General features: G+C 47.8%; 3 protein-coding genes across 3 annotated transcripts; 1 reads left to right on the plus strand and 2 right to left on the minus strand.

Moving 5' to 3' along the window:
* Window positions 1-28950: 28950 nt before the first annotated feature.
* On the plus strand, window positions 28951-33279 carry PDX1 (pancreatic and duodenal homeobox 1). Its single transcript, XM_054223026.1, has 2 exons — window positions 28951-29429; window positions 32891-33279. Exons 1-2 carry the CDS (start codon window positions 29033-29035, stop codon window positions 33277-33279), a joined length of 786 nt encoding a protein of 261 aa, XP_054079001.1. The 5' UTR covers window positions 28951-29032.
* Window positions 33280-54580: 21301 nt separating this feature from the next.
* On the minus strand, window positions 54581-57847 carry CDX2 (caudal type homeobox 2). Its single transcript, XM_054185623.1, has 3 exons — window positions 57331-57847; window positions 54998-55143; window positions 54581-54748 (listed from the first exon to the last, which is right to left on the minus strand). The coding sequence occupies exons 1-3, from the start codon at window positions 57845-57847 to the stop codon at window positions 54581-54583; spliced, it is 831 nt and encodes a 276-aa protein (XP_054041598.1).
* A 9087-nt stretch (window positions 57848-66934) lies between these two features.
* On the minus strand, window positions 66935-110284 carry FLT3 (fms related receptor tyrosine kinase 3). Its single transcript, XM_054213341.1, has 24 exons — window positions 110152-110284; window positions 97799-97923; window positions 95962-96164; window positions 95044-95159; window positions 92668-92785; window positions 91745-91881; window positions 90995-91134; window positions 90760-90913; window positions 86385-86550; window positions 81671-81777; window positions 80392-80503; window positions 78646-78824; window positions 76809-76921; window positions 76577-76709; window positions 76384-76488; window positions 74954-75064; window positions 72761-72914; window positions 72293-72420; window positions 71797-71921; window positions 71304-71426; window positions 70579-70690; window positions 70396-70495; window positions 69331-69436; window positions 66935-68372 (listed from the first exon to the last, which is right to left on the minus strand). Exons 1-24 carry the CDS (start codon window positions 110204-110206, stop codon window positions 68238-68240), a joined length of 3057 nt encoding a protein of 1018 aa, XP_054069316.1. The 5' UTR covers window positions 110207-110284; the 3' UTR covers window positions 66935-68237.
* Window positions 110285-110622: the final 338 nt, after the last annotated feature.

A 110622-nucleotide genomic window follows, 5' to 3' on the forward strand; every position in this document is an offset into this window, starting at 1 on the left:
CCCCTTTTTCCATCATTAAATCTGCACCTGCAATGTCAGGGGGTCAACAGATAATAAAATGTGGCACCTTTGAAACTGCTCAGCCACGTGAAAACCGCTGTAATTGATCAGATTAATTCCATGAAGCACAAATTATAGGCACAACTGGGTGGGGGCCGGGGGGGGACACACCGCGGCAGGCCGGGGGGCGGGGGCAGAGAGAGGCTCTGCTCTGGGAAGCTGCGACCGATCTGAGTGCTTTATTTATTTATTTGTGGGCTTGATTTTTTTTTTTTTTTTTTGGGGGGGGGGGGGGAGCTCCTGGCCCAGCACTGTGCAAGCGCTTATATCAGACACCCGCGCACACACACGGAGCCTCCAGCCATTGTGAGCTTTTTTGACCTGATAAATGCGCTTGGCTGGCATCAAATAGTCCAGCTTTGACCGTTCCCATTTAAATATGTGAATTAGTCATGAAGCATGACACAGCTTGGTGAACTTGCTAAATTGCTGGACTCTATAGGAGCAAGGGGGGGGGGGGGCGGGGAGGGGGGGGGGCGGCAGGGGGGACGGCAGAGAAAACCATTCAGCCTCCTGCCTTAGGCGGAGAGGTGAGGGCGGCGGGGCCGCGCAGGGCAGGGCCGGGGCCGCAGAGCAGGTCCCATCCTGACCCCCAGAGCCCTTCCCCCCCCACACCCCGTGGCCCTCCCCAGCCCTTGTGTCCCCCCGTGCCCCGAGGACTGGCCGGGCTTCGCTCCCGGGAGTGCCCGGACTCCGGCACAGCCCTCCCTGCCGGTCTCAGGGGCTGCCTCCTCGGGGAAGGTTTCGGATGCGCCTCCCTCCTTCGGGGCTCCTTAGGCAGGGCCGGGGGGTGCCCTCTCACACCTCCCCCCGGCAGGACAGGCACAGCTCCGAAAGGAAAGGATTGCGGCGGGGGGACGCGAGCAGTCGGTTCCCGGTTAGCACAGAGGTGGAAGAGACGGGGGTGGGGGGGTGTGGGGAAATGAAGGCGACCCGTAGCGGCGATGGCGGAGATCCCGGAATCGGCCCCTTCCCCAGCTGCACCAGCACTACCTCTGGAGTCTCCCCCCACGCCACCAAAGGCCGTCCGAGCCCCCCCACTCCCCACCGCCGGCGGTGCCCCGTCCCCCGGCCCGCCCCGTCGAACGGAGCCACCGAGCCGCCAACCGTGGTGCCGCAGCGCCCCCTGGCGGCAGCGGGAGGCGACGGCGGTTGCGGGGGTGAGGGGGGGTGTGCCTCGCCGCAAGCCTGCAGGACCCCCGCCCCCGTACCCCCGCAACCGCCGCCCCCACTTGTTCGATGCTGAAGGGGAGGAGAAGAGGTTCTTCATCACGTTGTTCCGTGGCAGGATAACAAGATTCCTCCTTGGGTTTTAGGTATGAAGATGCTTGTGCCAGTAATGTTTGTTTGGTTTTTTTTTTGTTGTTTTTGGTTTTGTTTTTTTACACTAGATGATTCAAAACTGCCCCATTCCCTCAAGTCCAGGTGCTTTCTCAGCAGAAGGATGTGTTATAGCTGCGAGCCTGGAGTAAAACAGAGGGCAAACTTCTTGTGGCAGGGCAGAGATGCCTGGGGGACGGTTAAGGGTTATTTGTCAGCAGGACTGGAAGAGACAGGGACCATCTCTCCAGCGCTCCTGAATGTCTCTGTGACAGCGGCCAGTCAGAGAGAACTGCTCTGTTCTGTTTTTTCCTTAATTTTGCAGTTTGACCCTGCGTGAACCTAGAAGGGGCTCTGAGAAAGCCAGGAGGTTCCTGGGCCAGCTAGCAGCTTTCTAGGATCAGTTACTCCTCATTTCTTAAACACGGAAAAGTCCTGGGAGCACTTAAGCATTACTACTTTAAATCCCACTGGAATCTAGGTTAAGCGTAACCATAAGGACAGCCCTAAATAATGCTACGCTTAAGGCAAGGCATGATGTTGCAGCCGAGTATTGCTAGCTGCTGCTGAACTACCATCCCCCTTCTCCTTAAAACCAGTAATGCTCCAGGGCTGGGTACCCGATCTAATATAAGCTCTGTTGAAAACACATTAAAGCGCTATCTGGAGCTGTGTTATAGACTTGTAAACTACTGACTAAGCACGGAAGGATATTAAGGGACAATGGGACCTGGGGTGATTAATCCTGGAGTAAGAAAGGCGTGAATATGGTCATAGCCCAGCACACATAATGACTCTGGATAAGGAAACCACACACCTGTGTGCCCACAAAGGGATGGCGATTCAAGAGAGATTATCAATATTAATCTGACATTAAGTCTTCACAGGTAAAGCAACTTCAGGATGATGCATCAGATTTTTGGATGTCTCAGCACTGGCCACGCCTGGCTTTCAGCAGAATGAACAGGACACGTGATGCTTTCTGCAGCAGCTGGTTGAAAATAAGTCTGGAAATGGTGGGACAACACTTTTTTAAGAGCAGAGCCAAAATCAAAACCAAACTAATATGCTGCAATTTCATTGCTTTTGTTGTTGTTTCAAAGTTGGTTAGGCCATTTAAACTCAATTAGAGAAATTGGGCCAATGTCCAGACAAATGCATTTGGAAATGAAATGTCTGTAAAATGTTCAAATTTAGGTTGGGACAAAGAGGAGATTAAATTATTTTCTGAATGTGACTGGAATTTGATAACTAGAATGCTGTTTGGAGCACACTTAGGACCAAGGTTATTTTTCCCTTCTACTTTTGCAGACTTTTGAAAAATACCAAAAATGAGCTAAGAAGTGACCCTGCTGAAGGCTTACTATGATGGATTCACAAAAGCCCTGGCTGATCCCAGTGGAAGCTTCCCCTCTGGACTCCTGCTAAAGTACTGGGAGCAGCGGGAAGGTTCCCCTCATTCCAAGTGCTTGCTTATTTCAGAAAACAGCACGTCCTAATTTCCTAAGGCTTCTTTTATACAGTTGCCACAGCCTCTGAACTGTGTCCCTGCATGGGATGACCTTTGCTGGCTGGCTGATGGCATGTAATGCCTTTCGGGCACACAGCATGCAGAGGAAGGGATGATCTGCCCCTCTTTGCCTTGTAGAGTCCGTGCCATGCAATAACGAGGGCTTCTGAGAAACAGAAGAAGAAAGAAGAAGAGGAAAAATGAAAATAAAATAAAAATAAAGAGAAAAATAAAGAGAAAAAGAAAAAGAAAAAGAAAAAAGGGAAAGGAAAAGGGAAAGGAAAAGGAAAGGGGAAAGGAAAAGGAAAGGGAAAAGGAAAAGGAAAGGGAAAGGGAAAAGGAAAAGGAAAAGGAAAAGGAAAAGGAAAAGGAAAAGGAAAAGGAAAAGACCCATGAAATTCCAGTGGGATGACCTGACTCAGAGTCACATTTCACATCATGGACTGGCTGTGACCCTGTTGCCCTTGTCGACACCCCAGGCAGGGTGAACATGTCCCCTGTGCAACAACATCTTTTAGCCCAGTGGTGTCCAAACCTTTTTGATTGCACAGCTTTATCAGTAAAAAATATTTGAGCACGTACTCCCGATCTATGTATATTTATTTACAAATTAGGTACATGAGCTATGTTATGTATATCATAAAACATAAAAAACAGAAATTAAAATGGATGTGATAAAGGTGAAATAAACACTATTAAAATTTTATTTTATTTTATTTTATTTTGTTTTGTTTTGTTTTGTTTTGTTTTGTTATTTTATTTATTAATGGTTCAAAAACTATTTTCTTCCCACAACCCACTGGATTGTCTTGCACACATCTCACTTTGGGGACCACGACCTTAGACCCTGGCAGCGATAGCAGAGTTTAGGCTCAGTGATCACATGAAATGAAGAGCCATCAGTCCCATGTCCCTTTAGATGTATTGTCCTGAGAGGGCTTCCAGCCAGTCAACTCAGTTCAGATGCAGTGGATCATAGCACAAAGCGTGATCCCTGTTTATGGCAGTGGGAATTTATGTATACGTCAGTGATGGGACAGATTCCCAGGCTCTTCTCCTCTGGTATCGGATGTCCTAGCATTCATCTGCAAAACCACAGGTGCACAAGGATCACAGTGTCATCTTGAGGTGACTACTCCACCTGTGTCAAGACCAGAAACATCAGGTGCCCAATCCATCAGTAGGACCTCTGCTGCCAGGGATGGCCACCTGACCTCAGGGAATGGCAGTGTTCTTAATTGGAACAGCTAACTCTCCCTCTTGAGCCCATCCAGTCTCTATTATTTCCCATCCGGTGACTCACAGAAAACTACATGGACCTGGACCTAACCTGAGCAAAGCCTTTGACACTGTCCCGCATGACATCCTGGTCTCCAAGCTGATAAAATATGGGTTTGATGGATGGACAATTCAGTGGATAAAGAACTGGCTTGACGGTCGCACCCAAAGGGTGGCTGTCAATGGGTCCATGTCCAGGTGGAGGCCAGTGACAAGTGGAGTCCCTCAAGGATCAGTACTGGGACCGGCCTTGTTTAACATCTTCATCAGCAACATGGACAGTGGCATAGAGTGCACCCTCAGCAAGTCTGCTGACGACACCAAGCTGTGTGGGGCGGCTGACACGCTGGAGGGAAGCGATGCCATCCAGAGGGACCTTGACAGGCTGGAGAGGTGGGCCCATGCCAACCTCATGAAGTTCAACAGGACCAAGTGCAAGGTCCTCCATCTGGGTCGGGGCAATCCCAAGCACCGATACAGGCTGGGCAGTGACTGGCTTGAGAGCAGCCCTGAAGAAAAGGGCTTGGGGGTGCTGGTGGACGAGAGGCTCAACATGAGCCGTCAGTGTGCACTAGCAGCCCAGAAAGCCAATCGTATCCTGGACTGCATCAGGAGAATCATGGCCAGCAGGTCGAGGGAGGTGATTCTCCCCCTCTACTCCACTCTTGTGAGACCCCACCTGGAGTACTGCGTCCAATTCTGGAGCCCCTACTACAAGAGAGATATGGACGTGCTGGAACGTGTCCAGAGAAGGGCCACGAGGATGATCCGAGGGCTGGAGCACCTCTCCTATGAGGACAGACTGAGAGAGTTGGGGTTGTTCAGTCTGGAGAAAAGAAGGCTCCGAGGAGACCTTATAGTGGCCTACCAGTATCTTAAGGGGGCCTACAAGAAAGCTGGTGAGGGACTTTTTAGGATGTCGGGTAATGGTAGGACTAGAGGGAATGGATTAAAGCTAGAGATGGGTCGATTCAGGCTGGACGTTAGGAAGAAGTTCTTCACCATGAGGGTGGCGAGACATGGGAACAGGTTGCCCAGAGAGGTGGTGGAAGCCCCATCCCTGGAAGTATTCAAGGCCAGGCTGGATGGGGCTCTGAGCAACCTGATCTAGTGGGTGTCCCTGCCCATGGCAGGGGGTTGGAACTAGATGATCTTTATGGTCCCTTCCAACCCTGACAATTCTATGATTCTATGACACCAAAGTAATGAAGCACTGGTTGGCTCCAGATGCGGGCAATATTAAGTATTTAGCCCATTTAAATTAGGAAGTGGCAACAGTGCCACAGGAGTTGTCATTTCTCCTCGTGTTATTGAAGAGGATACGAACCCCATAACAAACCCTGTTGTGAAGACAGATGGAAATTTACAGAGATATCAAGACATTGCAAAGACCAAGCAAAAATGAATCAGCACAACTTGGTATTGTAATGGAGGAGGTTACCCTGGCGGTGGGAGGGTGATGGAGGGCACTTCTCTGATGCCCGAACAGTGAAACAGAGTACCAGACCTTAGTGGGATCTAGGAGCACCTGCCACGTGCTAGTGGGCATAGGATGCATTTCCAACAGCTCCATTTTTCCAGATCAGGAGAGTTTTAAGCAATTATCACAGTGTATTAGGAAGTATGAGCTTCTGGGATGGAACAGGTACGAGTGGACTTATCAGCTTTGGCAAATGGAGTAGTGGAGATGTGGAGGAAAAGCTGCAAGCCCAGGTAATAGCATGCTGCCACCAGAGACTTCAGAGCATCACCCGTCATCATCAGAGAATTTGGAATTATATGGTACAGAAATGTCATGTTTACAAAATTGTCATTACTATAGTTCACTAGCAAATAAAGTTGTATGGAACTTAGTCCTTTAAATTTTTCTGTTTTGTAGCTTAGGAGGCCCTTAGAAGTTATCTGGTTTGCCAGGAGCCTGTCCTAGCATGATCACTGACTGCCTCCTGTGGGGACAGCAGGAGAGGAGCAGAAGCACATCCCTCGGCAGTCCTGCGCCTGGTTGTGCTGTCCCTCTTTCTCCAGGAGCAGGCAGGCTGGGGGCGAGGAAGCCTGGCTGTAACACTGTTTCCAGCTGAAAAGCAGGCAAGGAGGAAAGGGGAATAAATGAATTTCCTGTTTTTTTTTTTCACGGACAAGAAAAGGGTAGGAGAATAGCAGTCTTAGCCATGAGCCCCTCTGGCCAGCACAGGGAGGAGGTTCCAGCCTCTCCCATTCTGGTTCTTTGGGACAAATACCTCTGTTACACATTTCTGTGTTCAACCAGCAGTGCCACCCGCAACCCCTCCTCCTTACTTACCCCACGACTTACACTCAGCTCCAGTAGCCTTCTCCTCACTGGGAAATGTCCCGATTTAAAACGTAGCTATGACATCTGGTCTCGTCGTCACTGATGCAGCTGTTGCAAGCTGATTTCCAGACTGTGCCATGAAGCAAAAGCTTCTATCCTTTCTTTGTGTCTTTTCATCTTGCACAAAACCATTCTTGTGCTGTAGCTAAGTTGGCATAGATACACTGTACAGCCCTTGAGTTCACTCCCATCTTTAGAAAACTGTTAGCTCTCTCTACAGCAATTAGCTCTTCCCACAGTGTACGTGAATAGGTTGCTCCAGGCTATTTGAGTTCTGCATCATGCGCATAAGCTTCATCCTTACCTCTTGTTCTTCGCTGCATCCATAACTCCTGTTCCTGGTTCATTCTTCAACTCCGCTATTTTTGTGCTGCACTCTGAGGCGGGTGGGAATGGCGCTGCCATTGGAAAGCACGCTTTGCCAGCAAATGTGCTGGGAAGTTTCTGGCAGCAGTTGTGTCCCTGTGTTGTCATCACCCAACAGATTTACATGTCGCTGTAATGAGAATGAACAATAAGCGGCTGCTTGTCATTACAAATGTCCTGGGTCCATCCCTAGAGGGAAGATTTGGAAGCGGACAACCTTGGCAGTTTTTAGTTTCTGCTTTGAACAAGACAATGAGAAGACAGTTGTCAAAAGACATAAAAATGGTGCAATCTAAAGATTTATAATTAAATTAGCAGTGAATATCTCATCTTACACAGACAGGCCTTGGAAAAGTTTGACATAAAAGATTTGCTATAAAACTATGTTGAGGGAAGGGAAACACAAGGAAGTTTTAAGAGATTTGTGTATCAACCATAAAGAGGTTGAGTACTTTACTCTGTACTCCAGCCATGGCTATGTTTATGTTGCAGTTAACCCAGGTTTCTGTGCTCAGGTTAGTCCCACCTGATGTAAGAGAATTCACTGCACAGCCCACAAGATTGCTGTGTCCTCTCTTCTTACACATGCCAGCTGGTGTCCCTGCGAGGGCACAGCTCACCATTCTTTGCTTTGGGACACTCTGAGACTGGCAAAATCAACTGAATCATCTGTGAAATACTACTCTTATTCTGGGAGGAACCAAGGGAAGAGCATGGAGGATCTCCTAGCTCTTGAGTGAACCAGTCTGTGCTCATGCTGTGAAGCAGGTGGCTCCAGGCATGTTAGTTCAAGGGTTTTCATCACTGCAAACAAGGAAAAACATTGACACTGTCATAGCAGAGAGCTCTGAGAGGTTGACCAGTGGCTTCTGGTAAATCTTAACTCGGCAACATGGTATAAATCATTAAATACAGACTAGGAAGAGCTTGAGCCACACTCAAGCTTGGCCCTGCTTGTACCCCTGCTTGGCCACACTGCTTAGGTGTTACCTCCCTCCCTGTTGCTGTTATGGACAGACCTCTCCACCCAGCTCCCTGCAAAAGGAAAGGTTAGTGCACTGCAGGGTGTGCAATGAGCCTTTCGGTGCCATTTGGCTTTTAACTGACAATACTCACTGCCTGGGAATATACAGACATGGTTTTAATGACCCTCAGGGGTCATTAAGTGAGGAAGTAGCGAGAGCTACTGCCTTACAGCCCTCGCTGTCAGTCCTACCTCTAACGTAGTGGATAAGAGTTTGCTCCTGAACCGCAAATGCTCCAGTTCCCTCCTTGACATACCAGTGCAAATACTCTCTGAGATATGGTTTCCATTAGCATTATGGACTGTGCATGCAATGATGAAGTGAAAATGATGCTCTAGACGACTTCCCATGCTACGATACACTGTTGACTTCATCTTCCAGGCTGTGTTAAATCACTGTCTGCTAAACATGCCCCCTCTTCCATCTCACCCAAGTCAAGGGCAGTGATGCATGACCTAAGTTATCCCCACATGCAGGGTTTGGCCACTGCCCTGCAGTCACCTGCACTGTTTAAGGCTGCAGCACACTCCCTGGTGGAGTTTCATCCCATGCCAGCTAGGCTGGACATGGTTTAGGAGTAGAACAGAACTGTTGCCAGTAGGATGAACCCTCACTCTAGGGTGGAAAAGGGTTTAGTTGTGTAGATGTGAGAAGCACCCTACTACTTAGCCCCAGCATCTGTTCTCTGACCCGTTTGATTTACTGGTATAGATGCCATTGACAAGCCCTGGTTAACCATGGAAGATTCAGAGGACATCTGTTGAGACTGCGGTAAAACACGACTGCAAATTAATAGAGCAGTTCTTTCTGTTTAAGGCATCTAAGAATGGTGGCTTGCCCCACCTCAGTGTATTTCTCCTCCCAGCTCTGTGCTCCATCTCCCACAAGTGAGGAGATTTATTAATTATGCTATGGATGCTGAGTCAAACTCACTCCAACAGAAGTCAGCGGAAATGTTCACATATTACTGAGCAGGAGTGAAGGCCACAGCAGCCAGCCTAGAAGAAAACAAGTGGGACCATTCAGCACACATGTCACCAAAGCTTTCAGATGTGTACTGTGCACCAAAAAGGCATCTAAGGCTAGATTCAATACAGATCAAATAACAAAACCTTAGATGCCTTTTGTTGGTTGAATCCACACGACCTAGTAAATATGGTCTCTGATGTATGCAGTATCACCTGGGCACCAAATGATTTATTGTCCCTCAGTTTTCGTTTATAAAACTGACAAAGTCTGGGCTGATAAATGCTGATATATGTTAAATTCAACCAGCTTATGATAAAAGTTGCTTGCCAAGTGGCGACAGCTGGCCGCCTCAGTAAACACGCCATGTAGCTACCTTCGCTCCTGAGGAATGTTAATTGCTATTTGATATAATAAAGCATGTTTCAGGTCCAAAGGAAAGAAGCAAGGGGGTTAAACTCAACAGATACATAATGCTACCAGACATAATACCCATCACTTAAAATTTACTACCAAGTAGGAAAACAGCTAATACCAGCTTCAGCCAAGCCTGCCAGGGCAGTGATAACCATTGTGAATAGATGTGAGATAATTATGATCATGATGCTTCCAGATTTATGGTATAACATTGCTGGAGTGTCATCCAGATGGCTATGGAAGGAAAAAACAACTCATGGAGAGGTGAGGTCAGTACTGCATCTTACCATTAAGTTCCTCCGGATATGTCTACACTTGCAGGCAGACCACAGGCCAAAGCAAAGCCTGGAGCCTGGTGTGAACCGTGGTTCACAGACAGTGCATTCCCATCCCTGGTCCCGAGTGTGCTCACCGAATCCAGGCACTGAATTACTCCATTGGCCCTTGGTGCTTTTGTGGTTGGTCCACATTGCAGACACAAGTACTCTTAGGTCAGTGCTGAGAGATGGCATGAGTTTGAGCTTTCTTCTTGCATTACTCTGCACCTCACCCCAAATTTGTGCCTGACACAGGCCTTACTCCAAACAGGTTGGGCTCGGGGCAAGCTGGAGCTTGTGAGTGGACTTGGGTCCATACCCAAGTGCCAAGGGAACAACGTAATATGCTGTGACTGAAAAAATGCACAGAGCTTCGGGGCACCTAAACCCATTTCAAACCTGGCACAGAAGTGTGAAGAAAGGCTTGCATTCAGGAAAGTTTCTCCATTTCTTCCCAAAGTTTCCACTGGGCTAATTAAAGACATCATCTTTCCTACAAAATTTGCCCCATTTACGATACTGAGCCTTTGTGCTTGTACAACATTAAGAGCAACAAGACACTGTAAACCTTCACTGTAATATAAATCATAAAATAGTAACATATAAAAACCAAATGTTGGCATTTCCAGCTCTGGAAAAGGTTCATAGCATGATTTATGGCCCTTCCTTGCACAGAACAGCAGCTATTTTATGAATCAGTAGTTCTGTCAGAGCTCTAATACTAGGGCTGTCATTGATTTAAAACAAGCCTTTGCATTACCACCCCATGGCAATCTGGTTGCTGTGAACAACCTGGATGTTTTCAAGGGACCCATGTTTCATTTGAATGCATTTTACTGGGCTACAGATGGACAAGAGTAGACTGGAGTATATAAACCTCTTCTTTATAAGAACAGGACATGGTAACAACCAAAGTATTTCAAAGGTGGTAGGCAAGGCACTTAGTTGCCTAAATCTTAATTCCTAGGGCCACCTTAGATGTCTAAGATATCCAAGACATCCATACGTGGCTAGCAAAGACAACATAGGTCCTGTGTGAGACTGCCCCATTGCAAAGCAGTGACTGGAGGTCAGACAGAATATCCCAGAGTAGCCCACACAGCACCTATGTTTGGGCAACTGAATCTCAGACAACCCATTTTGCATTCTCAAGTGTTGCCTTGTTCTTGTCCATGCAGCTGCCCGCAGATTCCCCCTCCAAAGAGCTGCCCCCTTCCCCTCGGGAGGGTGCAATTGAAGCCGGAGTCCTAGCAGCCTGCAGGGATCCAGCGGGTGCTGGGTGTGGGAAAGGCTGTTCAGCCAGGAGGCAGATTGTGCTAAACCTGACTGAAAAGTCCTCCAGAGCACAGGGGCCTGGCTCGGGAGTGCTCATTTGCCCTCTGGAGCAGTCCCGTCAGCCATTTGTTTAATAAAACATGCTTGCATGGTTTTCTTTTAGTGATGCTATGCAGAGGGTAAATCTGCTCCACACATAGAGAAAAGGACAAACCTGTGCTAGACTCTGCTGGACTTTACTGGAGAAATTGTATTGAATCCTGGGAACAGATGGCACATCCTTTCCACATTGCCAAATTTCAGGACCAATAAATTCTTCTCAATGTTTGTTGTTGTTTCCTTGGCAAGATCACCATGTTATCATGCTTCAAACCTGTAGTATTTTAGAGGAGAAACATCTGCAAACTTCTAGGGGCTGTGAGCATTGTTTTGGGTGTCTGGCATAGTGGGAATAGGCAACCGTCTGATGATTTCACTGCCCTGAACCCTCTTCCCCCAAAATCACTCTGAACACGAGACAGCTCTTTACACAGATGTGCCCATTTGCACAGTGCAGAAGAGTAACGGAGAGCCAAGCACAGCAGTGTCTCCTTTCAGTCTCTGTAAGCTCACATACATAAACTTCCTGGGATGCACAACTAAAAGCAGTCACTACGCAAGAACAGCAGTGAAATCTGGGAGCTCATATCTTTATTAATTTTCCATAGACATAGATGAGTTGGCAACCATATAAATTCAGGGATGACTTAGAGTTTGGAGTAAGCAGCGTCAAACACGACCTATTGGTATTGGAAAATAATGTGATTAATATGCCGTCATCTAATCAAATAATAAACTTCATTCATATGAACTAGGATCAGAAGGACTGCAAAACACAGCATCCAGGCTATCTCGAAGAGCTGATTTGGTTATCTCATCAGTTCTCTTAGGAAAGCACCTGGTATCTTTTGGTGGGGACATTTCTTCTGGAGGAAAATAAATCAGAAAGCACTCACTTCGTAATGTGGTATTTGTGTTGGAAAGATGCAAAAGCTCAGTCCTTCTGCAGCAGGATCTATTTGATGTGGATGCTGGGAGGTGTGTGACCATTATGGCTTGAGTTGTGCTTCACCGCAGGCTGTCCTGGTTTGAGGTAGAACAAAACCAATTTTCTTTGCAGTAATTTAACTTTTCAGTTAAGTCTCTTCTAACTAACTGCACTTTCTGAAATTAACGGCATATTCTTCAGACAGTGTCTGCTTCCGGAGTGATAACGGCTGAAGTATGCAATTAATACCAAAGAAAGGCACGCAGAGAGGCTCTTGTTTATACTTATTGCTCTAACAACCAAGGCCAGCTAACTTTGTTATGGACCAAACTGGAGGGTCAGAAGCAGAAGAGTGTAATGGTGTTGTACCTATGGGGAAGAGCAGACAGGACAGGTGACCCAAAACTGACCATAGGGTGTTCCATCCCATCTGCATCCTGCTCAGCATAAAAGCTGAGGGATCAAAGGGGTCAGCTCTTTCTCCAACGGCTGATTTCCGACAAGGACTCTGTCTGTCCATCTCACTTTGATCCCGATCTCTGTTTTGCTGAATCCAGTTCCTGAATACAGCTCCCATCCACCACTGAGTCCATTCTGGGACTTTCCCAGTGCCTGCCGGTGATATGATCGTCACCACATACCTCTGATACAGACAGTTAAGGGGCTGGTGAACAGCCACCACCCCACAGGTTTTCATCCGGAATTGAGTCCACAATCTTCACTTCAGGAAACCATCTTGATCCCCAGGCCTGCTCCTCTTTGCACAGATAGCAGAAATAGTTCTCAGCTTTATCAGAAAAACAACAAAGATAAATCAAACAAATCCCATGGTAGGAACCAGTCGGGGTTTAATATCATGTTACTCCAAGTGTGTACAGGATCTGAGCTAGGTGCCCCAGACTCTTGCGACAATTCATCTGAAAATGTTGGGAACTGCATCCCTTGTGGCTATCTTCTCTCTATTGACTCCAAAGAGAGCATGGGAAGATGGGGTTGTGGACAACTTCTGGCCAGATGAATCCCAAAATATTTATCTAGATAGCATGTATCATACTTATTTTCTGGGATCTAATGCAGCAGACAAATGGATGGGCTGTTAGGTAGTTGGGTAGACAGATAAGTACTTCAATATCCTATTTACCTATCTTACTGTTTATCTGTTTTCAAAAAATATATATATACACATCCACACAAATATATACATACCAGTGACATAATTATCTGTTAACCAAATACATATTAGTTAGTACAGCTCATTCCTATTTGTCATCAGTTGTGTTATGGAATAACTGAACTGGTTGTTAGAACTAGTGCCTTATTTTTTTCCATAAATAATATTTCCTGTATGAGGGAATTACTTAGATTTCTTACTAGCAAAATGCATGGATTGAGCTTCGAATGGCAAATTCCACAAATTTCTAGAGTGCAGAATAATGCCCAGAGGTCTCAGACGACTTCTGGCAAATCTGGCTGGGGAGACTGAGATTGTCTGGTCTGTCCTTCTGGCAAGGAAGCTGGACAAACACGTCCATAGAATACCCCTATCGGTCAGTGAACACCTGATGACAAGGGCGTTGCAGTAATGGCGGCCACCAAGATCACACTCCCTTCTTGCCGCATTTGCTTAAGATGAGACACCAAGGAGACTTGTGCAGACAGCTGAGGAGGGATGCTAGCTCAGCAACCCACGGCTGCTCTGAACATCTCAGTGAAAGCCCTCAACCTACCAAACACTAACCTGAGCTCTGAGATGCTTTTTGTTGGTCAGTGAAGGGTTTTTTGCTCCAGATGGCCATGCAGCTCACTTCCTGGGGACCCTGCAGAAGAGAGCTTGAGCAATGGCCCACTCAAGGTGTCTGGCAGGAAGAAAAGCTCATTCCCACTTCTTTTGGCTTCTGGCTTGGCACTCACCTGCAAGAAAAGACATGAGAGTTTGTTCCCTTTCCTAGAGGCCAAGTCTCCAAAGTCCTTGGTAAGTGCTGCAACCAGCCTCCTCTCTTCAAAGACTATATGGTGTATTGAATTCCACTCCAAACACCAAGAATGTGATTGTGCCAACGTATCCCTCTGTTCCTTCATAGCACAGCCCAAGTAGCTTCCCAGTCCATGCATGTCAGCAGTCTGGGACACTGGCTTCACCAGGAGACAACTGAAACCTAATGTCTGCCTACTGTTTACACAACGGGTTAGGACAACTAGCTCAGATGGAGAAGTGCATACTGGAGATCCTGAGGAACATAAGGACGTAGAAACAGATGCACAGGTCAGGCTGAAGATCCCTCCTGTTGGGTATCCACTACCAAGCAGTGGCCAGGTGATGCCTAGAGAGGAGGACATGAGCAGGATGTCTCATTACTCCCATGCCATTACAGGAGTGGGAACTTCCTTGGTTGCACTCAGATGCTTCTTCATTAGACCATTTGTCCCGGGGAGACGCACAGTTAGGTAAGATAAATACCACCCTAAATTGCTTCTGTTGCTGAAAATGTCTGTGCAACAGGCAGAGCACTGGCTACAGACCTGGGCCAGACCCTTCTCGGGCTGCAGGGGTTTGGAGTCAGCAGTTCCATTTATCAGGAGAGTGTTTTAGTTCCAGCCCTGCTCCAGCAGCAGGTGTTTTTTGTGTCCCAGAACAGACTCTGGGTCCGCCACAATACCTCCTTTTTCAGCCTTGTTCTTCTGTTAGAGTTAAAACAAAAAATCTCCAGCCCTTCTTTGAGATTTTTATCTCCCTACTGTCACTGAATGCTTTACAGACTATTTTCCTGTAACACCTTTGGGGTGACCTTCTTGTCACCTTCAAAGAGGTTCCTGCTTAGTCACACCTTCTGTCCCCACCAGTGACAGCTTCAGCTCGGGCAGCCCTGGAGCACTCGTCCTAATGGCCTGAACTGAGATTTCTGACCCACTCCTGGGCTGTAGCTCTGACCCCCGCTGTGTCTAACATCAGAAGCTTCTTTTAAAAGTGTCATTGAATTCATGCATCCAGGTACAGTCTTCGCTCTTCCGTACTCACTGGACACTTTGCAAAGCGGATCTCTAATCACTGATTACAGCTGTATGCAACTTTCAAAACTTGTATTTATATGTGGGGAAAGAAAAAAGCCTGGACAGTCTGCAAATTTAGATTTTCCAAGCCTTATAACAAGCACCTTTTCTTTGCCCGTAAATGCAAAGTTCATCTTGCTGTCCTAGCCAGTGAATGCTCTAGGGCAGCAGGGTGACTTTGAACACGGAGATGTGCCACCAAGCCGTTCCCAGCATCACTGCTGAATCAGAGAGCCAGGGACCACCTTCCCAGTGCACATTGTCCCCAGATGTGCTAGAAACCTTAGGGATAAGGCTCCTGCAGTCCCCGTCAAACGGGAACCTGCTCACTGGTGGTTTCAAAGGGCTGCTTTCCTGTCTGTGATGGTCAAGAGTAGCTCACCGATGCAACTAAGTCAACAGCAGAACTCTGCTAAAAATCAGCACCTGAGATGGCCACCTACTTACACGTGACACCTGCCCCTCTAAGGAGGCTGCAATAACAGGTCTTCTTCCCAGAGCACGGTCCCAAGCCTCCACTGGAAAAGTAGGTGGAAAAGAGGAAGCTTTGTCTTGCCCCAGGAGCATCTTGGACATCTCCCTGCTGGGAGCAGCCTGGAGATTTCATCCAGCTCTGACATCCCAGGTTGAGGCAGCTCCTGCCCTTGGGAGCCTGGGGCCAGGGGTCTGCACACCAGTAAAGAGGCAGAGGCTGCTAGCAGCGTGTTCCTGCTGTGCAACAGGGAATCGATCATGCTACACCTGAACGAGAGCATGAGAGCCTTCTGCGTGCTGCCTACTGGGTGGGTGCAAGGAAACATCTGTAGGTGAAAAGTAAAGGCTCAGACCAGTCTTTAGCTCAAGGCTTTGGGCTGATAGTGCATCCCAGAGGCAACAAGCACAGCGCCTGACCTGGCTGATCACAGCAGGCTCCTGGCCCAGGCTTTTTCTACTTGGGAAAAAACCCAACCAACAACAAAATACTCCCTTCGAAGAAGTCCAAGAGCAAAGGCTGATGCATCAACTTCCTCCTAGAATATTTTTCCACTGCAGAATGGACTTGTGCCTGGTCCTCATGCATGTCAGCTGGTGTTTCTCTTGTCCACACAGAGGATCTGCAGGGAGGGAGACCTTCTCCTCCTCAGTGCCTGGCCACATGGATACTGCAGGTGCCACAGTTGGGGGAAGCATCTTTGTGAGTTCAGGTGACCTGACTGATTTTAGACAACCTGTGAATTTCTGTGGTGTTTCGTGAGGCAAGAAACAGCTCTGCCTTCCCCAGCCCTGTAGATGGAAATGCTCTTTGCCTTCCTCTTTAGCTGAGACACCCTCAGGGCTGCACGTTGCTCACATCCACCCTCTTCTGCTGGGGCCACGTGGGTGATCCTGTGCTTTGAGATGTACAGTGGCTGGTGGCTGCCTGGCTGTTGCAGAAGGACACAGGCAAGGTTTAGGAGGAGGCACAAGGCATGTCACCAACGATTTCTGTCATCCTGTAAGGCAGCAGCATTCCCAGAGGGAGTTCACTCCTGGCATGGTGAAAACACCCACTGAACATGGTAGATTCTGTACATTGCCCAGCTGTGGACAGATGTTTGGGTGCCAGAAAGCTAGTGCAGACAGGGGATTGCATTATTCAGAGGCATCTTGGAGACTGGGAAGAGCTTCCCACATAACTACTGACAGAAATCAAGGTAGCTGAGAAGCTGCTATCAGCTGGGAGCTGGCTGTCCCAGGCTGCCCCAGATCAATAGCTGTGATATTAGCTGTGAGCCCTGAGGATAGGGATGTTTGCCATGTAATGAATACAGTGGTTTACTCAGGGGCAGTGACCTAAGCGAAGGTCTGAAACAGCAGCTGGTTTTCACAAAACAGGCTGCAGACATCTCCTATAGCATGCAAACACATCCCCTGCAAAGGGGATCCTCTTCTAAGCCTCAGTGGGCCATGAAGGGAAGCTGGGGGCAAACTTGTGGGACAGCCACACGTTACAGGGAAATGTCTGACCTTACACCAAACTCTAAGGATAGCTGAGCTCAGCGTTACCTTGTGAGAGGCCTCTTTGCCTCCATAGGCCACAAGAGTGATACCCCGACCACAGAGCAGCTGACAAATGGACCTTTAGTGGGGGTTGAATACATGCCAGTGGCAAGACTGTAGGACATTTGGCCAGTGGGTGCCAGAGGATGCTGTCTTCTGACGGCGGAGAGGCTAACACTGTCTGGCTGGGCATGGCATGACCTCTGCGAGGAGCAGGCAGGAGCTTTGCTCAGTTGCCCTGAGACCATGTCCAGTGGCCAGCATGGCTCAGGCTTAGTGTCTGTGGGTTGGGAAGCAGGCAAGCGAGGGACATGAGAGCAGGCTGGTACACCCACATACGCACCTCACCCGGCAGTGCAGAGCAGGAAACAGGAGAATATGAACCTCGCGTGTCATGCTCGTATCAGGCTATTGCTCCCGCTGCGATAATGGCAGTGTTTAGAAACAGATTAAGAGCTTTGGGCACAACTTACCACCTCTTCCTTCTCTCCAAGCACCGGAGCATGAGTGTGCTGTCCATGTCTCTTCATCAGCAGATAATACCAAGTTAAAACAACAAGATATGTAGGCAGGATTTCGCTCACATAACTACAGATGTCCAAGCCTGAGTTAGCTGGTGCCTTTGTGGTGGGTGAAGATTCATGCAATAAACACATTGCGTCCATCTGCCTGGTGCCCATGTCAAGCCAGAGATTAGCAGAGGCCCTTTGCCTTCCCTGAGGGCGGTGTTGTCTCCAAAGGGCTTGGCTGGCTGCCTGGTCCTGCCCAACAGGGAAAAACTTGTGGAAAACACGTGCAGCTTTGCTGTCTGCAGCCATCACCCTGAAGAGCCTGGTCCTGCTGCTCCCACCAAGGGAGGACCAAAACTTTTGCTGGGAACGCGCACAGCCCTGGGCAAAAAAGGAGGTGCTGGCGAGGCAGGGACGTGGAGGCAGAGGGACCTGTGCCAGGACCTGGTTTGAGAGGGGTGGCTGAGGTGGGAAGCAGCACGCGATGCGGGTGCAAGCCACTGAATGACCAGAAGAACAGGCAATTCTGCTTTGCTGAATACTAATTCGGACCCCTCTTCCCCTTGGGCTCACAGAATGTTTAAGTCTACCCTGATAAAAAAAGGCATGAGGAGCCTGGGTGAAACCACAGGGACGGGCACAGACAGTGTTTGTAGTGTGGCCTCACCTCCAGAACAGATTGCTTCCTTTGACATCCCTTCCACTGCTCCCGCTCAGCTCCCACTCAGGCACCGTAGCTCCGGAGGCTGCCAGCCCCACGCCTCGTGGCTCCAGAGGGGAAGGAAATCCTTGGAGCTGTTTCCACATCCACCCAGTGCTAATGCTTTGTCTTGGGAAAAGTGTTAAATACATCTAGGCTTTGAAAACACAATGATATCAAATCTGTATTTAAAACAATTTATGCATAGGCCACCATAACATTTTAATGGGGAAAAAATACACAGTCGTTTCAAGCTTGAAGGGTCTAAGTAGTATGGTTTTGTATAAATGGCTGATATGCTATTTGTTTATTGGGCAATCTACTTTTTTATATTGTTTGTCAGGCTATATAATTTTAGGTGAAAGCTTTTTAACATGCTGTGCCTGCCAGAAGAACTTCCTTTATATACAGGTTTCTGCTCCAATGTGCATAGAAAATAGACCACTAATTGCCTTCTTACCCCTTCTTGCACTGTTAACCAGAACCTGGCTACTCCATAAATTAGACCATATTAACGGTACTGCTGCACAAATGAGTTGAGCACTAAAGGAGTTGATTTCATTTTAGGTTCACAAGAGGATCATTTAGTTTAAGAGGCTGATTTTGGCAACTGTCACATTCATTTATTCGATTGGAGGTTCCTAACCACAACAAGGGGGAAGTGATCTCTCCACAGGACACCAGACAAGGATGGGGGACCTGGACTCTTTTGCTGGGATTATATTTCTTCAGGCCAGTGCCTTCCTTCTCCTGACCCTGTCTGCCTTTGTCTGCTGTGGGTCTTTGGACCGTGCATCACTCCAAGAGGAGGTTGTCTCCTAGGTTGAGCTGATGCTGGGAAAAAGTGGCTCTGATGGCTGCGAGGCTTCTGAAAGCTTCTTTACTAAAACGTGATGTCTCACTTCCTTTGGTTGCTATGATGAAGCTAGTCTCGCCATGGTTTCTGCAATGCCATGTGGATTTTAATGACTGTGAAAAACTGTTGCAGATGTAATATATGAGAACAGCCTTAAATCCAAAGATGTAATGATTGTGCCTGGCTAGACACCCAGCGGGTAGGTGTACCCAGTGGAGCATCTTACTGCTGGGTCAAGTGTTAATCCACTCCTTGGCAGCGCAGATACCACCTGTGTCAAGAGCGGGACAGCTCAGGGCTTTTACAAATTCAGATGAACTGAGAGTAACCAGACTGTAATGTCTTCCCTCGGTCTTTCCATAGTACTCCAGCTAGACCATAGTACTCCAGCTAGACCATCTTACAGTCCCCTCTCAAGCACTTCTGCCCTTACCGCGCACCCTTGGGCTCTCTACCTGCTCGCTAGTGCCGGGTCCAGAGGTGCCCTTCCAAAGACCAAATAACCCATACATTCCTTACTGGCTGGGTGAGATACTTCCCATTTGACTCTCTCTGATGGGACAAGACCAATTAGTCTCCTAAATCACACCGAGTATTTTCTGACTGACATTTCTCAAAGCCTCCTGTTATTCCTAGGACTTGGACTAAACACTGAGTTAATGATTACTGGGTGGAGTTTCACAGGTTGTTTTGAGGAGACAGCCTTTTCCAGCCTTCTGGACACCTGAGGGAGGACATTTAATCAATGTCTTTGTCCTTGTCAGCTGATGCATTAAATCAGGTGGTGTTTAGGTACATAAAATCATTTCAGGCACTGACAACGTGCTTTCCAGAGTTCAGGTAAGGAGCAATAAAACCTACATGCATCGTTAAGAGAAGGAAAATATGGTCAAGCTTTCAGTTAAATGTGTAAATTTATACCCATTAGGTGTGTACAGTTCATCATCGCTCCGTAAAGACATTGATTTTTTACCTGGTCTGCTATGTAACTGTGGGTTTAAATCACAGCTTTTCAAACTTGAGATGGACTTAACTTGCGAATGTAATATAGCTATGAACTTATAAATACTGAACGGAAATAGTATGCAAAGACAAGAAAACAAATATATAAATAATGGACTGGGAAATGCTAGATGAAAATACAATTAAGAAGATTATCATGGAGAAAGAGAAAGTGAAAGAGAAAGCAAGTGAAAGAGAAAGTGGGGGAAGGGAGTGGAAGGCAAGGCCAGGGGCAAGAAAGGCGAGCTGCAGAGCAAAGTGGAGCAGAGGAGTGTTGCAGGTAAGTGGAAATATTTGAGGCTACATGACTAAATTACACTTGAAACCTTTTATTATAAATAAATAAGCACGCTAATAGCAGTTATCCTGCACAATAAACATTTAGATTTTTTTATATACACAAGGAAAACAATGCAGCTGAGCAAATGAGCAATCCATATTATTTAATTGGCTCTGCTTACTTTTGTGTTTGTGAATTATCTGTGAGAAAATTCTTTTCCGTCATTTGTTAAAACATGAAAGGCCCTAAAAAGTTTTCAGAGGACAGATGTCTCTTAATTTAAAAACACTTATTTATTTAAATATTTAAAATTCAACCTGTGTTAATAACTGATTGGACATGTAAGGTGTACGTACATTTCTCTTCCTTTGCTGGATGATCCTAAGAATTAGGCCCATTGCAGTGTATTACACAGGCAAGGAAGTATCAGCAAGGAAATTGACTGAACGGCTTCAGCTGATGCCACTGTCTGCATAGTCTCTGAGATGGTATTTTGTCTCCTGCCCTCCTCCTGTTCCTTCCAAGGACTCCTCTCTCACAGCATGTTATAGACAAAGCCCACTTAAACCAATTCTGCATTGGTTCTACTTTCTCTACTGAGGTGTTCAAGTCCAAGACTTATTCACCGTAGATTTTATTACACCCATGCTCAGAGGACAGGGGACAGGTTTCCTCACGGGCTCCTTCCCAGCACTGTCCTCTGTGGGGTCTGAGAGGTTCACAGCACCTCCAGGGCTGATGTGGTACCAGTTTACAGAGGGGACCGTGAAATTTGTTGCCCAGTTTTTAAATGGATTTCAATGATTGCATTGATTTCAGTGGAACGTAAGCATGTAAATCTCTGAAATTCACATTAAATCAAGAGGGATTAAATTACTAAGTCTCTACTAATTCTTAGTGCCCAATTGAAGTACTCAGAAGTTTTACTGGACCCACCAGCTCAGAAAAAGTCCGTGTGGACAGCACTTGAGGGTGTAAAGACACTTCCAATGCCCAGTTCTTGTGGGACTTCTTGTTCTCTGGCACAACCAGACTTTGAATTTTGACAACCAAAAGCATTCCCATCTCCTAGGAGTACCTCAGGCTGCTGCAGACCAGTCACTCAGAAAAGCAAGGTGTTTGCAGTTGGAAGATGTTTCTGGGAAGTTCAACCCAAGAAATTCATCAAGGTTACAGTATCTCCCTTTGGTCAGACCCGTTGGAGCACCTGGCAGTGCAGCCCAGGTCCAGAGAGCTGATGAGAGAACACCCTCCATCTTTCCTGGCTCCTGCACTCATGTTCTTCCCTGCAGGCAGGGACGGGGAGGGGAAAAAAGTCAGGCTGGAGTATTCACAGGTCTCACCCAGAGCTGAACTGGGAGCACGCCCAGACTTAGACCTTCAAACTCTTTTCTCTGAAGGATGAGCATCTGATGTGTCCTCTGCATAAATCACCTTCCTCCTCCATGCTGATCAGGGCTGGAGGATGGAGCATTAAGAACACAGAAGCATAGAATCATAGAATAGTTTAGGTTGGAAGGGACCTTAAAGATCATCTAGTTCCAACCCCCCTGCCATGGGCAGGGACACCTCCCACTAGACCAGGCTGCTCAAAGCCCCATCCAGCCTGGGCTTGAACACTTCCAGGGATGGGGCATCCACAGTTTCTCTGGGCAACCTGTTCCAGTGTCTCACCACCCTCACAGTAAAGAATTTCTTCCTAATAACTAATCTAAATCTACGCTTTTCCAGTTTGAAGCCATTACCCCTCAGCCTACCACTACACACCGTTGTAAAAAACCCCTCCCGAGCTTTCTTGTAGGCACCATTCAGATACTGGAAGGCCACTATAAGGACTCCTCGGAACCTTCTCTTCTTCAGGCTGAACAACCCCAACTCTCTCAGCCTGTCTTCGTAGGAGAGGTGCTCCAGCCCACTGATCATCTTCATGACCCTCTTCTAGAGTCACTCCAACAGGTCCATCCTTCTTGTGCTGATGCTTCCGAAGCTGGACACTGTACTCCAGGTGGGGTCTCACCAGAGCAGAGCAGAGGGGCAGAATCATCTCCCTCCACCTGCTGACCACGCTCCTTTTGATGCAGCCCATGCCGTTGGCTTTCTGGGCTGCGAGCACACATTGCTGGCTCATGTTGAGCGTCTCATCAACTCCTCAGGGCTGCTCTCAATCCACTCTCTGCCCAGCCCATGTTTGTGCTTGGAACTGCCCCAACCCAGGTGCAGGACATTGCACTTGACCTTGCCCTTCATGAGATTGGCACAGGTCCACCTCTTAAGCCTGTCAAGGTCCCTCTTGACAGCATCCCTCACCTCCAGTGTGGTGTCCTGCACTCAATGCCACAACTGCAACACAGTGAGCTCTCATTCAGTCCTGAGGCCCACGGCAGGGATCTGCTCACTGTAGAAAGAAGCTGTAAAGGGCTTAGCTGCTAAGGTTTAAGATGCATCTGTGGAGCCTGTGTGATATGCAGCAGTTCAGAGTTTCACTAAATGTAGGGTGCTTTGCCGAGAGAGATTGGTCTGGAGGGACATTCCTGTAGGACAGCATCCCAGAAGAACTTCTAACATACTTAAATCCAGCAAAGAAACACATCAGTAAAGAAAACAGGGCATGAAAATGCTGTGTAGGATTGCTGTCTCCAGATGTCAGTTATTCCAGTCCTTTACTCCAGTTTGGGGTCACCATATGTACGTAGCTCTTGTTTTCAGAGACTTGCAGAGGCAGTGACTCCACACCCTTGTGGCGGTGTGCTCTCCCCTTTTCCCCTTTTCCCCCCCGGCTCCTGCTTAAGCCATGGCCATCAGCGGGAGTTGTTATGAGTTGCACTTGAACTGTGGGAGATGGCTGGCAACATAACCAAAACACTGTCAACCGCCCACGACAACCCTCCCCACACAGACAGCCCCAGAGCGTCACCGTTTCCCAGCTTCACTTTCATACTGGTCCAAACGATTTTAAGGAAAATTTCCCCACGTGTTTGGTGAGAGGCGGAGATACAGAATGGAAAATTTCAGCCCAAATGGTTGAAGTCCGGCAAAGTGACAATGGACAAACAAGAGGGGAGGGCCATGGTGAGAACTGCCAGGTGCCACCTGCGCAGTCAGGCTCCGGCTGAGCCTGAAACCTGCCCTGCCCCGAAGACCCTGGTGTCTAGGGGAAAAAGCAAGCAGGAGGAGTTCTCACTGGGCTGCAGTTATGCCCTGAATTCCTCTATCTGTAACTATTTGAATATATATATACACATATATATACATATATATAAAAAAATATTTTTTTCTACTCCTATCTAGTGTAATAAACATGAAGTGGAAAACAGAAAGTCGCGTGGGGCAGACAACATGAAATTGCTGTGTTCTCAGTGGAAAGGTTCACAATATTTTGAAGTAATTCCTGAATTCCTCTTACAAGGCAATGAAATTGTGATTCCCTGGTGATAGCCAATGCTCCTACCAGAAAATGCAATTATGAATATCAGGGGGAAAATTAAAAGGTGTAAAAGAGAACGTGTAAAAAGGGACTACGCACGTCCTCTCCTGCTCTCATCTTTTCCCAAGGCAACTTCCCTACATATTTCCTGAAAAAGGTCTTATTCAAAATCGCTTACGTCAATGTGTCTTCACGCAGTTCAAGAGGTGGCCCACACCTACGGTGTGAAGAAGCTGATGCGTGCTGGGAAGAGCAAACTGAAGTTGCTGTGTGCGAACGCAGGATCACTCAGAGACCAAAAAAAGCTTCCCGACAAAAAAAAAAAAAAAGAGCCTGATGAACCAGTGTTACTTTAAGGCAGGTGGAATAGTTCGTGCTCTTGTTTTTATCGTTGGTGCTAAGAGGGAAAGACAGCTTTGTTTTCACATGGTTATTGATTATTAACCAGCTTTGTGAAAGGTTACCTTTCTGCTAGATACAGCCGGCGGGGGGGGTGGTTAAAAATCAATCCCTGGGAAAGCTCTGTTTCCCAGTCAACTTCTCCTTCTCCCACTGCCAGCCCTTCCCATGGATGCAGTTTCACTGTGTTGGTTTGAGCATGTCTGGGAGAGAAAAGGAGATTATTTTGAATGTGTTCCGCTCACCCTCAATACTTCTTTTCTGTCAAAATATGGATTACAGAAAAGCGGTTGAGCACCGAGAAGTCATCAAATATTATGCAGATATAGAAAATCAAACCAGATTACTATTAGGAAGCATAACTGAACTACTTACTGTTTTGTACTCGAGTTAGACGGTCAGGGATGTGGGAGGAAGGATGAAACTACCATCAGTCATAGAATGATAGAATCATTTAGGTTGGAAAAGATCTTTAAGATCATTGAGTCCCACCGTAAAAGTCATAACAGGAAAGGGAACTAATTGAGTAGAAGTTCACAAACTATTTGTATTGAAAGGCAAACAAATTGCTCCTGCCACCTTTCCTAGGGAAAAAAAAAAAGTAAAATTGCTGTGTCCAGGTGGTTTTACATTTCACTGAGCTCAGCAGCCTGCAGTGATGTCTGTCAGACACTACTGGGGAAGACATGGACAAGACTTTCAAAACACAGTGACTGAGATTAAGTTCCTAAATTAATCGTTTAAGGTAAGATCATTGAAAGTGCCATTGAATTTCAAGAGGTATGTTATATATGTTGGCATACATTTGAAAACCACATAGATACCACATTACGTATGTGTCTTGGCTTTCCAAAGCACTGGGCACTCGGCCACGTTCGTACTATATTGTAAAGTTTAGGCTTCATCTAATACGGACTAAGAGTTAACCACTCAGACAATCTCTTCTCTGTCAGGCAAACACCAAGCTAGAGGAATATGATCAGATCTTAACAAATCCTTAAAAGACACTTGAATCTAATATGGTAATTCAGGTATTGCAGTGTGGTTATTGCATGATCTTACTGTAGGATGGCAACAGCTGAGTACCTGAAACATTTGTTACTAGCGCTCGAATATCTGAAATCCTGCGCTTGTGTTGAAGATAACTAAAATGTGCCTGTACTACTTAGCATTACTGATGCAGACTCGTGGATTCATTTTTATTTAGCCTCTTGGAATAACAAACTTTCTGTAAGGTTTTGACTTCCAAGTAGGTCCTCACAGCAACTTTAAAGAGACCATTGAGTAGTCCATAAAAGTCTCCTCAAAGGAGTAAAGTGCCATTAGAGGAGACAACCTGGACCTATTGAGGTTGTTCTCAGCGTGAATTATGGGTGTGTTAATCATAGAATCACAGAATCATAGAATTGCCTAGATTGGAAGGGACCTTTTAGATCATCTACTCCAACCATCAACCCAGCTCTGACAAAACCCATCACTAAACCATATCTCTAAGTGCTATGTCTACCCATCTTTCAAAAACCTCCAGGGGTGGGGACTCAACCACTTCCACCAGACACAACGCAGAGCTGGACATGTGAGTTTCCCAGCTCCACGGATGAAGCTAGGTGACCAAAACATGGCGGCCATGGATATCTGCAAGATCTCTGGGGGCTTCTATGAGCCATAAAAACTATAAAACCTTCCTACTGCAGGTAAAGTACAGGACCTCCAGCTGAACTGCAGCATACATCCAGTCAGGCTTTAAGGTGCTGGAGAATCTACCCAACCCGTTGTTAATTTGCTCTAGTGTGCAATATGTCCATTACTTTTCTTTTCTCTTTTCAATAGTTAAAATTCTGTTGCACATTTATCAGTGGGAATAAACAAGTTTGTATCCGCTGTCTTGCCTTTGCATGATTACCTGTAGACCAAGGATGACCAAGTTTCCTGTCACTTCGAGCCTGCCAAAGAGACAGACCTGGGGAATTAGGGCAGGGGAAGCTCCCAGCTAGGGGATGACCATGGAGTCCCTGGGCTCACTATTCAAAGTGTGTTCAAGTGCTGCTGGCCTCATAGGCTCCACACATGAGCTAAAGAGGTAATGCCACACTTTTTGATTTCTTGCATTGTGCCTACCTATCTCAAAGCTTTTCTAGTTGGAGAATCAGGGATGAATAAATGCAGCCAGGTGCAAGGTGAGCAAAGGGTGGCAGTGGCTCACGTGGTGGCTTCTAATCTGGGGAGCACTTTGCCACAAGATTTACATAAGGTTGTGGGGGAGACTTAAGATGTGGAGGAATGAATTGAGGGCTATATAATCCACACAGCTCAGGAAATCCCTGGAGCAGAAAATTCTGGGAGTCTGGGAGGAGATCCAGGTGTGGTATCTCCTGTGCACACTGCTGTGACTGCCTGAGGTGACACGTATGGGCATCATTTAGGGGGAGTGTATGGGGTCACTAGACTTTTGCCTCGAGTAGGCACAGCAATGCCTGCAAAGCCTGGTTCTGGGGCAAGCCGGGCTGCTCCCATCACTCCCTCCTGCCTCCTCTATCACCCACTTCCCACACCAAATGGGCACTAGGGTGAGACCCCACTCATAGCTCAGAGGCTTCACCCAGGGACCCACAGATTTGGAGGGGTTCTTCAGCCAGATCTCAGTGACTGCATCCCAGGAGAAGGAGGCAGGCAGTGGTGATCCCTGGGCTTGGACTCCAGCCGGGCTCAGCTCCCCACACTGTGGCCTCCCCAGCTGCCAGACATCACAGCCCCCCAGGCCCGGACGGGGTCCCCAGTGCCAGGATACCCAGTGGGACACTTTTCCTGCACTCCCGTTCGCTGCCTTGTTAGCACGGCAAAGCATGCCCTTATCACCTGCTCATGCAGGCAGAATGAAAGAGAATTAGCTCTAAATTATACGAAATTCATTTGCTTTGGAGGGGGAAGTGTTTGCTCTATTTAGAAACATTCGTTATAGAGAGAGGACCGCATTAAGACACCGGGTAATGGTCCTGCCTGGAGATGAATCAATTTGCTCTGGGTTTTATGGCCTCACGTTTGTTTGTCCGCACCGGTTCCCCGTGGAAAACTGGGGGCTGTAAATGCTCCCGGGAGCAGATCTCTGGGGGTCTCCTGGGATGCAGCCCCCAGCCCAGGGTAATGAGCTGGGGTTTCTGGGCTGGGGCCGGTGCATAAGAAGTCTCCGGATCAAAGGACACTTGTGCCTGAAAGCGACCTCAGGGGAGGCATCGCGGTCACCGGGGTGCTGAGCAAAGGAGGGGGACCACCGCTGAGGGAGCTCGCCTGGCTCAGCGCAGCCTCCCCGGCCGCACACCGGCTGCGAGCCCCGGGCAGGGCGCGTACCCCGCCCGGCATGCCAGGGGATGGAGAGGGAGGGCGCCAGGCGGGAGGGAGCCCGAGCAGCAGCGATGTCTATCGGTAATTCCCGCTAATAAAATACTTTTTCACTATCCGCACTATAATTGGTTTACAGCCTCTTTTGTTTATTTATCCATAAGAGCTGCTGTTAAATGGCTTGGGAAAGCAATCGCTTAATGGCTCAATATTGAATCAAAGGCTCAGTGTGCTTTCTAAGAGATGGGGGACCCGCGTGGGTTCAGAGCGGAAACTCATTTTAAGTGTAATGGACTGGGCGGGTTTATGATCCCACGGAACCGGGCGCAGGAGCGAGGTACCGGCAGCCTCCTGCCCCAACCAGCTCAGGGGATGCGTCGCCACCCGCCGAGCCGAGCCGGGCTTAACCGAGCCGAGCTGAGCCGAACGGGGCCGAGCCGCCCGCACCCGAGCCCGCCGCGCTGCTCCCCGCGGCCGCCCTAGACGGAGCTGCGGCTCCGCGCCCCGACGGCGGCGTCTGGAGCCCCGGTGCCGGGAGAAGGCGCCGGGGAAGGAGGCGGTGAGAGAAGGCGGACCGGGCAAATAGGAAGCGTACCTGCCCCCGAGCCGGCGAAAGCGGCGGCCGGGCCGAGAGCAGGGAGGCAGGGAAGTGATCTTTGTCCCTTTCGGTAGCTCTCCGCCTCCTCATAGCCTCGTCACCAAGTCAACCGGCACCACCTCGGAGCAGATTATCTCCGAGGGTCAACACATTGCAGCCCAAGCCGCGGGGAAGGCTCCCAAATTTACCCCTTGGGCAAACAATCCGCTGCCTATCGTTCGCTCTGGTGATAGCATTGTGGTCCCCGCCAGCCGCATCCCCCCGGGCAGCGGGGAAGGGGGCAAAAAGCCTGTCCTTGCCTTCCCTTGGGGCCTCGGCACACCGGTGTCCCCGAGAGAGCGACCCCCCGGCGCACCCTGCCCGTCCCCGGGCAACCGCATCCCTGGTCGAGATGCCCCCGCAGCCAAAAGACCCCTGATGCCAAACCCTTCCAGGAGCCGTGTCCCCACCCCGGCCCACCGAGGGTTTGCCTCTCCGGGCCGTGCTCAGGGGGGGCTGGGGGATGAGCAGCCCCTGGGCAAGCAAAAGGTGGGCTTAGGGGTCATCCCTCCCGGAGCTCCCCGCACGTCGGGGCAATTCCCCGATCCCCTCTCCGACCCCGCAAGCCCCCCGCCGCGGGGCTCCTCGCCCCAAAGCAGGGAGCGGCACCCCTCAGCGGGGTCGGGGGGTCCCGGGACCTGCTCGGTTAAGGGGAGAAGAGGGTTGCGGGGCCGGGGCCACCCCGCTTGGCCTCTTATGGGTCGCGCCCCGCCCAGGAGGGCTGCGGGAGGGCTCACGTGGGGGGAGCGGCGCCTATGGGGAGGCGGCGGGAGCCGGGCAGGGCGGCGGGGCCCGGCGGGGCGGCGAGCTGTCAAAGAGGCATCCCGGGCGCCGGGAGCGGGAGCAGCCTTATGTGTCCCTAAGCTGCGAGACCCCCCCCTCCCCTCCCCTCCGCGCCGGCCCCGCTCGCCATGAACACCGAGGAGCAGTATTACGCCTCGGCGCAGCTCTACAAGGAGTCGTGTGCGTTTCAGAGGGCCCAGGCGCAGGATTACAACCCCAGCCCCCCCGCCTGCCTCTACATGGGCAGGCAGCAGCAGACTCCTTACCCCAGCGCCTTAGGGGCTCTCGAGCAAGGCAGCCCGCCAGACATTTCACCTTACGAGGTGCCCCCCATCACAGAGGATGCCGGGGTCTCCCACCTTCATCACCATCACCACCATCACCCTCATCTTCCTCCTCCCCACCAGGACGCGCTGCCTTTCGCAGACGGGGCGGACACGGGCGCGATAGAGGAGCCCCGAGTGCAGGTGCCTTTCGCCTGGATGAAGTCCACGAAATCGCACGCCTGGAAGGGACAGTGGACCGGTAAGCCCCGCCGCCTCCGTTTGTCGCTGCCTCGCCGCTTCGCTGCCTCTCGGCGGGCAGGAACCCTCCCCTGCACCGGCCCTGCTCCCGCCGCTCGGGTGTAGCGTGGAAAGATCCTGGAGGGTCTGTTCCCCGGGTCGCTGCTGGCCCCTCAACACACACTGCTGAGGGGCCGCTACCGTCGGGTTGAACGCCGGGGTGGGATCCAGCCCTCCGGTCCCCGCCGGCGGGCTTGCCGCTCCCCGAGCTGCCCAAGCCCTGAGCAATTATTAACGAATTATTTTTCACCAATTAACTAATTGTCGCCAAGCCGGGGCAACGTGCAAACGTCTCCCGGGCGCTGCCGTCCCGCCGAGCAGGGGGTCTCGGCGGTGCGGCCGCTCCGCCGCTCCGCGGGAGCGGTGGGCTCTGCGCAGGGCGAGGCCGGGGGCGCGGAGCCACCCGCGGGGTGGAGCGGGCGGGGAAGCGACAGGCAGGACTGCAAGGGCAGGGTACAACCCCGCTGCCCGCGTCCCTGCGCGGAGAAGCCCCCGAAACCCCGGAGCAGCCGCTTTGCCCCTCTCCGCTGCTCCCCGGCTCTCCCCGGCGCCCCGGCGGCAGAAACCATCTCCCCTCCTGTCCCCTCTGTCCCACCCACCTCCTGCTTCCCCGGTGGGTTTTAGCCATAATTGCACGTTTCCAAGTGAAAACCCAGGGCAGGGGAAACAATGCACAAACGAAACAAGAGCTGCCAGCGAGGGGAAGAAACTCTATCTAGGCAGAAAGTTCCGCTGCCCAACAATATTTCTGTCCCTGCCTGCACAATGTTATCGTGTCCTGCGCCTTTGTCACGCCTATACGGCAAATATTATATTAATGGCTTTGTTCAAATAGACAGTTGAAAAAAGGACTGGAGTATTAAAATCGAGGTGCAATAGTTTGGGAATTGCATGGGGCAGACCGAAGTGGGGTCCCCAGTCCCCGCGGAGGCGCATCCGCCGGGCAGGGGAGTGGAAGCGCTGCCCCACGCCGCGGACTCGGCGGCAGAGATTGTGCCGGGGGAGGGGGGAAGAGAAAACCAGATCGTTTTCTTTGCGTTGAATGAATTTGTAGGAATTAAAAAAAAAAAAAAAAAAAAAAAAAAAGGAGCGGGTGTGAGATATATAAAGCCAAACTCTCAAACTAGCCCTTTTTTTCCTCTGTCTCCCACACCTGAGGAATTGCAAACCAAGCAGCAAAACGAAACCTTTCCCGTAGAATCCGAACTCCCTTCTCTGCTCTTCCCAGATCTCCCGGCAGGTCGGGGACAGGGCTGTGCTGTGCCGGGGATGTGTGTGAAGGACACGCACGCATGTTGCTGTCGCGGGTGGACGCTGCACGCCCGGGCAGCGAAAAGGGCACGGCGCTACGCCGGGCGCCTGCACCACACTCGTACCCGAACGCCAGTACATTTGCACGGTTTATATTGCAAACTATAGAGCCTAAGGATGTATTTATTTTTTTTTTGTGGAAACCCTTGGCATTCAGGCGTCCATGGGTTCCGCTGTGAATTCTGCGTTGTTATTGCCGGGGAAAGGCGCCCAGAAAGGCCGCGGCCGAGCCCGGCCCGGTGCCACCCGCCGTTCCGGGTCCGGGCTCCGCCACCCGCGGGGGCCACCAGCGCGGGGGCTGCCGGCCGCCTCCTGAGGGTCGCCCCGTCCTGCGGGATGGGCACGGCGGGGCCGCGGCCCCTCCAACAGACACCAGGTGTTCCGCCTCCCGGTAGCACTGATTTAATTTAGCATAACAGAACCATTTTTCAGACCTATAAACACATACGAGTATATACATAGATTTATATTTATAAACATTTTATACATATACATAGATTTTTAATATATCTTTTAATATTTATGTATACACAGGTGTATATACATAGACTTATATCATACACATTTTATGTATATACATGTATTTTTAATATATAATGTGCATATATATGCACACATAGGTTTATATACACAGGTTTATATTTATGCACATTATTTATATAAAATCGTGGGAATAGGTGAGAGGCGGGATAGCCCCTGTTGAAACGGCTGTTTCAATCAGTCTGGCCGTGCCCTACAGACGAGACCGCCACCAAAAGCGTGCCCGGCTGGGCTCCCAGCACTGGCCGTAGCGGCCGTGAGTTTCAGTGCTCGCCACCGGCCCCCCTCGCTGCCGCCGCCGGTACCACCCGCGCCCCGGTGCCCACGCAGCACGGTGGCGGCCCCGCTGGGAATGGCCATTCCGCTGCCGCCGCTGTTTCCGGGAACGAGAAATTACAAAGTTTCGCCAACCTGGAGAAACGGAGGGGCTGCTGTCCCGCTCCCGGCCCTGGTCCCGCTCCCGGCCCGGTAACCCCGCCGGTGGCAGCCCCGTTGCCTCCCGCGGGGGTCCCTGTGTCCGAGGAAGGGCCGAAGCCGGCTGCTTGGTGGCGACATCCCGGGAGATCCCACCGCGGCTCTCAAACTCCTGTTCCGTGGAATTTCTCCCAACTTTTTTTTCGTCTTGGGCAAAGGACGGAGGCCCGATCCGAGGCCCCGGCGGGGAGAGCCGCCCGCTGCCCTCCGCGCCGCCATCCCGGGACCTCACCGCCACCGCCTGTGGGCCCTCCACTGCCGGGGTGGCTTCTCCTCCGGGTCCTTTACCGGGGAGGTGACATATTTAATTTTTTTTATGATTATATTTTGTTTTGTTGCTCGTGCGTGTGTGTCGCACAAGAAAACAATTTTTTTTGTTGTTATTGCTTTGGTTTATTGTTTTGTTTTGGTTTATTTAATTATTTTTTTATGTTTTGGTTTTAGTTTTGTTTGGTTTGCGGTTTTTTGGGATTGTTTTTCCTTTTCCTTTTCCTTTTCCTTTTCCTTTTCCTTTTCCTTTTCCTTTTCCTTTCTTTTCCTTTTTCTTTTTCTTTTTCTTTTTCTTTTTCTTTTTCTTTTTCTTTTTCTTTTTCTTTTTCTTTTTCTTTTTCTTTTTCTTTTTCTTTTTCTTTTTCTTTTTCTTTTTCTTTTTATTTTTTCTTTTTCTTTTTTCTTTTTTCTTTTTTTTTCTTTTTTTTTCTTTTTTCCTTTTTTTCTTTTTTCTTTTTCTTTCCTTTTTCTTTTTTCACGGGAATCTCAGCAATTGCCAGGCTGTAGATCCTATGGTGCCTTTGGCGACGTGCAAGCAGTGGCGCTTGAGCGTCGCCCCCGGCTTGAGGGACGGCGTTTCCCTGAAAACTTCGACCAAATTATTGTTAAAAAATATTAAATTGTTATAAAATAAAACAGCAGCAGCTCCGACAGCCGCCACTAGCACCGCCTCGCTGTGCCCGGCCGGAGGGGCTCCCCACGGCTGTCCCCTCTCCCCGCTTGCTGCCCCCCACGTGCCCCCCGCGCCGCGCAGGGGTGCGGGCCGTGGCCCCCCGCAACCCGAGAGGGGGTCCAGGCGGGCCGGGGCTGATTCTCTCTTCTCTCCAGGGGGATCCTACGTGGTGGAGCAGGAGGAGAACAAGCGGACGAGAACGGCGTACACCCGAGCGCAGCTGCTGGAGCTGGAGAAGGAGTTTCTCTTCAACAAGTACATCTCCAGGCCGCGGCGGGTGGAGCTGGCTGTCATGTTGAACTTGACCGAGAGGCACATCAAGATATGGTTCCAGAACCGGCGGATGAAGTGGAAGAAGGAAGAGGATAAAAAGCGAGGGGCGGGCAACAGCAATGACCCCGAGCAAGACTGCGTGGTGTCCTCCGGGGAGCTGCAGGGCAAGGAGGATCCCCAACCGTGCCCTCCCGGGAACATGTCCTCGGGGGTCCCTAGGGACCTGCTGGCCCCCAGCCTCGCCCCCAGAAGGCAGCAGGACTCTCGGTGAGCCGCCGGGAGTCCCCACGTCCCGGCCGGGGAAGCGGATGGTACCGAGGAGAAACCCAGCTGCCCTCCGCCGCACTGTGCCCTGGCCGACCCTCGCCCGCCTTCCCCCGGGGACACTCGGGGAAAACTCCCGTCCTGCAAAAACTAAATGAAAAGGTGCTCGGCTGTAGCAAAGAAAAGTTCGCTGGGGCCTTCGCTGGCCCTACGGGATGGCGGCGAGCCCGGCCCCGCTCCCCCCGTGTTGTCCTAAAGTACATCACCCGGGCACCCCTCGCCGCAGCGTGACCCCGGGGACAGCTTGCCCCGGGGAAGGGGGATCTCGGGCGGCCACTGACGATGTCTGAAACCCTGGGTGCACGGAGCGGTCTGGAAACCGGAGGAGAAGCGAGAGCACGCCGCCTTACCGCGGACGGCTGCCCAGACGGTGTGCGGGTCCCGCCGTGCCCGGCGCTGCACAAGCGGACACGGAGCCGGGGCATCCCAAACCTCCCCGGGGCTGGGAACCCCGACGTCCTCGCCCCTTCCACAGGCCCCGGGGCATCAGATCTACCGAGGATTCCCCCAGGACTATTATCAACTTCTTTGGAAACTGGAACCTGGTTTGTTTCGTTTTCTTTTGCCTTTGGGAAAAAAATTTAAAAAAAAAATAAAAAAGGAAGAAAAAAAAAGCCCGAGTGTCCTGCGGGCAGGATTTGTTTCCCCTGATGACCGTCTCCCGGTGACTGGCACAGGTAGCTGGACTCTCCTCCGGGCTGTCAGCTGCTCCGCGGCCGTCGGGGCTCCGCGGGGCGCAGGGCTCCCCTGGCCTCCCCGAGGGGTGGCCGCAAGCCCGGGGATGAGGCAGAAAATCGGCGGGTGGTCTCCGGCCAGGGGGCAGAGGCAGATCGGTCTGCGAGCCGAGAGCGGGACGTGTCTGGCGGGGTAGGGCTGGTCCCAGGGACATATTCCGCCGGGGAAAAGCTCCTGCCTGCCTTCCTCCTCTCCCACAAACTCGGACTCTGCCTCGGAGAGAAGAAACCTCCCTGCAGCTCCCGGCCTGGGGCGCAGGAGAGCCTGGCCGTCTGTTACCAAAAAATTCGTCCCCACCGCGACAGCGGCAGGAACAGGCATTTTGTAGACGGAAAACTGTTCCAGTAACCGCCTGAAACACTGTCGGAGATTCAACTAAGTGGCGGGGGGGAAATCACACCGAAACTAGAAACGGGAAACAGCGACGGGAAGGAGGCAGGAGCTGCCCGGGTTTGCCGCGGGTCAGGTCGGATCTGCCTCCTCTCCTCGACGGGGAAGGTCCGGATCTGCCCCCAGCTCCAGCAACCCCTCGAGCATCCCTCGGGGACCGCCACAGTCCCTCCCGGGCATGCTATGGGAGGAGGAAGAGGAGGAGGAGCGCCTGTCCCATCCTGGCCAGAGGATGTTCCCAGTCGCACGGCTGAAAGCGAGGGGGAGAGGAAGCAGCTTGCCACAGCTCTTTTTCTTTTTTTTTTTTTTTACTTTTCCATCTTACATGAGACTTTTAACAATAAGGTGGAGACTTGAGCTGAAGGTGTAATTCATCTATTACTTTTCTTTCCTTTTGGGGGCACTAAGATGTGTATGCAAACAGGGACGTTCCTAGTCATTTTTCCTGCCTGAGAAATTTATCATTCAAGCCTATATATCCTTGTTCATCAAAACGCAGTTAATGAGTGAGAACTTTACAAATGATTATATGAGCAAAATTCAAATAAAGCTGTTCTGCTTAAGAAGCAAAGCACCGTATTAATTAAAGTAAAATTTCTCAAACTTTTGGGGATCATAAAGCTATTTTTAAACCTCAGCATTTCCAATCATTATTCATTAGCATCAACCTGTCACTGGAAACATGCAGTGGAACAATTTCCACATACCTTCTACAATGTCTGGCACTGAAATTGCAATTCGGGGGCTGCTATAAAAATAGATTTAGCTGCAAAAAAGAAATTTGTCACACAAAATACCACGATTTTCTGCCAAGAATTAAACAGTACGTTGCCCTGGGTAAACAGCACACACGGTGTCTGAAACTTTACCTGTCCTTTCTCTGATATAACACATTCTGTTTCTATTTTCTCCGTGTCCTGCTGTAAAAACAGGGAAGCTGTAGAATTGATACGAATTGTTTGACCACAGTGCCAAGGTATTTTTATGAGTAGAGGTAGAATCAGACCCGCATGATTTAGTTTTAACAAATAAAGTTTTTTTCTTTAAAGAATTGACTTAGTTTATAGATTTAGCACTTGTTAAAAATACATGTTTTTTTCTTACAACTGCATCAATGGAAAAATTATCGTTAACTCAATCAAAACACCTCTGGAACCTTGTAGAGGTAAAGGTTTATGGTAGCCTTCACCTGGCAGAGCAGCCAGCCCTGCACTGTGCTGGGGAAAGGGAAGGCTGACGTGTGGAGTTATAAGGCTGCTGCAGTTCTTGTGCTGTCTCATCTCACCAAAATCAGTTGTCCAGATATACCAATTTTTTTACCTAGGAGGCACCCCCCCACACCTTATGAAATAGTTCATAATTTATATTCAGTCATTGTTAACCTCAGGATAAGCTTTCCACAGGAAATTCTAAAAATAACGTTTTAAATCAGGGAAGAAATGAAAAGTGTGGGATGTCTTTTATTTCCTTCTTGGGCAATACTCAAGTCCTTTAAGCGTGTGTGAAAGAGGTATGTCCCCAAGAATCATGTGTATTCAGCATTATTTATTTAAAAAAAAAAAAAAAGCTGAGAAAGCTTTAGGGTGATTTTCCCCTCCCTGGGTGCTCCTGGCACAGGCACCCGCAGCACCGGGCACTATGGAAACAACAGTTCTACCTATGGTTCCGGCGGAAGACAGTGAGGCTGCAGGTCTTGATGCAGCTTTGCATAGGCAACACCTTTACTGCCCGTGCTTTGCTCAGATGCATCCCCCAATACTGCAGTGAAAGCTTTCCTCTCTGCCTCTGCTTTACTGGGATATTGACTGTTATTACATGAAGGACCACAAGGCAGGGGATATTCAATGCCCTCTTACTTCTCCAAGCTGTGCTGAGTATCTAATGCGAATGGCACACAGCTAGGCAAACCATGGCCAGGAGCTGGGGGCTGCTGTCACACACAGGCCAGATCCTGCCGCAGAATGAATGTTGGTTTGCTGCCGTCTGAGAAGCCACATCCAACATGCCCTGTTGGGGCCATTGCTTTGGTTGAGGCTGGGGAAGGGAAAGAGGAGCTCACGCATCCCCCGTGCTAACCCCTGCTTTACCTCCTACAGACAGGACCATGTCCCAGGACTCCGTAGGGATGGCCATATGAAAGATAAGACTGGGAGACTGTGCCTGTCATCTCCATTGTAAACCCATACGTTTGCCTGAAAATCCCTCCATGTATGAATAATTATGCCTATAAATCAATTCTGAAAGCAGTGATTTAACCTAAGGTGTGAAAGGCTTTCCAGTCCGACACTGAAGCCTGCTACCTCCCACGCTGCGGTTGCTGGTGCCATGACCACGACTGAGGAGGGATGTTGCAGGCGGAGAGAAGAAACGTTGCTCAGAAAACGCCCCTGCCAAAGCAGGGTCACCCAGAGCAGGCTGGACAGGAACGTTTCCAGGTGGGTTCTGAATGTCTCCAGAGATGGAGATTCCACCGTCTCTCTGGGCAGCCTGTGCCACTGCTCTGCCACCCTCAAAGTAAAGAAGTTCCTCCTCTTGCTGAAATGGAATCCCCTGTGTTCCAGTCTGTGTCCATTGCCCCTTGTCCAAAGCTTACTTTGGGAGTAGAAAGAAATGGCATTGGGCTCCCTTCACTCCTGACAGCTTATAAAGTTGTGCTTATGAGAGGTTTTCACGTAAGTTTAGGCAACCAACACTCACACACATGCACACACATGGCTTCCAATAACTCAGAAAGGCAGTTCCCTCCCTGCTTCCTTCTACCCCAGGTGGGGATATGAACGACCAGATCTTCAAGCATATTTTTATAGCAGTCAGGAACATGTCTGTTTTAGCATCTAGGGAGGACAACAAAACGTGGAAACACTATGTTGCCCATGTCAGTAGTGAACGCTACCTACTTTCATTTATCCACAACTCACAACTGCCTCACGATCCTGTCTCACTGGCTTCCAGCACCCCCTACAATCTCATACTGTGCACCTCGCCAGCGCTGGTGCTCCCCTGCAGTGCTTTAGCTGTGAGCATAAAGCATGGGGGAGCAAAGGGGAAAGTGCATGGAGGCAAGGCTTTCTCCATCTCTTCTCCTCCCTCCACTTGCTGTCCTCATATGCAGCTCCTCTGTTTCTCAGTGCCTCTGGGATCGCAACATACGCAAGGACAAATAAAACACAAAGGAAATGAGCTGGGTCCCTCTCTCTCCCCAGCATGCCTCGGTGATGAGTCAGGCCTGGCCAGCCTTGTTCGTGGAGTGGGAAATTCAAACACGTGGTTCCTCTACTACTAGGCCTCACAGACTTGCTGCCTCATATCAGGGCTTGTTCCAGGAACTATTTTCTTCCAGCAGCAGCACCACTGGCAGAAGGAGAGGCTGTAGTTGTGCTGTCTCTGACCAAAATGTATTTAGGTGGGAGCCCACGTTCACAGGAGCCCTGATGCTTGGTTCCATCCACCAGGATCCACTGGGCACAAGAGGCAGGTGCCTTGGCAAACAGGCGTATTTTTCACGGATGATCCAAAAATACATTTTGAGGGAAGAAATTTGAGAGATGAGGGCGAGCTGGACCAACAGGCCAAGAACAGAAGCATCTCAAGCAGGTGTGGAGCATCACACTTTGAAAGCATTGGCAAAGAGTGGGTTGCTGGGCTTTGCTTCGTGACAGAACTGGTCTGGGTATGATGAACTGCGGCCAGTGGCAGCTTCATGTCCTCCCTGTCCCTTGGTCCAGACCCATGGAGAGAAAAGCATCTGCTCAGAGAAGCCTTGACACAGTGTGTTTAGGATTCAAGAGTAAAACACATTTGTCAGGAATGGAAAGCAGAGAGTATGATGACTTGTGTCTCCGCTTGCAGGGCTAGACCTGATAGCAGATAGTAGAAAAGAGTTGTCTCCATGAGTGACCGTTAGTGTGCTGGTATTTTGTCTGAGCAGAGACAGTATGTGCCATTAAATGTTTAGTTGTGCCTGTTCTGGACATTCCCTGCAGACCTCAAAGCACTGAGCAGAGGCAGGTGGGGATTAGTGACTTCTCTGGCACAAGAAGAAGCCAGAACCAGGAAAGGGAGCTCCCGTCGGAGAGAACGGAGGGTACCCACAGCCTGTGCTGGGAGACCAAGCTGTCCCAGGGCCAAAGTGGAGGTAGGGGAGGGACACCAGGTCCTGGGCTGTGCGGAGACCTGTGTTTGAACACCACTTCCCTGGGCCCAAACCCTTCTCCAGAGAAAAGCAAACAGTTACCTGCTGTGAGCCTTAGCTGGGTGCGGCATCGTAGGGCTACAGAGCCATGCTTTGAAGGCAACCCCTCCTGGAGAGGAGGCAGCACCTCTCCGTAGCAAGTGGCAGCGAAGGAGACCCCTTGCATCCTGGTTTTAAACTACACTTCGGCACAACTGCTCAGGTCCCTCTGATTCCAAATACCTCTCTCTCACTCCCTGCAGAGCTTCCAGCAGTGAGAGCTGATCTGTCATCTGGCATGCCCTCTCTCCTTTTCCGCTGCTAACCCCTTCTTGGTGAGTCAGTATTTGGCTAAGGGTGAGACTGCGTGAGGTGACATTGCTCAAGATAAGCTGGCAGAATAGCAAGTCCTGTTTTTTTCAGTCCACTCTGTAAGCTGAATTTTTATCCCAAGAATGAAAATTGGCAAAAAGGGGGAGGAGGGGGAATCCCCTCTACTTTGAACGCATCAAATCCTTTACCTTGGAATGAATGTGGTAAAACTAGTTGTTAAAGTTACAGGTGGTTCCTAGAGTTGTGATTGGAAACATGCTCACAGCTTCACCCTCTGCTGCCACATCATCAATTGGCTATATTAATCCCGTAGACCTTAGCGAGACAGTTTCACTTCAAGTAGAAAGAGGTACATCTGAAGGCAGGTGTGCAAGACAGCATTTTCAGCTTGTGCATGAGATTATGTGTAGATAAAGACAGAGAAAAGGACCATAATGCGTAGAGCTGCATAACCCTTAAGTGGGAATGAAGTGTATTCCTTATGAGCATGCCCTGAAGGAGCAAAGAGAGAAGTGAAACTGGAACCACTGAGGCTTCTACTCCATGATTCTGCCCAAAGCAGGATCACTCCAGACATGTTGCTCTGTCCTCTTCACTAAGACCTACAAAGCTACAAATTTCCCAGTCTTCTTCTGTTCCAGCACATCATTATTCCTACTGTGAGTGCATTTTCCTAACATCCAACCAGTCTTATCTCTTGCAATTATAACCTATGGTTTCTTGTCATGGGGACAAGGACAAGATAGTTTATTTCCCTTCTCCTTGTAACAGCCTCCCAAGAAGACAACGGACAAGATTTTGAGAAGAAAATGAATTTTCTAAGCAACTTATGGCACCAAAAGGTTTATTAGAGACCTATTAGAGACATCTGCAAGAGTGGTTTCACCAGAGCTCAAGAAGCAGAGGGTGGAGAGAATGGGCCTATGGGACAAGTAGAGGAACAGCACCCCGAGCAGTGATGGAAGGCAACACCATCAATGAGTGGACAGGCAGAAGGATGAGCTGGCAGCTGAAAGCAGGAGGGGTCAGAAGAGAGGCAAGCGGAGGCTGAAGCGGTTGGTTTGTTATGGGGACAAGCCAGAGGAAAGCATTAATGGAAAAGGGTGAAGAAAAAGGTAACTGATGTAGTGCCAAGACCTCAACAGCCACAGGATTATGATGCCAGTGAGCTCATTAGCTGGGAATGCTGTTCTGCGTCTAGGGAACAAGTCACGATACAGAAACCAGGTGCTTTATGTATTTTACTTAGCTGTTAATTGCACCTTGCACCTTTCCTGCGGAAGCTTAATTCCCCCTTGTGATGTGATGGAGTTTGCTCCGCCATCTCCACATTCCTCCTGGTCCATGCACTAAGGGAAAACAGAGATTCCCATTTCTTGCAGTTTCTCTGCACTAGTGTTTATCCACTGTGAGATGTGGGGTTTGTTCCAACTGTCCCTGGTCATTACAGCTCAGGTACACACAGTTCAGCTTGTCCAGGGCTCTAAATATAGCTATTTTTGGCAAAATATCTCATAGAGTTGCCTCAGAGTTCCTGGGAAAAATCATCCCAATTGGTTTAGATGCAGGGACTGGAAATTGTCAGGAACATTGCAGAGATGTGGGAGATAAAAATCCATTTGGGGTGGCAGATTTATGTCCTGCTCCCGCAAAGTCCCATTTTCTCCTATGCCTGCTTTTATCCCAACCTCTCAGCTTGGCCCGGAGAAGTGCGGTAAGCCACACACCAGCACTGCTCATGGAAAATCTGAAAAATCTTGCCCTCCCAGTGGAGTCCCAGCGATCAGATGACAGAGGACTGGGAGCAGCAATAGCTTGTTGGAAAATCTTAGTGTCCATGCTTCTTCTCCAGACATGGTCACTAGATACATCAGGGCTTCATTCTTCACTGGTCGCAAACATGCAAACACTGTGGAGAGGGAGGAGAAGGAGGCTCAGGAGGGGGAGGTCTTTCACACGTTAAGGTCAGGACCAAGGAAGAGACAAGCTGGCACCTGCAGGCCATGCCACCATCAATATGGGGAAATCAAACCACGGGGGATGTGGTGTTTCTTCTGCACAGTTGAGCGATGCCAGCCTGGCTCTGTGCCTGGTTATGGAGCCTAGAGCGGGAGATGGAGAAGGATGCCACAGGAGCTAAAACCCAGCCAGGGAGAGAGCAACTGGAGGGAGAGTGCTTCCCTCCATGGCACAGGGAAGGAGCTGGGGCTGGTGGCCAGGAGAGTGGCAGAGAGGAAGATAAGAGGCACAATTCGCTTTCAAGCCCTCTCTCTCCTTCAGGGCTGCATGGAATGAAGCATGGGGCAGAAAGCAATGATGCAGACAGAGTAAATGTCAGGCAAGGGCAGAGCTGGGGAGCACCAATGGTCAGGAAGGAACCAGAAAGCCGTCACATCCCAGTCTGAGGCTGCAGTGGCATGTCACATTAATCCAAAGTCCTAGTGCTCCCTCTCTGCCTGCCGTTTCTGTAGCGAACACAAAGAAGCTGGATGAGACAGCTCAGCTCATCGACCCAACAAAAGACTCAGCAAAAAGTGCCATCTCTTTCATTTTCAGAAACAACTCATCCCGCACTTCCATTTGCACCAGCTTCGATGCAAAGCAGGAGCTGGGTGCTCCTGCAGGATCTGGGGCCAGGAAGTGGCAGGCAGGGAGGCAGAGGAGAGTGACCCACGGGGCCATGGATGCAGCAAAGCCACTGGAAAATGGGGAGAGGGAGAAAAACTTGTGGGAGGTGATTTTATCCAACAGCTTGTGAAGTGCTTGGAGAGCACTTCTGCTCCTCTAACCCCTCCTAACTCCACTGCTGGATGTCAGTCACACTTCTGGCCCAGATAGGCTTCTGCTTAGGGATGAATTAATAAGAGGGAATAAAAGTTGGGTGAAAGCCTCAGGTACCCTCAGAGCTCTCTGTGTAAAGTGAGACCGGGGAAGGGGGATGTTCACTGTACAGCCTTGAGTTTCCTCCACCACTGCAGCCTCTGCATGGTGATCCTGAGGGAGGGAAAATTTGCAAGTGCAACAATAAGGAGTGGGTCTCAAGCCCATGGGTATGAGAAGAAACTGAAGGCTGTTCAGGCAAGCTCAATCCTTGCATGTCCTGTTTTCCAAGCATTTGTGTATATAACCATTATGCTGCACTTCTGACATTTCTTTTTATATTCAGCTTTAAAAAGAACCATAGGGCTTATCCTGTATTGCAGAGTGCTGTGAAAAAAGCCAAAGGCATTGTATTTAATTTTGGCCGTAAGAGCAGACTGAGAGAGAATACAGTAAGTTTTAGAAACAAGGACGCGGCTGCAAAGAGGAGAGGAGAGGGCTGTCCTGTGCCCGTTGTGGGAGGGCTGCAATGACAAGAAGAAATGTGGATGGAGCAGATGCCTCGGGACCCTTCCTTACAGCAAGAAAAGTGAGGAACAGTGGTAAGAGCCAGAAGAAATTGCCTGGAGAGGTTGTAAAAGTCCCCCCACTGGCTAGCTTGAGAAGCAGGTTAGGTGCAGCCCTGTCAGCAATGCCATGGACTACAGCCAGTGTAACCAAGAAAAAGGAGGATGAAGGAGGTGAGCCCTTGAAAATGCTCCAGCTCTATTTTTGAGGAGTCCCCTGCCATCACCTTCACCTCCCCACACCAGTACTGTCCCATTTGAAACTGGGGCAAAACACTCATTTACTTGGGCATGTACCAATAGAATTTCCTCGCCATGCTTAAGTTTCCTCTTGAGGCCCAGCACATCTAGGCTGTTGGCCATCTTTATTTCCACAGTGACACTCCAGGAGATACCCTCTCTTTGCCAGTAATCTCCTCACCTTCTGCTGTCTCTACATCTCAATATGCTCTCTGAAGCCATTGTTCACCCAGTGGAGAGGCATCCTAAATTAAATGGGACTAAGGGAAATCTGATGAAAGAGGGCCTTCAGGCAGGCAGAGACTGTTCCAAGTGAGGGCATGGAAGAGACGTAAAGCCAAGAGACAGCGAAGGAGATCTAGGCCATGGTCCAAAGATGACTGAAGCCAACAGGACTGATTTGAATGGGCTTTGAACCAGAGCCTTGGAGAGCAGCTGTGAAGGAGGATACCAGGGGTATAATGTGTGTGGAGATCTGAGGACTGAAAAGTGAGGACAAGGGATTTGTTCAGCCATTCAAGCATGGTTTATGTAGGACATATAATGGCTTTCTTTAGTGCCACCAGGGCTCTCCAGATGGTGCCATAGACATTTGCAGGTTCTGCTCCATGGGGCTGTGTTTTACACGACAGCCACGGATGATGTCTTGTATTGCAGCAGCAACAAGTATTTGAAGAAAGGAAAAAAACTGCAGAGGGAGGAGGACAAGTGGAATTGTACTTGGTGTTGCTGTGCTGCTCGGTGGGAAATGGATTCTGAGCCATTTCCAACCATCCCTGGTGGCACAAGCCCCGCGAAGGGAGTGAGGATGTGCCAGCCGAAGGAGGTCAAATCAAGGCAATCAGGCAGTCCCCAGGAGGTGACGCATCTCTCGCTGCCACCTCTGATTCCTGTTATTCACCCTTGCAGGACAGACGTTGATGGCAGGAATTCGATGGCGTGCGTCGGGCCCGGCAGAGCACATCCGCAGGGGTGGGGGGGGGGGTGGGGGAGGAAGGGCGGCAGAGCCGGGCCGGGGCTGCCCCGCGCCGAGGGGGCTGTGCCGGAGGCTCCGCCGCCTCCCCCCGGCCCGGCCCGGCCCCGCTGCCCGCGGCGATGCTGCCCCCCGCCGGCCGCCTCGCCGCAGCGCAGCGCCCCGACAGCGACGGTGCGCGACGGGACGGGCAGACACCGCGCTGCCCCGCTGGTAACGGGGGATTCCGGGAGGCTTGGTCTGTCTTTGCTTTCTTTCTCTTCTTTCTTTCTTTCTTTCTTTCTTTCTTTCTTCTTTCTTTCTTTCTTCTTTTTCTTTCTTTCTTTCTTCTTCTTTCTTTCTTTCTTTCTTTCTTCTTTCTTCCTTTCTTCTTTCTTCCTTTCTTCCTTTCTTCCTTTCTTCCTTCTTTCCTTTCTTTCTTTCTTTTCTTTCTTTCTTTCTTTCTTCTTTCTTCTTTCTTTCTTTCTTTCTTTTCATTCTTTCTTTCTTTCTTTCTTTCTTTCTTTCTTTCTTTCTTTCTTTTCTTTCTTCTTCTCTCTTTCTCTCTTTCTCTCTCTCTTTCTCTCTTCTTTCTCTTTCTTTCTTTCTTTCTCTCTTCTTTCTTTCTCTCTTTCTCTTCTCTCTTTCTCTCTTTCTTTCTCTCTATCTTTCTTCTTTCTCTCTCTTTTCTCTTCTCTCTCTTCTCTTCTTTCTCTTTCTTCTCTCTTTCTCTCTCTCTTTCTCTCTTCTTTCTCTCTCTCTCCCTTCTCCTTCTTCCTTCCTTCCTTCCTTCCTTCCTGTCTCTCTTTCTTGTCTCTCTCATTCTGTCCTTCTCTTGTTCTCTTTCTTCTTTCTCTTTCTTTCTTTCTTTCTTTCTTTCTTTCTTTCTTCTTTCTTTCTTTCTTTCTTTCATTCTTTCTCTCTTTCTCTCTTTCTCTCTTCTCTTTCTTTCTCTCTTTCTCTCTCTTTCTCTCTTTCTCTCTTTCTCTTTCTCTCTCTCTCCTCCTTCCTTCCTTCCTTCCTTCCTTCCTTTCCTTCCTTCCCTTCCTTCCTTCCTTCCTTCCTTTCTTCCTTCCTTCTGTCTCTCTTTCTTTGTCTCTCTCATTCTGTCCTTCTCTCTTGTTATCTTTCTTTCTCTTTCTTCTTTCTTTCTTTTCTTTCTTTCTTTCTTTCTTTCTTTCTTTCTTTCTTTCTTTCTTTCTTCTTCTTCTTTCTTTCTTTCTTTCTTTCTCTCTTTCTTTCTTTCTTCTTTCTCTCTTCTTTCTCTCTCTTCTCATCCTTTCTCTCTTTCTTTCTCTTCTTTCTCAGATCTTCTTCTCTCTTTCTCTCTTCTTTCTCTCTTTCTTCTTCTCTTTCTCTCTTTCCTCTCTCTCTCTCTCCCTTCCTTCCTTCCTTCCTTCCTTCCTTCCTTCCTTCCTTCCTTCCTTCCTGTCTCTCTTTCTTTGTCTCTCTCATTCTGTCCTTCTCTCTTGTTATCTTTCTTTCTCTTCTCTTTCTTTCTTTCTTTCTTTCTTTCTTTCTTTCTTTCTTCTTTCTTTCTTTCTTTCTTTCTTTCTTTCTTCTTTCTTTCTTTCTTTCTTTCTTTCTTTCTTTCTTTCTTTCTTTCTTTCTTTCTTTCTTTCTTTCTTTCTTTCTTTCTTTCTTTCTTTCTTTCTTTCTTTCTTTCTTCTTTCTTTCTTTCCTTTCTTTCTTTCTTTACTTTCTTTCTTTCTTTCTTTCTTTCTTTCTTTCTTTCTTTCTTTCTTTCTTCTTTCTTTCTTTCTTTTCTCTCTCTCTCTATTCTTTCTTTACTCAGATTCCCTCACCGGCAGCTGCAGAGCAGCAATGTCTCTGCAGAGGAGAAGTGAGGCGGCAGGCGAAGGCAAAGCAGAGGAGTGCTGGGTGATGCAGGCAGCGAGCAGAAGGTACTGAGCAGCACAGGGACCACAGCTGGACTCTGCTGCAGATTGAAAGTAACCAGCTGTGTCTCAGACCTTCCTAATGCAAAAAGCGACATCCTCCTGGGATGTGTCGCAAGTGCATTCCAGCCCCACAGCACACAGATGCTGCAAGGAGACCACTTTTGGCAGTGAAGACACAGGTAGCAATTCCCTACTAGAAGCCAAAGACTCCGGTTGCTCTTGGTCAGCGTGCAGCAGGTTGGAATGGCAGATTGTGTCGGCAGCTGTCCTCCTCCCGTCCATTCAATCCTAGCAACTGCTCAGTGCTAAATTCTGGGCAGCGTCCTGGCAATAACAGCAGACATCAGTACTCTAAGTTTGTCACAGCTGGAGAATCTACCACATTCTGCTGCCTGTGCCTTTCTGCTGAGGAAGTAAACAGAAAGGAGCAGATCCCCTGGACATCTCACTAGTATGTTCACATCTCCAGGTGTCCAGGACTTCTTACAAAAGCACGAGAGCAATGCCTTTCCTGAACTGGCTTATGTGATTTCAATGCCATTTATGAATCTGAGACTACATCTACACCTGTAAGCTGAGCATGTCCCGGATCACTCCTCAGCACTGAGGACAACTGTCACAATGCGTATGCACCCATACACCTAAAACTTCTCTGTTACCCTCTAGGAGAGGTTGGTTGCACCCAAACCATGTCCTGAGAACAGTTTATTGCTTCTACTAACTCTCAAACCATTCCCAGGCGTTCCTTGGGCAAGCAATGGTTGGCCCAAGCCAAGAGCTGTCTGTGGACCACACTAACCATTTATCAGCCCACCTGATTGAGCTACAGTGCCAGGAATATTCCTTGGCATTTTTGAATTTAATATGACAGATGTAGCAATCCAGACTGACCTTTGTTACTGTGGCTCCTTGACAGCAGCAAGGAAGGCTTCTGTCATCTGAGCAGGTTCAGGGTGACTTTAGAAAATTTCTATTAGAATGAAGAGGTGCCACTATACTGAGCTTGGCTTTTTTAGACAAGTATTCTGCTCTTGGTTTTGATGCTGCAGGGTGCCAGAGCAGTGAGCGGATGGAGCCTCTAAACCAGACTGACTTGAATTTGAAGAACACTGCTGTAGGATGTAAGTGTGATGCTGATTTGGGAGAAACCAGTGTCTCACGTCTTTCCTAAAACAACACACAGGGAGCATGATGTTCCCAAAGGGAAAATATACTGACGCGAGATTTAATGTCAGAACTGTTTCTTGAAACATTTAAAGGCAGATAAAACTACACTGCTGATTCTTCCAGCATGAATCATCGTTTTGTGCTGACGTGCTCCTAACAGTTCACACCAGCCCTTGTTTTTCCCTGGGCTGGAGGAAGGGACCCATGGGCTGAGCAGGCTGGGTGGCCAGGGGAAGGAATGGCATGGTGGCACACCATGCAGAGCTGACTGGAAAGGAGCAGTGGCTGTGGAGTATCACTCTTTCCTATCCTTTTTTTTTTGTGGGCAGTGCAAGCTGCTCTGGTTCATTTGCTTATGGTCCTCTCAGCAGGGTCTCTCTTTGCCCTGGACCTCAGATCAGGTCACATTAGCTGGGACCGGGCTCCCTCTTGGTGAGGAGGCAGCAGGTACTGCTGAGGCAAGGGAGCCGGGCATCCCCCTGCCCCCAGGGGCACTTGGAACTGAGCCCCACCTCTTCCCCTTCCTGTGACAGAAGTGGCCTCATCCTTTATATCTGAGACAGGAAAATTCCTTCTTGCCTTTTATTTCTCATTCTACACTTGAATTTGCTGTCTCATGTGTAAGTAAGGGGCCAGCAGCAGGATACCTGTGTGATGGCAGCTCCGAGTCCATGGGGGATATAGGATCATTTTCCTAGGCCAAGAAAGGAAGGAGGTGGGCTTTCAGGTGCACACGGTAGGATGCCTGGGGAGGGATGTGCATGGGAGGAGGCTGAATCACCCACAACCTGGACCTCCATGGACGTTGCCTGGGGCTGCTGAGCCCACACCATGTCAGCCCTGGCTGTCCCTGCTCAGGCAGCTGCTGTCGTTGGACCAGTGTTGAGGCTCTGTTTTCCTGCCCCAGTTCAGGAGCGTGTGCCCACAGGCAAAAAGATAACGTAGGGCATGTTTTACCGGCAGCAGCCGTCGGCAGAGGCCAAGCCTCTGAGGATGGAAAACACCTTTGGAGCCACGGGAGCTTGGCAAAGGAATGACTGAGAATGAAAGAGGGGTCCAAAGCATTGCTCTGGCTTTGGAGGAGCAGGGTGTCATCACTGGGAACAGAAAAGTATCGTGTTTCTAGATTGAAGTCCTGGAGGAAGAAATACGCTTCTGATGATAAGAGAAAGTCGCTTTTTCTTCTGAGTCACTACATTCCTGGGAGTCGTTGCACAAGATGTTTTCAGAGACCCCTTTTCAGCTCACTCTGGTTACCTCTACATTTATAGATGCATATAAGCATCTTGATGAGGATCAAAGAAGATTTAAAATGAACATTTCTGCCAGAATTTGCCTGCAGTTACTATACAGGAAAAATGAGAGGTTTGATTTTTTTTCTATTATTGCAATTCATGATTCACAAAGCAGCACATTTTTATTTTAAACTAGAATAAAAATTCTTTGGTAGTGCTGATAGGAGGCAATTCTCACCAAGAGCTAATGTAAATTCCCTCTCATGTTCTTAAATTTTACAAATAACACCAACAAAAAAATCCCTAGATTAGGTGAGGACTGAAATTTCCCTAAAATGTAATTGAAAGCTTGAGTTATCTTTTAAGGGACCTCAACAGTTAACTGTTACACAGCTCTTTATATCACTTCTGACAGTCTCTGTGAGAGGGATGGGCTCATTTTCAAACTGTGGAAAAAGGAAGAAAAACCTTGGATGCTCATGCCTCTTGACTCCTGCTTGATTTAGGAGCTTAAATACCTTGGGAGGCTCAGAAGGCCTGTGGTGTCTGTGTCTTGCCCGTCTTCCACTTGAGATGCCTAAATGCAGAATTGTGATCTTAAAAATCCTGAGACCCACCTGATCGTGGAGGCCCCTGAATCACGCCCCTAGTTTCCAACGTTAGAGTTTTGCAGCAGGATGTTCTCCAAGGCCTTGCTTACAAACAAGCCCTTGTTGGAAGCCTTAATTGGGCTTTCTGCTGTCACTCAGGGAGGCAAGGGACCAAGCAAGTCTTGTAGCCCTGAGAGATTCTTCTGTTTGCATGGTCAGTCCATGGCATGGGAAAATTAGACCACAAGCAAACTCGGTTTCCAGGGCTGAAAGCTTGTCTTGCTCGCCTGCAGAGGAAGGGACGTTCTGCAGCAAGGAGCACCCCTTTCCAAAGAATGCCAGAGATAAGGCAGCTTTGCTCTCACAAAGGTCTTTGGCTCTATGCAAGTTATCTGAAGGATGGGCCGTGACTCCTTGGAAGGCAACTAGGCATGCCAGGGGAACAGGATCTGACTCAAAAGCAAAACTAGATGAGCTTGCGACAGCGACCAAAAAATACCTGGCTGACTAAGGGAAGAAGAATGCTGAGAGCAGGAAAGGTCCCTCTGCTCTGTTTGGCTTGTTCTCTTCTTTTGGAAGAGCACTAGCAGAAGTGCTTTCTTTCCAACCCTGCCTGTTACAGCTGGGTGCAGGAGCGCCAGCAGGCAGATAATGAGTCCAGATGTTATATTTGGCATCTGACTAGTTGTCCTTAGTTCAAGTTGTAGGGATCAGCAGGTTGTAAATGAGCAGTTAGAATTTGGAACTAAAGGAGGGTAGGTTTAGATTAGGTATTAGGAAGAAATATTTTATGATGAGGGCAGTGAAACACTGGCACAGGTTGCTCAGAGAAGTTGTGGATGCCCCATCCCTGGAAACAGTCAAGGTCAGGTTGGATGGGACTCTGAGCAACATGATCTGGTTGAAGATGTCCCTGCGCATTGCAGGGGCGTTGGACTAGATGACCTTTAAAGGCCCTTTCCAGCCCAAACCATTCTGTGATTCTATGAAGTACATAAGACCTTTAAGAAAGGGAATGATGCACTTTTATTAATTTGAGGAATTAAATCAAATCCTCTTCCTTGACAAATAGGTTAGATATCACATTAGATAGATTATCTATCACAGATAGATAGATAAATTACGTTAGATATTACCTTAGGTTAGATATTATTATGATTGGGGGAAATTAGGAACAAGAGGAAAATTATTCCTGTTACCTGCTATGCTGCCAATGGTAAATTGGACTGGGGCCTGCTGGATGCCACAGGTCTGTATCTAGACATCTATGTGAACATGAAATGAGAATCATCCTTGAATTTTCCCATACTTTCCACACTTTGGAAGCATCTGCAGGGGGATCCAGTGGGTGTCATCCCCAAATAGATGATACTTCAATTTAGAAATACAGGGCTAGAAAGGGATTCCTGGGTCCCTGACTCCAGTTTCCTGGCAACAAAGTATTTATTTTAGTGAATAGCTCAAATTTTTCCTGTCCCTTTGCAAGCGAGTGTCTGTCCTCCTCTTTCAAGGGAGGTAAGTTTGGCTTCTGAACATGCCAAAACCTGAGAACAGAACTGGGGGCACTGCAGGAGTTAAGACATTAATTAGAAGAAACTGCCTGTGTTCACCTGAGTCACAGCGTGGCAGAACATGCAGGTGAGAAGGAAGCAGCCCCTCCTTGTCAACGAGGAGAGGGACAACATCCAGCTCCTCCGAGGAGCTCAGCTGGGCCAAAGCCCAAAGGGCTACTAAGGCTTCCAAGAGAGTTTGCCCCATCTGTCCCCAGAGGTTCGTGACACTTCTCTGCCACGGCTTTCCCCCAGTAACCGGAGCTGGTTTGCTAAGGAACTTCTTAACATGCACTTCCCTGGCACTTGTCCTCTGCTGCGTCAGGCCACCCATCCCATGCCATCTCACACCAAGGTGGCCTTGTTTTCTTGACAAGCGACCTGTGCACCTGGACATGCCTTCAGCAAACCCATGTCCTGCTGACTTTCCTTACCATTTACGAGCTGTTTGCTCCTGGAAGGCCTCCAACGCTGCTTCCCTGGCATCGACTCAACTTTTGCTTTCAGCTGTAACTGCTCTAAGCTTCGGCACATAGCTCCATTACCCGGGCGGGACCCAGGGAAAGTATTTGGTCATTAATTTTGGCTGTGAAGCATTGCATCCAGCAAAGCTGTGTCAACAGAATTGTAAACTCCGTGATTTCCTCTTCCACTCCAGCCACTGACGGAGGGGCAAAGAGAAACCTATGGCCTCACACAGCCCTCTGGAGCCAGGATTTAAGTCACCCATAGCAAAACCCCCCTTGGTTTCTGAAGGATGAGCTCTGCCCTCTGTTACGTGGCTGGGATGTGTGCTTCTAGCCACTGCTTCACCCACAGATGGAAACAGCCTGCCTCACCAGAGCCACTCATGTGGGCAAAAAGCCGGGGCGGGGGGGGATCTCTGCACTTGTTGCTTATTGCTGATATAAGGTATTGGTTTTTTTACTTTTTAAAAAGCTAACTGTCTTCCTCCTGCAGACCCAGAGTGCTCAGCTATTAGGCTGAGGACACATAACGTGCCCCTAGAAGATACTCAAGAGCAGACAAAGCAGACATTTGCTTTAGATGACATCCAAGTCCTCTGTCTAAGGACCTTACTGTCCTCCCCATGGTAGGCTATGACATGTATGGACATTTCTTGCACAACACTCAGAGTATTCTTAAGAAACTCTTCTATTTGGCTAAGAGCTAAGCCAAAAGAAAGGATCCTAAGTGCTTTGTTATTGTACAGTGATAGGAGCAGGAAAATCTGGCAGGAGGGGGAGCACAGGGGACTGCCATCCTGCAATTTTAGGGCCAAACCTTCTGATTTCCTGGATTTTACCTAGCCTGGGCAGAGGCTCTCCAAGGACACCCACTCCAGCCCCTGCCAGGCAGACAAGGTGCAGCATCTCTGACCCATTGTGCCCCATCGGTCTGGCTCAGCTCGCTGCTGCAGGACAGTGGGGAGCTCTGTGAGGGGCAAAAACACCCATGGGTTGGGCAGGGGTTCACCACAACCAGCTCACCTTTCCCAAACGGTGCTTCAGGTTCAACATGATAGTCTAGCCACCGGACTGGTTCAGGTACTTGCAAATATCCTCCCAAATAAACAAGATATCCAGTTTGTGCCTTTTTTACACTCCTTTATGGTGCACGGGGAATATAAAGGAAGCCGGAAGGCTGATGGTTTATTTGTTTGGGGATGGGAGGGGGAAATGTTTGAAATTGGGTGTGGATATAATTTGCTTGGTCGGTTCCTTTTCACACTGAGAAATTCAAGTTCTGGATTGCCATCATCAAGAGTTTGAGGAGACCTCAGAAAATGAATGTTCGCTAGCAAAGAGGGGAAGAGATCTGTAATGGGGCTGTTTAAAATGTGTCAGTCTTGTTCATCTCTCTCTAATGAAGTTTTTGGAAACCTTTGTGGACATCAAGCAGTTCACTTCAAGGGGGGTGACTCTCTTTCTTGAAAGTCCTACAGGCAAGAGATGGAAATCTTGATACTTTCAGCATTAAAGACAAGCAGGAGCACACTGCGGAAGGGTTACAGGAACTGTCCCAAAACTTGCCGTGCCCAGACTGGTGGCGAGGGCAGCTGCGTACCAGCATTGCGGTGGGGAGCCCTGGGCTTGGCCAGCCCCGTGCTACCCCAGCCACACGGGCATGGAGAAACGCCAGCAAAACCAACCCAAGCAGCACCTCTTACACCCCCAGATCCTTTGTGATTAATTTACTTATTGATGGCCTTTCATAACTCCGTGGTCATCTTTTTTCATGCTGCCATTAATTATTCCTAGAAGCAAATAGAAGGGCCCACCGATATCTCTCCCTCCCTCTTGCCACAGCCAGCTTTTCCTTAGGGAGAAAAAACTTGTGCTCGTTTGCAGTGGGACAATGCCGACTTTTGAACCTCTAACCACTAAACAAACAAACCTTGCGCTCTGCTCCACAATCCAAACAGGGTTTATTGACAGGCGTATCGCAGCAACGCGTAGCAACTCGGGCAGCAGCCGGGACGGGGATCAATGCTGCGGGGGTGGCCCCGGGCGCCAGAGGGCATCCTCGAAGGGACAGCACCGCCCGGGGCTGCCTGCTGCTGGCATGGCCACTGCCCCTTGAGAGTCCTCGTGCCCCCTTGGCGAGAGCGCAGAGGAAAGAGTAGGTCATGGTGCCTGCAAAGCCCTTCTAGTCTGGCCATCCTTGGTGCGACTGCTCTCCTCTGTCTGGTGTAAGGCTGGTGCTGCACAGCCAAGCCTGGGTGCTGCTCAGCTCTAGGTGTCCCCAGGGAAAGAGCTCCTCCAGAAGGATCCAAGGACCATTTAGAGGCAAAGAAGGATGGCTCCTGCCTCCTTCTGGTCCAGAGCGAACCATGGACATTGGACCCAGCAGGATGTGGTGTGTGTCAAGCCCATAACCTCCTGGGTGCTGCACCCATGTCTCCTGGCCAGACGTGCTTCTGAGACTACATACGAGGCAGAAAATCAAGTAGGTTCACTGTATTGGAGGTGCTGCCATGGTCTTCCGCCAGGTGCAGGAGCCCTGGAGCAGGTTTGCATGGCCATACATTCACTGTCAGCCTGCCAGCCAGCACCCAGCCCCTGGCCCAGAAAGCCATGAGCTACACATGGGCAAAACCCAGCATGGAGGCTTTGGGGCTGGTGCTCACCATTTCCCCAAGATCTCCCAGGCAGAGAGAGCTATGTTGTCTGTGGGGCCAGGCCCTGGCAAACCAATCTTCCCTGTGCAGTCCTGCAGATCCTGCTGGCACCTGGCTTTGGTTTCAGCAAAAAGATGAGAACAGGGTCAACAAGGAGAAAACCAAAGTGCCCCAAAGAAGGCAACTGGAATATCTTAAATAAATATGCTGAGAAAAATGTAAAAACATGGGGCCAAATGCTGGAGAAGTCAGAAACCCACATAATGTATTTGGGGCTGGACAGTGCTCCCATCTCTGCTGGGGCCCAGCCCCACATGAGCTGGTCCCACACTCAGCCCAAGCCACAGGCTGTAATGTGGCCACCCCAGCCCAGCTGCATAGCCTTATTTCTCGGTGGGGTTTCTCCCGACACATGTCAATGTACACATGTCAAACAGTCGGGGTGATTTGGCCAAATCAGCTGGACTTTCCTTGTTTTCATCTCTGGCTAGGTGAGTCGTTCGGCATCTCTATCCTGGTCCCCAAGATCTAGCCACCATGTGGAAATGGGCCACAGCCTGGGTAAGGTGGGTTCTGCCACAGCAGTGCTCTTTCGAGGATTTCTGCTCCTGCTGGGTCTGCAATGACACCTGCGTGAAGCTGGTAAAACCCAGGAGGCTTTGGAAAACTAACTGGAAAAAAACTCCAAAGAGGCCAAAATTTATAAGGAGGTGATAAGTAGCACATAATTTAAATGACGATGCCATTCCAAAATGGTGCCATTCCAAAATGGCACCAGACACTTTGCAGTTGTACTGTGCAGACACAAGCAAGGCTCCTCACTCCAGCATGACAGGACACCTTTTTCAGAGGAGACTTCATTCTTCTAATTTCTCTGCGCTGCGGCTAATAAATCTGGCTGGATGACTATCAGCACAGGATTTATGGGCTCTTTTACAAGTGTCTAACATTAAGCAATTCACTTCTGAACGTTTAAACAGTGCCTTATCTTGTCTGCTGTGGCCCTTAGGGCAGGATGAACGTTTTGCGTATTTACGATTACGAGAAAAAAATAAAATAAAATGTAAAATAAAAAAAAAATGTGCTTTAATTATTTTTTTTTTCTGTTAAAATTCATCGTTAGCCCAACAACATTTCTAAGGTCTTTTGGACCAATCCCTGAGATTCACCGGGGGTTGACTGGCAGGCAGTGCCCCCCCTTTTATCTAACAAGCTCCAGGGTAAAAAAAAACAAACCCCACCCAAACATAATAATAATAATATTAATAAAGCGATGGCCACGCTTCCCCCGGACGACGAGACACATACACTGTACATCTGTACACACGGCCGGCCCCGCGGGGCGGTGTAGTGCATAGGCGGGGAAGGGGGGACCGCTCCCACCGTGTCCCCCCGGCCCCGGCCTGGCCCGGCCCGGCCCGGCCCCGCCGCAGCCGTCCCCTCCAGCAGTCCCTGCGCCGCGGTCCCCCGGCCGCTGTCACTGGGGGGCGGCGGGACCCAGCCCGGCGGCGGCCGCCCCCGCCGCGGGAGCCTGCAGCGGGGCGCCGGGGCTGAGCTGCTCCGCGCCGCCGGGCTGCGCCTGCTGCAGCTTCTTCTTGTTGATCTTCCTCTCCTTCGCCCGCCTGTTCTGGAACCAGATTTTCACCTGCCGGGGAGGAAAGAGGGGGGTGAGGAGGGTGGTTCCCCGCGGCCGTCTCCCTCCGGGAGGGGCCTCACCGGGAGCTCATCCTGGCCCCGAGCATCCTTACCCTGCGCAGCATTACCCTGCGCATCCCGGCCCCGCGCACCCCGGCTCCGTTCATCCCTGCCCCGCGCATCCCTGCCCCGCGCATCCCGGGCCCGCGCATTCCGGCCACAGGTGGCGGGCGTGGGGAGAGCTACGCGTGGGACAGACCTGCCTCTCCGACAGCCCCAGGTTGGAGGCCAGCTCCGCTTTCCTCCTGATGGTGATGTAGCGGCTGTAGTGAAACTCCTTCTCCAGCTCCAGCCGCTGGTGGTCGGTGTACACGACCCGGTACTTGTCTTTCGTCCTGGTTTTAACTGCGGAGAACAAAGCCGGGGTTGGGGAAGCCGAAAGGCCCGGGTGGAGCTTGGTTCTCCTCCCTGCCGGTGCAGGGCGAGCAGGATCAGGCCTCCCCGGCTTCCTGCTCGCCTCTCCCTGCGCGGGACACAGCGAACAGAGGGGAGAGGAGCAGTTCCACAGTTCCACTTGGGGACAAGGTGGAGAACCCCACGGCGTGCCGGCTGTAAGGGCAAGCCGAGCGCGGGCTCCCAGCCCCGGTTGCCAGCCCTACGCCCTCCTCACGGATTGCTCTTGGGACACCTTGATTGTGCACTTGTTGTTGGCTTTCGGTTTTGTTTTGCCTTCCCCACCGAGAACAAACTTTTTACAAAGAGAAGGGAAAAGGGGAAAGAAAGAAAGAAAGAAAAGCCCCGTTCAGGGCACGGCGGCTTCGTTTCCTAACGAGGAAACGGGGAGCGGCCGTCGGGGGTCCCTCAGGGCCCGGCCGGGCTCAGGCCTGGCTCTCCCCGCTGGCGTCGGGGCAGAGGCTAAAGCGACTTCTTGGTGACACTGGAAGCGCGACGTGAGACTTTAGCTCTCAAAAAAAAAAACCCTCTTAAAAAACCGAAAACCAAAACCCAACGAAAACCGAAGGCGAATGCCAGCGAGCGGCCGGCGAGTGTGCATCGCCGCAGCCGCTCACCTCCTTTCTCCCGGGGGTTTCTTGTTTAACTGGTTGTGTCCCCGTCCCGCCCGTTCCCCAGGGAGCCGAGGCGGGGAGTCTCTGCCCCCAAGGTGCTTAATGGCTAGCAGGCTGACTTTGTTCAGGTAAACTCTCCGCAAACCACAACAAAAGCACCCTGTAAAGATACAAGCCTGATCAGAGAAAACTCCCCAGAGCCAGTGAATAGGGAACACAATCCCAAACAATGCAGGACAAGGAGATCTTATCAAAGAAAGCCCCTTCTCAAAGCCTTAATGACAGCCACATTCTGTTTGAATTACCACTACTGAACAAATGGCGGCAGGCGCTTTCATCCCCCCAGCCCTGCACATTAACATAAACACTGGCTCCAAAGGCAGAATTTGAATGGAGACAAGGGACCGGCCACCACCGCACAAGCCCAAACTGTGGGAACACCACGGGCTGCTGTGGGAAGCGCGACGGGCCTCGGAGAGCTCCGCCGCCATCGACACCCCGGGGCGTAGCTGGTGCCAGCGGCCGGTACCGGGGCACCGGGGCTTCCCCCGAGGCGCGGTGGCCGCGGGCGTGGCCGGGACCCCCAGCCCACGCCGCCCGGGGACCCCCGCCGGCCCTGCCGTCCGTCGCGCAAGGCAGAGGATGAGAGAGGAATGCCAGAAGTCGCTATTTGCTGCGAAAGTCGCCACCCTTTTCTTTTTTTTTTTCGGCCACTATATATATATATATATATTAAAAAAAGACCAAAAATAAAAGAATAAAGGAAAAAGAGGAGGCAACGGTCGTGGAAGGGATGTATCAAAGCCGGGGGACACGCATCTCCCCTGGCAGAGGAAGGGAGGGGAATAAAATAGAGGGTCTGCGGGGGTATTAACATCACAAGGGAGCACGGCGCCGGCTACGGCCCGACCCGTCTTGCCCGCCGCAGCCGCGGCCGCGGCCGGCCTCCCGCCGCCGGGGCACCGGGGGAGTTGGGGGGGGCACGCCCTCGCACCTCCCGGCCCCACCGGGGGCACAGCCCGCAGGGGTCGGCGGGCAGCGGCAGACGCCACTCGGGAGGCCCGGCCGCAGGGAGACCTTAATAAAGGGTATGCGTCCAGTGACTCAGAAACAAATGCGGAGCGACACCGGCCGATGATTTATATGACTATAATTGGTTATAAAAATCTTCTAAGTGGCTATAAGCGGACGAGCAGAGCCGCGGGAGGAAGAGCGAGCGTTTCCTCGGGATCCCGGGCCATTCCGTCCTGCTCCCGCCGGAGCCCGCCCCGAGGCACCGACCCTCCGGGGCCGGCAGCGGCTGCTCCCCGGCGGAGAGCCGCTCCCTGCGGGCCCGCTGTCGAACGGCAGCCCCCGTTCTTCCGAGGACCGGCCCTCCGGCCGGTTTGTTTCGGGGTGTTTCCCCCCCCCTCCCCGACGGCGCACGGTGACCCGGGGGCTGGGGGACAGCCGGCGGCGCCCCGGGGGAGCGGTCGTCGGGGCAGCCCCCCGCTCTCCCGCCCGCCTCCCCCCGGTCGGCCCTTACCCTGGCTGCTGAGCGGGGGCTGCGCCGGTTTCCTCATCCACTCGCAGAGGCCGCGGCGCTGCCCGCCGGGGGAGAGCGGCTCGGGGGCGGCGGCGGCGGCGGCGGCGGCGGCGGCGGCGTTGGCGGCGTTGAGGGGCTGCATGACCCCGGCGGAGCAGTGGGGCGCGGGGCCGGCGTGGTGGTGGGCGTGCGGGTGGTGGTGGTGGTGGTGGTAGTCGGCGGGGCTGTAGGCCATGGCGGGGGCGGGGGAGCCGCCGTTGAGGCCATGGACGGCGCCGGCGGCCGGCGGGGCCCCTTGTCCGTAGGCGCCCCAGTCGTCGCGGAGCGGGGCGGCGTAGGGCGAGGGCCAGGCCGGGCCGGGCGACTGGGCGCTGTCGAGGTTCACATGGTAGCCGCCGTAGTCCGCGTACTGCGGGGCGCCCACGAAGTTCTGCGCCGCCAGGTTGAGCCCCCCCGAGTGTCGCACCGGGCCGGGGTACATGGGCCCGTCCTTCTCCAAGAGGTAGCTCACGTACATGCTGGCGGGGCCCCGGCGGCGGCTCTCCGCATGCTGCTCGGGGCTCTGGCCGCGGCCCGCCTGCTGCCTGGGGACGGGCTGCCCGGGGCGGGGAGGGGGCAGGCGGAGGGGCCGCGGCCCCGCGCTGCGCTCCGCGCTCCGCGCTGCCGGCTCCCGGTCCGAATCCAATGGCCGGCAGCACTTACATGATTAACGATTGTTTACAAGGCTCTATTAGTAATGGCCCAGACACACCAAAGGCAGGTGACGTGGAGAGGCGCTGGGTATATAGCTACTACCCCTAAAAGACGATTTGCATTTAAAAAGATAAGGAGAGGGCAGCGACCTGATCACAGCTAAATATTCAAGCCTTTATTGTTTAAGAGCTTCCTCCTTCCATTGCAACCTGGTGCACTTTAACCTCCAATCACAGGTTCAAAGGATGAAATCAAGAGACTTGCAAAAGACAGAGAGGGAGATCTAAGGGCGAGGGTGGGAATATGGGAACCGTGTATCGCGCCCGATCTGTAGGCAGCACTTTAACCAGCTCTTCTCCGTGCTTGGGGCTGGGGGTGTGGGGGGGAAGGGGCGGAGGAGGAGGGCGTTTTGATTAAAAATCCACAAAGCCATTTTGTCGTGGTTGTTTTAAGCAACAAACCCCACCGCGACGGCCTACTGCTTTTCCTAACGCGCTTCCCACCCGCTCGCTTCTGCTCCCACTCGGTCACGGGCGATGAAGGAGAGGTAAGAGGAGAAATCCCCCCCTCCGAGGGCGCTGCCTCCTCCCCCCCGCGTGTGCCTGCAGAGCTTCGAGGCCAGGCGCTGCCCACCTTCCCCGTTCCAGCCCGGGCCCCGAGGGCTGGGGGTGCCTTCGCCTAAAACGCCCCCTGCCCTCGTAGTCTCCGCTGGAGAGAGGCCGAAGCATCCTTCCGACCGCAGGGACCTGGACGCGGGGGAACCCACGGGGGGACCCACCCTCCTCTGCCCGGAGGCCGCCACCCCGGGGGGCGATTCCCTCGCTGTAGCGCGGCCACGGGGAAACTGGCCACTTGCCCCTCGACGCACATAGGCTTTTCCCCACCCCGACGCCTTGGAAACCCGCTGGAAATGCTGGCCCGGGAAGGGTGGCTCCAGGGCGAGAGGCAGCCGGCTCCCCCGGGCCAGCCAGCCCCCTTTGAAGAGGCGACCCCCTCTCAGCTTCCCCCCGCCGCTTTTATGCTTTAACTTTTCACCCTGAGCGGGGACAATGCCCGACAACGTTTGCATATTCGCATCTTTTCCCATGACACAGCCAGGAAACCTTTCACCAGCGGAGAAAAAAAAAAAAAAGGAGAAAAAACGGGAGCGGCCCCCCGTTTTCCCAGCACGGTTCGCCGGAGCAGCGCAGCACCAGCCGTCCCCGCTTGCTCTCCCGGGAGTTTGGGGCGGCTGCGGTTGGGTCCTGCCGGGGCTCCCCCACGGGCCGCGCGCTTTCCCCGCTCCGCGTGTCCCGGGTCTTTCGTGGGGGGATCCCGGTGGGCAGGTCCCAGGGGTATTTTTCCTTCCCCGGGAGTGGCTGTTCTGCAGACCGAGGAGGGTCCCTCCCCAGGTCACTGAGACGGGGCGTTTTGTGGCTGAGGGGGAATTTCAGCTTTGCAGGGGCAGATCTCCCTCTCCGCGCTCCTGAAAATCTCGCTCCTTCCACCGGGCCCTTTGGTGCAGAGCGTGGGGCTGCCGCGGGCTATGCTTTAACACGAGTGGGACTAATTCAGCGACGACTCCCAAAGTATCCGTCAAGGTCCCGTGGCCTTGGGGGATCGGGGCGCTCAAGGGGAGGAGGACGGAGCATAGCTCCCGGGGAAAAGACCACGGGCAGTCCCCTCGGAACAGCCGTGGCGACCCCGGCTGCGAGGAACGGGGTACCCCCACCCTGCACACAGCCGGTAAAGCAGTGCCTGCGCCCACACCGTCACTTGTCGTTCGCAGACTGTCGCTGACGGCCGCCGTTGCGACCCTGTGATAACAGCAGCACAACAGCAGGGATGCGGGGATGCCTGTCAGCCGCCTTCTCCGGAGGGGATTTCTCTCCCTGTTGCCCGTTCCCACCATGGCACGCCTTTCCTCCTCCCCACTGGTGGGGTAACGGGGAAAGGGAGCGGGGCTTGCAGCCCCCCGTGCTCTCTGCCGCAGGAGACTGAAATGTGACTCTGGAAAAGAAACGCCGCGTCCCTTCGGTGTAATCGCTTCTCCCGATAAGCACCGACACAGCCGATCTATGCGGATGTGAATTTGATGATGCCATAAACGGAGGAAGGGGCCATTAAAATGACAAAACTCTGAACGTATTGTATTAAACCGCACCAAAACCCTAACAAACCCCGAACCAGCCCAGTTCGGTGTCTAAGGCTTCGATCCGTGAATCCCCGGCAGGCAGGTGGCAGCGCTTTGGGGGGAGACCCGACGCCAGACCGAACTGGCGGGACTGGGAGCCTCCGGGACCGATGAGAGCCCCGGGGCTGCTGCGGAGGAACTGGGCCAGGCTGCGAGGCGGCACCGCGCCCGCCCGGCCTCGCATGGAGCGCACCGCTCCGCTGTCCCCCTGCCCGGCTCTCCCTCTGCCCGTCGGACAGTGATCCCGGCTGCCCCCGAGCACGGGGAGGACTGGGGAGGCCGGATCCTGCTGGCTGTCCCCCACCCGGGGCGGACGGCGAGGTGGGGGACGAGACCCGATTCCCCCACGGCGGGATGCTCCGGAACATCCCCCGCCGCGCAGCCGCCCCCCGCTCCCGGCCCGCCGCAGCGACTGCCCGGCTGCTGGGGCGGGGGACGCTCTGCTCCCGGGACCCTCTTGTCTTAAAATACGAGGGACCCCGCGCCACACACACCCCGAGCCTGCGTCAGGGGCTGGCTGGGCTTCCTTTCCTTGCGACTGGGGCAGGATTTGTCCCCGCTTCTCGCCCTCCAGCGATCGGGGCTTCCAGAGGGGATTGGGGAGAGGGGGTGCCTCTCTCAGCTGGGTTTCCCCCCTTTTCTCCCTACGGGCCTGGAAACGGCGACCAAGGCGGGAGGTTTCCCGAGCCGGCCCTGGCAGCTGCCATCTCCTTCCCAGCGTCCGCCTCGGGGCTTCCTGCCGACCCCCGCCCGGAGCCGCAGCACCGGGAGAGGAGCGGGAACTCCAGAACCGGACGCCGAGGCTGGAGCGCGGGCGAGTCCCTTATCTCTCCCTCTTTCTTTCCTTCGTTGTTGTTGTTGTTGTTGTTGGGTTTTGTTTTTTTTTTTTCCTATTTCGTTAGATCCTGAGCGGGAAAATGCGATCCAAAGCCTCTCAAGCTGACAAGTGCCTGATCGGGACTACCCTTTGCAGGGAAATATAATTTTTTTTTCATTTCTCCCCTCCATCCTGATTACTGTATTCTCACCGACGGCTGTTTTACCCTAGGTTCCGGCGCGGGCAGACGCCGGGCTCCCCACCTACAGCTCCAGCCTTACTTCTTGAGCTGAAATAATTATTTCCGAGGGAATCTGCCTGCCCCGGGGGGAGTCAAGTCAGCGGCACGATTCCGTGAGGAACGCCGGGGCAGAACGGCCCTTCCCACTGCCCGCTGCCGGCTCTGGAGCGGGCACCTCGCCTCGGAGCCGGCGCTCATCGTCGCCTCGGGCCCCGGGGCTGGGGAGGGATGCACAGCCAGGGGACCCCCGTCCCGGGCCAGAGATCTCCCCGTAAGCGCCGGGAAGGGCCGAGTGCCGCCCAGCCCCCGCGATGCTTCCTCCACCGACAGCTCCCCCCTGCCGGGACGCTTTCCGGAATGAGGATTCACCTTCTTCTTTATTTCTAATAGTTTTCGGTTTTAAAGAATTTATTTTTGTGTCACTTAGAAGAAGCTCGGGGTAGGGCGAGGGGGGGGAATTTGTGGGATCCTCCCCTCTCCCCCCACCTTAACGACACGGAACCGGGAGCTTTGTTTGCAAGGTTAAAAAAAAAAAAGAAAAGAAAAAAAAAGAAAGAAAAGCCTGCTTGAAAGCCCTTTGGTGGCCGAGGAGAAAGAAGGGAAGGAGGAATCGTGTGTTAGTTAGTCCGACCTGTGGAATTTATGACTCCCCCTAAGCACAGACATGATAAGGACTTAGAAAACATCTTGGATCTTTTCAAGCCGGCAGCCCCCGAGGCTTTGATGTAGATTACGTTGCAGAATACTTTTATCGTGGGGTTGATACTCGGCTTGTTTAAGCACATGCCTCTAGGAGCGGGTTGGATGCTAAACGCTCGCTCCCGAGCGGATTCGCGTTGCTGGGAAGGAAGCACAGACGGGGGAGGAAGGGGGGGTTGGGGGGGGTGGCACCTTGTGCCAGGCTGGAGCTCTGCCGCCCCCGCTGAGCCTCTTCGCACAGGTGCTGTCGGGCATGAGCTCGCAACGCCCCGGCCCCCCTCCGGGAAACAGGAACGTAAGGAGAGAAGGGGGGAGGGAAAAAAGCCAAATTATGCACCAGAGGCTTCGCGCAGCCAACAGGCCGGTGTCCGCAGCAGCTCGGGCCCGGTGGCCAGACCCTCCCGGGGAGACGCTCGGTGTGCCCGGCGGGGGACCAAAGGCTGATCCCCGTCGCGCTCCCTGCCCCTATTTACACAGGCTGGGCGTTGCTTTGCTCCCTTAAGAAGTCGCTGGTGGATCGCCACCGGACCCCCCCCCCCCCCCGGGACACCTTCTGCTGGCCGGGGAAATCCCGCCATGGCCGGATTGTTCTATTTTTTATTTAAATACCACTTTTAAATGGCAAGGGGAAGGAAAGCCGCACCAGCGCCCCAGGCCTCGGTGCACGCCCCGGCCGCCTTTCCCGCCTGTGCCCGGACCCTGCTGGCACGTCCCGCCTGGGAAGGCCGGGGCCTGATCCGGTGACGGGAGCCGTGAGTCACCCGGCAGCGCGCACCCGCGGCGCGGCCCCGACGGCGCGGCCTTGGCGGACGGCGTGCGGTGGTTGCGGCGGCCCCGCTCCTGGGGAGGGAGCCCAGGGCTCGGTTGTTATCACCCCCTGCCCCCCGAGGACACCCTCCTCCCTCCCCGTACGGACGCTCCCCGGCGCACGCAGGGCCGCTGTTATCTTCCCCAGCTTGCAGCCCGGCCCCGGCGGCGCCCGGTGCGGGGTGGGGGAACGTGGTGGGAGCGCGGTGCTCTCCAGCCGCTTGCTTTCGGCTTTGCAGCCGGGCTGGGGGGAGCCCGCCCTCCGGTCCCCCAACCCTTGCCCAGAGCCATGCCACTCCCGGGGAAACTGTACACCTCGGCCCAGGTGGTGGGACGGTGCCGGTGACACGCGTGTTGACTCCCCAAACATCAAATGCCAGCTGCAAAATGGTTTGCACGTGTTTGCCACCAGCAAATGTAACCTTGAAATGTAACCTTCAAGGGGAGGCGATGCACACCCCGTGCCCGTGTCCTCCCACGCGTCTCAGCAGCGCTACTGCTGCTGCTGTATCCCCCACCCCCATGGGCCTTCCATGGCAAGATGCTGAGGGGTGGCTGCCCCGCACCACCGTCTCCTTCAGCCTGTGTTGCACAGCAGGCGCAATCCGGCAAGCCTGTTCCGTCAGCAAAGGCAGCACGGGGTGGCCCAGGCCCATGTAGACGGTTTGTTGTTTGCGAGGTCGAAGGTTTCAAAGGCCATAACTGTACACATCCCGTGCGTGCAGGGCCACGGTGTTTGGTGGATAATATTTCGTGCTAGGCAATGTGGGACTCCAAGGCAGGGAGGTGCCAAGCGCTTCCTTGGCCTGGCAGGGAGCAGGCTGAGGCTCCCACATGGGACCTTTCTTTATTCTGAGTCTGTAAGGCAGCTGGAGAACACTCTTCTTCCTCCATGGGCAAACCTGTTCCCTCCAAAACAAACCAACAAACCTCAGCCCTTTTAGCTCCAAGGAGAAACTGGTGGCTGACTGCTCTCCACCACCTCCCATTAGCTCCCAGACGTCTTCTAGTTTTTTTTGGGGGGAAGAGGAGTCTTACCTCAATTTTTTCTGGTCTGAAAAGAGGCCCCAAAAGAAGTGAAAGGTGGGGCCAGGCCCAGATCTCAAGGCCAGGCTCCTGGCTGTGGCCCACACTGCCATCCTCAGGCCACTTGCTTCGCGGCTCAGCTCCTGGGAACCAGCACCATCTCTGGCCGTGTTTAGCTCCACAGCTCTTCTGCACCCAGGACACCCCCATCCCGCTTCCCCTGCCACAGGAGGCTTTTCCAAAGGACTTCCTAGTCCACACCAGGTAGATAGTCACTTCTCCAGGAGAAATATGGTGGAAACTAGAGATGGGTGCTGCATTTTTTCAGGATCTGAAGGGATGGCGCTGGTGGGACTGCAGGGCTGTGATTAGAAGTGATGCCCAGGCTTTCTTCAGCTGGAAGACAGTGATGTCCCCATGATAGAGGGCATGGAGGGAGAGGAACCTTAGTGCATCTCTGGGCACATATGGGCAGCCACAGCTAAGTGCCAAAGCTTAGGTGCAGTGCAATGGATCATGAGTGGGTGTAGGTAGGACTTGGCAGGAGGAGTGGGTCACTGTCAGGATCTCCCATGGGTTTTTATCCTGACTAAGCAGTATCTAAACAAACTGAATCCCACTCCAGTCTGCACGTGCCTGTGTGGATGTGGCCACAGAAGCAACACCGCTTTTCCATGGTGACTACCTCTTACCAAAACACAGCTCTTCAAAAAACGTCCTCTGCTGAGATCTGATCCGTACCATACCCAAGGGCCCCTCACACTTCTGCCAGGAGTGTTGCTCTATCAATTTTCCAGCACAGCCATAAACCCCTACCTTTTAATGTGGCAGTAACCTGTAAGACAGGATCCCTGAACTGAGCAGCGCCGCCTGCTTTTTCTCATCCACGGAAAGCATGTTGGGAAGCGTGAATCTGGCTCAGGTCTTACACAACCCGGCTGGAAGGCACTGCTGCCCCACCTCACCACAGGCCAGCACTGGGCTGCTCACCAAGGGTAAGAAGGAGCTGGGCTCAGGTCCCGCATCTTTCTGAAGTGATTTGTAGCCTCCTCAACCAGAGGTCTGGGTTGGGCCTCTTTTTAAAGCTGTTTTACTTTGCGTGGCCTAATTAATTAGCTGTTGATGGGAAAGGGAAGGAGGCAGTGACTCACTAGTGCAGCGATGCATTTATCTGGGAAGAAGGAGTCCCGTGCCACTGGGTACTTCATCTAGTTCAGTGTCTGGGAGAAGAAGGCTGAGATAATAGAGTGCCCAGCTGCATGGCAAATGTCTGTATCTTCAGCCTGCTTTGATTTCTGCACCCCCAAAATATTTCCCAGAGGAAGTGTGGACTCTTAAAAATGACATCTGCAAAAGGCTCTGTAGCAAATACGACCTTGGATTTCTCCATCACCTTTCACATATCTCTGTGAACATGTGGACTGAAAGCCACTGCTAGCCTGCATGGCACTTCTACTCTCCTCTTCTGGTTCAACACACAATTAGTCCCATCTTCTCCCAGAGAGACATCAGAAAGCCCATTCCAGATATCCCAAACCTGACAGTGAGACTTGTGTTAGAGAAGCACATCCAGTTTCTCTTGAGCTGGACAGAGAAAGGCCCCCTCTTTTTTTAGTGTGTGCTGCCTGTAAGACACAGCCACTGTTGTTTGGGCAAATGCACAGAGGGGGGGACTGACTGGTTCGCACTGGTACGTGGCTCAACCCGTCAGTGTTACGAGGTTTTGGCTGTGGATTCCCTTTGAAGCTCGGCACCATCACCCCAGCCCTGCTCGCCCGGCTCTGGTCCAGACACCGCGGCTGGCCCAGGCCCTTCTGCTGAGCACGGGCCCAGCCCCTTGTCCCCTTCCCTCCACCCGCTCCGGCATTAGGCTGCCGCGGTCGCGGAGCTCCACCTAGTGCCGGCTCCGGCAGCTGGACGGGGACCGGAGCATCCCCCGGAGAGGTCTCGGGACCGGGCTGCAGGCTCCGCCGTGTGCTTTGGCAAGGAAAAGGGAAAGAAAATTACTGCCGATTCCTCAATTCGTCTTGTCAAATATTTCTTTCTTGTTCTTTCTGTTGTTGCTAACAAGGAGAGAGCGGTGTCCTTTGCCATTCAGCGCTTTTAACTGACCTCAACCCCTTCTGTTCCTCTTCTTCCCGATTTAATGATTACTGAATCTTTGTCAGTCTCTTCCTGACTTAATGCATCTAACTTAGACTAATGGCATCTCTGCTGGAGGTCTTCAAACAAGCTTAACTCTCCCCATTCACTACAGGGGGAATTTAACACTTTCTCCAGAGAACCTGCTCCTGGAGGCAGGATTAGGGATCTGGATCCTAACAAGAGAAAAGTGGGAATTTTCCTTCAATAATCATGAAACTGCTTCTTAAACAGTACTGGCTATGGCTTTGCACAAACCTCAGGAATGGACCAGCACTTTGCTAAGTTGTGTTGGAAGCATCCTGGAAAGGAAATGTGCTCCTGAAAGATATTATTTTTTTTCAATGAATCCCTCCTGTAGCTTTGTTGCATCTGTCTCTGCTCTGTGGAGAAGCAAATACACAACCCTCCACATGCCCATCCCTTACAGGATGGTGTTTCTCCTCATTGTACTTCCTCCCAGGGTGCAGTGTTGCCTGAGCTGCTTTTCACGTGTGCATCATGAGGAGTTTGCTCCAAGGTTTTCTACTTGCCTTTAGATTCCTGAGTCTCAGCTCAGTGGCTATGATGGGGCCAGATGATCTCTGCCCACTCCATTTATAATCTTGGGGAAAAACATTTGACGCAACTCTGTGGCGTGTTTTAAAGCACATGGGATTCCCATTTGCTTCTCTATGAGCCAAGTTCACATCTGCTTAGCTTCCAGGGCCAGCTAGGCTTGGATGCAACCAGTTCAGAGTTAAGCTCCCCTAGCTCTGAAGGCTCTGAAAACTCCTGTCTGCACAAGACGCTCAAGTCTTGCTTTCCGTCTGGTGCAGGCTGTGCGTTAGCAGGGCTGAACAGTGACATCTTGTTGCTGAACACTTTGAAATTGTATATATGAGTATGTTAAAAGACATAAATATTTTCCAGAAAATGCAATGTTAAGGCTTTATTTCTATCTTTATATTTCCAAATTATTCTTCATCGGTTTATATCCGATTAAAAAAAACAATCAGTGATTCATTGATAAGTCACCAATGTTACCAAAAGTACACAATCCATAATTACTGTATTACGACACCATTATTTATTTTCAGACAACATTAGTAAAGAGCACCTCAGTTTATGTGATAGCTTATTCTATCCAAACAGTTATTCATTTATAACACTTGCCACTGGAAATCCTACCTGCAGTTAGCATTTCGTAAAATGTAAAAGAGAAGAAAACTATTAACCAATATATTCTTATCTTGATTCACTAGGATGTAGACAAATGTATGCTTATAAAAGCTGTATTTACAAATCCGCAAACGTAATCACAAAAATAAGTCTTTTTATGTATATTAAAAAACCATCAAGCCTCTGGTTATTGTCCTGGGAGTCTGGGAGAAGGCTGAAGAGATGTACTCTCATTTTATTGCAGTAAGCAATACACCCAGGCTGACTTCTTGGAATTGGGAGTGATGATATTACACTCCTAAATTGCTACAGAAGATAATTCCTTTAAAATCAGACATTTTTATTTGATATTAAAACATACAAAGCCCAAAGAGTGGAACTACTTATAACTCAGTGGAAGCAAGACTTCCAGTTGGAGAGGCCACCTGGATTTTCTAGACCAGGGAGGCAGAAGGTCATCTCTAAATATCACTCCCCCTGCTTGTTTTAATGCTTATTTTAGGTGGAAGAATTCACTCGCTGTAAATGCTTAGCTCTCATCAGTGGGTGCAGAATGTAGCCTGGATGACTAGAGACCACCCGAGCACCTAGGGCTTGATGAAATGAACTCACCTGAACTGGACACCTATTGGGAACTTCACAGCAATTGAGATGCTCAGGACAAGACAGTCATACATGCTCAGATTCCTTGTAAAAACAAGGCTGATTTTCCAACACTTGCTGATGTCTGGAGATGAAGATGTGAGTAGCACTTCTGGAAATCACACCTGTTAGCTTTAGATGCATAGTCCGTGCTTGTAAACATAGACTAAAAAAACATGGATTTTCTTGTATTTGCTTGCAATACGTCAAGAACAGTCTGAACTCAATGCATTGATTAGACACTGTCTAAAAAAAACCAGGAAAAGAGATTATCCAGTTGTAGAGAGACCGCGAAAAGACCATTGTTTTTCTCCTGTGATAGATGTGGTTGCTGAATTCAAAGGAATGAATTGTGTCTTCTCCTCAAAGTAACATAAATACAGACTATCCCATAAGAAATGTGAATAGAGCACCAGTAGGTAAAATTTTCGTTTCTTCATGGTGATATAAAGCATATATGCTACAAGGAGTTTACGAAAATACTGAGATCAAATCCAGAACCCAGATTATCTTTCAACCTGAGAGTCTTCATGCTGGAGCACAGTCGGGGACAGCAGAGATCCCTCATCCCTGCTTACATGTGGCCTAGTTTTGATGCTGGAATTGTGTGTAGAAACATTTTTCTTCATATTTTGGTAAACCTGGAATTGGGAAGAGGAAATAAAAGATATCTTCTGTTACTCTTTATTGTACTTGGTATAATCTGCTTTTCTACCTGTGAAGCAGGCACTTGTAAGGTACAGCCCACCTCCTCTTGAGGGAGAATCACACTCATATCCACTCACTGACTCCAAAGGGAATCCAGACAACTGCCTAAATGAGATAGATCTTATCCAGCCAAAAAGAGCTGGGTTGAGGAAGGGCACTGGACCACAAAGGAGGATTTTTTGTCTAGGTACAGTACTTTGAAGTCTCTCATCAGTTTGCCTCTACGTTCGGCAGCTTCTGCCAGGATAACAGCTTGCAGAGAGGCTCAAGGCTGCAAAGGCAAGAATCATTCTTAGCTCCCCACATCCCAAAAGGTTCGCGAGGACACTGTCCTGGGAAATAGTGTCTAGCCCAGAGTGGATACCCAGGTAGGAATCGGTAGTTTTGAAAGGAGTTGCTTATCCTCCCTAAGGAAGAGATCACAGTCCAGTAAGGATGGAAAATGACTTCCTCAGGTCCTGTTTATGATTTTGACCTTTGAGAATGATATACGGCCCTACGTCTGTGAGGACTTGGCAGCCCATACCTATTGTGGTCCCCTGTGAGATCCCTGGAAGGTGGCCTGGGCTCAGCTCCCCTCCCATGGCAGTTATCAGCACCACCAAAGCCAACTGCACTGGCTCCTGCACAAGGGAATCACGTTCCCATAGCACAGGCTGTGAGATTTCAGCCTTCCAGAGTCCCAGTGGAGGCAGTGCGAGGAAAGAAATCCTCATCAGGAAGGTCAGGATTCCTTCTGATGGCAAAAAAATGTTCCCCAAACTCTTACATTGATCCCTGGGGAATAGCTCCATGACACAATGGCACACTTGAATAGAAACCAGAAGACTATTTCTCAGCTACAAAAAAAAATCCAAAACCCCCATTTTTCTTCTTTCTGTGTTTACTTACTGCTCCTTCTGCCTCAGCCAGCTGACAGGCAAGAGAGGAAACCAGCCAAGAAAAAGAGGGTCTTTTTCTGGAGTCAAGGGCCCAACAGGACTGCATCACGCGATAGCTGCAAGAGCAAAGAGGTGACACAGAAAACATGTTGACTGTCTGAGTCGCTGTAAGTGACCACATGGAAGTGCAAAATTTAGGTGGGAATCACTGGGCACCAGAATGATTATATAGGAAGAGTCCAGATTCAGCATGTTGCATCAGAGGTAACGATACAGAAATATGAGGAAAAGGGTGAAATGAAGAATATGGCTTTGCTGGAGCCCTTAGCAAAATCCTCTTCATAGGATTTGGGCCAGGATTTCATCCTTGCTGGCACATACTGGCATGCTAACCTTGTTTTCCAGCTGCCATAAAGAAAATGGTTGGAAGACAATTCCTGTCTGATTCTGGGGCTGAACCTGCTCCTTGTGGACTCTGTGCTCTTGAGGACAATTTTCCCAGTGAGTCTTTTTGTGGAATTTGACATCACAAAAATCTTTCTGAAGTTTGAACACCACCTTAGAGATTTTACAGTTTCATCAGTGACCAGTGCAGTGCCTAGCTGCTAAAATCCCTTGCAAACTTACCAGGTCAATATATTCCTTGGTATTTATAAGCCCCACAGCAATCTTTCTTGGGTGAATCTGTCAGATTCACCTGTACCATCAATGCCATCACAGTCTCTACAATGAGAGGATGAGAATGGTACAGCGCCATAGCAAGGCACTGAGTCCTTAGGTCATCTATGAAATTGTCTGCCAGAAGAGCTCAGACAACCTAAAGTCATTACCTTTCCTCCATGCTCCAGGTCTCATAGCTCCCCACCTGTCATGATCATTTCTGCTTTAGGACAAAACCTGCATGATCAAGCAGCCTGTTTCAGAGTTAGAGGAAGATCTCACCTTTTGCAACCTTTTTTCTTTTTTTTTTTTTTTTTTGAGCAAGGTACAGAGTACAATAGCTGAAACATCATACAAACAGTGACCTAGTAAATAGAAATTCCCATACTGTGCATGACTCAGGAAATACACTTACACATCTTTTGTAGCATAATACGGTCGGTCCATTTTAAATCCACTTTGTATTAATTTGTAGAAGTTTGTGTCAACCTGAATACCAGGGTAGGGATTTACACCTGTGGAAAATATTGGAGAATACATGTTAATTCAGAAGCTGCCAAAACCAAGCAGTGCTCTGTTGTTGCATTACAGAACATACCCAGAGAAAATATTTCCCATAGTAATATTCCATAAGACCAGACGTCACTCTTCATTGTGTATGTCCTCTCAAATAAGCTTTCAGGAGCCATCCATTTAACTGGTAAACGAGCCTATACAGACAGGGGAAAAGGAGACCAAGTCATGCTGTGACACAGGCTTTCTACATGACTCACTGTAGTTCTCACTGCTTGAGTTAGGGTCAATTCATGTTTGTGATGTGAAAAGCTGGGCCTCTCTTAGCAGCCCCTTGAAATTTCTCTTATAGAGAGAAATAGGAACCTCTAAAGGAGCCAATTAATCTCATCCGTTTTAGATGACTATTTAAGGAGGAGACGAGCTCAGCCTTAGAAGAGCCTTCTTCCCTCCTCTGACTTCCAGAGCAAGTAGCTCAGATGGAGGTGTCCACCCTGTGCTTCTTCAGATAGCCGGGGGATCTGGTGTACCCCACACATACGCTATTGCCCCTGTTATTGTCCATAACAGTAAACAATTCCCAGCACTTCCGGCAATGGATTTCAGTGTGCGCTGTAGAATGTAACATCTCATTTACAGTGCTATCACTAGGTTGATTTGGTTAATTATAAGGGCAGGAAAAAGTGAGATTTATGCACTGTACAGATCTCTATAAAGCTAGTGATGAATTTGAAAATGCAAAGCTGCACTTTCTTGGTTGCTTATAATTCTTACAGTGGTATGAAACATAGAGAGCATTCAGGAACTTACATTGCCCCTGACGATGTAGTTGGAGTCATTCACTACATCTCTGGCAAGGCCAAAGTCACATATTTTCACCACTTTTCCATGGGTCACTAGTATATTCCGGGCAGCGAGGTCTCTGTGAATGCACTTAGAAGGAAAGGATGGGTTAACGCTCTGCAGCATTTGGGATCAGAAGGAGTTGATTCCCTTGTCTCACACAGAACTCTCTGAATTGGTGCCTCCTTCCACTCAAACAGTTTGGAGAATGAGCAAACTGGGCAGTCCCTGGGTGCTCGTGGCAAAGGGAAAGGGACAGGGACAGAGCAGGCAGAAGTGTGCAGCCACTTCTTACTCAGGGTCATGCCTAACACTGCAATCCAGTCTTTGCTGTAAAGCCGGGGAAGGAGGTATAGTTCAAACCTGCCACTGTGTGGCTCTGTTCGTCTGTCTGCCTTTGGTAAATCGACCTATTTTTACTGTCTTTTCTATTGAAACGATTTGCTATCCTTTACCATACCGATTTGGACTCAAGAAACTCCATTCCTTTGGCAACTTGATAAGAGAAACAAAGAAGGTCTTCAAAAGTGAGGACATTAAAATCCTCTTCTTCATCCATCTCTCTGCTTGCACACATAATTTTATCTGTAAAAAAGAACCAAAAGTACAAGTTTTCCATGGGCTTCCTCACTCTATGATTAATTCTACTGACTGCTGTAAGGATTTTCATGTGCTCCTACCAAGAAAAAGACATCTTTTGCTTCCTTTGCTCAGACACAATAAAGAGTATATTAAGTATATAAGTATATTAAGTATACTCATACTATGCATAGCATGACCAGGAACATAAACCTGAGGTCTTAAATGTTGTTGAATCCTTCTCCAGCAAAATTTCTGCCAGAGAAACAGAAAGGGGTTTCCCGTGTCACTGAGTCTAGTCTAGTTGGATCAATAATAGAAATAAATACAATAATAACAGTTAGAATTACTAGAGATAACAGCAATTAAGTTCTTACCTTCCTCAGAATGCAGCACAATCCCATTTGATCCAGATGCCACATTCGTGTTCTGACTTTGTGCGATTTCAAATTCATCCTCTCTGCATCGAGTTGTATTCACACCGTACTTCAGGTGAGTTCCCTTCCTGGAGTGGGTGACACATTTTCAAAGGTTACTCACTACACATGAACTGTTTTGCAGTGGAAAAACACGATCAGTTATTGCTATTAAAAATCTGGGCACAGACATGTGTCTTTTCAAAACTGGAAAGAGAAACAAGAGATTGCTTGTCTTTTGCAGTCCAGTGCAAAGAACATCATAAGGAAAATCAAATCTCTGTTCCTCTCAAGGCATTGTTTATTAAAGTATGTGAAGGTACCTTTTCAAGAATTCAATAATTTCACCAGTGTACAGCGCAGCTGAGAATGCAGCTTAAAAAGAGACAGTATCTTTATAACGTATTAAACTGTTGCTGAATGCCTTACCTGGAATTTTGGTCCAAATGGATATTGTGGTAAAAGCTGAAGTTGCGCTGTTTAAAAATATCCGTCAGTGTCCAGTGAAACTTTTCTCTCTTGCTCCTTAAGTAGTTCAGAAGGTCACCATAGCAACAGTATTCAAATATCAAGTAGATTGGTCCTGAAATAGTTGGAAATGTAAATGCCTTCTGCTATCTATAGCGCTCTCCCCATTAAAGCCCTAATGATGCCTCATCTTCTCCCGGGACTGATCTGTATTAAGCATCCCTTCCCAGGTACATAACCTGTACTGATGGGCACGTAATGTCTATTGACTCTAATTACTGACTGTAATATCCCTTCGGAAAATCTATGTAGATGATTTTTCCCTGTAGTGCATCTCCTGGGGTGGACTGCAAATCCCTATGAAGGCACAAACATCCTTCCCCATACCATGGCACTGGGGAGGACAGTACAGGCTATAAAGATGCAACATATTGTCTGAACCATACGTGGTTCAAGCAAAAGATGACTGCTGCTAATGATTTTGATGGTGTGAATTGATGGCCTTTGACCTATACCCCTTCATTTATCTGTACTACTTTTGTGATCTAGAAATATCCTTTTTTTGTTTTTTCCATGAATGCCACCTGAACCCAAATGTGCTTTGCTGAGAGGATCTGTAGGAGGGAAAGACCTTGCAAGGGGATGTGTCTGAGTGGAGCACTGGTGAGGCCACTTTTTCAAGAGAGGAAAAATACCTCCAATTCCCAACCAGGCAGGCTCAGAGGAAAGCCACAACAAGCCAGCAGGAGCAGAGCAAATGGCCCAGGGAGAGCTCGGAGTGATCACACATCAGCCCTGCAAAGTCTTACACTGGCATCATCACTTCTGGCTCCCAAAGACCAAATACGAATTTGTGGATGTTTCTGCCAGAGGCCCCCTGTCAAGCAAGGTGGGTCAGACCGCCAAAAGCCCGTAAAGTCTCTCAGAGGATGGATGTGAAGTCTTGAGAGCCATGTAAATGCTTCTGAACGCGGGACTTGGGTAAGGCTGGGACTATCCCTGCCCTACCCTGCCAGACTGAGCAGGTCTCCGTGCGTCTCTCCTGCCTGCACCATCACTTGCTGAGTTTTCCAGAAGGCAGCGGCAGCCTGTATAGTTTCAAATCAGCTAAAGCCACCAACAGCAATCTATTTCTCTGCTTTCCTCTTGCGCCTCAAATGTCTTTGTATGACAGTATTGCTGCTGATGCAAACTGGGGAAACAAGAGTTAACTGTTATCTTTGGTCTTTCTGACGGCATAAATCTCATTGGCAGAAAATCTGTCAAGTTTTTCATGCTATGGGCAAACACTGGGTAAACCCTGCCCTTTCCCGGAGGTGATCTGTTCTTCAGCCTCTCTCCATCTGCTTCTGTTCTCTGCTGGACTGGCTGGAGAGGGAGTTCTTGGGACAGGAACATCCACATATGTTGCCTCAACGATATCACAAGTCACACAATAATTAATTGGTGATAGTACCTTGTCACTTTCATCTTAGCCCATCTTTCCTCAGTTCTTTCTATCTTCAGTTTATTTTTACATTCAGTCCTGTAAAAAGTTCTCTTTTTTCGTTGTTCACTTCTCTCCTCTTCTTTCTTTGTGTGTCCCCCCCGCTCCTGCTCTTTTTTTAGTTTCTTTTATTTCCTGTCTAGCCTTTAGCCATCCTTGCCTTTCTTTCTACAACCTCACTGTTTGGTGAGCCACATGATTAAAATAAAGTAAAATAAAGTAAAATAAAATAAAATAAAATTTCTTACATGAACAGAATCACGTGGATACAAAGTACCTTACACCAGATAAGCTTTTCCTTTTCGCTTAATAAACTGGCTAGTATCAGTGCCATCACCACTGTAACAGGAAAAGCTCTTCTATAGAAGGGCTATTGTGTCACTTCATGCAAGTTTGATTAGAAGGGACCCATTTCGGTACACATGCATGGCCTTAACTTTGATTTCATTTCATCTTCATCTTATTTTGGGCTGGCGCAGAGCAGCAAAATTGGTTGGGCAAAGAAAGGATTGAGGGTGAAGAGGGGAACAGCAGCCTGAGGAACAGGTGGTTAATTATGGCTTGGATGTTTTTAATACTGCTTTCAGTAATCAGTTTTTGATAATTCTTTTCTGTTCAGGAGTCCCTGCTAGTCTGAACATTTTAATGGAAACCTTTCCACAAGTTACCTGACACAGTACAAGCTCCTAGTAGGTTCACGATATTTTCATGGCTCCCAATGTGAGTCATCATTTTCAGCTCAGACATTAGAGCATCTTTTTCTGAAGCATCAGGTTTTTCTGTAAAAGTAACACAGACTTGGAAATCTCTAGCAAAGAATTAAAAATGTAAATGATTGTCATGCTTTGTCACATAGAAGTCTTAATTTCAAATTAATTGGACTGACAGTACCTTTGGGAACATCCTAAAATTTTTTGTACAGTATAAAAGGATTTATCTAAAGGTGGAAAATAAATGTGTGTGTGAGAGTGTATCATTTGAATGCTTGGGAAAGCAGTTATAAAACATTAATATTTGTCATTCTTAGGTCGGCAAAGAATGACAGCAGCATATTAAAGTGTTTCACAAGCACAGAAAAAATGGCACTCAACCTTGTTGGAGAAAAATTGTAAGAGAAAAAAACGTCTCAACAGCCATATGGCACACAAAGAGTTATGATCCAATAGCCAAGAAGCCCACTCTGTGTTTCAATAATAGCTTTAAGCTTGTTTTTCAGCAAGCATTTGGTCCTCACAATCTCAGTGAGCTGGGGACATGAACAAAAATGATCAAGATGAACTTCCATAAAGACAACCGCAAAGGAGTGGACCAAGGGAGCGTAAAGCTGATGCACACGTGCGGGTGGGGGATGAAGAGCTGGACGGCAGAGCTGGCAGGGGGGGACTGTGTGGGCACGCAGGTGAGCAGGGTGCTGGTCCTGTTGCCAATGTGAAGCTCATTCCGTTATGTACCTGCAGGGTTGTGGTGCTTGGGACCCCATGAGGCAGCTCTTCTCCTCTGCTTACTGCTGGGAAGGTTCACTTCTGGACACCGCTGGACATAGGGGCCAAGACAGTTTGGAGAGAGGCCAGAACAAAGCAGCAAGGAGGATCAGAGGTTTAAGAAGCCTGACCCATAAGTGGGGATGGAAAGAAATTGCTTGGTGTCACCCAGAAGACTACAGGAAGATGTGCTGGAAGTTTTGCAAACAAGCTAGCTCAGTGGCAGGAGGTGAAGAGAGTGCAACAGCTAGACAGCACTACAAGGAAAAGGGATTTCACTCCAAAGTCCACCGAGTCACCAATGTGACCAGCAGGCTAATCTGCATTATGAATTTGCATTTGTCCTTTTTAGAGCGAAGCAGCTCCACCCTTCCCCACACAACAGAGATTTGTGGTGCGTAGGACAAAAAGCCACATGCTGCAGGCAGAAGGGATTTCAGCAATACCTTTCCAAACTGAAACAGGATTTTGAAAACAATTTGAAGGGATTTTGAAACCAGCATTTGTGAGGTGTAACTGCTACAAGTCTCTATATAAAGGGATTTCCAACACAGCTTCTACTTTGGAGACGCTAGAATACATCACTGCTTGCGAAAGGCACCCAGAATTTATCGTACCTTTTAGCATTTTGACTGCGACCTGGACTGAATCTCCTGCATTGCTAATTCCATAAGCTGTTGCATTCACCACTTTCCCAAAAGCCCCAGAACCGAGGACCTGTCCTACGAGAGACAATATGCCAATATTATTTGCAGCTGCTACACCACTCCTACTACCCCAGCATTGTGGGTTGGTCTGTGGACTGCTCACCAAATTCCAGGTTTTCCCTGGGAAATTCCCATTTGAGATCATATTCAATTTCTCGGAAGTCGATGTAGATGTACTCATTATCCGATGGGCCTATCATCTGAATCATTTGCAACTGGCTTTCATATCTAAATTGCTTTGGAAGACAAAAAAAACGTGGAATAAGTCTTAGAGAAGAAGAAACAGCCTGGTAGGAACAAAAGAAGTAGGGGCAGATATTTATGTTTGTTTTTACCTTTTTGTATTTATGAAAAATGAATACAAACAAAAAAGCGACGATTAGGAGGAAAAATCCAAGACAGACATAGAATGCAGCATTGTCCGGGGGGGAAGAAACAGCTCCTGCAACTTTAAGAGATACATATTACTACCACTGAATCGGAGCTCGTGTGTACAGCTAAAGGTGCAAGGAGAACCCACAGCGGCTTGGTCAGTTCTGCCAGTTCGAAGGCCTCTCACACCTGAGCCTCCTCTGTGTGGGGAATGAGATGGACCCTGGAGCAAAGCAAGGAGCTGGGCAGGAGGATTTAAGTGCTAGGTAATTCTGACATCTGTTTTCATTCCAAAAAAATCACAGAATCACAGAATGGTCAGGGTTGGAAGGGACCTCTGGAGATCATCTAGTCCAACCCCCCTGCCAGAGCAGGGTCACCCAGAGCAGGTTGCACAGGAACGCATCCAGGCGGGTTTTGAATGTTTCCAGAGACGGAGACTCCACCACCTCTCTGGGCAGCCTGTGCCAGTGCTCTGCCACCCTCAGGGTAAAGAAGTTCCTCCTCATGTTTAGATGGGACTTCCTATGTTTGAGTTTGTGCCCGCTACCCCTTGTCCTGTCCCTGGGCACCACTGAAAAGAGCCTGGCCCCATCACCAATTAATAAATCTAAGTGCATGGAGTTGTTGGTATGATCCATGGATTGTACATATTGAACATAAGCAGGAATAAACAATTCCTCTTCTCATCATGTCACCCTTCTCTCCCTGTGCCTTCCCTGAAGGAATGTACGTCAGATACTGAACTACCAGTTATCAATGGATGGACTGTACATAACCTGATCGAAGCATTGCTTCGCTGCTCAGCCAGGAACTCTCTTAATGAGTCAAGACCATACTATAAGGTGCTGGTGGGTGTTACGTGAAGCCTGCCCTCATATTCTGGCAGTTTCTAAGAACATAAACGTTATGCTTGCTTTCCATTGTAATTTCAACATAAATGCTCAAACTCTTATCATTGGTCACAGCTTCTGCCAGCTGTAGCCAAAAGCAGCAAATGGCTTGTTCATCCATCCAGAGGAAATCTCTGTACTGCAAATATCTGGGTGCTTCAAAACACTCCTCAGGTGCCACAGCATGGTCCCTGTAACTGAAATATTTTGCCCCATGGAATGTATATGGTGTTACAAGTATAAAGTGCATGGGCAAATAATCATATTAACTTTCTCGTTCAACAAGGACAGAATCCCTCATACCCTCAACAAGAAGAGAGACTGCACAGCAGCTCCCAGACCAGGGCTTAGCCTTCTGCCACCTGCCTACAGCAGTTTAAGAAGGTCTCTCCCCTGGTACTTGCTCCTGTTTCCCAGACAGGGACTGTCCCTTGAGTGGGTCTGCTGGCTCAGTCATGCTCTTGCTCGGACGTGCAATGACCTCCATGGGGTGAGAAGAGCTCCCATGGGCTTTTCTGGCAGCACCACAGAGACCTCCAGGAGAGGAACAGGAGCCAACACCTACCACCAGCTACCAAAGGGGCTTCAGCTCTTCCCAAAGCTGATGTCTTGAGGTTTCAGGTAGGGATTACTAACATGAAATAAAAAAGCAGACCACAGCATTGCCATGGCTCCATCCTGCACTCCCTATTTGCGTGAAATTTCTGCTCATTTTAATGAGGGAAGCCCCTGCTTTGGGACCAGAGAAGAGTGGCGCGTCATTTCCCATGCTTTATACACACAGCGCTTGTGTTTTACCTGTAATGCCATTGCATGGTCAGTCATTTAGCCAGATAAAAAATACTGTAAGTTCTACTGCACCAGCTTTAATTGAGAAAACCTGTGCTAAAGCACTGGCTTATGGTACCTGACAGGTTAATGAAACTCTTTTCGCAGGCTGAACCAACGGAATTGTTTGCACAGCACTCAACAGAGAAGGTTGTTGCTGTCTCCTTTACATCTAAAGTACTGCTTGAAATCCATGACCCCAGGGATCTCCTCTCTGGCAAGAAGCTGTGAATCCCCTCAGTGATTTCTTCTGTACAGCTGAAAAAGCAAGCAGACCAGTTTTGATTTTTGGCTCACAGTAGCATTTTCCAAGGGAGGAGGTGGTATATTTCAAAACATATCTTACCTCTGTGTTGGAAGGGTGGGATGAAGGGGAGATGGGCTTGTTTTTTATTTGTCAGTGTTAGAGTGAGGCTTCAGAGCAGTTGCAAGTCTCATTTTTTGGTGATGGACGTGGCAGGTCCAGCAGAGGTAAGGAACTGGGCTCCTTGCCTCCTACACTGGGCTCACTCTCCACCACTGTCCTGGCAGGGCATCTGCATCCCCTGACCTCTGGGACCTCCACCAATTTCACAGCTGACACAATCTCCCCTACTACGTTTATTCCCACTGGCTTCACCTTTACTTCAAACACTCAAACCACTGAGCAGCTCCAAATGAGCCGCTACTAAAACAATAAATACAAAATGAACCCAGAGTAAAAGTTCTAACTCACATACCCTGAAGGTGTGTGATTTCAACCAGGAGGTTTCTCTCACTCAAGGTGGAGAGCATCCACCCTGTATTAATGATGTGTTTAAGACCTGATATGTAGAAAGAGGGAACATTATACTTGGGTGAAAGGAAGTCCACACAGACATAATTTTGACTTTTAGCTTTTCTATCATTCATCAACTTAGTGCCTAATTTACTGTCCACATAAATAAATGAGGAGGTAAGTAAATAAATAAAATTTATTCAGCTCTAACCGTGTGGCTTCTACATGTGGAAGTTCCCAAGAAAAGAAACGTCACAGCATTGTCTTTCCAGAAAGATGTTTTAAGGAGTATTTTAAACTCACTAGCTGGGTGTTTTCTTTCCTCTGCCATTCCTGCACGTATAGATTGATGTTAGGAAGCCTTTTCAGAGGTATGGATGAGAAAACGGTCTAGATATTTTTTTTATATGTCGCTAAAATACTTGGAGCTTTGTCCACAATCTTCCAAAAGATAATTTGACCCAGTACTCTTCTGCAGTGTGGGATTATTATTTTCTTGGCACATCTAAAATAAAAACTGCAGAGTTCATAAAACAGCTTAAAGCTGTTTCAGCATCTCTTGAAATTTTAGGGCCTGACTCATTGTCCTAAATAAATAGAGGAAATGGAAACACTCTTACTAACTTTACTGGAAACACTCTCACTGACTTTACTGGCTTTGGCTATGGGTCACCATAACAGCTGTATTAACCAAAGCTTAACCAATTAATGAAGCCCTTATTAACCAATGCATTCCCTGAATGCCCGCTAAGTTTGACAGGTCAAGAGAAAAACTTAGACTGGACTTTGTAACTACTGAACTGTTGATGTAAACCCGGTGGGGTTCATTTCAGTGTAAAGAGCCTGAGAAACAGATATTTATAGACTTCATTTGATGCAAAAAAAAAAATTTGAAAACTTTGCCTAGGTTTGGTGATCTGTTTCCCCTGGAGTGGGCTACCACGTCCCCTTGTACAAATGGTCGAGGGTGCATTTTACTCTTAGTTTCTTACAGGCCCACCTTCATTTAATCAAGGACAGCTCAGATACGGTCTTTGCAATTAATCAAAAAGAGGGAAAGTGATTTACTTGGATGAGTTCAGTTCGGGACAGTTCCTCCAAACCCAGGATGAGGCAGGGTAACTGTCAGCGACGCACAAGATCTGCTTGAACAACAACCGCATCGTTATTTCAGGCTTTCCTGCGACAAGATAACACAAGACAATTTCTGTCATCACCTCCGTGACCAAAACCTTTATGTTTATGTGGCAATGCTACATCTGCCGAGACCAAGATTTGCTTCTGTGTTTTCAAAATAGCCCACCCGCATGCCACTGCAGGAGCTGGGTGCAGTCCTCAGTCCTCCTCCTTCCTCCAGCCCCAAGCCTCGGTTCTGTGGGGTGGCAGCATGGGCAAGGCAGGGGAGTAGCCACTTCTCTCTACGGGCACAGCCAAACCAAAGCAGTGTCAAGAGCTGAAATTAGAAGTCTTGACTTCCGCTTTTCTGTCTTGCAGCAAGCAGCTGGCCCTAGGACTCCCCCGACACCTCAGTTCTGGGTGTCCAGCTTGTACAAAATGCGCGTAGAGAACTCCTGTATAAATAATATGTAATAAGTAATGATCCCTAACCTAGAGCAAGGGTAAGATGCTGCAGTCATGTGGCAGAACTGAGATAACTGAGCACCAGGCAAGACTCTGTGTGTGTGTGAGAACTGTGGGCAATTAACGCACAGTCCTGCCTGGTGCTCGGAGGCAATGAAGCCCCGACATATGTGACACACACCAAAGGGTCTTCATACAAACTACAGTAACCCACAGATGCTATTAGAAAAAAAATGACATAAACACGCCATAGAAAACTAACACCTAATGAGGATAAGTGTTTCCTGTCACTGTGTACCTCATGTGGTCTCTACAGCAGTCGCATATATTCCGGCTCTGTAGAGTCAGAATATGGTCACTGTATTCCACAGAGCTCCTAGGCTTTGTGGTTTTCTTAAGAAGTATTAATCTTCTCAGTATATGACTAATTTATCATATTCTGTCCTCTGTGTTTACAGCAGACTAAAAGGAAGAAAAAAAAATTAATAACTTCCTCCTCCTTCCTCTGTTCTCCATCCCCGACCCACACAAGACACATGACCCACAAGCAGCCGGCAACTTTCTCCGACCCAGTGCCTGGATTTCAGTAGTGTGGCGCCATGTAAAGAGAATCACATTTTTGCCTTGTGCTCCTCCATTTTAAACAATAAATCTATGTAAATGAAAAGGGGAATACCAAGGGAAAAGCAACATATTAGGCCAATTTATATCAGTGGCAAAAAGCCAGACTTTGCCAAATCTTCACAGGGATTGTTTTTTCACTTACTTCTTATGTACAGAGTGAATTTTTTTGTTATGACCGTATCTTCATTTTCAGCATAAAATACGTATATTCCAGACTGGTGCTGATGGTTGCAGAACTTTGATGAAATGCTGTGGACCAAAGAAAAGTCAGGAAAAGGACAAAAGACCGACTTGAAAAAGGTTATAAATGTAGCCAAGGCTCATATCTACATCTGAAACAATTCAACACCTTCTAATGAGGAACCCAGACTACACTATTTTCCATTAGAGAATATGAACCCCAGAATGTAACTAGTTTGATTAGAGGGTATTTTTTTTCCTGCAGTATGGATTTCCTTCTGCAATTTTCCTCATAGTTCCTGGAGTGCATCTGGGCTGTCAGGCTGTGATCTTGTTACCGGTCCATTGCAAGACAAGGCAGGTAACACATCCTGGCACAGATGCTATGACCTGCAAAGGATCAAACTCTCTACACTCCAAAGGATTTTTCTAGGACTTTCTAACTAACAATTTTATGATTCTATATGATAAACAGTATTAGGAAATAACACTGACAGCTGGGATCATATGAGATAAACCTCGCCAAATGGAAAGATCTGACAGAAACTCAGAAATGAGATCATCGTCAGAAGTTCATTATCAATGAGACAAAGGACCAACCATCAAGATATTTCTGCAGGAGGAAGGCCAGCCTTCTACTAACCCCTATGGCGATGGCAGCAAACCAAGACCCAAACCAGGCAGGAAATGGCTTGTGACAATGGGAATGGTGAGGGAGGGCTCTAACAAGTCCCTGGGCAGAAACCAACAACGGAGAACTGCAAAGACACAAAGATTCCTGCATGACTGCCCTGTTGAATCACTGGTTTATGGGACATGGGATGAGGCAGGGAGAAAGTAATGTATCATCTTGCAGAGATGGCATCCTATTTCTGTCCTTTTCACCAGGTTATTGTTGTCAGGACGATTGTCATTTAAATAGCAGCTATTGCAACTCACCAACGTTAGAAGAGCACTTAAGAGAATCCCTTCTTATGTTTAGTTGCTGGCATTTTGGGGGCAGATGATTTAGCATACTGCTCAAGGAAAACTGGGTGGGAGGTCCCCAACTCAACTTTAGAGGTAAAGGCAAGCAGGCGTATCAGGGAGTTTGAAGCAAACAGAAAATCGACAGCATATACCAGTAATTTGCAAAGTAAGAGAAAGTAGTAATGAGCTTGGAACAAGAAATCTAGATAACTAAAATCAGGGTGTTTCTCATTAAGCAAGATACATGCAAATGAAATAAGACACCAAGTATCACCTTGCAATTCTAAAGCAAGAAAACTCATGTTGAAGCCACCGGCAATTTTGCCTTTTGACTAAAGCAACACCTCCATATAGTTATTGACTTTTGAATGTCTTAATCTCAAATGGCCTTAAAGATGTCCCTGAACTCAGGGACTTTTTAAAAGCAGATCCCTTTTAAGCTGCCTCAAAATGGATACTGAAGGCAGGAGAAACCACAAATCATCTATTGCTTTTGAAATCCTAGGACTGAAGGATTACATTCTAATGAAATACTGAGAAAATAATTAAAAAAGAGTGTCTTTGATACCTGAAAATATAAGGGGATGTGAGATAAATATTATAAATTTAACAGAGGTCATTCTGTGTATGAAAACTCATTTGCTCTTCGGAGGGCAGTGAAAATCAACAGTGTGCTAAAAGAGAGAGACAGCAAAAGCAAATGGAAAATGGAAATTCTGAAGGAATCTCTGAAAACACGTAAGGGCAGTTACAGGAGAAATGAATCCTTGGGACTTGAAATTAAAATCTAAAGAATGAGACAGAGTTAATTAATAAAATTTAATATGAACTATAATCAGGAAGAACAATTTGATAAGGAAATGGCAGAAATAAAAAAATACAGAAACAGGAAATGAAAAAGGATATGAAAGGAATAAAGTAGAAGTGTTGGGATATGGGATTACACAGAAGTCAACTAAAATATGCAAAGTTAGACTCACAATACGTTCAGGTATGCGATGACCTTTTCTGTTTTGTTTCGAGAAACCTTCTGCTTTAAAACCACATTGAAATCTGCAGTGCTACAGCTCGTAGGCAGAATCTCCTGGCCTCCCTAGCCCTTGCTGCTTCTGGGGACTTCAAACCAAATGAAATATCTTTTTCTTCAGGTGAGACGTGTCTATCCAATGCTAGTATTCAACCAAAAAAACTAGATAGCTGTGGGGGATGTTTGTACAAAAGAATGTACTTGTCAGATGAAATAATCACCGAATTCCTAGAATCATAGGGTTGGAAGGGACCTCTGGAGATCATCTAGTCCAACCCCCCTGCCAGAGCAGGGTCACCCAGAGCAGGTTGCACAGGAGCGCGTCCAGGCGGGTTTTGAATGTTTCCAGAGTTGGAGACTCCACCACCTCTCTGGGCAGCCTGTGCCAGTGCTCTGCCACCCTCAGGGTAAAGAAGTTCCTCCTCATGTTTAGGTGGAACTTCCTATGCTCAAGTTTGTGCCTGTTACCTCTTGTCCTGTCCCCAGGCACCACTGAAAAGAGCCTGGCCCCATCCTCCTGACACCCACCCTTTAAGTATTTATAAGTGTTCAATAAGGTCCCCCCTCGGCCATCTTTTTTCCAGACTGAAGAGACCCAAATCCCTCAGCCTTTCTTCATAAGAGAGGGGTTCCAGTCCCCTAATCATCTTGGTAGCCCTTTGCTGCACCCTCTCCAGCAGTTCCCTGTCCTTCTTGAACCGGGGAGCCCAGAACTGGACACAGTACTTCAGGTGCGGCCTCACCAAGGCAGAGTAGAGGGGGAGGATGACCTCCCTCGACCTGCTGGCCACACTCTTCTTGATGCACCCCAGGATGCCATTGGCCTTTTTGGCCACGAGGGAACATTGCTGGCTCATGGTCATCCTGTAATTCATATAATTCATGTATTTTTCCATGAAATAAATAGAATGATAAGTAAATGCAAAGTATAACTACCTAAAATGAATTTTAAAAAAAATAATAATTATTTAATCAACAGCATAGTCATATGAATGGTTATCTGTTTGAAGAAGCCTCCAGGTCAAGCTCCAGCGATGCTTGGGGCGGTGGGGCAGCCGTGGCCATGGCCACGGCCGGTGCAGGGCTGGCTGCGGCTGAGCCAGCCCAGGATTTCAACTTTCCCCAATCCAGCAGGTGGTGATCGGCACTCAGCAACCACAACTTCTGGCTGCAAAGGCTATCTGAAGTGACTCATAAATCCCAGGCCAGCAGCGGCTGCACCTAACCAATTAATGAGAGCTACCTAAGCTATTCCAGGAGTTCTCAAAATTGTTATTGTTGGCACAGTCCATAGCACCTTCTTCTTATCTGGATTGAATTTATACCAGCTGTCAATCATCCAAGCAAAACTGACTCCTACTCTTACAAGCAGTAAGAAGTGGTCCATACCAGCTGCAAAGCAAATCAGCTCGGCGTTATCAGTTGGAGGGAGGTACTATAGGACAAGGATGAGCAAATGCTCATGGGTGTCTCCTGGGACCTCATTTCCAAAATCAGTCTTGACCACAAAGAACAGATCTGCCTAGCCCATGTCAGGCATTGCAGATGAGTCACCAACACCCACCCAAGGCTGTCAAAATTTGCTGACAGCCCTCGCTTTATCAGCAGGGTCAGAGTTCCTGTGGCCATTGCCAGGAGATGACAATTTACTAATCTGAACTGAGCTGTGTCTAAACCTCATGAAGGTCTGACTCCAGTATACCATCTGATGCAGATGAAAAGGCCAGTCTGTTGCAAGGATGACTTGACACGCTAGTGGATAAAATCGAGGGTACCAAAATACTGAGGAAAGAAATAATAAGTGTAATCAAGGCTGTGACACAGTTTTATGCAGATGCTGAGAGAGGTTTTAAGAATATGAGACGAAATCAGTGCAACCACATTAACTCCTGCCTAGGTCCTGCTTGGTTTTAAAGCTAAAACTTTAAAAGAGCCCCTTGGCTTTATTTTCATTGAGGTGAATAAGAGCTGTTACCTTGAAAGCCATGGGACTACTCTGAAAGAAACTCTGAAGGAAATTAGATAATGTTATCAAGAAATTAGAAAGCCTAGGGAATGGAGAAAACATTAGCCTTAAACAGGACTCATGCCAGAACTTCATTGTAGGAAATAACAGAAAAGGTAGATAACTAACAGATTTATTCAAAACATGTTTTGCAGCAGCTGAAGAATACATGACCTGGGTAATGAGCAGAACGGTATGTTTCTGTGGCACAGGCAGAGCCGAACAGATCTATCGGCAGCCTGGGAAACTAGGGGGCCCTGGACTTGATTTGAGCAGTTTGAAAGATACTGGGAACATCATCAAGAACAGGATGACAAAAGGGGAACACGTAGAACTTGTGATCCAGTATGAAAACTGCAACAGATCTGTAACAGAAATTATGTCAGAGAGAAAGGGAACGGCAAAATGCACGTAAACTTAAGGGTTGCTAGATGCATAACATACCAAAGGGTTTATTATAATGTGGAGAATAAAGTGATTCTGTAAGTTATCTACACTAACTGCTGTTAAAAGCCAAAATAATGTTTGAGTGCCTTTTGTTAACACGGCTTCATCATGTGACCCATCCACATTTTAAAAGCACAAAGAGGGCACAAAACATGGACAGTACGCAGTCCGAATGAGATATAAAGAAGAAACATTATTATATCAAATTATTCCAAAATACTTAAGTACCTGCGTCCATCCACACTGCAACTTTGTTTACATGGAAATGTTTTTTTGGAAAATAGCCACATGCATCTCACTGGTGGATATGCTGTAAAGTTAACTTCAAAGCAAAACTCTTCCTCACCAATTTCAAAATCTTCTTTAGAGTTGGTTATATTTATAAATCCTTTTTCTGGAGGAAAAAAAAAAGATATTCTATTACAAAGGCTGGATTGCTTAATGAAGGAATTTTGACTTAAGTATGTTTTTCATTTGCATTATCAGAAGCAAAAAAAAGCACCATGTTACATCACAAAAGGCATCCTGTTAATCAAAATAAGATAATGCTCCAAAATAGCATTGAAATGATGTCACTGTGTTCAGCTGCAGACAAATGAGCTGCTGAAGTTGCACATTTGGCCAGAGCCCTTCCAAAACGGCCTGACATTTCTCCCCCATCTGCCCTACAGAGACACAGGGCCAACAATGCCATTATTTATTTGGTTCGGTTTAGGTGTGTGTTCCAGGTGTTAACAGTTGCATCTGCTGGCTTTCCTGTAGCAGGGAACAAAACCAGGTGGCACCACCAGAATAATCAGATGCTGATAGTAGCTGTTTCTCCTTTCCTGAAATGAGCTGAAGATTTTGCAAATGAGTCTTGTAGCTGCTCCCTTATTTCTCCATCTAAATTATTTGATGCAAGACAACAGCAACATGAAAAAGTGTTTTGAAGATGTGCATGAACCATGAGCTGCTGGTACTTGCCCTGATAGGGTGGGATTAGTTTCACCTGATGGAGCTGTCTGAAGTTCAGTGATCCACCTAAGCTACTTGTTTGGACCTCTGATAAACTCTATGGAATGATACAGGCATGTCCAGATGTATCCCATCCTAAAATAGAAGACAAAAAAGATGCACTGGGCTGCTTCTGGGAATACCTGTTTCTTGACACTGACTGCTGAAGGAACCAAAGTCATTGCTGGGGCTAAATGTCTCATGAAGTGAAATGAATCCCAGCCAAGGAGACTGAACAGCAGACACCTGTGGGGGGAGACTCTCCTAAAGGCATCAGTGGGGCTAGAATCAGCTCTGTAAAAATCACCACAGAATCATGTACATTGGAAGAGATGTCTGGAGATATCTAGTCCAGCTCCTGCTCAGAGAAGATCCAACTAGATGAGGTTGCTTAAAGTCACATCCAGTTGAATTTGTGTATTTCTGAGGAAGCAGACTCTACAACATCTGTGAAACTTGTGCCAGTGTTTAATCAGACACATGGTAAAAAACTGCACTGTAGAAATATTGCTGGACTGTGTTTTTCCTTTTGAGTGTTTTTCTTCTGGTTGTAACCCTATCTTCTGCTTGGCATGTTCTATCTCTGTCTAGCTTACTTGTTTGAAAAATACTATCTGGAAACTCCCATATAAACCACAAAAATTTCAGTATTTTAAAACAAGAAGCAATTCCTTTCATGACTGTTCTCCTACTTTTTTTATATTAAAGGCTTATTGGTTTTATGAATTGGACCTTCAATTTTTGAATGATCTTTTGGACCTCATCCTTCCAGGCAGAAGGTCACCTCTGCGTGTACTGCTAATAATGCAATCCATCAAGAGTATAGGCTTTCTTCAGAGTATATACAAGGACCTTGGAGCAGGGTATGCTATTTCTCTGGAAAACAACTCAGAAAAAGTGTCTTTCTTGAAGGAGAAAGAAAATAGCACATTATTGCTTGACTCATCATTTTTTGGCAGACTTAAGTGTATTTCTGCCAGAGAAACAGTGGTTATTTGGTAATGACAGGGAGGTGAGAAGAAATTCTTGAGACTGTAATCAAAGCTCTCAAGTCTCTGTATTTATCGCTTTTGTTTATTTGTTGCTTTAAACTTAACGTGTTGTAAAATAGCATCAAGACTGTGCAGTGTTAAAAATTCTTTATTCCACACTGGTAGAAATTGAGCATAAGAACTGCAGAAACAAAGAGCCTTGCAGCTGCAGTTGTTGGCACCATTTAAAGCAGTTGTGCTTTAAAGTGGCCCAACAACCCTGCCTGACCTGCCCAGCTACACAAGATGGGATAAGTTTGTGAAGTGTCAATTAGCAAAGAGCAAACCAGAGCTGTCTGGCTGCAGGGCGTTATTAGAGATTAGAAGACCGCCCCTCAATGTAGTTATGCTAGCCAGGGTCCCCAGGCAATGCAGCATGTGCCAACCACAGCAGTTTTCTCTTGTTTAAGTTACATTATGACCATTGCCAGTGTAGCTATGGGTGCTGACTCAAGCACAGGGATGGTTTAAACGTAGGACACTAATTATTTCAGACTGCTACCCTATGACATGGACAGCTGACTGAAATCTGTATCTATGTCACTGCTGAATCTGAACCTGGGGTGCTAGGACAAATTCACACCAACAAGGGTTGTCATTAAGATGTTAGGCTAAAGACTGGCGTGGATCAGAAGCACAGGATGTCCCTGTATAACCTTGGAGAGAGAAGCACAGCTGTCAGCTCAGTATGACAATATCCCCCCACTTTAATCCACTATGTAAATAAACAAACAAATTTTTTTTCATCAGCAAAGCCCATGAGCCCTCATAAGTTTTGTTGGCATAATTGGTATTAAGGAGGGTACAGAAAATCATTATAGTTTGGCGTACCACAGTCAGAAATACAGCCTTCCAGGGACAGTGACCCAAATATCACCTGTTAATGTGACACATACACACACCTGATGATAGCTTATGGATCCACAAAGCCACTATTTCTGAAATGGACACCAGTACTGAGAAAGAAGAGGATCTTTCCCCACCTGACACTACGCCCTCACCCCTGCCTTCCTGTTTACTAAGAAGATATGTGTAGAAGAAAATGCCCAGGTATCGTCCTTGGTTATTGTAAATGACGACAGAACTTTCTGCTCAGCCGTAGGCAGAAGCTGAAAAGAGGATATTGCACTGGGAAAGTCATTTCTGAAGAGACTGGGGTAAGTATTCTCACTTCCTACTATCCCTAGCTTAGGTGGTGTAAACTCTGAGAGCAACTACATCTAAGGTCAAACGCGTGGTGAGTGTTTCGGAGAGCCTTGATCTCAGGGCTACAGACTCCAACTCCAGGCACACCAGTCAGAAAACTACTCCCAGTGCCTGCTCCAGCAGCACAGTCCTAACTCCAGCTTTTCTTTTGATGCCTTATTTCCAGACTTATGCCTGTTTGTGTATTATTTCCATCTGAGAAATAAGGTTTGCAGTTGAGGCTGTTCTGGACTAACTCCAACACTGCTGGCTTTTGCATCAACACGTTGCTTAAATAGAACGAGGTTTCCTTTGGTGTACTTTCACTTTTTTACTTTTTCAGGCCTTGTGTAGCTTGGTGTTAGGAGGATGGTTCCCTTCAGTGCCTGGAAAGCAGGAGACACAGCACAAACAATAACGCTGGAGCAGTTGTCTCTCTAGTTTCAGACTTTCCTTCAGATCCATTGCAGCTGCAGCACTTCTGCAGGGCAGTTGGCCAGCCCTGTCAGCACTCACTACTCATCATCTCTCTGGGCTTACATTCTCTGCTAACACAAAAGTTTTTGTTTCTTTTCTGCTACCAGTTCCACAGCTTTCAGAGCTAAGATTCTTCCCCACATTTACTTTCCCATAAATATTTGGCAAACTCAAACTGCCACTCGTCAGTCACTCCCCCACCATAAGAGGAAATGGTTGTTTCTGTTTGTTCTGGGTTTGGAGTGAGAAAGCCCACCACCAAGAACCTTCCAACTGTTTGATTCCTTCCTGGCAGACCCAGGTCAGGCCTGGTACAGATTTTCTATCTGCTTTTTTCCATTTAACAGCAGCAAGCACCCAAAGGGACGACATGAAACAGCAGAGCAGAGGCCATGAGAACCTCTGTCTTACCTCCACGCCTCTGAAGGTGCAGCAAAGGTGGGATGCAGGTGCCGTATGTGACTGAGGAGAGATGGAGTGGGAACAAGTGGTGAGGAGGAGGCTGAGGCTATGGCCACAGCTTTTGAAAACCAATACTGGAGTCACAGTGACATTTCTGTCTCACTTTAGTTGAAACCAGTCACTGGTCATTCCAGACCATGTAGACATGTAGTTCTGTAGACCTGACCTCTAAACAGTGTCATTTCATTTCGCTTCTAAAACCACTGTCTTTTAAGGGGAATTATTTGAAAAGCAATATAAAGAAAAGGTTGATTATCTTCTGGTACCAGAATGACTCAGTTCAGATTAATCTCTTGGTTTTCCTGGACTGCCGGTAACTGCAGACAGACTTTTTCCTTAGAAAAGGAAGTATACACATATGTTGCGTACATGCAAGCAAAAAACTGCCACATGGAAAACAACGCAAAACAACCAACCGAGGGACAAGATGAACCCCAGGGGGTTGGAATTACCTAAAACTGTAATCAAAGCAGTTTGATTCGGGTGAACTGTAGAAGAACAGGTATAATGTCCACTATCGCTTCTTCCTGCCGCTGAAGCAAAGGCATACTGGATCCGAATTGCCGAGTGATCTGTTTGATATTCTAATCCTTCAAATTGATGGTCCTAGTTTTCAACAGAGATTCCCGTTTAATCAGTTGATAGCGCCCAATATTACCTATTTTAAAATATGCCCTGTCTTCTTACCTGTTCAACTTCTCTGTTTTCAAAAGACAATTTTATTCCAAATTTGTAATTACGGTAAACAGCTCTGCATCTGATCAGCAGTGGTTCCCCAACTTTAAGAAGTAATTCAGGTAAAGGCGCTGCTTGTCTTTCATTTAAATCTGCAAAATTAAAACATAGTCACTGAAACGACCATCACTTTCCCTGGAAAAATGCTCAATTCGATCAACATTTTTTCTGCAAATGCTGTATAGATGTCCATTATTACATTGTAATGATTATTAGAATTTGGGAAAAATATTCATTAATCATGAAATTTGATGGATTTAGATGTCTCAAACCAAATTTTGTGATAATTTACAAGATATCTACAGGGCACAGTTCAGCACGGATCTTAGCTCAGCTCAGGTTTATTTAAAAAACAGACAAACAAACCTGAATTTATATATTAATTTATAATTATTTATAAATGTATATATTTAAGAACACTTTGAAGAGCATTTCACCGCAACACAGTCCTAAAAGCATGCAGGAAAAGATAATAGATGTTTAGAAAATGTAGAAGGGCAAGACTTTTTTTTACAGCGACCACAAATAGCTATTAGAATCTGGAGTTTAAACGTGAGACAGATCAATCATATCCACTGCTAGGTTTGTTCCAGTGATTACAAACAAGTAGCTTAGCCCAGAAAGTGTACTCAGATGAGTAGCGCAACTAACTTAAGTGTCGGGATCCAGCTCACGTGTAAGAAAACCTTAGAGGGAAGTTACCTATTGTAAAGAGGCTGGTGCATTCTCTGCCCAGGTCGTTAACTGCACAGCACCATATATAACTTCGAAATAATTCACGTTGTACCTTCTGTATGGCATCTATTTCCCCAGTTTCTTCATGCATTTTATCAGGGCAACTGCAATTACAAGCACAATTATTCATTGACTCATTTGGTTAACCTCAAGCAAATAAATCTGATAAATCTCCAAGCCATGAGAATATGCAAACAATAGTGGGAAAACTGGATCTTACATAGCTGAATAAAAAGGAACTAGGAAAGGTGAAGATAAGAAAATAAAAATGTCACAGTCTAGGCAGAATTATGAGCTAAAATGACCTGAATATGCTCAAACTGGATCATAGACAGGTAATGCTGTGACTAAAATCTGGACAAGAGTGAAATCATAGGGGCTGAGCTTTCACACCACATCTCTGAATTCCTGGTGGTGGGAGCTGCTGCCAATCCAGCGGCTGCTATGAGACCCAGATCCCAAGCTGCAGAGAAAGGCATTATTCCTGCATTTAACAGAATCAATTTTATATATTAATAGAACGGAAAAAAGCCACCCCAAACATTTAGCTTTGAAAATTATGATCCCTTGTAACATCTTCCCAAAATGTGAAAACTAGAGGGAAAGGAGATACCTTTGATTTGCTCTGGTGACATCAAAATACTAAAATCAGCCAAGAGCTGAAAGTTTCCAAAAGACCACAACAGCCAAAATTTCTAAGAAAAATGTGTTGCAGACTCCAAAAGTGGATCATGCAGACACGGGTTTTTAACCAGGAGGTGGATGTGCAACCTGGCAGAGCCCAAAAATCCTGACACCAAAACTCTTCTTCAGTTATCTCCCCCTTCTGCTTCAGAAGATAGTAAACTTTCAGTCCAGAGATTGAACATGAATATAAACACACACCATACCTCTTTTCGGGTGTTTTGCAAAATATCCACTCCACAGAGGGCTGGGGGTAGCTCTCAGATATGCACTCGATAGCATCCGATTTTTCCCTTTTCCTGAAATAAGGTTTGCCTGGTTTCTCTGTTAAAAATCATGCACACCTTTAGGAACACCGAAATCATTTTGAAACAGCGTTTTCCTCATTTCACAGCACATGGAGGTACGGAGCTGTAATTCGTTTCAGGAGATTTCAGCACCGAGGGAACAGAGCACGATTCTGCCCTAGGGATGTTGTGGGTTGGTCTCACAGAGTTTTTCAGCCTTGATTGCTAAACGCACAGCTTCCCTGTATCAAAGGCCCACACCAGAGGGTTATCCTGAGACTGATACTGAAAGGTGTTAATTTGCTGTGGTTGCTGTTTCACTGGGCAGGAGCACGGACACCTTTTGAACTCACATCCCAAACCCATGGTCTTTGGTGGAGCATCTGTTTGAGACTACAAAGTCTCTACACAAAATGGGATCGTTGCATGCTACTCGGTCAGATCAGATACACGATGGAAAAACAATGGGTGATAATGACTTCTGATAACCAACAGACTTCTCTATCCTATATTTGTAACCCAGGGCGAAAAGTACCAGCCCCCTGAACCTGTCAGATGCAGACTTGGACTAAGCACAAAAATGTAACGTATTAAAACTGATAAAGATTTGACTCAAAATGAAAAGCACCGAGTCTGGTTTTAAGTTGTCTTACAATGGAATTAGAGCTTCCACACAGAAGAGTGACATTTTCTTTAGAGTCACACTTCCATTGCCTGCAAGGTGACATGGTAAGGTGAAACCAATACTTCTGGCTTTTTAATTTCTTTCTTCATTTATCTCTTATAAGCTGGGCCTATAAGGTTTTTTTCAGCTATCGAGATTGACATCTCAGTTGAAGGGTTCACATCTAGCCTGGAGGATTTTATGAGAGACATAATTACGATATTAGATTCACAGGAGCAAAGAGAATGCAATCTAAGCAATTGATATGGAAAAGGTCTTTATCGAGATTGTTTCGAACTACTCTTGCTTGCACATGTAATAACATTTTTTACATCTACAGCCTAATTGATATAGTAGAGAAGGTAATTTTTAATTAAAGATTTAATGCCCTGTCCCCTCAATGAAGCTGTTAAAATTATAATTGAGATATGCAATAAGCCTTCAAATAAAACAAGGAGAGACTGGAGGTGACACTTCCCGCTCTGAGAGTGTAAAAAATCAAACAGAAAAAATACTTCAAAAACAAATGAAGAAGGAATATAAAATGTTGATTAGCCACAGTTTATTAAAAACTGTGGCTAGTAACGATGCGTGTTATTAAACCTGTCTCTAGAAGGGTTTGGTCATAACTTTGCCAGTCTTAGCTGTTTAGACTGATGTTTTGCTTTCTTTTCTTTGAAAATTCTTTTACATTTTTAAATTTTATCTTTAAATTTGGCCCTTTCCAGACAAAACAATATGGTATTTCTCTTCTGTTAAAAAAAAAATCATGTCAACGTGCCTCTCTTTTTTTTTTTTTTTTTTTTTTTTTGAGATGTTCTTGGACATCCCTGCTTAGAAACCGAAGCTTGAACTTTCTTGCCTTTGCATCAGAGAAGTCTCTTGTGTGGTCCTTGAGAAAATTCAATCAAATCTGCATCCACCGTGAGCCTCCCAAAAAGTCTCACCTGGCTTTTAACATCACAAGCATTTAACAGCTGCTAAAATCTCAGCTTCTCGGGCACCCTTGTGCTGAGCAACTGCAGTGCTGATGCATTTTAACCTAAAACCCAATAAACATGTAAAGGCTGGCACTGAAAAGGGGACCTTGGTGCCTCTTGCTGCCCACAGAATTGCGAAAGAAAACGCTGTGAGAGAAATACAAAGAAACCAGCAGCAGGCACAGGCAGAGAAGCGGCAGAGTGTGACAAGGCGTGACTTTGGAGCGCCAGAGTCCAGAATATAAAAGCGACATCCCGATCTGGTCCAGATAACAGCCCAGCCAGCAACACCGAGAATAAATAGGTTAAGATGTAAGCAAACAAGTCTAGCCCACCAGCTCTGAGAGCACACAAAAGCCACCCTCAATTTGTCCCTTTTGGCACAGAGGGGAATCTCTCACAGGGGAGAAGAGGACTGCCGCGCATTTACATCTTTATTTGCTCATTTGCATGGTTTATTGACTAGCGAAAGCCGACTCTCATGCAGTCTGTGGTTTTGACTTCAGTCTCTGAAGACAACCCCAAGTCCTATGCAAATCTAGGAAGATGCCCGAAACGCAGCACGTGGGAACTTCATTGCTTTAACTGAACTTGAGCCTCTCCCCTTGAATCTATTGACGGAGTGACCCCTTTCACCTGAGATGTACTTACTTCGGATGAGAATAGGCACAACTACCGTGTAATTGCCAGTTTTACTTATGACCGAGAGGGTGTATTTTCCAGCTTGTGTTTCTTTTATTTGGGAAAAAGCCAAAGACGCAACGTATCTATGAAACAGAAAGTAAAGCTGTATTTGTTATCTAGAAGGTAATATGCAGCAGACACAATAAAATGGTATCTCTTTATCTTTTCTTAAAGATAAAAAAATCTTTATCTCTTGCAAAACCCCTTCAGAGACACCAGTATTCATTAGTTACTTAGCACCCTTTAGAATGAAGTGTTTTCATCCTGTATTTTCCTACACAAGCAGCACGTAGGAACTTAAAACCACAGGTACCACAAGCTTAACGCCGAGCATTGGGAAGGATGGACTTCCTGAGCTTAGGACAGCTGGGGAAATCCACAGGGAAATGTTTTACCTACAATCCCATCCCATTCTGTTCTTCAGGAGGAGGCAACAATCCAGCCTCAGGTTCCAGCCCAGGTTTGGCTGTGAGAAAGAGGGTGCCCTTCCCGATCTGCAGTGCGACCCTAACAAATCACATAATTCTCCATGCCTCAGTTTCTTTGACTACAAAATCATGATATTTGCCTCACATGAGCACCGCAAAGCTCAAATTGATCAATGTCAGAAAGCCCCTGGAGAACCCCATGCATGATGCTACACAAATTAAAAGAATGAGCTTATTTCAAACTATTCTGACTTTAAGTTTTGCATGCATATATGTGTCTAAATGACAATCAGCATCATGCTGCAGGGTGAAAACAGTTAAGAAAGATTAGAAGATTAAAAAAGATAATGCATAACATGAAATTAAACGCAAGCACAGTCACAGAAAATATTCCATTTGCATCCTAAAAGAAATGATCTCTTACAGGGTCTTTGATCCAGTACATCCCTTGACTTACCGGTTCTCCGAGTCCAATGAAGGTTTACAAGCTTTGCTCTCTTTAAAAAACCAAAGGCATGAAATGATCTCTGAAATGTTCATTAACACTCTTAATTCAATATCTTCAAACACATTGACTTCCACATTTTTAGTTGGTTCGTATATGTTGCCTGTTCCTTGAGAATTCAAATAACACCCAAGATCTTCCAAAATATCAGAAATCTACAATGCAAGAGGACAGATTGTTATGTATTTATTAGCAAGTAGATTAGTTTTCTGGTTTTTGCATTCAAATATTTTTAAAGGATGCTCTTCTGGAAAAGCTTTCATAAATTAATAATGCCTTGTAATGCCCAAATATCAATGCAAATTATACTGAAATAACACCTTCATCATACCATCATTTTGTTTATTTTTTTATTTTTTCATTTCTACTGTCGAATTTATTCATAAATATGTTGAATTCTACTGCACAAGGAAACACTATAGGATTCCTGTTGAATTAGTGAATTCTGTTCTCTAGACAGACAGCAGAGAACAATTTTAACCAGAAACATAATAATTTCCCTTAGTGATACCAGCTATTCTTTGCTCTCATTTTTGTTTCCTTTCATGTAGAACCATAGGAAGACACAGAACTACAATGCAACCTTTCTGTTTGTGACCTGAAGGCAAAGGCAGGACCAGAATGGGCTTTTTTTTTAGCATCTCACTGCTTGTCATCGCAGCATCTGCCTAGACTGTTCCTCAACAACTTGGGGGCTTCACTGGGTAGAGAACGTTAGGGCTGGGCGCCTTCACACCTTTCATTTCCTCACCATTGCATACAGCTAAAGGAGAATTGTGAACAGAAAGAGAATATTCCACAGTCATTCTGAAAGTCACCGACGGATAAATGAGTCTCTAATCTTAGCTGCAGCAAAAGGCGGTAAGTAAGTAGCTCCATCTGAAGAGCAGCCCCAAATGTCTCCCTTACTTCGGTAGGTGAAATTTATCTGGTGTAAGTTTATGAAAGGACAGAGCTCATTGCACCCTCTGCCCCATACTGTGCTTGGCCAGTTGGTTTTCTTTTCTTGCTCCTTCTTTTTCCTTCACTTGATCTGAGAAGTATCTAGAGAGAACAGCTGTATTCTGCCTTGTCAGACACAAGGACAGCACAGCTTTGACTGGTATACCTTCACTTGTTATCTGAATTATTGATTTATTTGTCCGGGAATGAAAAAGATTTTATAAGACTATCTTGAAAAAAGAATTCTCAGGAAATATGTCAATTGCGGGTCTCAGCTGCTTTATAATTTAGATGCACATGACCTCTTCTTGGCCCTCTGCCATTTCGAGTCAGAAGAAAAAAAATAATTGTATTTGATTCCCTATTCATCTTTGGTGTCTCAGTCAAGATTTAGACCAGGCAGGGATTTATGGGCTCTGGTGGTGGGAACAGAGGACGGTGCAGTTTCCCCATGAGTCCCAGCAGTCGTGGCACACACACACCGTGGCAGGCCACCGGTTTGCTCCATGGCCTCGGCAATCCTCTCTTAGGGCCACATAGTTTTTTACATTGATACATTTACAGTAATGTTCAGCAATATTCAGGTGTGCTGATGCGAGACAGCATCAAGGCAGTAATTAAAACATCGGTTTTACAGAAAACTGGTGCTTATCTATTTACAGTTTCAAACTATGAATTGTGATATGCATTTCCATTTAACCTTCTGTAGTCACATTTGGCCTAGCTCTCTTTATTTTGACAGTGACATCCCCCCAGCCTAAAGGTTTAGGATGTTGTAAGATTCTGGGAAGGTATTTCTGTAACAGACAGGAATATTTCTTAAGCAACTTGTTCTCTGTTATATTACCTTAGGAGATACCGATGCCTCCGGTGTTCCTGAACCTTCGTTCTTCTGACTGATAAACATACACATAATATCAGATGTATTTTGATTCATTGCAGAAGTGAAAGTAACTGCTGTCATAACAAGAACTGTAAAACAGAAATAGAAAACAAATGTAATCATGTCTACCTCTCTGGTCAGGGATAATAATTTTAATAAAAATAAAATACAACAAACCTGTAGAAAGATTACATCTTTTGAAAAAAGAAGGCAAAAGGAATAAGCAGATATATCACGTGCATTTGCAAACTCTGCGTTTGTGTATTGGAAGTGAGTGCATGGACTATTCAGAGAAGCTTTCAAAAGCACACATACATCATAAATTATAAGTATGTTCCATAACATTGCAGAAAATGTCTAAAGACAAAAGCTTTTACGTGTTTTGGAAGCTCCTTTAGAAACCACATTACAAAACACAGGCTCCCTCTCGCAGCTCACTCCTGCATCAGTGTCTCTGGAAGGGCCCTGCAGCACCAAAGCCTGCAGCCGCAGGCCAGCGTCTGCCCATCGTGAGCTGGAGGATGATCTTGCACCATCCCTCCCATTGGCACTAAGCAGGTGCCCAGGTCAGAAACACTCCCCAGACACCCCTCACTCCTGCACAGAGCAATGGCAAAATAAAGTCCCCCACTTGCCTTTAGGGCCCATGCTCAGCTCACCCAAGGGCCCAAGATCTAGTCTTCCCTTTCCCTCCTCTCCAGGACAGGCTGTATTTGATCTGACATACTGGAGACTCTCCTGAGCCTCCCTCGTGTGGATTCGTGCACCCCAGCAGCTTGCAAGTGAGGGCCAGGTTAGGCGCTTCTTCCCTTGAGCTGCCACTCTCAGTCTTATGCTCTTTCCCCTCTGGGAAGCAAACAAAGCAGCAATTCCCACACTTTTGAGGAAAGCAGATGCAGAAAGCCAGTGGCTTTATTCTGCCCTTTCCCTCCTCCACACCTCCCTGGCTCTGTGGTGCCCCAGAAGTCCATACAGCCAGGGCAGCTCACTCTCCAGCTGCCAGCCCCGGCAGGAGGAGCAAATGTCATTCACCTTATGCATAAGGAAACAGTATGGAAAAGTTTATGTTGCCTCATCTCTCTGAAATGCTTCATATGAGGCTTTCTGCAGGGACAGTAGCTTGAAAAGTCACCTTTTAGCCTTCAAGGAGCTGTATAGTAGGCATGCCTCCACCACTGCACATAAACAAGAAAAAGAGAAGTAAAACTGCCCTACTGGCTGGGTGAAACGTGTCTGATTTCCATTAAGTCTCTAAAGCCAGTTCTCAACAGTACAAATAAGCACTGAATCATAAAATAACATCTCTCTCCTGGCGGCCTGGTGAATTTTTGCCCTTGGTTCTTGGTTTTTTGCTTTCCTTTTTTTTTTGGTTCCCCCTCAGCTCCCAAGACAGTTGGACATAAACCAAGGTGCAGAGTTGAAAGGGGGAAAAAAGGTAAATACATCATGAAATGCTTGAAGGATGAAAGTAATGATACTATTTCTGCAGTTGTTGGAAAGAGCAAAATTGGAAGAAGGAAGAAATGAGTAAGAGTTGCTGCCATCTCCTCTTTGACGTTTGTGCCTTCTGGAGCTGCCCGACCTCTAAGCTGGCAACACTTTGGCAACCTCTTCTCTGCCCTCTTGGCAAATATGGATTAAGACTGAGTGCTTCTCATTCACGCATCTAACATACTCTTCATTTTGGGTGCCACCTTTCCACAGTATGAACAGGCAACGGTCTGCTTTTGCAGAGCTCTGAGGAAGATCCTGTCCGTCTGTCTGTGATCCCTAAGAAAGGCGAACAGGACTTCTTTGTGGAGACATGTGTCTCCTTCCATCGGCTATAAAAAAAATATTTGCACTTTTTGAGACAGTGAGTGCCAGAGGGCAGCTAAAAGGCAGGTATGCATTATGTATCTATACCAAGCATCCTGAATTCCTCCCCATCGATGCAAGCCAGGTTTCCAGCCCTCTCACTAGCCTTTCACCGAATCCTTCGCTCCTCAGCTTTCTCCACTTCTGTTTGCTTATTGCCCGCTTTACCTTTCACCCTTTTCAAACTAGAGCCATCTGATAGCCTCACAGCCAGGGGCTTAGTGGAAGGGCACCCACCTACATCCACTGATTTCCAAGAGACACCAGAAAATACGACCTCAAAAGTTCAACTCATTTGGCCTGTTGAGCATTCTGCCAATAGTTTTAGCTTCTGATTGTACAAGCTGAGCCAATTTATCCCTGGCTTTACTCCACTCACGTTGCCTTGTTAGCAGGATGCCTAATGCCGCAGTTGGAAAGGGAAAGACGTATTTAAACACCAACAGGGAAAAGATTTGCAGCTAAGAGTTAGGCAGAAGCAGACAGATGTAGCAACCAGACTGTGAGCGCAACACGCAAACAAGGTGTCTGATGAACTGGAACTGCATCTGTTAAGGAACGGTATGTGGGAGTATATTCTGGAAGACGCAGTAGAGCGCAGCCTGACACCCTCATGTACAGGATCCATTAACTGGTAGAGCTTGTCAGTGCTCTCCTCTGCCTTTATTCCTTTGAAATCCAGGCAGGTTTTTAGGGTAAGAAAGGATATTTGGAACCTGAGATGATAGCAGATGCTTTGCAGTGAGAAAAAACAAGTGATGTGCTAGTCAGAAGTATTTACATGAGATGAGACCTAAACTTGTGTAGGTCTTTGAGAAATACATTACGTTGACAAAATAGAAAATGAGAGCATGAACAAACCTTTCAGCAGAAGCAGAATCAAGAAAAGAAATACTGGGAAAATGGCAATGCTCTGATTCACTATCTTGATCTTTCAGCTTCTAGCTGGTCTGTTCAGGGACTGCTGTTATGGTCTACAAGTCAGTCATCCTCCCGAAAGCCCAAAGTAACAACTGCACAGACTGAGAGCACTCGGCAAGGAACATCAAATACGTAACGTGCATAATCATACTGTGTATTGCTGAAATGTAGTGACGCTAGAATGGAAATAAATCGCTGCCTCTGAACCATGTTTGTTTATGCCTGCTTTCCATCTTCATTATCTTTTTATAGGTTATACAAAAAATAAATGCAGTAGTAGAAATCCTGTTCTCACTGAAGTCAGACAAACCTCTAGTTGCCATAAACTGAGTCAGGATTTCATCAAGATGTGTAGGCACATGCATGGGAAAATGCTTGTACAAGTCCAAAAGCGGGCTTAGATGTAACAGTTCTGAGAAGAAAAGCCTGAATCTACCTGAGAGATATCAAACCAAGAAGCTGTGTTTAAGCAAGTTCAGCTACCAGATGGTTGATCTAATAGAAATGCTTATGAAATTTTATTTTCAAATGGAGGATGACTAAAGTAGCCTTTGGAAAACTGGGAAAGCCACTCCAAAATATGTTGAAAGTCTGAGTTTAGGAGCAAGAGAATAGCTAAGGAGCTGGAACACTGGGAAGGATGGAGAGAAAACCTTTCTCTTCACACCAAGGAACACATCTTGTGTTTGTGTTCAGCTCAGAGTGCTTAGTATTTTAAATAGCAGTCGGGCTTTTCTTAGGTATATTACAATCTTCCACTCCACTTTGCAGCTCAGGAGACTTACATAGAGCAAACTATGTTTTACTTCTTATTTAGCTTCTGACTGTTTTCTCTGGGTGAGACTCTCTGGATCAACTTTCCCAAATTGTCCTCATGATCAGGGAATGTAGAAGAACTCTTTTTTTTTTTTTTTTCCAGCAAAGCTCTAGTTCTCCCACAGTCATGTGCTGCCAGAAATGTAAGGTTTCAAAAAATTACCAAAAATCTGTAAAAGTGGTGACATGGATGAGCCTAATACTCAGGCATTAACTCTGAAAAAAACATGCCTTTGTATGTGTCTGCCTTTTTCTCAACATCACCCCCAAAGTGGTAGATCCTAAAGTGAGAATTTTACCCAACATAAATATGGCAAAAATCAAAGGGATGCAGGCTATGCAGCAAGAACTGATCTTAAATGAATTCCTACCTTTTACTCATATCTTATTTCTCTCCCATTGAACTTTTCTCTTTCCTCAGCTTTTAAGCATGCCTTCCTTCCTTCATGTCTTCACCCTTTCAGCTTAAATAACTCCCAGCTTCCAAAATCTGCAGCCCGTGAATTCATTCTCACATGATGATGGGGCCAGAGGTGTTGCTCCATATTGCAGAACAATAACCATGTTAGAACAAGGTTTAAAAAGCAAGGTGGGTGACAAGACGCCTCTGTCGCAGCTCATGCTAATTGCGACTAGTTGTGGTAACACTAGCTGGGGTACATCTAGTTCAGGACCAGTCATTTATCTGGTCTTTCCAGTTAATTACAACAAACATCACGTGAACTGCTGTAATTATTTACAGTCATGTTCAAGCATGAACGAGATTTGAGATGAAAAAAAGAGCGTGGAAGCTCTTCAGGAGGGTTTAGTGGAAAGGAACCCAGAATCTCTAGACTTGAATCACTGCACAGGAAAGCAGTGAGAAGAGGGAAGTAGGGGAGGCCGTGCGGTTTCGGAAAGTGCTTAATTAGGCTCTGTGTACTGACCCAAAAACTAATAAAGAGAAACAACACTGACATTATACAGCGTCCTGGAATGCTACTGTCACCGGTTTTGTTTGCCATTGTCTGCCACCCTCCACCTGGATCATTTTTCCTCCTGGATCCGCAATTCCTCCCCTCCATGTGTACCACCCAGAGCCGCTCAGGCCCTGCCATTGCACCACGTTTCTTCCCGGGGCTCTGTTCTTCCCTGCGAACACCGACGCACCGGTGGGGAGCGGCGGCAGGAGGCGGCCGCCAGGGGGCGCTGCCGCCCCGCGCATCTCCGCGCAGCCCCGCGCAGCCCCAGCGCGCTCTGCTCCTCGGGAGCCGGCGTGAGAAGACACCGGTCCCTCCCGCCTGACGCGCAGGGTCACTGGTAACGAGCCCGACCAGCTCGGGTCCTGCTCGCTGGCGAAGGACCTGCCCTGCCGTATTTTTATTCTTAGGGAATGAAACGCGAAACAAAAAAATCCCGCTAAATTCGTTCATACATTAATGAAATCATTGATGACGGATAACTGACTTTTTTTTTTTTTTCTCTTTTTTTCTTTCACAGGCTCTCCAGCAAACACTTTCTGATTTTCTGTTAAAAGACAGAAAGCTTAGAAATACTGACTCTGGGGAGATCCCATGGCTATCCTTGCATGGCTCAGATAGGATTCGGACTCAGTTCTACAATTTTGAAAAAAAAGAAAAAAAAAATTTAAAAAAAGGTATTTTTTGCACAAGAACAACTCATGCATATACAGTTAAAAGTTACTACTCAGCAGAACTTCTTCAAGTAGGTTGTGTTTCTTCTGAAGAGATATTAAACCAGAACTTGTTGTCACATTGAATAACCATTTCTAATTCATCCAGTACAAGTGCCAGCAAAGGGCTCTGCTGTTTGATAACCTACTCACTTCACGTCAGCTTTTGTAGTAAAACTACATTGCCTCTGCCTAAGAAGTTAACTTCCAAATTTAATCTATGCCTGAATCTAAAAGTTCTCCTTTCAACATATGATAAAGAAAGAAGAGGCTTGCTCAATCTGCCTCAGGAACATCACCGCCAAGACCTGCCTACTCCAACAGAGTTTGCCATGTGCAGCAGGGAAGATTCTATCCATGAATTAATTTTCTATATTTTTCATTTTCCTCATCTTTTTCTCAACCTCCATTTTCAGGTCCCAGATGAAAACAGCTGCAAGGAATTTACTCTTTCACATTTTTTTTGTATATCTAATGACTTGGACATTATTTCCAAGAATTTGTTCTCTGTCTTGTTATGTCCACACATATTTTTGGCACAGATTTCAGCAAACTTCATCTTTTGGATACAATTACATCTTTCAATTGTAAGTAGTACCTTTCTTCTTAGACGAGGAAAGTCATCAGCTCTGCCTGTGGCTCACTGCAGCCAGCTTATAAATTTCATAGAGATTTTTAAGGCAGAATAATTGAGATGGCTGAAGGTTTCAAATCAGGAATCACACTGGGGATATATTTTACACTCCTCCTTTGACTTATTTATAAATTCCTATCATTTTTCAGACTTTCAAATCATATACCTGCCCTCCTGAGTACAGAAGACTTGCTGTTCCTCCGGGAATGAGTTGCTGTTAGTGAGGGATTGTGTAAATTTATGAGCAGCTCAACCCCTTTAGCTGTTGCAGGCTTCTTTGCTAAATACAAACTGGCCCTGGCACCCTGTCACTCCTTAATTTATAGATTTGCTTTGAAATCACCTTTTTGAGTTCTCAGTCTATGCCAATAACTCATGGTTTTTATCTGAAAAGAAAAACAAAATCATCTGCTTAGCACGAAGCAAATGCTGAAGGCTGAAGCAAGGCATTTAGCTCCATTTTATCTCTCTGTCCTGCCTCTTCTGGTTTTGTTTACCTGGGTTTGGGTGAGGAAGGGCTGCAGGGTTGTATTCAAACCCTTATTTGCCTTTCATTTCACTAAGATAACTCTCCATCTACCTTGCCTGTGAGTCTGAGATAAAAGGCACAGCTCAAAACAGCCGATCTGTTATTTTGCTTGTTATTATTCATTTTGTCTGCTTTGCGTGAGACTTTGCGTGAATGAATGACAGCCCTTCCAAAGGTCCCCTGCACCATGATCCTATGGTGACTTTTCAGCTCAGGCTGGTGCTTGCAGGGAGCTCACTGAAATCCCTGCTGCCCTTGTGCCATTCCAGCCACCTGCGATCCAGTTTACAAAGAATAACTGGGACTGCTGAGGACACCTCTTTTGGGGAAGTGGCTGAAAAGTGGCTGAAAAGGCTACTTCCTCCCTTTCTGAGGAAGAGCCTACGTTGCGGCTGGTTCTTCTTCTGCTTGCCCACTTCTTTCATCCTCTCAAGGGAGCTGCTTCTTGGCTCCCACATCAGGCAGACATTTCCACTCCACTAAGTATGGTGAACAATGGTATCCTGGGTGTTTTGCCAGCAGGTAAAGGTCCTTCCCCTCTACTCAGCACTGGCAAGGACACACCTGGAGTCCTGTGTCCAGTTGTGGACTCCTCAGTATAAGAGAGACATGGACTTACTGGAGAAAGTCCAGCACAGGGCCACAAAGATGAGGAAGGGACTGGAGCATCTCTCCTATGAAGAAAGGGAGAGAAAGCTGAGGCTGTTCAGCCTGCAGAAGCGAAGGCTCAGGGAGATCTCATCAATGTGTACAGATAGATACCTGAAGGGAGGATGCAAAGAGGATGGAGCCAGGCTCTTTTCAGTGGTGCCCAATGTCAGGACCAGAGGCAACAGGCACAAACTTTTTCACCATGTGGGTGACTGAACACTGCCACAGTTTGCCCAGAGGCAACGGGCAATGGTCTCCACCCTCAGAGATATTCAAAAGCTGCCTGGACAGGGTCCTGCACAGCTGGCTCTAGCTGGCCCTGCTTGAGCAGGGAGGTTGGACCAGGTGACATGTAGAGGTCTGTTCCCATCTCAAGCTTTTTGTGATTCTGTGAACAAAGGAACAATTCTATGGGCAAAGAAGTGCTGCTGTGATGCCACCACAGAGGTCCCCCATGATCAGAAAGTGGCATTGGTCTGTCCTTATTCTTGACTGTTCTCTAGAGGATGTTTGCTCATGGGGATGACACTTTTGTGCCATTAAAAAGCTAGATAGACAACCTTGAAGCAATGCAAGCAGATATGTCTCATCTAATGACATAAGCAAGCTCACTTTAACTCTTTTTTTTTTTAAAATGCTCTGTGTTTAAGTACTCCAGCCTCATTACATGACACACTCTAGCACTTCTACTGACATTAGTGGAATTATTAACTTCTTGCAAGCAAGGGCTGCTTTATTTACGTATGTAAAGGTAAAGGCATGAGATTCCTGGCATCTCATCAACAAGGAGAAAAGGATCTGCCGGAAAGAGAAATGAAAACAAAAGATGATAGATAATGAAATGATACTACTTGTCATCCTAGTATTGTAAAACTTCCCTTTTAAATGAAAACAACGGTTTCCACAACTGACTATAGTATATTGCCCCTCCTTTCCTGAAAAAGGGGGTGAGGAGGGAACACAGGACTGCACTGTCTATGGGGCAAGGATGGACAGAAAGAGGGAGAGTGGGAGAGAATGGTTTTGCTACAAAATATGAAAGGCTAAAAATGAATCCAAGGTATGTGATAAAAATGATAGTTGGTATTTGGTATCAAATTTGGTAATAATGAACAAAAAAACCTATTAGTTGTTCTTATTTGTATCATTATGAGGTCAGGGTTTAAAAATAATTGCAATTCCCAAGCAGTTGTACAAATGTAAAATCCAACATACTCCTTAAAGAGCATGTTATAACAATAAATCACTTTTCAAACCAGCCCTTGTATCTCACCCATTAGACATCTTATCTACACAATTAAGCCTAGACTACAAAGAAAGGAGTAAATAATGTCTTACTTTTACAACAGTAACAGAGCCAAATATCCAGGTGATAAGCTATCTTTTCTGTCTGTTTACGCTGTTCAGTTGTTTCAGCAGTTTTTAAGGAAACATCTTAGAAAAATTAGGGAGCCATTCCTTTGTTTGGATGGGAAATAGGCACACAATGTTTATCCAGCTATCTGTCTAGCTTTGTTGTTATTTTGTCTCTCATGAAATATAGAGGAGAAAAGAAGAGCCTATCCTTCAAACACACCAGTGACTTTTAGGGTATTATTTGTGTTTGAGGGGTTACAGATTCCTTAAGGAAGCATTTTGCAACAAGTTTCAGTTTAGAGTCCTATAGCATCTTCTTAAAAGTATTTTTATTAACAGCAATAAGGTTAAGCCATATGGGACATAAGGTCTTTCTGCCCATTCGAGAAATGCTGCTGTTTGTCGGCTCTGAACTGATTTTTTGACACCTCTTTTCCTTTTAAAAGTATGTGATCACTGGGATTAAACAGTCCTTGTCCTTTTCTAGTGTTACTATAAAAAACTGAAATTACTTTCTGCCTTCATCGGTCATCCATTCCTGCTCTTCCACCTTTTTGTTCCATAAATGTCTTAGTCTCCAATTTCATTTCCACTGCTGTTTGCTGGACTTTTTCATCCCTGCCTTTCACAGCAAACATCTCCGTGAAGATTTTCAGAAAACCTAACTCAACGCAATGACCCAAAACAGCTTCTCAGATAACAGAGCAGAATCTGAAACGTGGCTGAGTTTATGCCATGAAGGTTCAGGTCTTTTGAAAGTCACGTTTTCAGAAACCTGTGAAGAAGAGGTGTCCTGTGTGTATTATTTTGGTGTCATTATGGGACAGGCTCTCGAAGGGGATGCTGCAGAAGGACAGGATGCCCACAGCTCTGCTCCGCTGACAAACCTGCTGCCGCTGAGCACTCACAGCAGCGTGCACCCTGCACCGTGGGGCAGAGATGTGGGGTGGCCCTGGCAGTCGGGCTGCGCTCTGAGCATCTTCCAGATTCTCAGTAGCTTGAAATATGAGTAACCTGAGGAATTTTCTGGAGAAAAAGCGGGGAAGAGCAAATGGGGCCAAACCTCAAAAGAAATAAAACACTCATGGTCTTAAATTGTATTTACTTCCATTGGAAAATAACCCTTTTCCTGCACAATCCTTTCACCTTCAAGAATCTTCACATCAGAAGTGACACCTTATCTGATCCATGAAATACATGGTGATGGATGACCATGAAAATATGTTCTCCTAGGCACGACTGCTTCCCTGAGTAAGCAGACCGTGTACTGGTCTTATCCAGTATTCACAGCCAGTTTGCACCCAGGTTTTTGCATGTTTTGGGAAAGAGACTGTAGTCAGGATCAAACTCGATTCCCCCTGGGGTGCTCATTGATTTCACCTTCCTGCCAGTGGCAGGGCTCGGTGCCTGAACTTGCTCTGGAATGTTTGTCAGCTGGTTTGTCAGAGAGAAACCTGTGTGTTGCTGGGAGATGGACAGATGCTGCAGACAGCCAGGTCCCAAGCATTTCTGGGGTTCTTCTTGCAAAGCAAGAAGATGGCCCATCTCCTATTTTCCTGGGTCTCCGTCACAGGAATGTAATGGACACCTGTGTGTTCTATGAGGGTTTTTTCAACAGTATTGTCCTATAGTTTTGTGCAATCAGACACACCACAATCTAATCCAGATCTTGTCAGGGCCTGAGTTAACAATCCTTGCTCATATAAAATTTCCTCCCATTTGCCAGCCACACGGAGATCTCAGTCAGCATCTCACAGCTTCATTTCTCTCAGGTGCCCCGAAACTGTGCGTAATCCCATTAACAGCTCTTAGTAAGAGAGGGTGCAACAAAAATAAAGGGAGCAAGGGCAGTTGTTGATGGAAAACTTCCTCTGATGAGAAAGGTCACCGCAAGTCTCTGTTTGTCACAAAATTCTCCAATTTGTAAAACACGAAACTATACTACTGCCTCAGTTCCCAGGCCCCATCCACCCTCCCGCCCCATCCACTACAGCAAGATTAAGTGTATGCTAGATAATGTTCTCTTTAACCACAAGCTCTTGTTTAGGATGACCAGAAAAATCTCAGAACATGAGAAACTAGAATAGTGCTTTTAATGTATATAGCTGTATTTACATATATATTGTATATACTTTTTTCTAAAGTTCTTGGGATTACATTCCTTGCTGCTAGGGAGCATTTATTTCCAGCAAATAACACAGGCAAGATGCTTTTTCTTTCCTGCAACTTTTGCCTATAATTTAAAGACAGACCTGGTGCCTTAAGTCTACAGAAATTGTGGAGATTCTCCTCTAGGTGTTATTACAGTTTAGCTTTTCTTTGCTGGTTAAGTGTTGCAGTTTCTGATGATTCTGAATACCATCTGTGTGTCTGCACAACTTATTACTAGGTTTTATCTCTCAACAACAGATAGATTCTAAAAGGGAACACAAGCATTTTTAAGAAATTACATATAATTCACGAAATGCTTACTATTTTTTACATCAAAATTGCTTTTAAAGAGTGAGCTGCTAGAGAGAGATGTAAAGAGCTAGAAGTTCTCAGGATTTCTGTTGTCAGCTATGCATCTGACCCTTCAAATCCTAGCTGGTTTGTGCGTCCAAACTGGTTTGTGCATTTGGTTTTTTCCCCCTATATCAGCTGGCCTTGCAAGAAGTAATGCTTCCTCCCTATATACCTTGTCTTGACTAAATCTCAACAGAAGGAACGCCAGTCCTCCTGGAGGATAGTCACACCTTGGGCTCCCCTCCCTTTTGCTCTCTCTCTGCAGAACCGTCCCTTGGCTGTGCTGAAGTCTATCCCTCACAGGCACCTTTGGGCACCGTCAACAACCCAGATGCTAATCATTTTTATTTACTTTGTTACACAGTCCGCAAGACTAGCAAAGCTCAGTCAAGAAGAAAACACAGAAATCCCTCTTTGACAGGGTTTGCTTAGTAGTAGTATCAGCAGTCATGCAAAGCAGCAGATCATAAAATACTCATTTTCATTTTTACTCCACCTTCTTTTCAAATAGCTCACGTAGACTTTCAACCATGAATGAATAATATCTAACAATTGCTCTTTGAAGTAAATATTATTATCCCTGTGTATGGAGCTGAAAACGGACCACAGATTCTTAAATAACTTTCCCAGGCATGCTTCAGAACAGCTTCAATCAGAAAAAAACAGACTCTCTTTCTGTTTCAGCCCTGGATTTGGAATCAGCAAGATCATGTTTGACAGGATGAGCCTTTTATTTTAGAGCCAGAGAAAAACTGTTTCAGGCATTTGAGGTGGAAGAAAATGTTATTTCCTTTTCTCTTAACAGTTAAAACATTGGGATGATTTTCAGTGGAGGAAATCAAGCTTTAACATCCAAAACTCTTCACTCTAACAAAACAAAAGCACTTTCTAGATGTTAATATAATGCCTTTTTCTATTTAGATCATTGAAGAACAACAACAAAACCTGCTAAGATACAGATGCATTGTTGTGTTTCACTCTACCAAGCTATCCAATTCACAGATTATTTACCTGTGAAATTGCGGATAGTTTGTTTAAAGTGATGAGGTCAAGCTAGCATTAACACCAGGAAACACATTTACATGAGGAAAAAGAAAACAAAAAATCAGTGTATTTAAATATTTTTTGCCTTGAGCATGAAATATATCAGGTGCAGTGAGAGCAAAGGGCAGGCTGGGCTGGGAGAGAGTAGGATGATGGGAGGGAGAAAAGCATCCCCAGAAGAGAGAAGAAAGGTGGGACAGAAAATAAAAGATATGGGAGAAAATTAATGGGTAAGAAATCAAAGGAGAAAGAAAGGAAAGATGTGAAGGGTGCAGTGACAGACTGGGAAATGGAGAGGAAAAGGTCTGAGGAGTGACATGAGGAGACCTTACCTGCTAGCTGAAACGGGCTTCCAGCGGGGCGGCTGTGGGGCCAGCTCGCTGCCATGGCTGGTGATGCCCTGCAGTCCCCCAGCCCCGGCAAGTGAAACCGAGCCGTGCAGGTGGTGCCTTAAGGGTGCGCGTCACTGCCCACAGTGAAACCACTTCTTCAAAAGCGAGGGCCCAAGACCTGAGCCTGAAGGAAATGGCTGTGGGACGGGGAGAAGAGGGGCCTCCCTGGGGGTCTTCCTTCTGTTGGAGGATGTCTCCGCCAAGCCGAGCAGCTGCCTCCGCTCCAGCTGCTCAGTCCTCGCCTGGTTCTTTAGCCCTTCGCTCACACTTCTACAAAAACATATTTTCTCGGGTAAATTTGGTGCAGCTGACTTTTTGCTGTCTCACCTCAATTCTTATTTTCGAAGCAGTTATAGTTTCTGCTTTCACGCGCTGGCAGTCTGCGTAATTTCTCTGGGTATTGATGAGGGG

The sequence above is a fragment of the Rissa tridactyla genome, chromosome 1, assembly GCF_028500815.1.
Source record: "Rissa tridactyla isolate bRisTri1 chromosome 1, bRisTri1.patW.cur.20221130, whole genome shotgun sequence".
Taxonomy (NCBI): Eukaryota; Metazoa; Chordata; class Aves; order Charadriiformes; family Laridae; genus Rissa; species Rissa tridactyla.

Coding starts and splice junctions, on each gene's coding strand:
- PDX1 (XM_054223026.1), top strand. CDS start 29,033: ATGAACACCGAGGAGCAGTATTACGCCTCGGCGCAGCTCTACAAGGAG. Junction 29,430..32,890: donor CTGGAAGGGACAGTGGACCG/GTAAGCCCCGCC, acceptor TCTTCTCTCCAG/GGGGATCCTACGTGGTGGAG.
- CDX2 (XM_054185623.1), bottom strand. CDS start 57,847: ATGTACGTGAGCTACCTCTTGGAGAAGGACGGGCCCATGTACCCCGGC. Junction 55,144..57,330: donor GCCCCCGCTCAGCAGCCAGG/GTAAGGGCCGAC, acceptor TGTTCTCCGCAG/TTAAAACCAGGACGAAAGAC. Junction 54,749..54,997: donor TGGGGCTGTCGGAGAGGCAG/GTCTGTCCCACG, acceptor CCTCCCCGGCAG/GTGAAAATCTGGTTCCAGAA.
- FLT3 (XM_054213341.1), bottom strand. CDS start 110,206: ATGGCAGCGAGCTGGCCCCACAGCCGCCCCGCTGGAAGCCCGTTTCAG. Junction 91,135..91,744: donor CACCAGCCTCTTTACAATAG/GTAACTTCCCTC, acceptor TTAATTTTGCAG/ATTTAAATGAAAGACAAGCA. Junction 90,914..90,994: donor AAAACAGAGAAGTTGAACAG/GTAAGAAGACAG, acceptor GTTGAAAACTAG/GACCATCAATTTGAAGGATT.